The 144179-nt window shown below is 45.0% G+C and overlaps 2 long non-coding RNA genes and 1 pseudogene across 6 annotated transcripts; 2 read left to right on the top strand and 1 right to left on the bottom strand.

The window, feature by feature from the left end:
• The first annotated feature begins 59423 nt into the window (after positions 1-59423).
• LOC120103457 (uncharacterized) lies at positions 59424-63716 on the top strand. Of its 4 annotated transcripts, none has more exons than XR_015622204.1 (3): positions 59424-59507; positions 59594-59896; positions 61027-63716. It is a non-coding gene; the product is annotated as an uncharacterized LOC120103457 (long non-coding RNA). The 4 variants fall into 4 exon arrangements; XR_015622203.1 differs by having other exon boundaries at positions 59594-60456; XR_015622205.1 differs by lacking the exon at positions 59594-59896 and having other exon boundaries at positions 61261-63716.
• A 24180-nt stretch (positions 63717-87896) lies between these two features.
• H2az1-ps2 (H2A.Z variant histone 1, pseudogene 2) lies at positions 87897-88389 on the bottom strand (annotated as a pseudogene). The gene has a single exon (XR_015623438.1). The product of XR_015623438.1 is annotated as a H2A.Z variant histone 1, pseudogene 2 (transcript).
• Positions 88390-117876: 29487 nt separating this feature from the next.
• Positions 117877-137580, top strand: LOC148005034 (uncharacterized). The gene is made up of 2 exons (XR_015622659.1): positions 117877-118030; positions 136804-137580. It is a non-coding gene; the product is annotated as an uncharacterized LOC148005034 (long non-coding RNA).
• The last annotated feature ends 6599 nt before the right edge of the window (positions 137581-144179 follow it).

Raw genomic sequence — 144179 nt, 5'->3', positions numbered from 1 at the left:
CATTACCTTGCCCAGGAGATATCCAGGCTTTCTGATCGTTTATCCCGTAAGTTAAGACTATTAATATGTGAAGAAAATCTCAACTTTTATTTGTTGGTTTCCAATCAGGACCTCTAAGACCTGTTAATTGGGGGAGTTGTGTGCAGTCTTTTGACTACAGATCTTTAATCACTGTTAGAATGATAAATGCCCTGATTATTTTCTTGTTTTTAAATAACTGTTCCCCACCAATGCCAGTGAATTGCCACAAGTCAGCTAAACAAAAAATCATTTAGTTGTTCTTGAATGACCCAGCAGTCCTCCACTACAGGCTGGTGGCTGCAGGCAGAGACCGTAGTGGTGACATGGATGGAGGAGGGGTGTGGCAGAGTTATTCCAAAGCCATGCGTTTGCAGGAAAAATTATACCAGAAGACAGCCTGCTTTCTGGCTCTCTGGTATTCTAGCCAGGGGTCACTGGTAAAATTAGACGATAGGGCTGGCAAGATGGCTCAGTAGATAAAGGGGCTTGCTGCTAAACCTGACTACCTGAGTTTGATCGCTGGGACCTGCATGGTGGATGTAAAGAACAGACTTCTCTCCACATACATCCTGTGGCTCACACACGTGCACATGCAGGTGCACACACAATGAATAAGTAAGGCTGACACTAAAAATTGCATATGATCACTTCGAAGTGGTGTCTTGTCATTTTCTTATTTGTGTCTCACTCAGGACATATAAGGTGGCTAAGGTATTCTCTACCATTGGGAGATGGAGGTCATAAAACAGAAAGGAAAGAGGTGATTTACCTAAACTCAGGGACAATTTGGGCAGCTGTTTTGTGCTCCTTCCCTGGGACTCTGCCTCTTAGCTGTCTTCTACCTGCTCCATGAGTCTTTGGTTTTATGGGGGTGGGGGATGGGGGGATTTGACTTTTAGTTTGACTTGCTTAATGCACAGGGATAGACCAGAAATGTTAGATGGAAGTGACAGGGTCTGCTTCATGCAGCACTGAATGTGGCTCAAACAATAGGACAGAGAAAAAGATTGGGCATGGTGGCACATGCCTGTAATCAGAGCATTGGGGCTGTGGAGGCCGAAGGGCCAGGAGTTCAAAGTCATGCTGGTCATGTGAGGTGGAGACCAGCCTAGGTCACATGAGACCCTGTTTCAAAAATAAATAAAATAAAATAATATGTGAAGAAATATAAAACATAGTCTTTGCTCTCTAAATGGCAAATTAAAACATTAAACAACATCACAAGCAAAGAACACCAGGCTGTACAGGTGTGTGTGCTCTGGGACTGGCTCCGTGGCCCCAGCCAACTTGAGTTTGATCCCCCAGGACCTGAATGGAAAGAGAAAATTAACTCCCACAAGTTTGGGACTTTTGTTGCTGTTGCTGTTGTTTTTCTGTAACCTTGGCTGTCCTGGAACTTGCTTTATAGATGAGGCTAGACTTGAACTCGCAGAGATCCTCCTATCTCTGCCTCCCGAATTCTGGGGTTAAGGTCATCACTACTGTCTGTCTCTCCCACAGGCTTTAATCAGCTCTCCACATAAGTGCCATAGTATTTGCAATATAAATAAATGAGTAAATACTTGTAATTTTTAAAAAGTGTATTGTTCAAAACACAGCTTTCCCACTTTGATAAAATTTGTGTAAACCCTGGGGTGGAGATGGACAATTCACTAGTCAGGAGCAGCAGCATGTAGCTTCTGTGTATTTGCTAACATGTAATCTCCTAACTTGTCAAGTAAGATTATCTATTGCAGATTAAATCATCTCTGTTGGTTCAGTTTTGCTCTAAAATGGTCTATGTTGAATAAACAGTGAGTCAATGGTAAGTTCAATTCCCTGACAAGGCTGTTTCTCCTGGAGATGGCAGCTGTGCAGTCGGCACTGGGGCTAGGGGTCATGGCAGGCTGCTTGGTCCAGTATGTGTGCACTAGATGTGTGTACAATGCAGTCTGTGTGCACTACATGTGTGTACAATAGAGTATGTGTATACTACATGTGTGCAATACAGTATGTGTGCACTACATGTGTGTGCAACATAGTATGTGTGCACTACACGTGTGTACTACATGTGTGTGCAATACAGTGTGTGTGCACTACATGTGCGTGCAATTCAGTATGTGTGTACTACATGTGTGTGTGCAAATACAGTATTGTGTACTACATGTGTGTGCAACACAGTGTGTGTACACTACATGCTCTGAATGATGCTGAGCTAGCCTGCAGCTAGCTAACAGTCCTGGTTGCTGCCCGGTCTCATAGTGCTAATTAGGCTACTTGCTCTTGCCTTTGCCTCACGACCAGCTCACCTCCATCCCTGAGCTAGGGTGGGGTTTGTCTGAGTATCTTTTGGGGAGCAGAGCAAATCTTTCTTTCCATTTTAGCCTATCTTTGGATCTGTCCAACATAATACCCTGCTCCTGGTAGGAATTCAGTCTACAAAATGTTGTCACAACAAGACTGCCTGTCTCTATTTTTTCCGTTTCTGAGATTTCTTTCTTCCTGGTTTCTTTTTTTTTTTTTTTAAGATTTATTCATTTATTATATATAAGTACACTGTAGCTGTCTTCAGACACACTAGAAGAGGGCATAGGATCTCTTTACAGATGGTTGTGAGCCACCATATGGTTGTTGGGAATTGAACTCAGGACCTCTGGGAGAGCAGTCGGGTTCTCTTAACCGCTGAGCCATCTCTCCAGCCCTCTCTTCCTGGTTTCTAATGAAACTCCATGGTGTGTATGATTAGATAGCCTATCTCTTGTAATTAATAGGAAATGTAGTCATTACAATTATACACTGTATTCTCAAAGTTTGGCTTTCAAAGCTGTTTTCATTCATTCATTCATTCACTCACTCATTCATTCATGCATCCTGCCTATCTCTCCCATGTGCGCTCTCTCTCTCTCTCTCTCTCTCTCTCTCTCTCTCTGATGTTCCCCCTCTCCCTCCCTCCCCCTCTCTCATTCTTTCTTTTATTTTGAGACAGGATCTTGTGATGTTGCCAGCTTGGTTACCGTTTAACTTAGAGTCATCTTGCCTTAGCCTTCAGAACACTGGAACTACATGTTTGACTACAGTTTTTCCTTTTGTGTTTTTGAGAAAGGATCTTGACTTGCTATGTCACCTATGACCCTGGGCTGAATCTCTGACCCCACTGTCCCCACCTCCCAAGCCTTAAGATTATAGTTATGCACTGTCATACCTGGCTTCAAAATTCTCAATATCTGCTCAAAATTCTTAGTTTTGAGGTAAAAAGCTGAATGTAGGCTCTCTCTCACTCTTTTCATTCCTGCTCTAATACTCCTAATTATCTAAGGGGAAAGAATGTTTCATACAGAATGAGGGGCGGTGGTATACACACAAAGAGTGAGCTGAAGAAAAAGACCACAGTGATATAGTTAAACAATCCTTTCTGCTTTATATATGCCTGCCTGGAAAATCACTCACCAAAAATGTTAATTATGGTTCTCTTTGGGTAGGCTTTTCAAATTAGTTTATTCCTATCCTCTTGGTATTTTCTGAATTCAAACAAATTACATATGTGCTGTTTTCATATGTAAGAAAGCCAATACAATACCCTTTGGCTGACGTGAAGTAGTAGGACAGGGAACTATAGCAGAGGTACACAAAAAAGTACATTAAAAATATCTCAGTAATGTACCCCCCATTAATTGCTAAATCAGTAATTCAGATGTGATTATAATAACTGCTGAATAGCATTTAATTTCTTCCTTTTTGAGTTACGATTCTTCTATGGTATGAGTTACCCTTTTAAAGCATCCATTTCAATGGTTTCTGTAAATCACAACGCTGTGATTAACCATCAGTACCTAACTTTTTCACAACTCTCAGAAGAAGCATTAGCCGTCACCTCCCCCACTGCCCCTGGCAACCCCACCCCATCCTCCTTGTCTCCATGGATCTTTCTCTTCCCAGGTCACTTGTGCTGGTTTCTTTCACTTAGCATGGTGTTTTCAGGGGGTCTCCGTGTTGAGTCCATTTTTCGTCATCTCCCTTCCTGAACAATCTTTCCCCAGGTGCCGCCCAGTGCTGATCCTGTCGCTTGACTTCTGCAGTTAGTGCTCACTGTACAGAAACAGACTGCAGGTGGCCCAGCATTGCAGTGTCTGCCTTATGTTAGGGTCAGCTGCACAGAAAGCCAGTTGCAGTGGCTGTCAAAAGTCACAATTGGCTTTCGGATAGTTTATTGTGGTAGGGGAGGAGGGAGAAAAGCAGCTGGGCTAAGGATTTAGTTGTCTTGGAACCTGAGGTTGATACCATGAATCACGTAGGGAACCCAGCCCAAGTGTCCTCTGAGGCCTGGGACAATAAACTTTCATAGGCAAACACTTATAACATTGGACAAGTTAAGGTGACTATCTTCGTTTTTTTAGAAATACACTTTATGTGTAGCTGTGTGTGCAAGTGCATGTTCAGGTGCGTGCGTGTTTATATGTGCATATGCATGTGCCGGGGCCTGCATATGGAGGTGGGAGGACAATTTGGGGAAATTGGTTCTTTCTTTCCGTCCTGTGGGTTCTAGGGGTGAAAAGTGTTTCATTCTTTGTTTTCTGTCATAGATAACCAGGTAGGCAAGGGTGAATATTCCACAAATCTCCTCTACCTTGCAAAACTTTTATGGAAATCTCTTCAATTTCTCACACTAGACACACTCTTTGTTTATGAACACCCCCACCTCACCCACTACCCTCACCCAACCCATTCCTGGAACTTCACCCTGAAGTAACAGACTCCTTCCTTCTCAAAAGATTATAAAATCACCCAGCCGTGGGTGAGAAGATCCAGTCACCACCCACTGTGAATAAAAACCAAGGACAGACTCCTGCCAGATCCTCAGGGACTGGGTTGGGTTCTGGTGCAAAGGAAGTTGCTTTGCTTGGTCCGTTCACTTGGTTCTTGTGTCACATTGTAGGACACCAGGATTATCCCTTTCCAACAAGAAGGTCAAACCCAAGTTCTTGGCCTTGGCTGCAAACACCTCTATCTGCTAAACCATCCCACTGGCCCATATATATCTTTTTAAGTCTTTCTTATTTCATCCTATTTATTATTGGTTATGCCTTCAAGTAAGAAATAAGGCTAGGATCCTCAACCTTGGGAGTTGTTTGTAAACCTACAGTATAACTGCCCAGAAGATCACCTCTGTATCAGCATTCTATCGTCTTTGGTGAGTCATTGATGGGGTTATTTGAATTTCTGATCAGAGTTTTGACCTGCAGTGTCTGAGTCAGTTTGGGCTGCTATAACAAATTATGAGAGAATAAGTGACATTTTTAAGTTCTGGAGACTGGAAGTCCAAGTTAAAGGTAGCAACACATTAAGTATCTGGTGAGGAACTCTCGGTGTGCTGACGGCTAATCTCCTACAATATCCTTAAATTAGGAGGATTGGGAGTGGAGAGAAACTATTTCCGAAATGAGTGCTCAAGTCTAGTGAACTAACCTAACCATAACTGATTCCTGAACGCCCTTCCTCCAAATACCACATCAGGCGTTAGGACTTCCAACAGAAGAATTTTGAGGGACACAAAAAGCCCATAACACAGTCTTCAGATTGAGAACCCTTGCTCTAGGAGACATCCTGTTTATAACGTACAGGAGTTCCAGGCCTCAATTCCCTTGTTTTCAGGGACTGTGTTGGAGAACACATCTCTGTCATCCTGATGAACTAAAGAGGAAGACATACAAGGGTAATCAGAAGGGTGGGGGTTGGGCATTGATTGCCCACTGGAGTCCAGCTATCCCATGGACAGTTCCTGCCTCCCAGTCTGACCTCACCTTAGAGCTCAGTGAGAGCCTACTAGGCTTTAGTCCCTTCCCGTAGTGTGGGGGAAGAGCCATGATAAGCAGTAAGCCTCCAGCCAGTCACAAACAAACAGAAGATTCAAGGTCAGAAGGAAGGAAGTCACACTCCGGGGAGTGAAGGCAGAGACATCAGGAAGTCAGCTACTTGAGCAGCAGGTCTTTCTCAGTGGACAGTTCAAGTTCTTTAAATTCTTTTTCCGCTCCCATAATCCAGGGAAGAGTAAGCCCGGTAATCTGTAAAGGACGATGTACATTAAGCATTTGAACTGTTTCAGGGAAATACAGGATTTTTATCAAATTAGCAAACAAACAGACAAACAAAAAACCAAAAAGGTAAGCTCTTTTCCTGGGGTTCCCTTTTGTCTCCCCCCTCCCCCCCCACTGCCCCCTTCAGGGAGCTGCCAGAAATCGTTAAAAGATCCCTTCTTCTTTTTACCTCAAAGATGAATACAGGATCTGTGTCATTTGCAGGCGACTCGGGTGGGGGCCAAACATCAGCGTCTTCATCCTGAATGCTGAATATAGTGAGCAAGGCATAGCAGCATGGGGAGCTAATGGGCTTTTATGTCAAAGGGGGCTATTTTTAATATGTCAGTCATTATTTTTAGTATGAATAAATATAGCACTGTACATCAATTTAAAAACCTCTCCCAATTTTACTTTTAGAAGGATCGCCAGGAAAAGCTGTAATCTATATTTTGTTACTATGATGATATTCTTTTCAGTGCTTGAAACTGAGGCTGTACACATGCCAGGCAAGCTGTCTACCACGCAGACGCATCTTCGTCCTATGATGGTCAATCATTCTTCAGTGTTCCTGTAGCCTGACTTATGTACCGGCAGGATGTGATCATTTTTTAAAGCAGGGCCTTTCTATGTAACCCAGGCTGGTTTGACCTCTGGATTCCCCTGCCTCTCCCTCGAGAATACTAGGATTCTGTTATGCACCACCAGCACTGCACGGCTTTTTACTCGTTTCTTAAAAAACAAAAAAACCAAAAAAAAAAAAAAAAACCAAAAAAATTTTTTTTTGTATTTTGATTTGGTGACTTCCCCATCTCCTATTTTTCTCTTTATTTATTTTTTTTTTTTGCTAAGATTTTTTTCCCTCAAAAAATTTTTTTCATACACTTAACTTATATTTCTTGCAATTCTTCCCAGATCTTCCCCACCTCCTTATCCAACCAACTTTGCTCTTTTTCTCTCTTTAAAAGAAAGAAACAAGGGCTGGTCTTGAGTTCAATTCCCAGCAACCACATGGTGACTCACAGCCATCTGTAATAGGAGTTGATGCCCTCTTCTGGTGTTTCTGAAGACAGCACAGTGTAACTCATACATACAATAAACAAATAATTCTTAAAAAGGAAACAAACAAATTCATAAAGAGAAAAACTCCCACAAAATAGAAATCAAAATAAATAATCAAAAGACCAATGAAACAGACAGATAGACAAAGCAAAATGAAATGAGACAAAATATTACTGAGTTCATTTTATGCTGTCCAAACTACTTCCGAGCATGGGGCTTGCCTTGAAGTGTGGGTAATACACTTGGTGATTAATTATTAATTAATTAATGTTAATATTTCTCATCAGAGAAAACTGATTTTCCCTTTGGGAGCAGGTATCAATTGAAGATAGTGTCTTGGTTGGTGTGGGACCTGTTTCCATATTCAGATTTATTTTTATTTGTGTGTCTATCTGTATGAGTATATGTGTGGGAACTTGTGCAGGGAGGGTGGGGAAGAAGATCCCCTGGGGCTGCACTTTCATCGAGTAGTGAGCAGCTTAATGTGGGGCTGTGAACTGAAGTTGGGTCCTCCAGAAAAACAGGAGGTGCTCTTAAAACTCTGAGCCATCTCCCTGCCCCTTTCTATTTCCTTTCTATTTTCTCTTCATCACTCTAAGCCTAAATACTCAGTATTTTGCGAGCAATTACTGGTTCTAAGTCCCCTCCCCAAGGAAATTCTGATTCAATTGATTCAAGCTAGGATCTAAGTTTTCTTGGTGTGTGTGTGTGAGTGAGTGTGTCTGAGTGTGTTGTGGTGTGTGTATATGAGTGTAAATGTGTCTAGTATGTGTATAGTGTATGTGTGGTGTTTGTATCTATATGTATGTATATGTGTGTGTGTATGTGTGTAGTTTGTGTCTATATGTCTGTATATGTGTATAGTGTGTGTGGTGTTTGTATCTATATGTATGTATATGTGGTGTGTGTGTGTGTAGTTTGTGTCTATATGTCTGTATATGTGTATAGTGTGTGTGTGTAGTGTGTTTGTTGCCCTTGTGTTCCCCATGTACTATTTACTTTTTCCCCCCTAAGACAGAGTATTGCTATGTAGCCCATGCTGGCCTCAACATGCCTCCTGAGCTGTGGTTAGGAGTACTGTACCATGTGCAGACTGTCCTGTTCTCTTCTTCTTTATTGATTGGTTGGTTGGTTGGTTGACAAGGTCTCACTATGTAGCTCAGGCTAGCCTGTAAATCTCTGTGTAAAGTAGGTTGGCTTTGATCTCAGAGATTCTCCTGCCTCTGCCTTCCAAGTGCTGTTCTTTGGGTTGTTTTTGTTTTGTTTGGTTTGGTTTGGTTTGACATTCCTTTCGAGGACTGGGCATATAATTCATCCATGATAAGAAACCACCCTAGCAACTGCAGGGCCCTGGATTCCATACACAGTATCATGAAAAGCACAAAACAGGACAAAAGCAAGGCAAACAAAACCTGTCTGTAGGTGATTCTTGTGAGCAGATGGGTGGCCATTTCTAAGTTATCAGTTAACAGCATCTCCTTGGACCGCCTCTAACAAGCTCTCAGATTTAATTGCACCACCTGATCCCCACCCTGTCTCCTCCCCCAGTTCCCGACTAATCCCTGGTGGAATGAGTCATTGGCTGTTCCTAAACCCTGAAAAACTCTGTCTTCAAACTCTAGCAGCTGTCAGTCTTTCGCTACCATCACTGATCCTCACAGGGCCAGAGCCAGCATTGCTTCCTGCACCAACTACAGGGACAACCAGTTGATCTCTCTCAGCCCTTGCCCTTATCCAGTCTTCACACCATAACTGCGTGGTATCCTTTCCTGCCTTTACTCATCCAGAACGAATCTCTCTAGCCTCACAGCAGTCCACCAGACCACACCATCTGTCCCCGGTAGACACCGGCTCACGTCTCTTTCAACCTTGGTGCTGTGGTTACACCATCTCCGGGCTTCACTGCAGGTCTGGGGCTTTCTCCGGTTAACTTGACCATACAGTAGTGAGTGGCTGAGCTGGTGCTCCGACCCATCCCTGATTCCAATCTACTGCTTTTATTATCGAACTTTGTGACCTTTAGACACTAAGTGGCATCCATTCATTCAAAAAGCTCTCTGCCCCTGGAGAGATGCCCCCGTGGTAATGGGTGCGTGCTGTTCTTCAGAGAGGTGAGGGTCCGTGTCCAGCAACCATGTCAGGCAGCTCACGACCTCCTGTAAGTCCCTCCAGGGGACTGAGTCCTTTTTCTGGCCTCCTCGGACCCCTGCTTACATGTAGCCCCTTCACACATCAAATAAAAATATAAACACATGGAAAAATGAGTGTCATGCTAAGGATATGGCAGCTAACAGTCCAGAGGCCTCGATTAATCGAGTGCACATTCTAATTAGGGCCCAAAGCAACGAATAAACTCACGGCAGCGTTGGATATGCAATGATGGTGTGTGCTGTTGAGGAAAAGCAAAGCAAGACAGGAGAAAGGGGAAATGCACAGCAGATCTGTTACCTAGATGGTGGCTGGGAACGCTTTGAAGTAAACACTTGTGCAGAGACCTGAGTGGGGGAGTGGAGCGGGAGGCGTTGAGATTAAGCTGTAGGGACAGAGGAGAAATGCAAAGACAGATGGGGCCAAAGGAATTTACAGGTTTTAGAAGACCTCTCTTTGTCTTGCTGTGTCTCTGTCTCTCCTTTCTCTCCTGAAACAGTGTCTTACATGATGTGACCCAAGGTAGCCGTAAACTTACCATCCTCCCGTCTCAGCCTCAGGTGTACTAGCCAGAGGTGTGTGCCACCTCCTGGCTCTATGAAAGGTGTTTCCCATGGCGAGCACCACACACTGAAGACTCTCTACGCGGCAGTGGCTCCTTGTGGTTTTGGAAATGGTATGAGCAGGTTGCTCTGGCTCAGGTATGCTCATGATTTGACTGACGGCTGGTAGGAGCAGAAGCATGTGACAAGAGCGAAGTCTCTCTGGTCTGTGGGCGCATACATCAAGTGTCTAGGACGAGGGCTCTGGAGTTAGAAGCATACAGAAGAATCCCAGCCCTGCTGCCTGTCTTATCTGTGTGATCCAGGAGGATTTCCTCCTTCATGAAGATTTACTTTAGAAAGTGTGTGTGTGGTGGTGGGAGCGAGGGTGCGTGCACAGCAGGGTGGAGGCTGGAGGATGCAGGCAATTGTGGGAGCCCAGCAAATCGGGTGCAGAGAGCAAGCTTGTCGTCTCTTCTCCACAGGCTTTCTCTCCAGCCCAGGACTCCATTCAGCCATCAGCTACACATCAGCTATGTTTTGTGTTCTCTTTGGTTGTTTGTATCACTTGTTCACTATGTTCAATATCATCCTTACATGTGACTAATTACCTCATGGGAACCACTGTGATTATTAATTGAGTGCTCTTTAAATGTTAGTTATTATTATTAGACTTATCATTATCAGTATAAAGAGGGGACTGGCCAATGATGAGCTATATTTTAAGCCCAGGCATCTCTCTCTCTCTCTCTCTCTCTCTCTCTCTCTCTCTCTGAGGCAAGCTCTCAAATACTAACTCATATATTTAGATCTATAGCTGTCTTCAGATCACAAAGGCAGAGAGAGATCTTAGTGGCAATGAATTAGCCCTCTACAGTACAAGTTTGGAAGCTCCTGGCCGAAATGGAGATTGAGCTTTGCTTGGTATTTACTGTAAGTACTCTGAAGAGATTTGTTTCGTATCAAGTTATTAATATCTTCTATCAGCTTCTTTGTAGCCCCTTACGTAGTTATTCTTCTCCGGACTTTGCAGACACTCTGTTAAGAGGTCTAGCTGGAGAAAAAGGAATTGTCTTTCCCTGTCCCCAGGTCAAAGTGTTGAGGGTCAGAATCCCCAACTAGTTCTGAAAGCAAAGTCCTAGGATAAAAAGAATTCTAGGAACATTTCACATTTATCTAGATGCATGGAACATTTCGCATTTGGTGGTGCCAATGTACAGCTCTTGATTTAAATGGAATAAGGGATCATTTATCCTGCAGGCAAATATGGGTGACCATGGCTGAGGACCACAGATTCAGAGTACTCCAAATACTATGTGACGCCGTAGAATGTTGCTTGGAACTCATATAGTAACAGGACAGAGACCACTCTAAATCAAGGCCTCTTGGAACTCATATAGTAACAGGACAGAGACCACTCTAAATCAAGGCCTCCTTTAAGAACTTTGGTAGTAAATAGCAGGGAAGTTGGTTACAGAGAAGCAGGGAGTGTCTGTTATAGGTCTCAAGTGCTTGACGACACCCTTCTTAGCCTTGCCCTGGTGCAAGCTAAGGGATCTGTTTGTACATTTCCAACAGGTATTTTTACGTGCTAAACACATGGGTATTGGGTCAGACACAGAGGTGACCAATGCATGGCTACCGTAAAAGCTAAATAAAGTTTAAGACATATCTCTCCTCAGCTCTCCTCAACCATACAAGTTCTAATCAGTCAGCCGTGTACCCTTGAATACAAGTGTGATTTTTCTCCTGGGAGTTTCTGGTCACATGCACAATTATATACATTCATGTGTCTGCTACATTCCCCTCTTGCCCTCTGTCTCCCTCCAGGGTTGGCGTTTACTTTGTGATGTTGGGACATGGGACAGAGGAGTGTTTCCAGGGAAGGCAGGAGAATGTCTTGCCCTTCCTGACCGAGTGGGATTTAGGACAAGACTTATTTTTCATGGTATCTGAGTCCTTCAAACAATTATTTGAGCCTTTGTTTTGACATCGTTTGTCTAAGAAGAGTACATGACTCACTCAGTTTTGGAATTTTTAAGAAAGAGTTAAATTATTTCATTCTCAGTTTCCTCCTGTATGTATGTGAACAGAGTTAACACGTGTGTTAGATCAGTGTGATTGTAATGATCACACAGTCTATACAGAAGGCACTGGGTTGATATATGCGTCTTCTGTGGCAGAGAGCTTTCAGAGCTCTACGTAAAGCTGTACTAATGGTATGGCCATAAACCAGCTTTTCTGTTATGTTTTCTTAATTTATACATATTATTTTCTATATACGAGCGTTTGCCTGCTTGTAGGTATGTGCACCAAGTACATGCCTGGTGCCCAAAGAGGCCAAAAAAGGGCACGGGATCCCTTGGTGCTGGAATTACAGCCACTTGTGAGCCACCATGTGAGTCCTGGAAGCCTAAGCCAGGTTGTCACCAAGAGCAGCAAGTGCTCTTACCACTGAGCCGTCTCTCCAGGTCTCAGCTTCTGTTTCATTGTTGTTCTTTGTTTTGTATTGTTTTGTTTTGTTTTTTGTTTTGTTTTGTTTTGAAACACTATCTCTGTGTAGCCCAGGCTGTACTAGAACTCATTATGTAGACCAGGCTGACCTCAAACTCAGAGATCTGCCTGCCTCTTCCTCCTGAGTGCTGGAATTAAAGACATGGACCATCTTGCCTTGCTGGCTTCTCTGTTTTTATTATGTATACATCACACAGCTTTCTGCCTGCATGTATGCCTGCAGGCCAGAAGAGGGCACCAGACCTGATTGTAGATGGTTGTGAGCCACCATGTGGTTGCTGGGAATTGAACTCAGGACCTGTGGAAGAGCAGACAGTGCTCTTAACCTCTGAGCCATCTCTCCAGCGGCTTCTCTGTTTTTAAACCAGGGTGTGGGATGTATCTTTGTGGTAGGAAGCTTGCCTAGTGTACATGAAGCTCTGAGTTCAACCTCTAGAACTGCAAAACAGCTGAATGGTCACACAAACAAAAAGTGTTTTGAAAATAAAATCTTGAAATGTTTCATTTAAAAACCTTTTGCTCTTTGTGTATGTGTGTGCTTGTGTGTGCACATGTGTGTTAGTGTGTGTGTGTTGCATATGGAAGTCAGAGGATAATTTGTGGGACATAGGACTACTTCTACCATATGGGCTATGTGGTGTCAGGTGAGTTGTGAGGTGTGGTGGTGTCAGGTGGGTTTTCAGGTGTGGTGGTGTCAGGTAGGTTGTGTGGTGTGGTGGTGTCAAGTGGGTTGTCAGGTGTGATGGTGTCAGGTGGGTTGTCAGGTGTGATGGTGTCAGGTGGGTTGTCAGGTGTGGTGGTGTCAGGTGGGTCGTGAGGTGTGGTGGTGTCAGGTGAGTTGTTGGGTAAGATGGTGTCAGGTGGGTTGTGAGGTGTGATGGTGTCAGGTGGGTTGTGAGGTGTGATGGTATCAGGTAGGTTGTGAGGTGTGATGGTGTCAGGTGGGTTTTCAGGTGTGGTGGTATTAGGTGGGTTGTCAGGTGTGGTGGTGTCAGGTGGGTTGTCAGGTGTGGGGTGTCAGGTGGGTTGTTGGGTGAGGTGGTAAGCAATTTTACCTGCTAAGCCAACTGACTAGCCCAACTAAGTACAGGCTTTCAGGTTTGGGACAGTTTGTAGGGGTGTCATCCTGGGAACAATGGAGCACCTTCTTTGATGTACATAGCAATCAACAAAGGCTGCAGTGCATCGAAATCAATCTCAGACATGACTTACATAAATATGCAAATACAATTTTTTTTCCGGAGCTGGGGACTGAACCCAGGGCCTTGCGCTTGCTAGGCAAGCGCTCTACCACTGAGCTAAATCTCCAACCCCTTTTGTTTTTTTTTTGTTTTTTGTTTTTTTTTTGCAAATACAATTTAACATCATTTAAGACAGGGTCTCAGGTAGTACAGGTTGTCTTGGACTTTACTAGATAGCCCAGGCTAGCCTTGAACTGCTGATCTTCTTTCTCAAGTTTGGGGATTACAGGTGTGAGCCATCATCCCTTGTGATGGTTTGAATGCAAATGACCTCCATGGGTTCTTAGTCACCAGGAAATAAAAAAAATTCAGAAGGGTCAGAAGGTGTGGCCTTGTTGGACAAAGTATTTCACTTGGGGGATTGTGAGGTTTTGAAAGCCCATGTCAGACCTAGTGTCTGTCTGTCTGTCTGCCTGCCTGTCTGCCTTCCTGCCTGCCTGTCCGTCTGCCTGCCTGCCTGTCCGTCTGCCTGCCTGCCTGTCTGTCTGCCTGCCTGCCTGCCTGCCTGTCTGTCTGTCTGTCTGCCTGCCGCCTGTCTGTCTGCCTGCCTGCCTGCCTGCCTGCCTGCCTGCCTGCTGCCTGGGGATCAGGAGACAACGTTCTTGGCCAACTGACACGCGCATTTGCCTCCTACCATGACGTCAGCTCATGGACTCCCTCTCTGGAACTGTAAGCAAACCTCCAATTAAGTTCTTTCTAAGAGTTTCCTTGATCACAGTGTCTCCTCACATCAATAGAACAGCAACCAAAACACAACTGAAATGATTTAGTGTCATTTCAAAAACTTAAACATTCACTTATTTTATGTGTATGAGGGCTTTGCCTGCAGGCATGTATGTGTGTGCCTGGTGTCCACAGAGGTAATAATGCACAGTACAGGCACTGGAGTCTCTGGAACCATAGTTACACATGGTTATAAGCCACCCTCAGGTGCTGAGAACTGAATCTGGATCCTCTGCAAGAGCAACAAGCATTGTTAACTGCAGAACCCTCTCTTCAGCTTCTGATTTACTTTTAAGAAAAGGAGAAAAAACCTGTTTCCATCTAAATTGGCTTATTTTAGCTTAAAACAAAATGAAACAAACAAACAAAACCCCAGGAGTTTAGAGAGCACTGGGAGAGCCAAAGGAGATACTCATCTCTCAGCCTTTCTAAGGTCGGTCCTCTTGGCTGCCCACCAAAGAGAGCACAGTACAGACATCACCCAGCAGAAAGCCACGGTTTACGTGTCCCATGGCCGTGATCAACCCTTTGCATTATTTGTTTTGGAAAGACTAAAATCTGAAGCATTTCATATTAGAGAAAGTTGCTGTGGCTTCCTTCTCTCCACCCCCTCCTCTTCTCGAGGGGAGGTGGGAGATCTTATTTTAGTCAATGTTTTTGTTTTTAAAACTATGGATGGAGGAAAAGAAAATGGTTTGCTGGCGCACAGCGGACTTTCCCATAGAACTGTCTTTGGCATGAACTTAGCACAACATACATTGTGCCAAGAGGGGCTTATGTCTTTCCTTTATTTCTCCTGCAAAGGAAAAAAAAAATCCCAAGCAAAGGATCAAAATCAAGCCAGAATGAAAACCACATTTCCAACCCCATCAGGGCTTCTATCCCATGTCTCTCTAGAGTCACTTAAAGAGCTGGTTTTGTTAAGAACAAGCAGGACAGTGGTGGCACAGGCCTGTAATCCCAGAGGCAGAGGCAGGCAGATCTCTGTGAGTTCAAGGCTAGCTTGGTCTACAGAGTCAATACCAGGACAGCCAGGACTAAACACACATACACAAAAGAAACCCTGTCTCAAAAAAACAAAAACAAACAAAAAACCAAAATCAAACAAAACACCAAACAACAACAAACCACCTTAAATAGCCAAGTTATGGGTCTTCTCATTGTACTTCCAGAACAATAAGCAGAACTCCATATTGAGACCGCTATCATGTTGGGCAGGCACAGTAAAACCTCATTTGGCTGGTAGTTCCCAGGCAGCCCTGCGCGGCTGAGAGCTGCACAACCGCAGTGCTGGTAACTTGTGCAGAGGGCAGGCCCACTGGCTGGCAGTTTCAGCTCTAGTCATTGAAACCAGAGACCCCCTGCATGCTTGGAAACCTGACACAAGAAGAAGCCACAGTGTTGGCTGGGGCTCTCCTCTATCAGGCCAATCCCACGAAGTGAATTGCATGGCTTTTTCTGGAGAGATGTAAAGAAACTTTGTTCAGCTCAGACACAACAGAGACAGGCATAAACAAGCTATTCCACTCATCCTAGGCTGGTGAACCCATGAACTTACTGGGGTCACATGAGTTACTTGTGGGCGCATGGATGACTCAGTGAGAAGTTCCGCCCCAGCAGGTGTGGTTACACAGAAAGCTTTGTCACCCAGTTTCACTCGAATGGGCTTTCCAGGATGTATTCAACCCTCCCCCAAAGATCACTCAGAGTTCGGGAGCAGGGCACAGGTCGGGGATGGGACTTCAGGGAAGGGTCTGCTGACCCCTTGCTTCCACCAGGGACCAGCATTAGCTCTGTCCTCCCTCGCATGGGCTTAACTGTCATATTTTCTGCTTGTTTTCTTGCCATGACTGTGGGTCTCAGGTCCCCTGTAGGTTACCACAGCCATTTCTCCTCCATGTTGACCCATGGTCACATCAAGCCTAAGTAAATAGCCCGTGTGGGAACATTCTTACTACCAGAGACAAAGGAGCTGTGCTGCTGGGATTTAAGGAAGACGGCACACACTTAGCCAGAAGTTACGATTTAAAACTCAGACTTATTCTTCCCACCTTTAGGCTCGAATTTCAATTTCTTCACTCCAGAGAGTGAAGGCTTTTGGATATACTATAGGAAATAACATTTACATTCATGTGGCTGGTTAAGTAGCATCTACATTGTGAACATTCCCATTATATTTAAACTTCATGGGTACTAGGAAAAGATTTCCTAAGTATAAAAATAACGGGGGTAAGGTTACTAAGCTAAAATATGAAATACTTCATTTCACAGGAACGTAATACTTCTCCGCAGCAAGAGAAACTATAAATAAATCCAAGTTAGATGACACATGGGAAAGTACTTATGAATAAAAGGTGAAGGTTAAAGTGCTTGCCAATGAGGAATTGGTACATAGCAATCAGGAAAAAAAAAAAAAAAACAAACTAGGTGCTACTATTTCACTGTGCAAGTGAGCAAGTCAGGTGTGTCACCGTGCTCCTGTAATTCTGGATTCTGGCACCCAGGAGGGAGAGGCAGGAGGATCATGAATTTGAGATCACCCTGAGCTACATGGTGAGACCTAGTCTCAAAAACAAAACAAAAAACAAACAAAAAAGAAGAAGAAAGAAGAAGAAAGAAGAAGAAAAGAAGAAGAAAGAAGAAGGAGGAGGAGGAGGGAGGAGGAGGAGGGAGGAGGAGGAGGAGGGAGGAGGAGGAGGAGGAGGAGAAGGAGGAGGCAGGCAACACATTATAACGGACACATTATGGAGACACTGGAAGAATATGCTGAAAGAATTCTACTATGTGATGTCATGAAGGCACTCATGGTGGCCAGAGAATACAAAGTGGAGAGGACGGAAGAGTATGTAAGGAAGCTGAACAGAGCTCATTATCTGACTTAGAGCAGAGGCAGCACATGTAGAGCGGGGTGGGGGTGGGGGTGGGGGGTGGGGGTGGGGTGGGGGGGTAGCTTGCCATTATATGGTGTTGGGCATCTAATTATTTGTTTAATATACAAATATTATTTCTATTTATAAATATTAACTGGGCCTCTCTCTACATGACTGGATCGCATATGTCTAATTGTAAAAGAGTAAACCACAAGCTACTAGAGAAAAAGATCATAGAAGAGCATCTGCATATTCGGAGTGGGCAGGGATGACGTCAGCAGACATTATAAAAAGTACCATTTGTGACTGCATTAAAGTTCTTGAAACTTCTGTTAATGCGAAGATACTATTACGAGAGTGAAAAGAGGAACTTGCAGACTGGACAAAGATATTTCCATACATGTTTCAACCTAGTGGGCATGAAAATAAGCAGACCTGAGCAGATGGGGGAAATTCAGATCAAAACCACACGGAGAGGGCTAAATAAAGGGTCCATGTCAGCACAGAAAATACATGTTCACCAGAATAGCTAAAATTTTAAAATCTGACAGCACCAAGTGTTGACGAGGACGCGGAGCAACTGCAACTTCCACACCTTGCTAATGCGGAAACAATTAAAATCACTTTGGGCAGTTGATAGCGTCTATCAAAACCAAATGTGAGGCCGGAGAGATGGCTCAGTGGTTAAGAGCCCTGACTGCTCTTGCAGAGGTCCTGAGTTCAATTCTCAGCAACCACATGGTTGCTGTAATGGGATTCGATGCCCTCTTCTGGTGTGTCTGAAGACAGCTATAGTGTACTCACAGACAACAAATAAATATCTTCAAAACAAAACAAAACAAAACAAAACTAAATGTGTGTGGCCCAATAATTCCACTTCTAGCAAACTCTCAAAAACAGTAGGCATTTATTTTCCAAAAGACACGTTATAGGCAAAGTACTAATGGGAAACCACCCAAGTGCTCTGCATGCGGTAAGTGAACTATGACACCTGCACACTAGCAGATCTAAGAAGGAACAACACACAGCTGCATCTAACAGCACAAGGGAACTTTATACAAAGGACGAAGCAGTGAGGATGCTGGGTAACGTGACGCTAGAGCGCCGGCCTAGCGTGGCCACGTAGCAGTGAGGATGCTGGGTAATGTGACGCTAGAGCGCCGGTCTAGCGTGACCACGTAGCAGTGAGGATGCTGGGTAATCCGATGCTAGAGCGGTGATCTAGAGTGGCCACAGCCCTGGGTTCTATTACTAGCACTGAAAAAAAAATTTTTTTTTAAAGTTCATTCATTTCATCCCATTTATACGACATTTTTTAAAAGTTAAAAGAAATCTTTTTTTCACGTGTTGATAGTATTGTAAACACCTGTTCTGAAAACTGTTGTAGCAACTGGAAAAATGTATCAAGATTTCCAAACTCCAATTGGGTGTGTTGTACATACCTTTACTCTCAGAACTCAGGAGGCAGAGGCAGAGCAAGTTTGAGGCCAGCCTGGTATACAATAGTGAGTTCCGGGATACCTAGGGTTCCCCTGTAAGTTCTGGATGTCCATGCTTCCAGAAGAATTACAAATACTCATGTAGATTTATATTTAAATACATTTATATTAGGGCTATCGTGACAATAGCTTGTGCTGATAAACATCTGTCATGGAGAAGTGGTTACATAAATTTCACTCGCTAACACAGAAGACCGCTACAGCTCACGTGTGTATGGGTATGTGTGCGCGTGCGCATGCACGTGGAGGCCGGTGGTTGAAATTCTTTATTATTCTCCATCTTGGTTTTTGAGCTAGGATCTCTCATTGAACCTAAAGCTCACCACTGGCTGGACCGGCCAGCTGGTAACCAGGCATCCACCGCCTCTGCTCTCACCCCCGTACTAGAGTTACAAACCTGTCATCATAGTTGGCTTTTAAGTGGGTTCAAACTCAGGTCTTCATGCTTGAGCAGTATGCACTATTGAAGATCGTTAATAACATTTAATACTGTCTTAGTTACTGTTATATTGCTGTGGAGAGACACCAAGGCAACTCATAAAATAAAGCATCTAATTTGAGATTGCTTACAGTTTTAGAATGTCCATGGTTGTTAGCATTCTAAGCCCCACCCCCACAGTTACCTGGCAACAGCCAGGTATGCTCCACCCCACAGTTACCAGGCAGCAGCCAGCTGTGCCTAACACTATAAATGGAGCTGCTTGCCCCCTCCTCACTCTCTTGCTTTTGTTCTCTCTTGCTCTTTCCCTCTTCCCCCTTTGTCCCTTCTCTCCCCATTCCCCTCCCCCCTTCCCTCCACGTGCTCATGGCCGCCTCTACTCCTCTTCTACTCTTCTCTCTCGTCCCTCTCCCTTGTCTCGGTCCTTCCATTAAACCTCTCCATGTGGAACCGTGTTGGCCTCATGTGGTTTGTCCCGATGTGAGCCGAGATTTCTATCCCAACAATGATCAGTCCTTATGGAAAGGAGCAGACCAGCAAGGCTGGAAAAGTGGAAAAGAGCTTTACATCTTGATCCTCAAGCAGCAGGCAGAGAGAGAGGGCCTGGAGTGGGCTTTTGAAAGCTCAAAGCCTGTAACACAGGTTCTCTAACACACCTCCTAATCCTCACACAGTATCACTCCCTGCTGACTAAATATTACGAATCTATGGGGACCATTTTTATTCAAATCACTATAAATACTTGTGATTTAATGTTAGAAGAACAATGACAACTAGGAAAGTATGTAGTGCAGGTCTATATAATACACACACACACACACACACACACACACACACTATACACGGTACAAGGACATACCCTAGGTCAAAATCGGTCATTTCTGTGAATTACAGTTACAGATCAATATACATTTCCTCTCTCCACATTCTTCCATTAGTCTTTGGGACTAGCTGAAAGGTTCTGTCTGTCATAGCCCCGAGTCAGTCATTAAATGTCTGTCTGTCATATCTGTGAGCCAGTCATTAAACGGGACTGAATCCTCCTCTGTCCATGAGCAACAAGTGTTGCTTTCTGCTGAAGTTTTGTTTTGTTTTTTTTAAATTACATTGGGGGTGGGGCACATGTACCACATGTGTGCGTGCGCATGTGTGCTTGAGTGCGGAGGTCAAAGGACAACTTAAAGGAGTCTCTTCTCTCCTACTGTATGGGGTCTGGGGATGGGGATTGAACTCAGTGTGTCAGATGGCAACCCCTACCTGCTGAGCCATGTCCTCCACCCTTTACAGAAGATTTTTTGGGCGAGACAAAAGCTTTTACTTGGATTGCAGCTAGACAGACTAATGTCTGGCTTCCTCAGCTGTAGACATTTCCTCCATGTCTTTCCCTAACTCTTTCCTCCCATTTTGGAAAAACATTATTGCTGCCTGGGCTGGTCTCAAGCTTGCCACACCCCTGCCTCAGCACCTCAAGAGTTCGGATCTTAGATGGGTAGCTTCACCCCCAGCCTGCTCTCCATTACTTCCCTGGAGAACAATTCACCACTGGAACGCATGCATGCATGACTCAACTAAGAAAAAACAAAGAGAGAAGCCGGGAGGCAGCAGTGGCCCACTTAACTCCAGCACTCCAGAAGCAGAAGCCAGCAGATCTGTGAGTTCAAGGCCAGCCTGGCCTAGGGTTGCCGCAAAACAGCCAGGACTACGCAGAGAAACCCTTTCTCAAAAAACCAACCAAACAAAAGCCAAGAAACGAAACCCGATGTCTCGAGAGATGTTTCCATTTTCTACAGTAAGTTCTTACTCCTCTCAGAGTCAGACGTTTGTGAACTCCTCCTGGCGGCAGTGACATTTGTTAAAGCACACGATTGAAGACCAAACACAGCTGGTTAAAATTAACCTTAAGGCCAGACATCCCTCAACAGAACAGAAATAGGCATATCCCGGGAAAATGCACCGCACTTTGAATTATCCGTGCAGCGGGTTCCCTGGGTGAGGCCAGAGGTTGAGGAATTCTTCATGTCAGCCCCGTACAGCCCCGATCTGTCATGACTCTTACTGTGTACTCTGAGGAAGTAGTCTCACCAGCAAATATAAAACGGTGGTGGCAGTGTTACTGGGGAATTGGGGACTCTTCTTTTGAGGGCTTAGTCTTGTTAATAAAAGCATTTAGAAATGGACTCAAAAGGAAGCTTGAATATAATTTATTAGCATCAGAGAGAAAAGTAACAGAGATGGCGAGCTGCACCTCTCGGCAGCCACTGAGGGAAGGGCATTGGAGACAGGGAACTGAGGAAGGCACACGCCTTTGCACTCAGGTCCCAGAAAACAGCAAAGCGTTCAGCAAGCAGATTCATGGAGGGCGAGGTGCCCACATGGCATATGGGAGGGGTTGCTTCAGAAAACGGGTGAGAAAGCCTCCAGTATCAGGGAAATTGTACGTAAGTGTTAGTAACTGCTGAGTGACCTAGAAAAGTGGGCAGGCACAGAGCCATGTGATGGGAATTCTGTATGGGAGAGAGGCTTTGGGAATGGGAGAGCTAAGGATATTATCTCATTAAGAAGACAATTATTCCTCCCATCTCTTTAGCATGTTTCAGCTTCCTAAGAGGACCTTAGTCTGAATCAGTTTTCCTCAGAGGCTCAACCCCTGGCCAGGTGAGTGATAAACCCAACTGCATTAACTCTTAAAGGAAGAGACGAGAGGATGCAATGCTCTGATCTTAGAAGCAGGTCAGGATGTCTTGTTCCAATCAGAGCCAAAGTTATCCCACGCTTTTGACCACCAGGCTAAGGAAGGGTAGATATGATGTTTCCTTTCTACCAGGGAAACGGAATGAAATGGAGGTCCAGCCTCTACATCCTCTGGGGCTACTAGTCACTATAGCAATAGAAACCTATACCTTCTTGATTGCATACATACACACATACACACACAATACAGACAAGTAGTATGTTACAGATATGCATATATATAATGACGAAGATATATATTTTCGTATGTCTGTGTGTGTGTGTGTGTTTGTGTTTGTGTGTGTGTTGGTCACCATCAAATAGTAAGCATGTGTATCCATCTTTCTACCTAGGAAACTGGTGTCCCCCCTTTTGTGAGTGGCCGTGCTGAAAACTGGGGTACAGTAGCAGCAGGTACATGAAGCCCAAATATAAATATTATGTGGGAAAATAGCACAGAACAGAAGGGTTTACAAATATTGTCAGATGTGTTTCTTTAAGAGTTAGCTGTTTATTGGTGCTGGAGAGATGATTTTTGTGGTTGGGAGCACTTTTTGCTCTTACAGAGGTTCTGGGCTTGATTCCCAGCACCCACATAGCACGTCACAAACATCTATAACCCTTGGTCCAGGGAATATGACATTTGTTTGCCTCCCCCGACACAGGGCATACCCATGGTATACATGTGGGCTAAACACCCATATATGTCAAATAAAAATAGTCTTCTAAAACCCCCACAAAACAATTCACTATTAATCTATTTATTAATTGCGTGTGTGTGCGTGCGTGTGCGTGTGCGTGTGCGTGTGCGTGCGTGCGTGCTTGTGTGTGTGTGCCACGCACGTGTGTGAGGGTCAGAAAACAGCTCTGTGGGTTCTTGCATTCTACAATGATCTGTGGAGATTGAGCATATGTAGCCAGGTGCGTGTGGCAATTGCTTTACTACGGAGCCGTCTTGCCAGTCCCGTCAGACGTATTTCTGTGTCCTGTAGTCTGACAGGCACAGGACAGTGGCTTTCAGGATCCTCCTCCACCCCGAGTCATGTAGCCTTTTTTTTTTTTTTTTTTTTTTTTAGATTGGGGAAATTGTGGTAAAGAGCCTGGTGTCATCAAAATAAAAAGGAAAAAGAAAAAAAAAGGTTTCCTGACTTACTTTACATTAGTGATCAAGTCTGAAAAGATCTCGCCATGGCACTGTTCCACAAGGTAAAATTTGCAAGCCAGTGTGGTGCTTCCTATCAGTAGTTCTGGCACTCTGGAGGTCCAGGCAGAGGATTAGATCAAGTTCAAAATCATTCTGGGCTACATAGGGAATTTGAGGCTAGCCTGGGCTACTTGAGATCCTGTATCAGATGGAACAGAGAACAAGTAAAAAAACCAGCATGGTCTAGACCGGTCCAGAGACTCTGCACACTACAAGCAAAAGTCACGTGGCGCTGTTTAAGAAAGCCAAGTCAGCGATTTTAGTGACTTTTCTTGCATGCTTGATTCAGCTTCTTGAGAGAGTCTGTTTATTTGGCCTGGACCTCATGTAGGAGATCTGCCTGCTTTTGTCTCCGAGGTGGTAGGATTAAAGGTATATGTCACCATACCTAGCTTTAAACATCCTTTTTATTTTAAAGATTTCAGTTAGGAGATGGCTTCCTCTTCCAGAGGACCCAATTTAAATTCCCAGCACCCTGTGGTGGCTCACAACTGTCCGTATCTTCAGTTCTAGGAGATCCAGTGCTCTCTTCTGGCCTGTGCAAGAGTGTAGCACACAGAAACACAAACAGGTAAGATGCTCATCACAGTGCTTAGGGACGCACAGGCAAACTCTCCTGTACTTTCTATGGCATTCTCCACCTACTGTGCTGGGACACAGGCAGGCACCACCATGCCCAGTGCTGTTTCTGGGATAAAATCTAGAGCTTTGGGCACGTTGGTCAAGTGTCCTATCAATGAGCGACTACTGGGTTATTCAATAGTCTCTTGCTGTCACCTGTTGGCATCACTTCCTACTTTCTAAACTGCCTTATATTTCACTCATTCCTAACAAGAAAGGTAGCAATTCCCAGAAATGTAAAGGTATCGGTATCGGTCAGTCAGCCTGTGTCTGTCTTCTGTGGTTTGATTGTGAAATACCACCATAGGTACTTGGTACTCAGTTGTGTCATTTGGGAAGGTTATGAACCTTTAAGAGACCTTTCTTTGCTGGAGGAACTGAGTCACTGGGGAGTGTGCCTTTAAGTTTTATAAGTCAGCCTTATTTCCTGTTTAGTCTCTGATTCCTGTTGATGATGCAATGTGACCTGTTACCATGCCTTCTCCCTCCTTAGGCTGGTTTTTGGATATTTTGTCATAGCATTGAGTAAAGTTCTCTCTCTCTCTCTCTCTCTCTCTCTCTCTCTCTCTCTCTCTCTCTGTGGGTGTGTGTGCTATGTGTTTCTCTGTCTCTGTCTCTCTGTCTCTCTGCCTCTGTGTGTGTGTGTGTGCGCATGCTATGTATTTCTCTATCTCTGTCTCTGTGTGTGTGTGTGTGTGCTATGTATTTCTCTGTCTGTCTCTCTCTCAGTCTATCATTTTATTAATGGTAAGTGGCTAATAGTTGAAGGTAGACCGTATCTACTGATTTCATGTAAGTTTTTTTTTCAAAAATCTTTTTTTTTAATTATTCTTCTTGAAAGATCACCTTTCTGAGATTTATCCAGGTTTTCGATAAACTGTTTAAATACTTTCACGTATGGTGTCTCTTATATGCATAAATTATGAATCATGCACATTATAATTAGCAAAGAGGAGCTTGGACGTGTGTAATTATTCTCTAGGGATTCTCAAAGATAGAGGAGGAAGACCACCGACCCAAATTGTCATGGACAAATTAATTACAACGAGCAGTTAATTAAAGCAAGCTTTTCTATTCTTGAATACAGCTGTCTCCCTCTGCCCCCACCAGGTGGTATTTGGGTGGATGTGAGAAGACAAGGCTTTCATAGCTCAGGGCCAGGGGGTTCCACATGGGGATTTGTCAGGAGAGAATCTAAGGAGTTAGTGACCTCCTGAAATGAAGACACAGTGGCAAGGTGGGCAGAGCGAGGTTGTCATCGGTGGGCATGGAAACATTTGAAACAAAGGTAGGCTTGCAAGATGGTTAGAAACAACTCTGAGACAGAGACACCATGATTGTCATTCCTGGAACAGGAACCATTTGTGGTTAAGGTCACAGGTGGGGCACAGCCCAGTCCGTGAGAAACACGGGTTGGGTCGTGGACAGGGACGAACCTAGTTTGTCTTTTCTGTAAGATGCTTTTAAGCCTCAGACGGAGTCAGGCTGGTTCTTCAGGCTAGGTACCTAACTCAGTGGTAAGGCACACGCATTCTCTGAAGGATTTTCAACATTCTCATGTGATTTTAATTTCTTATTTCATTGTTTTATAATTTTAAGTAAACGATTTATTTTTTCCTTACTTGTATGGGCGCTTTGCCTGCATCCATGCCTGTGTAGTATGTACATGTAGATGCACATGTAGATGTACATGTAGTGCCCACAGAGACCAGAAGATGATGTCAGATCCCCTAACACTAGAGTTAGAGACAGTCGTTAGCTGCGGGTGCCAGGAAATGAAGCCCGGGTCATCTGGAAGATGCAGGGTAGCTGGCCAGTGACTTCAGGGGACTTCGGTCTCTACCGCTGCTCTCTCTGGGAGCCGCACCGTGCTCACCTTTCACATGCGTGCCAGCAGTTCAAACTCAGGTCCTCATGCTTGCTTGACAAGTGCTCTGACCCACCATGCCGTCTCCCCAGCCCCCAAGTTAGCATTTTTGTGGACTTTAATACTTGTCTTTTGTCACTGTCCGCAGGGATCCCTGTGTTCTTTGGGACCATGTTCTGTCATGCGCTTCACCAATACGCAGATGAGGTGGCTGGCTGCAGAAACAATCCACTGAGTCCCAGAAAAAGTGTCATCCTTCCTTCCCTCAAATATCTTCCCTGCTAGAAGCACAGATTTGTAGCACCTTTAGATTTTATTTATTTATTTATTTATTTATTTATTTATTTTATTTTATTTTTTATTTATAGACAAAGCTGTGTAGTATTGGATGTCTGTGAACTCATTGTGTAAACCAGGCTGGCCTCGCACTTGGAGATCAGCCCGCTTCTGCCTCCCAAGCTAGGCCCAAATTTTAGTCACAACATCATCAATACAAAATTCACAGCTATAACGTTAACAATCACATTCAATAGGTTTTTTTTTTTTTAGTCACACGTCTTCAAATATAACTATAACCCACTTAAGTACATTTTCTTCATCTCCACGAGAACCCTGACGTTTATTAGTGATCTCTAATAAACACTAGTCACTTCCTCAAGCCCCCTAGACGACCCCTGTGACCCCCTGGATAGACTTTGCTATTCTGGAAAGTTCATGTCTTCTGTTACTTGTTGTTTGTTTGGTTTTAATGCAATACATGTAAAGGTTTAAGATTTACCCACACTATAGCATCTACCAATTCTAGGAGCCCACACCCCCCTTTCCCCACTTTTTTGAGATAGGGTTTCGGTATGTGGCCAGGGTATCCTCTGTGTGCCTCTGTCTTCTGGGTGCTGGGGTCCTGTGCCACCATGCTGGCCTCCTTAGCTTTTATGCCATTGCAAGGACAGCCCACATTTCATTTATGTGGATTTCAGTTGGTGTGCATTTGGGCTGTCTCTACTCTTTGCTTATTAGCAGTGATGCTGCTTTGAAGGCTGCCCTTCAAGCTTCTACACAGACATGTGTCCTCATTTCTTTCAGTTGTATACCAAGGAGCAGAACTGCTAGTGTTGTGACACAGGCCTTTCCCGGGGAGATACAACATACACGCATGTCTCCTCACCCTCACCAGGGAATCTAGGACGTGCTGGGGCAATGATGGTACCAATGTCCGACTCAGTGAAGCAATGGTTTTCATTAGGGCAGGAGTATGGGTGAGTGGCTACTTAGCAACAGGCAGGGAAGTTCTCAGAGCGGCTGCATCCCTGAAGAGTCCACCTCGGAGACTCAAGAGGGGCAGTCCTGCACAGCTCGCAGTCAGCCACACTGTTAGAGGGACCCTCGGGAGAGTCTCAGTTCTTCCAGATGTTTTTTCCTTTCTTCTTTTTAGTGACCTGTTGTTTACCTCCAGAGGCTCTTGAGCTCTCCCCTCCATCCTGGAGGAAATGTTTCAATTCAGGGGAAACGCCATGTGACAGCTGGCAACAATAAATTTAATATTTTTGCAATGTTTTTGTAGTTCACGAGTAGTTTATGTGATTTCAGATGTTTCCATTTATGTGTGCGTGCGTGTCTGTGTGTGCGCGTGTGTCTGCGTGTACCTCGGTGAACATGGGCATTGGCGCATCTCTCCTGCAGTCCCCTTCAGCTTCCTTTCTCACTTCGGGTGGTCATTTCTGCCTTGAGGCTAAAAGCTCGCATTTAAAAATGTACCTAACCATATATAGAGACAAAGCAGCTGCGTGTAGAAAAGCCTCAACCCTGTAGCATTCGAGGCTCTACCCTTTGAACTAGTCCCCAGAGGCCAAGCAGCTCATAAGATAATTTGTTTGCTCATCAAAGTAGCCGTGGGGTCCTGTGTCTGGGGCTGAAGAGCCTGCTCTGGCATGCAGGGAAGAAGAGAACTCCAGGAGCTGGTTTCCTTCCACCAAGGGATCTGGGGATGGTGTCAAGCTTGGGTGACCTTAGAGGTTTTAAAAATGCAATTTAGATACAAGTCCCTCATCAGATCTGTAAAATCCCCCTGTGTTCTGTGACTTGTCTTTTGGTTTTCTTCCTGGTATCCAGAGATTTAATTCGGGTGACTCCGCCTGTCTCCTCTTCCGTTGCTTGTGCTTTGGTTCCGGGTGTGAGGCAGTGACTGTGATCTCAGGGTAGGGTTGGTTGTTTGCTTATCTGTGTTGTTTGTTTCAGTATTTGGTATAAGTTAGGGGCCAATGCACTACTTTTCCAAGTCGTTATCCAGATGTCTCAGCAGCTCTTCTTGGACTGACTGTGCAGTCGTGTCCGTGACCTGCTTGCAACTTAAAAATCTTATATGATGCTGGATTCTTCAGGTCTAGCACGGACCTTAGGGACCTTCAATGTCAGGGATTGTAGAAGAATGTACTCAGGATATTTTAATTAGGATGACAGTTCTTCAACTGCTGTTAGAAGAGGCAGGGGTTTCCCAGACCCCAAGTCCAGAGGTTCCCAAACTCAGCTACGCATTAGAATCACCAGAGTGCCATACCTATATTATACTCCACAAGTCAAATCGCCACTGAGAGAGTCCAGGCACACGTATGTATGTATGTGGATGTACATATATACATAGCTTTTTTAACATGAGGCCTGAACTCACAATCCCCCTGCGTCAGTCTCCCCAGTACAGGAATCGTGGTATGTTCCACCATATTTGGTTTAAGTGAATCTGTATTTTAAATAATCCCGCACGCTAATCCTAATGAATTTAAACATGTTTGTGTGTCTGTGTTTTGCCTGCCTGTCTGTATGTGCACCAAATGTATGCCTTGTACAGATGAAGTCAGAAGAGGGTGTTGGATCCCCTTTGGAGCTGGGGTTATGGGTGGTGGTCAACCACAGTGCAGGTGTTGGGAATCAAACCCAGGTCCTCTGCAGGAGCAACAAGTGCTCTTACCCCTGAGTGGTCTCTCCAGACCCTCAGCTGACATTGTAAAGGAGGAAACGTCTTTAGCCATTGTGAAGTGTGGCTTGCCTGACAGCTTGTCGGTCAGCCACCAGGAGCTTGTGTTTCAAAGGAATGTAAGCACCAGAACCTCTCTCACAGCTAGCCAGCAAAGCCTGTGTCACAGCTGTATGCCACATGACCCAGGAGGCAACACAGAGACCGAGCTTTCTACCTCAGCAACTTTGGCCAGGAGCTTAACACTGAGAATCCTGTATAAAAGGCAGGAAGGGGTGTGCTAGCTAGTGAGCGTTATGGATATGGTCTTTCTTGATCCTCTGGGATCCTGTTTATCTACCTGTTGGAGAGCTGCAGAGGATGAAAAATTTATATCCATTTTTATTAAAATTTAGGTTTGTATATAAAGCAACGGGTTTTATCACAGCACCTTCATACATATGTGTCATATGTGTCGTTATGGTTTTTAAAAAGTAATCATCCTTCCCCCTCCCCTACATGTGTGTGTGTGTGTATGTGTGTGTGTGTGTGTGTAGCAGGGTGTAGAAGTCAGAGGACATCTCCTAGGAATCATGTCTTTTACTCTGTCGTGTGGATCTTAGGGACAGAACTCAGCTTGTCAGGCTTGGTGGCAAGTACCGTGCCCCACTGAGCCTCCTCACCAGCTCTGGCCATTTTACCTTTGTTTATTCCCCTTCCCCATTGCTCCCTCGTGTGCCCTCCCCACCACAGTGGTTCTCTCTCCTCCCTTGGTTAGTTGCTCATCTACATCCCCACTACCTGGATTCTACAACCCTTTATTTCTACCTCTCCACATTGCTTCTTCATGATCCTGCCTCTAGTTTTGAGATCTGCAAACACATATATAGTTGCATAATCTTGAATTTAGGTCTACGTGTGTGTAGTGGTTTGAATAAGAATGGCCCCCATAGGCTCATGTATTTGAGTGCTTAGACACCAGGGGTGGCACTGTTTGAAAGGATTGGAAGGATAAGAGCTGTGGTCTTGTGGGAGGAAGTGTGTCACTTGGGTGAACTTCAAAGTGTCACTGTTTCTGCCTATCAATCAACATGAGGCTCTCAGCTACTGCTCCAGCTTCTGCCCTCTTGCTGCCATGCTCCCCACCGTGGTGACAATGGACTAGACCTCTGAAACTGTAAGCCAGCCCCAACTGAATGCTTTCTGCTGTTGTGGTTGTGAAGTGGAGGTTTCTGGCTGTGTCGTGTGATGAAGACTCTGGAGAGTTTTGCTGAGGCAAGACCCATGGGAGCACAAATGATGTTTGGAGAGAGTGTAAGCAGGATTTAGTGTGTTGTTGTAAAATTATAAAAAATAAAATGGACTGACTTTTACCCCACTAGATCCCTCACTGCAGTGCCCCAAGATATCTTCTAGAGATCTTATAGCCGCCCCCCCCTTTTTTTTGGAGCTGAGGACCGAACCCAGGACCTTGCACTTGCTAGGCAAGTGCTCTACCACTGAGCTAAATCCCCAACCCCTCTTCTAGAGATCTTAATGCTTAATTAATCTTAATCTCAGTCAGCAAAGCCTCTCACCTGTTCTGCTCCATCCCATATCACACTGCTGAAGGCCTCTCTCTGAGGCTGGCAGCAATCTCTCTGCCTATCTAGTTCCCAAGGCAGAAACACACATCCCAATTCCGTGTGGCCCAGTGTCTCCAGCCACCGCCGCACACTTTGCTACACTCAAACCGTCACATAAAAGAACACACAACAGAATAATCTTTGACCCAATTGGTAAGATATAATTACCCATTTAAACATACAAAGCCCGGTACACATCCATCCCTTAAGAACATTAATAACGGGGTTGGGGATTTAGCTCAGTGGTAGAGCGCTTGCCTAGGAAGCGCAAGGCCCTGGGTTCGGTCCCCAGCCCCGAAAAAAAAAGAACCAAAAAAAAAAAAAAAAAAGAACATTAATAACAACCTGTAAATACACAGAGCGGAATCTTAACATCAGCTTCCATTTTCTCTCTGCTGTGACTACTCTCTCTGTCCCTCCTGTCTCCTCCTCTTTCCATTCCAGTCTCCTTCTCTTCCTTCAAACTTGTCTCCTACCTATCCTTCCTTCTCGTCCAATGACAGGCCTCCTACTATCTTGTACCTGCCCTCACCTGCATTTTACAAATAAATGGGGAGAAGGTTCTGGTGAAGTCACCTGAGTTCTGAGTACTGACTAGGATGCTAATTCTACTGAAGATGCTAAAAGATTGTTTTTACTTGTTAAATGCCTTCCAGAATTAAAAATGAGGTTTCGACCCTGTGACCCAGCCATGCCATGTTTGGGCATAAACTCAAGAGACTCAGTCAACAAACCCAGAGATACCTGTGCTTCCATAGTCATAGTTGCACAAGACCCAGAAACTGAAACAGTAGAGATGACCATCGTGAGATGAATGGATAAAGAAAACGTAGCACACATACATAATGAAATTTTATGCAGCCATAAAGGAAATTGTAACATTGAAGGAAAATGGATGCAAGTGGAAAGTTGAATGATAAGGCACATAAGCTAGACTCAAAAAGACACATTTTATTCTTATATTTTCCTTGTCAGTGTTCTATTCCTATGAAGAGAAACCATGACCAAAGCAACTATGTAGCCTTAGATTTTTCAAAACCTACTTTAAAAGGATTCTCAGATGCTTTGATCTACCTTTTAGCCCACCATCCAAACACAGGGGAGAAAAAGACAGTAAATGGGACAAAGGGATGTGGACCTGTTTAGAAGTAGTTCTTTGGGGGTGATTCATTCATTACGATACCAGCAGTTCAGTTCAGTAGTGTCAGGATACCAACAGTTCAGTTCTAAAGTATCACCAAATACAAATCAGCAACGGCAGCACAATCCAGCAGAAACCACCAGGCCTCTGCCTAATCACCTAATCAGCAGGACTCAGTGGAAGTGACCAGATCTAACTAGAATGCCAGGAGTTTTCTGCCATGCCTCTCTCAATGAAGTGAAGGTCAGCAAAGATCAAGACTACCGTGGAGTTGCATAGTTAGCTATGCAAGCGCCCATCACTGTCCACTAATGTTGTGGTTTGCCCTGGAGGAGTGACCATGGGCTGTTGGGAGGTCAGAAAACTAGTTTTGTCAAACCTTAAGTGAGCATTTCCTTCAGACCGGAAACTCTACTTGGGTTTCCTCCTTCTTCTTCCTTTTTTAAATGAACTTTTTAAAAGATTTATTTATTATATATGAGTACACTGTAGCTGTCCTCAGACACACCAGAAGAGGGCATCAGATCCCATTACAGATGGTTGTGAGCCACCATGTGGACTCTGGGAGTTGAGCTCAGGACCTCTCTCTCTAGAAGAGCAGTCAGTGCTCTTACCCACCGAGCCATCGCTCCAGCCCCCACTTGGGATTTCTTGAACCACTGAATAAAGATGTAAATATAAGAATGCTGACTGGCGTAGCCATTCTAACATCAAATAAAATCAATTTTCAATTAAAAGTCATCAAAAAAGATAAGGAAGGACACTTCATATTCATCAAAGGAAAAATCCACCAAGATGAACTCTCAATCCTCATCTTCGGTTGGTTTATATACAAGTGTGCAATTTCTAGGCTTGAAAGTAAAATGATGCTATCTGGTGCTGGATAGAGGAGCCTTATTTTTTATTATGGCAGCTTGCTATTTTTGTAACATGGTGATTTGGTTGAACACAATAAAGTACAGTAGTAACTGATCTCCCCTTCTTCCTGGATGAGTGAGGAGATGATTAAATGTTGATGTCAGCATCCATGAGCATATTCAGATGAGCTTCTGCTTCTGTTGAAAAGGATGCTGTGTTTGATTGTGGTCCGAAGCTTTGAAGCACTACTTGGCATCTCCTTCCTTGGCGGTCTCACTGTTTAAACATAACAGATTTGATAGCTTGTTGGTAAGGTGAGGTCCAGCTTGTCTCCACTAGGTCATCTTCATGTGAATCCGGTGGTTATACGGTTTTGTTCTAGGGATATTTCATTTTTTTAATAACGGTTTTAGCTGACATTCATGGAGAGAATGAATCCTTAGAACTGTGCCACTAGTGAAAGGAAATCCTGTCTAGAGTATGCTTCTTTACAAAGCTGTGTCACACCATCCTTTGGGCCCTCTGCCAGAAAAGTAGAATCAAGTCTCAAACAATGCCTTTTAAATTGTATCCTCTAGTATTATAGATGTAGGACAGTACTGTATCATACCTCTGTGGATGTAAAATAGCTTGTACCTGCTTTATGATACGTAGTAGTGACCGTGCTTTATCAGAGCTGTTTTTTTTTCTTTTTTTTTAAATTTATTTAATACGTAATAATAATTCTTTGGTTTCCGGGCAAACATCCCCCTCCCCTTCCTTATGGGTGTTCCCCTCCCAACCATCCCCCCATTGCCGCCCTCCCCCCAACAGTCTAGTTCACTGGGGGTTCAGTCTTAGCAGGACCCAGGGCTTCCCCTTCCACTGGTGCTCTTACTAGGATATTCATTGCTACCTATGAGGTCAGAGTCCAGGGTCAGTCCATGTATAGTCTTTAGGTAGTGGCTTAGTCCCTGGAAGCTCTGGTTGCTTGGCATTGTTGTACATATGGGGTCTCGAGCCCCTTCAAGCTCTTCCAGTTCTTTCTCTGATTCCTTCAACGGGGGACCTATTCTCAGTTTAGTGGTTTTTTTTTTTTTTTTTTTTTTTAAGATTTATTCATTTATTATATATAAGTACACTGTAGCTGTCTTCAGATACACCAGAAGAGGGCACCGGATCTCCTTACAGATGGTTGTGAGCCACCATGTGGTTGCTGGGAATTGAACTCATGACCTCTGGAAGAGCAGTCGGGTGCTCTTAACCGCTGAGCCATCTCTCCAGCCCTCAGTTTAGTGGTTTGCTGCTGGCATTCGCCTCTGTATTTACTGTATTCTGGCTGTGTCTCTCAGGAGAGATCTACACCCGGCTCCTGTCGGTCTGCACTTCTTTGCTTCATCCATCTTGTCTAATTGGGTGGCTGTATATGTATGGGCCACATGTGGGGCAGGATCAGAGCTGTTTTTAATGATGTTGCTCAGAATGTTTTCTTTCCAGATGATGATTGAGAAGCTAATTTTAAAAAAAAAAATGGTGCCAGGTACCACAAGAGTAACAGAACTGTGCTGTTTTCTCGGGTTTTGTTTTTTTACTTTTTTTTTTTTTTTAATGGAGTGTGCTGGATGTCTCTACAGTTTTGTTCAGATGACTGCAGAACCTGGAAAAGCTGTTGCTGCTGTTGATGCATAATACACTGCTATTATTGGTCTTTTTATATAATTATAAATATATATATATACAGATATATAATTTGAATTTTTTGAAACTTTAGCTGTGCTGTCAACTTTGGAAAAAAGTATCCCCGTTTACTGTGTTGAGTTGGCACTGTACAGAAATTAACAGCCATATTGGTCTAGAAATGTTGAACTTAAGTTTTTTCCATTTGTACAGGGGTAACAATTAAATAGGTAATTAAATATGTAAAGTCTTATCTACGTGGGTTTGATTACAAAAACTAATAAAGTATTCTCTAAATTAAAAAAAAAAAAAGAATGCTGACTGGCGATGGCTGCAGTGGCCCACACCTGTAATACCAGCACTCAGGAGGCAGAAGCAGGCAGATTTCTGAGTTCAAGGCAAGCCTGGTCTACAGAGTGAATTCTAGGATAGCAGGGGATACGTAGAGAAATCTTGACTTTAAAAAACAAACGAAGACAAACCAAAACAAGAATGTTAAACTTAGTATTAAAAACAAACAAACAAAACAAAACATGGTCTTAATGTAGTCTAGGCTGGCCTTGAACTTGCCACGTAGCTGAGGGTGATCTTGAACTTCTGAGCATCTAGCCTTCCCCTTCTAAGTGCTGGGATTACATTATTCTCACGCCTAGTTTTACCCCAGTATTTTTGGAGCAGGAATCTCTCTAGATGGAGAATGAAATCATTTATAAATAAGTATATCCACACAAAGGGATACCTGAGGAACCATGTAAATGAAATCTGGAGAGATACGCAGAAAAATGTTAGCACTTTCCTCTGGGTGGCAAAAATCTCAGTTTGGCTTGTTTGCTTTAGGAAGCAGATTTATCCAGTATCTTCCAAGGGGCTTGGCAGCAACAAGAGTACTGCCTTCCAGGATGGTCTCTTGTTGATTTTTTAAATAGTAATAAAAAAAATGGACAGAACTCCTTACTCTTTAATAATTATAAAACCGAACTGTTTTCCTTCTTCTGGAATGGGGCTACAAATATGCAGTATGCAAGTTCTAGGAATTAGGAAAGATACCTGCTGTACTTTTCCCAGGTAGAGGTAAAGCCTGATGTGCTGTTCAGTGTTCTGTTACTATAGCAAAGTGCCAGAGTTAACAACTTATAGAGAGAAAAGGTTTATTTGGACTCATGATTTCAAAAATTTTTGACCCTGGTTAATTGGTTTGAGCCTCTGGGGAGGCCGAACATCATGATGGGAAACAGGCAGTGAATCAACACTGCTCACTTCATGACAGAGAGCAAAGGTTGAGAGAAAGAAGCTGGGAGCTGAATAGTCCTTCAAGGCTTGTGAACCAACTTCCTTTGCTTAGGCACCTCCTCTTAAAGCTCCCATCACCCCCAGTGGTACTAGAGGTTAGCAAGCGAGTAATCACATGGCTCCTGAGGGTCTAACCACAGTAACTACTAACTAGTAACTGCTAACCCAACTCTTGCAGTCAAGAAACCATTAGAGGGGTGCCTGAGAGACGGCTCAGTGGTTAAGAGCACCGACTGTTCTTCCAGAGGTCCTGAGTTCAATTCCCAGTAACATGGTGGCTCACAACCATCTATAAAAGGATCTGATGCCCTCTTCTTGTGTGTCTGAAAACAGCTACAGTGCACTCACATATATAAACTAAGTAAATCTTAAAAAAAATTAGTCATTAGAGAATCCGACCTACCACAGGAAGCAGGCAAGATGGTGCACACTCGTAATCTCAGCCAGAGGACGTGAGTTCAAGGCTAGCCTACACCACATAGAAAGATCTGTCTTAAAAGACCAATAAAATGGGCTGATAAGATAATTTAGTGTGACAAAGTGCTTGCTGCCAAAGCTGACTTCCTGAGTTCAATCCCCAGTACCCATGTATGGGGACACACACATGGGGCACGCACACACACAACCAACTGCTATAAGTTGTCCTCTGACCTCCACATGAATATACTGTGGCACTTGCCCCCTTGCCCAAATACATAATGTAGTACATATATGCTATATATACATGTAATATAATAGAAAGAAAAATACATGAACACAATACATACATATATTACATATACCTAATACATAAATGTAATGAAAAGAAAACCAACAAAACAAAAATGTGTGTGTGAGAGAGAGAGAGAGAGAGAGAGAGAGAGATTGAGTCACTAAGAAGCAAACTTTCCTGAGCTTATATACTTCTTTAACTGTTGAACTCAGAAAAGCCTCACATCTCAGAGGTAGGAAAGTTCTTCAGAACCAGCAGTGGGTGCCTGCAATGACAGACCGAGCAGTTTTTCTGGTGTTCAACTTACAGCATTGCATTCACCCTAACTCTTTGGTGTCCATGCAGTCATACAGCATTACGTGCCTCATTACTTGGCAGTGGACTTTGAGGAAAAGCAGCCATTTTGTAAAGAGAGGACCATGATCCAGTAGAAGGTGATGGATTCAGAAGAGCTGAGAACCTGGCGCTTGCCCCTCGGGCTGTTAGTGTGCACCTGTCCTTCAGGAGTCTCTCTGGAAAGACCTCTAATTCTGGTCACAAAGATCATCCATCCTCCTGACACAGTCTGTACACACCCGTGCCTTCTTAAATCAATACCTAATCCCCACCAGTTCTCTCTGCGGCACTCTATTACACGGAGTTCTGTGACTGAGTGCTAGAAACCTCGTGGTGATGGGCAGCACACCAGCCCCTGTCCTCAGGATTTTGCAAACAAAATCCTAGGTCTTGTCTAAGAAGAGATTTATGAAGCCTCACCTCCATTCTATGTCAGTCCTCAAGTGTCTGGCTTTTAAAATTCCACCACCTCTGTGAGTGTGTGCATGTGCATGCATGGTATGTGCATGTGTGAGTGTGTGTGCGTGCATGCATGTGTGTGGATGTCAGAAGATAATATTAGGTGTCAGCTTTTGCCCCTCTCCTTGTTTGCTACAGGGTCTCATTTACCACAGCATGCACTAGGCTTGTTCACCAATCTGTGAGCTTCCAGGAATTCCCCGTCTCCATCTCTGAGATTGCAGGTGCACACAGTAGGCAGGTTTAGGACTTCCTGCTCAAGCCACAGATACCTTATCCACTGAGCTATCCTCACAGCCCTGGTGTCTACCTTTGTAGTCACTAAAACTATGCCAAGTCTGCGTGGGAACCACAGGATGGGCTTCATCACATTGCAGAGAGGAGAGCTGAGCTCTGCGTATTTTCTCCAAGGAGACTCACCTCCATTTGTGACCATCCTGGGCTCTGCTCAGAATGAACATGTCTGCCAAAGTCAATGCTCACTGCCCGAACGCTTCTGTCCTTAATACCAATACTCTCCTGTCACCAAAATGCCTTCATTACAGTACAGTGACGATTTTCTTTAACCTTTTTCCTTTTGAGTCTCATGTGACGATGGTGTTGGTCTTTGACTCTGTTTGGCGTCAGGATGGACTTGAACTTGTGCGTGTAAGACGAGTATGTGTGTATATTGCCATGGTGACAACTGTGGGTGTATACACACCATGGTGGCTGTGTAATCAGAGGACAACCTTGGGTGTTGATGCTTGCCTGCTTCCTTGTGTGACAGGCTCACCATCCAGAGAGCATTTGGGTAACTTCCGGTCTTTGCCTTAACGACATTGGGATTGCAGATGTGGGTTACTGTGCCCATTTTTCATGTAGGTTCGGGGTGTTTAAACTCAGACTCTACACTTGCTCAGCAAGTGCTTCACCCACTGAGCCACCTCCCCAGCCCCAGCCCCCTTTTTGAGTCAAGATCTCATATATTTCAAGTTGCCTTCAGAGTTAGTATATAGTGGAAGATGACGTTGAACTCCTGTCCCCCTGCCCCCACTTCCTGAGTGCTGGGATTATAAACGTGCACTATTAGTCCCATGTAACATGGTGCTAGAGAATGGATCCAAGCTGACCTACATGCTAAACAAGAACTGATGGAAATCCCGAGCCCAGTAATTATATTCTTAAACAATGTAAAGAAACAAAATGGCCTTCCTATCACTTAGACAGAATTTTTGTTTGTCTTTCAAGACAGGGTTTCTTTATGTAGCCCTGACTGTCCTGGAACTTACTCTGTAGACTAGGCTAGCCTTGAACTCACAGCGACTCTGCCAGACTCTGCCTCCTGAGTGCTGGTATTAAAGGCATACACCACCACCGTACGATACCTAGACAGAATTTTAATAGAGTGGTCAGTCATCTTCATGACTGCTTTGTTTAAAATTTATCAGCTCTGAGAAGAGGTATGTATAATAAAAGTGAATTTTTGAAAGGAAATAAATGCCAAGGTTTATCAGCTCTGAAGCCCACCCCTGGTGGTGAAGGTGCTGATTGCAAGCCTCAGATAGCAGATAGCGTCGGAGGGAGGGTTGCCCCGGGCGTGTCCAGGAACTAACACTGCATCCCTGACCTTCTGGAGCCTCTTCCCTGCTGATCAAGCTGCATTCCTGACTTGGACATCATCTGCCACGTGTGCAGATGTAGATGTGAGATTCGCACACACTGTGTGGAACGGCTGGAGAAAACCCCAGTGTACACAGTGGGGTCACAAGGGGGAAACACTGGATTTTGAAACCGTAGGAAAGGCTATTGCAGAGAACCAACTGATGCAGGAAGGTGTTCAGAAAACATCTTTTGTGTAAGAAAAGTTGGGTAGGAGAAAATTTAGATATTTGTAATTTTTCTTCTTAGTTTTAGGTATTTTTGGTCTTGAAGGAGCTCTGTATGAGTTATTTGGGAGGGGAGGGAGGTTGTATTCTGAGACCCTAAGGATCCCATGACCTGCTTTATCAGAAGGTTCACCGTAGAAGAAGCAGGCCTCCTAGAACAAGAGGAACACGAGCGAGTAGGGCAGTTCCACAGGAAGAGGGACGATATGCTTGGAGAATCCCTGGTGCCGTGCTAGAGCAGCACTGCCTGTTCAGCAGGAAAGGCAGCAGGTAGGGAAATCAGTGGAGCAGATGAGGGCTTTGTGTTATACAGTAAACAAAAGCTCAAACCCTTCACGGTTCAACCTGATTGGAGGGGCATGGAGAGAAAGACCGATGGGAGCCACCCGTGCAGCTCTGTTTGTGCAGCTTTGGTCTCAGGCTGTCCTCAGACTCACTCTGTGGTTCAGGATGGCCTTTAGCTTCTGACCTTCCTGCCCTGCCTCCCTCATCCTGGGATTGTGTGTACTCTGATGCCTGTATGTGTGTGCCAGGCAAGCGTTCTGTTAGCTGAGCTGCAGCTCCCAACTTCTCACAGTCCTTCTTTACTCACTTCTGGGCAGGAAGACTGGATTGTCCTTCCTGAGTATCTAAAGGCCTAGGAGTGATGATACAAATATTAGGTGGAAGGCAAGATTGAGCAGACACACGGGGCACACCCATGGGGCACACACATGGGGAACACACTTGGGGACACACACATAGGGCACGTACATGGGGCAAGCACATGGGGCACACTCATGGGGAACACACTTGGGGACACACACGTAGGGCACACACATGGGCACACACATGGGACTCACACATGGGCACACACACACCTGGGTCCTGTTTTCATTGCCCTAGGTAGAAATGGAGGTGAGGATTCAGAATGTAGCGCCAGCGTCAGCACACACTGCTTTGACACTTCAGAAAACAACTCTTGGAGTCACTGCAAACATGCCTAAGAAGTGTTGGCCACTTCTAAGATACTCCCTGAAAGATTTCCAGTATTCACCGAGCAGCATAGAGATGCAGCACACAGAGCTCCTGCCAGGTAACTGGACCAGCACCCGTGTTGAGGTCAGAAGGTCAGCATCTGTGTAAGAAAACAAAAGAAACATTTTCTCACTCTCTCATGGTTAAGATGATGTCACTTGGTCTAGGAAATAAGGTCTGGATTTGGTGAGATGGCTTGATGGTCAATAGTACTCCACGCTCTTGCCGAGCATTGGAATTCAGTGCCCAGTTCCCATCTCGGGCCGCTCAGTCACCTAAAACTCCAGGTCTGAAAGATACGTTACTGTTTTCTGGGCTTTTTGGGCAGGCACATGTATACATTTGCGCACACACACATACCACACACATACACACACTCACACATACCACATATACCCCAAACATCATACACACTAACACACACCGCATACACACACTCACACACATATACCATATACATACATACACACACATAAACACATGCATACCACCAACACATGCACACACTCACACTCACACATACCACACACACACACACCAAAAACATACACACTCACACATACCACATACACTCAGAGATAAACACACACACACACACACACACACACACACACACACACACACACACAAAACCAGACATGACACACAAGAGCCAGACATGGTGGCATACACATTTAATTCCAGCATTTGCGAAGCAGAGGCAGGCGGATCTCTGAGTTAGAGGCCACTCTGGTTTACAAAATAAGTTCCAGGACAGCCAGGGCTATGCAGAGAAACCCCATCTTGAAAAACAAACAAAACAAAACAAAGATAAGAGGAAAAAAAGAGAAAGGAAAAAGGAAATAAAGAAGAAAAGCTATTGTTGAGGTCACACACACACACACACACACACACACACACACACACACACACTCACACAGTGTGATTCTGAGCCCTGGACAAAGAAACCCACCATGATTACAATGTAACTTCCAGCCCAGAGGCCGGTTGGCCTAAATATTTTGCTCATGCATTTTAGAACTCTGTGGCAAGTCCATAAAAATGTCTGCAACCCAGATGAGGTTGTTGGATTCTTTAAAAACAAAACACACACACACACACACACACACACACACACACACACACACACACACACACACACACACACACAAACAAAAACCCAAAACCCAAAACCCAAAACAGGAAAGAGAAGAGATTTACCGGAGTGTCTCTGGCTTGGTTTTTTATTTTATTTTCTTCTCTAATCCCCAGGCCCACCGCAGCCTGTCTCGTTGAATCTTGATTTGTATTTGTCTCACATGAATGTGAACATCCGTCCTCCCAGCAGAAATGGTAAATAGCTGGCTGCATTCATGTTGGGAGCGCTCATAAATAACAATCATTTACAGGCTGCCGGGAGGGCGACCTTTGGGCTTCAGAATTGCTGCAGCGACATTGTTTCGTGACGATTTTTGCAACTGAAGGAGTAATTACATTGATTTTTGTTGTTGTTGATTTAAATTATTATTTTAAAGTAAAATTCATAGTCAAAAAACCAGTATCATCAGTGTCCAGAGAATGGCAATGTCGTGGTGCTTACTGCCTCTGTTTATTTTTAAGATTAAATTGTAAAATACGATGTGTGCGTGTGTCTGCGTGTAGCACGTGGGTGCCCTTGGTGACCAGAAGTTGTTGGATCACCTGAGGCTGAAGTTTCAGGCGTTTGTAAGCCACCCAGTGTGAGTGCTTGCACCCCAAACCTGGTCCTCCATAAGCGCTCTTTAGGGCGGAGCCACTCTTCCAGAGCCACTCCTCCAGTTCTGCTAACTCTGTTTCTTTGCCGCACTGGTAGCCACCTAAGAATGAGCAGGTTTAGGTTGCACAAGTCATGCGTATTTTATTGTGAGCATTTCACACCAAGTATATAAACCATCCCAGCCTCCCATCCCCACTGCGTTCCTTCCCTCAGGGGGCGCTCTCCCTCCGTGAGCGCGCCTTGCTGCTTTGAACGTTTTATTTCACCCAAACAGCATACCAACCACATTGACTGTCCTGCCTCTTGCTTTTTCAGACCTAATGATATGTCGTGCCAATTTTCGCATTCTAGTGCATGCCGAGTCCATTTAACTATTTTAAATTGCTCTCTAATATAACTGTGAGGGCTGTTCTTGGTCATCAACTTGGCCACATCTGGAATTAACTAAAAAACTCAAGCAGCTGTCTACGACTGTGAGGGATTTTTTTTCCTTAATTAAATCGTTTGAAGTGGGAAGACACACTTCAAATCCATTAAAATCTGTATCTTTTGAGGTGAGAAGATATACTTTAGCCTAGATCTTCTAAAGTGTGGCGATCTGCCTTTAATCTGGGCCACACCTTCTGTTTTCTCTTTGTTGGCTTGCCCTAGCTGGCAAGTTCGGTCCTTCACTGGAATTCCAGCCTACTTCTTCAAGGTTATGGCGTATATATATTGAAGACCATCTGAGAGATCCAGCCTGCGGACTGAACACCGACTGGATGGTTGGACCTTCCCCTGGTAGAAGGTAATTGTTGGATTACTTTCATATCATATCAGTTATGTACCTGGAAAATACAATGACTAAATATGATTGTTTATGAACAATGAACATTTAGATATATTCTTTTTGGTATAGAGCAAGGAAATTGAACATTGCATCTACTTGCTGGCATATATGTGACACTTCTTAATAAATAGATTTTTAGCTGCACAGTGGTGGCTCATGCCTTTAATCCTAGCACTCGAAGCAGAGGCAGGCTGATTTCTGTGAGTTTGAGGCCAGCCTGGTCTACAGAGTGAGTTTCAGGTTGGTTGGAGCTCCACGGGGAAACTGTATTGGGAAAAAAATAGAATTTTTAAAAAGCATATACATGATCATTTAGGATAGTGTTAATTTTTATTCTCTCTCTGAGACAGGACCTTGCTATGTAGCCCTGGCAGAAATTCTCTATGCAGTTCAGGCTGACCTTGAACCTGTGCTGCTCCTGCCTTAGCCTCCTATGTGCTGGGTTACAGGTTTGTGCCACAGTGCTCAGCTCTGTGCATTTTGGTTTCTGATCTTCTCAGTTGTCAGAAACATTGCATTTCCTTCCGTTCTTCACACTCAGAGACCTCAGCGGGGGTTTGCTGTGAATCATAGGCTAAGGATACATTGTAATGAAGTCCTCTCTTCTTCCTTCTTCTCTTGCCCTCCCTCCCTCCCTTCCGTTGTCCCTTTCTTCCTTCTCTCTCCCTCCTTCCTGCCTTTCTCTCTCCCTCTCTTCCTCCTTTTCTCCCTCCCTCTCTCCCTCCCTCTCTGTTCTTCCCTTCTTTCTTTTGGTTTTTGACTTCTTGCTTGCTATAACTCCTTCTAGTCTATCTTCACCTGTAAATAAACTCTCTCCTTTTCAAGAAAGTCATCAAATTTTCTGGTCTATGAATGGTTTCTCCCTTCAGTTCTCTTGAATCTGAGTCATGTCTGAGGAAGAATTTGGATGAACAGAACGGTAAGTAGACAAGGCAGGGAAAATATAAAAGCTCCACTGTTTCTTTAAGGCTTTTCAGTCCTGTATGGCCTACAGCTTGGGCAAACAAGGCAACACTTAGTTTTCAACTAGCTGGGGACAGATAAAAGGACTTAGAGTCCAAGCTACCAAACCAAACCAAAAACCCTGGTGGAAACGACATTCATCCCTGATCTTCTTATAGTCTAAACACTTGTCCTCTTGGTCATCTCTCAGTCCTAACTAACAAGGAATGGGATCCAGAGAAGATTCCTTGCCCAGAAGGGAGCTAGTTTCTGTCCTTTACTAGGCTGCCCCAGAGAACTGTACAGGAAGTAGACAGAGGAAACCATGATTAAGACTTAGGAATCCAGTTTCCCGACACTTCCTAGCTCTGTGATTTTTTTTTTTCACTACTTAACCTCTTAAACTTTGGCTTCCTGGTTTTTAAAGTGGGCATCATAATGGTGCCTATCTTACAGGGTTGTGTGGAACACAGAAAGTACTTTGTTCAACAACCATGTGTGGTGGGATCCAGTAAATGTTTTCATAACAACCCTTGCCTTCTAAATCCATGCAGTGCTGTGTGGGAAATTCCAGGGGAAGGAAGGAATTGTTCCCCACAGTCAGGTTCATGGTCTGGATGAAGAGAAGCCAGTATTTTCTCTCTACACTGTTTCTCACATAGCAAGAATTTAATAGTTATCTGTTCAATAGTTATTCAGTAGCCTCCTGGTCTAGATGGAAAATATGTCTCCTACTTTCCAGAAATGTGCAAAGAGGACTAGACATGTTATATAAGTATGAATACTGACCACACGTCATGTGGCACAGGTCACTTACATACTCCATTCAACCACATAACATTTGCTCTTTGTTCAGTGCATAAAGATATTTGTTAGGAAGTGCGAGCCAGGCACGGTGGCACAGGTCTTTAATCCCAGCACTCTGGAAGCAGGCAGATCTAGGAGTTCAAGGTCAGCCTGGTCTACAGAGTTCCAGGACAGCCAGAGCTACACAGAGAACTTGAAAAACCAAAAGCCAAAACAAAACACAGACATTATGTTCAGAAATATGACACGACAGAGCTCCTGACTTACAACCTTCAAGTGTCGTGGGTTAGAGTCACACAGCCACCTTCACCAGGGTGAAGAGGTCCCTTAGCTCCCCAGGGGAAAGCCCTTCCCAGTCACCTCACTCCTGTGTCCGAGTGGCCCCTTTCCTCTTTGACGTCTACCTAACTCCCATGATACATCTGTGGCCAGTTCGACCCCGAGATAACAAAATCACCACTTAGGTTGCGTCTGCGGAACACGGATCACGGGTGTCTAACCCTTGTGTGGTTTACCTGCCTGGAGAGAAGTAGTTTTGTAGAGAATATGTATCGTTTAGACTGACGTCCTGGCCTTGGCCAGTTGCCGCCTGCTCTGTGAAGAAGCTCTTCAGGCATTAATCATCTTCAGAATAAATACATGGCAGTTTGGAATTTGAATAAGATCTTTTCCACCATTACCTAAAACTCACGATGTTATACATTTAAAGGTAGGGGAGTGTGGGGAGAAAAACAGCCTTTGAAACTAGATGATGTAATTCCAAAATTCAACTCCTTCACTCAGTATACATATACTAGTGGCCAACTTTGATAGTTTCCTATTTATTGATTCATTCATTTGTTTGTATGTGTGTGCACGTGTGTGCATATGTGCATGTGCATGTGTGTGCGTGTGCACATGCGCATGTATGTGTGCGTATGTGTGTCCCACATTGCTATGGCACTGCTATGCAGATCAGAAGACAACTTTTGGGAGTTTGGTCTTGCCACATCCAGGGTTGGAACTCAGGTCGTCGGGCTTGTGCCGCCAGTATCCTTACTATCCGAGCCATCTTGCCAGTCCAGAGATATGGTCTTACTCTGTCCAGGCTGGCTTTGAGTTGTGGCTGATCCTTCTTTGTCTGCCTCCTGAGTGGTAGAATTGTAGGTGTACACTGCCAAACTTTAATAGAGCAAAAAACAACCGTGTGCCACAGACTGGCTAGTTCTTCTGCTAAAAGTTCATCTTTCACTGCAACAGCTGAATTTCTAGTTATGAAGTTCTCCAAAGCAGAGCAACCTTTCCCCAGCCATGTACTAAACTCTGCTGAGAGATGTGTGTAGGAGCATAGTGTACAGGCAAATGCTTGACTGACTTCTCTCTCCCCTTCTCTCTCTCTCCTTCTCTCCCTCTCTCTCTCCCTCCCCCTTTCTCTTCCCCTTTCTCTCCCTCCTCTCTCTCCCTCCCCTCTCTCCCTCCCCATGCACACACACACACACACACAAGGCATTTGTGTATATAGTTTTCAAATGTATGCTTATTGTATATACATAAGTTCACATAGATGTATGATAAACATGTTTATTACAAAATTTGCAGATAGTAATGCTATACAACTTACAAATAAAAAATACCTAGGACTTTTTTCTTTCTTTTAAAAAGGTTAGGGGTTGGAGATTTAGCTCAGTGGTAGAGCGCTTGCCTAGCTCTGGGTTCGGTCCCCAGCTCCGGAAAAAAAAAAAAAAAGAAAAAAGAAACAAAAAGGATTTACTTTTTTTTTCATCTTATTAACTTGGATATTTCTTATTTACATTTTGATTGTTATTCCCTTTCCCAGTTTCCAGGCCAACATCCCCTCCCCCTCCCCTTCTCTATGGGTGTTCCCCTCCCCATCCTCTCCCCACTACCGCCCTCCCCCCAACAATCACGTTCACTGAGGGTTCAGTCTTGGCAGGACCCAGGGCTTCCCCTTCCACTGGTGCTCTTACTAGGATATTCATTGCTACCTATGAGGTTGGAGCCCAGGGTCAGTCCATGTATAGTCTTTGGGTAGTGGCTTAGTCCCTGGAAGCTCTGGTTGGTTGGCATTGTTGTTCACATGGGGTCTCAAGCCCGTTCAAGCTCCTTTCTAAGATTCCTTCAACGGGGGTCCCGTTCTCAGTTCAGTGATTTGCTGCTGGCATTCGCCTCTGTATTTGCTGTATTCTGGCTGTGTCTTCTCAGGAGAGATCTACATCCGGTTCCTGTCTGCCTGCACTTCTTTGCTTCATCCATCTTATCTAGTTTGGTGGCTGTATATGTATGGGCCACATGTGGGGCAGGCTCTGAAGGATTTCCTTTTTTTTTTTTTTTTGGTTCTTTTTTTTTTTCGGAGCTGGGGATCAAACCCAGGGCCTTGCGCTTCCTAGGCAAGCGCTCTACCACTGAGCTAAATCCCCAACCCCAAGGATTTACTTTTATTTTATGTTATCAGTGTCTTGTCTGGGTTACGTCTCTGCATCGTGTGAGTCTGGTGCTCTCCAGGCTCAGTAGAGGGCACTGGGTCTCCTGGAACTGAAGTTCCTGATGGTTGTGGGCTGACACATGGTGCTGGGAATTGAACCTGGGTCCCCTAGAAGAGCAGCCAGTGCTCTTAGCCTCTGAGCCACCTCTCCAACCCTACCCAGGACTTTTCAAGTCTCACAGAACCCGTGAGTGTTACTGAATGCTTTGTCTTTTGCTGAAGTTATAGGAAGATGCGATCTGTGGTTGCCACTCAACCCTGACTTGTCAAGTGGGATTTCATCCCCTCAAAACGGTTACCAAGCTTGAGACACGATGTATTGGGAAGCTTGTTTCTTATGCTTGTCATATTCACCAGCTGAGACCCTCAGCTTCAGAGTGACCTGATGAAAAATCCCTCACTCACCAGAGATGGAAGCAACACATTTCCTCAGTTGGGGAATTTCCGAAGAATGGCAGAGATCAACCTACAGTTTTCTGCTATTCACAGTGACTACAGACGTGTTGTGCTTTTAAGTCAAGAATACAGTAAGTCAAGGGGGTATGTAACAGGAAGTGGCTGGATGCAGACTGGGGAGGGCATGCACCTTCTCTTTTCTAAGACTGCGGAGGCGAGGCACGGGGTTAGTTATCTACAGCCCTTGCTTGCATTTGCTCTAGTCCTCTCTCACCTGCAAGAACTCTGTTATCATGCAGATGTGTCATCTGTCGCAGATGTGTCAGGTCACCAGTGCAAGGATAGTCTTTATCCTGTCCAATGTTGCATCCTGTAGCCGCATGGAGTAAAGCATTTTTAAACAAATATTTCTTCACTGAATGGGTGTGCTGCAAATATTTTTCAAGAGGATTTTTTTTTCAGACTCATGCTGGTGTTTTTGCTATATAAAAATGTTAAATTGTATGTTGTCAAATATGTCTGCCTTTTCATTTATTGCGTCTGAGTTTTCTGTCATATTTAAAAATGCCTCTCTCACCCCAAGGTTGGTTACTCTCCTAAATTTTCTAAGAGTTTCATTTCATGTTTGTTATGTTTAATGCGGAATCCATCTGGAATTTATTTTTGTGTGTGATGCTCATTTCTCCCAGATGGCCAGCTCGCTATGCCACTTTGGTAAATAAATTATCTTTCTCTGCTAAACTGAAATTCTACCTTTGTGGTACATGAAGTTCTCCCATACTCTGGCTTCTATTTCCGGTCCTCTGTTGGTTTCAGGCACGTGTTCGTCCACCTCTGGACTTTCGGGATTCTCTTGGTGTGTATAACTTTATGGTCGTTGTAGTGGCGACACAATCACAGATTAGGTGTGTGTTACTGAACTGGGGACATGTTCTGAGAAATGTTTCCCTAGGTTCTTCCCTCCCTCCTTTCCTGTGCCGTATGTAATTCCAGATAACTATATTTTCCAATCATTAGAAACGAACCAGAAAATTGGATGTTTATATAAAATACTGTAATTAAAATTTCTGTTTAATTTTAAGAGTACTTTTCAGCACACATAAACAAAAATATACAGGAAGAGACCAGCCCCACCCACCACCACACACACTCATAATTTTTATTGTTTCTGTTTTTTAATCTTTAGCAAGCTGTGGTGATGCATGCCTACTGCGGTTCCAGCTCTGGGGCGTAGAGGCAGAGCAGTGCAAGTTCTAGGCCAGCCTCAGCCACATAGTGGGAGGGGGAGGAGGAGGAAGAAGAGCAGGAGAGGAAGAGGAAGAACAGCCTGAGAGAAGAGGAGGAGGAAGAGGAGAGAACATAGAAAGAGAAAAAAGGAAAAATATTCGCACTTATTTTTGATTTTATTATTTAACTCAATCCTCACTAGGATATCTAAAATATTGGCTAGGCACAGGTATCAGGGTTACCTGTTGATTTTGCTTTTAAGTCAGTGTCTTAGAAAAGCATCTTCTGATGAATGCTTTTCGTGTGGGTTTAATTCTCTATGTAGTCCAGGCTAGCCTTGAACTCATGATCCTCCTGCCTCAGGCTCCTGAGTGCTGGGAGTACAGGTATGAGCTATGCCCAGCAATTCAATGATTTCTTTTTTAAAAAATATAATAATTGCTGTTAGGTTCGGTAAGCAGAGTTTATCACATTTAGGCACTTTTGTTTGAGTTTGTATTAGATGTGGATGTTGATATTTTTCTTTTACGTATTAGGAAAATTGTAATGTTGAGAGATTACTGGTCTAAAGCAGCCTTGACTTCCTCCAGGAAACCTAGCGTCTCATATCATATGACTTGAAATTTCCTTATTGCATTTAGCTCTAAAATATCTTCCTCAGAAGTGGAAATCATCTGATATAGTCATTTGGTTGGTATATGGGAATTCTGTTTCTATATAGTTTAAGTTTTAAAGTTCTGTTAGCTTCATAAAATAATGAAATTTAAATATTTGAGATGAAATGATTTGAGAGAATTAAAAAACAAACAAAAACAAACAAAAACCCAAACCACTGGCATTATCTGTTATGCATTTAGCTTTTTTTTTTTTTTTTTTGAGACAATATCTCACTTTATATTCCTGGCTAGCTGGTCTCTTTATGTAGATCAGGGTGGCCTTGGACTCACAGAGGCCTTCCTGCCTCTGCCTCCCTAGTGCTGGGATAAAAAGCGTGTGCCACCACACATGACCTGCAATAAATTGCCACTTTGAACATTCTGGACTCACTGGTGTAAACATCAAAGGTCACTTAATTTTGGTCTTCAGGTTGCTTTAGCCCTGCTCAGTGGAGTAGTCTGTGGCAGAATGAACTTGGGCCGGTCTTTAGAAGAAAGTCCAAGTTACCAGTAAGGACAAGATCACTCAGTGATGTCAGTTTTCCTAGACCATTCACCAACAGTTTTTCTGAGCGCCCCTCCCCCGCAGCCCCGCCCCGTCCCGTAAGCCCCGCCCCACCCCGCGAGCCCTGTCCCGCTCCACAAGCCCCTCCCCCATTCACCCAGCTGGCTTTTGTTTTGTGTTTGTTGTGGCTTGTTTTTGTCTTTCTTCCGCATTCCTTCTGTCCCCTTCTCTTTTCCCTCCCCAAACTCTTCTTCCTCCTCAATATCTTTTTTTTTTTTTTTTTTTTTTTTTTTGGTTCTTTTTTTCGGAGCTGGCGACCGAACCCAGGGCCTTGCTTCCTAGGCAAGCGCTCTGCCACTGAGCTAAATCCCCAACCCCTCAATATCTTTATAGTAAAATAGAAACAGTCACAGAAGATGGTAGAAGATAAGTTAACAAAGTAGTACAAATTAATGTAAGAGCAATACCCTTGCTCTGTAGAACCAGCCAAGTGGCTCGCCCAGTCCCAGGTCCATCTCTGTGACACCTTTCCTGACTCTACTCACTTGCTGGTTTTTCTTCACAGGGATAGCACAGGTGGCTGATGGGTGTACTCTTGTCCACTTAAAATGTTTTGCATGTGGGGCTGGAGAGATGGTTCAGCGGTTAAGAGCTCTGACTGCTCTTCCAGAGGTCTCGAGTTCAATTCCCAGCAACCACATGGTAGCTCACAACCATCTGTAAAGGGATCCGATGCCCCCTTCTGGTGAAGACAGCTACAGTGTACTTATATATAATAAATGAATAAACCTTTTAAAAAATGTTTTAGGGGTTGGGGATTTAGCTCAGTGGTAGAGCGCTTGCCTAGGAAGCGCAAGGTCCTGGGTTCAGTCCCCAGCTCCGAAAAAAAAGAACCAAAAAAAAAAAAAAAAATGTTTTGCATGCGTTTAAAATCTTTAAACTAGTTTTTCCTCCACCTTTTCTTTCTTTTTCTTCCTTTTTTCCTTTCTTTTTCTCGTTTTTCTTCTTACAGCTCGCCTTTTGAAACACGGGTGATGTTTATAGCTTCCCCAAATCTAGATGTTACTGATTACTTCATCATTTGCAGGTCAAAGAATTTCTTCCTGAAAGTTGGAAGTCAAGTACCTCAATTTACAATCCTTTACCAAAGTTCTAGAGGTGGGTTCTCTCATTAGCAGGCATGCAAACTCATCTGTCTGTCTTTTCTGATACTATCCGTATTAAAGCCCTATGCCAGGCAGATTAGGTGGTCTTTACAGATGATCTCAGCACACGGAGGTGGAGGCAGGAGGGTTAGGAATTCAAGGCTATCCACAACTACATAGAGTCTGTGGTGATTTGGCTACAGGAGACTCTGAAAACAAAGAAACAAACAAACATAAAGCCCAACGCTGGGCTGGAGAGATGGCTCAGTGGTTAGGAGCATTGACTGTTCTTCCAGAGGTCCTGAGTTCAAATCCCAGTAACCACATGGTGGCTCACAACCATCTGTAATGAGAACTGATGCCCTCTTCTGGTGTGTTTGAAAACAGTTACAGTGTACTTATATATAATAAATAAATAATAAAGCCCAACGCTTATAATCCATTAATCTGCTGGAGAGTATGAAAGGGCTTCCGCTTCTGTCATTTTGTTTCCTGGCCACCTGGAATTTTGTGTTTAAAGGTAGGCAAGGGGGTGTGGCTCCAGGCAGATCTCTCGTGGTCTCACCTAGATGTAAACGTAAGGAAGACAGGATAGACTGTTGATTAATGAGTTAGCCTTCTGTAATTATCTGAAGGTGATAACTGTTTTTTCTTCCCAGCCTTTTAAAAGCTGTGGCCAAATACCTATAATGTGAATTTGACCACTTAACGATTTACACTGCCATTTAAACGTGAGCACTGCCTACCTCTAGAATGACTCCATCACTTCACGCACATGTCAATGCCTGTAATTCCAGCGTTCAGAAGGCCGAGGCAGGAGCATGGTGAGTTCAAAGCCAATCTAGGCTATCTAGTAAGACACTTTGTCCCTTTTTAAAAGAAGTGGGAGTCATCAGAGAGAAGCCCCTGCTTAAGCATCTCAGGTACAGTTGCTCTGGTCTCCTCAGCCTTTAGCCTCCTGTATCTGTGTGGTTACTGACTCTGTCACCTTCTCTGGACACTTTCTGAAGGGGAATTATCCCATAGGTGTGTGACTTTTGTGTGTGACTTGCTTTTGTTGTTGTTGGGATGGTATAGAGATTAGAAAGACATGGGCATGCCAGACAAGTACTCTATACATTTTAATTAACTAATTAGATTAATTACCTCCACCTACTAAGGGTAGGGATTTTAAGCCTGTGCACCTCACCCCACTTAATCAGATATTTTTACAAAATGAAGGTGAATTAATGAGTTTAACCATTTGACGATCAATGCAATTATCTCTCTGAAGCTCAGACATAGTCATATGAACCTCTTAGTTGACTTTTCTATTCCTGAATGCCACATTACTTTTCCTGGGCAAGTGGTATTATGGGATAGTCTTAGTGCATTATGTATATTTCCTGCTGCAGACCCACAACCTTCCATGTCCCTAAGCTTCTCTTAACTTCCTTCATGACTTGCTTCCAGACCACATTTTGAAAATTAGATTAGTTCACTGCTATTGAATGGCTGGTTTCTAGACATCTACAGTAAACAAAGCTGGTTAGCATCTTTGTCTAAAAAATACCTTTTCAAGACAGGGTTTCTTTCTGTAGCCCTGGATGTTCTAGAACTTGCTGTACAGACCAGGCCGGCTTCAAAGTCACAGATATCCACCTGCGTGCACCAAAGGCGGGCACCACCACTGCCCAGCTGCTGAATTTTTATTATAGTTTTCAAAGGTAAATTTTCTCACGAGTTTATAGTGCTATTTCTACTCAAGTCTACAGGTTGGTTTTTGTTTTTTGTTTGTTTGTGCTTTTACTCAGTCTCCTTAATTTTATACTTGTCTTTAGTTATTTCTACACTGAGAGTCCTGGTTCTCAAGATTATAGGGAGTGATGGGATTTGAACCCCTCATGATTTCTCATTTGCTTTATCCCAGATATAGCATATACAATAGTTCAGTAAAACAGTAATGCTTGGTGAGAGAAGACTTTTTAAAAAAATCGTATTATGTCCCCTTGTTCAAGTCAGTGGAGGAAAGTCTTCAATCCAGTGAGCCCAGCCCGGTGGCTGCTGCTCTTTAGTGCTTAGGACCAGGTTAGAGTTTTCAAATGAAACCCGGAATTTAGAAAGCTTGTTGCGCTTCCTCCACCAGCTCGGCGGCTTCGAAAACGTGAAGATTTTTCTGGTAAAAATCATGGTGGTATTTATTCTTGTGATTTTTATTTATTATTACGCAACGAAATAAGTCAGCATGTAGAAGCCCTGTATGATTCAGAACTAAATTCTTCAAGTGGTCAGCACGCTGCCCTGTGGTCATGCGTAGGTTGAAGGTGAACCAACCTGTTTTCTTGAAGGGACACGAGACATCTCCTGACTGGTGTTCACGTCCCATGTCGTAGCTAACTTTCAAACAGCCCTCACCGTTAAGGTTTAGCACTATCAAAGCATGCGCTCGACTATTGGGAAATCTCTTTTCTTTGGAACAAGACAGAGGTTGGTGTAGCATCTGCACAAAAATGGCACTCCAACTAGGAAAGCATTTACGAGCTGTGCGGCTCTGTGTGTGCAGGGCAGAGGGTGTACAGAAACCCTCTGCTCCGTCCAGTGAGCTGTGCTGCGATTCTAACAGTCTATTTGTTTTTTAACTTTAAAACCACATTTTCCTTGCCAATCATAACTGCACACCCGTGCAAAGCCAGCCTTTTGTGCTCATTTGACTAACACAGAATACAAGACAAGGAATGCAGTCATCCACATTACATCTCTCTTCTGGATCTGACACTGAAGGGGGTCACATAAATGTAAGACAGTGATAGTCTTCCCATCGAGTTACAGATATTTCTTCTAAGATACGTTATCCAGGTAACACGTAATGGGCATATTATTCTTTTAAAACTAAGGAATAGTTTGCTTAGCACTCAGTTTGCATTTTGGGTTGGGTAGAGCACAACAGGCAAGGTGTGGCTATATAAAGAATTTGAAGTGGAGCTGGGGTCGAAGCTCTTTCGGTGATGTGCTGGTCTAGCCTGCCAGAGCCTTGGGTTCAATCCTTAGCGTTGCATGCACTGAGTGGGTAGTGCAGGCTACAAATGCCCGACTCGAGCGGAGGTAGAGGTAGAATGACTGTGAGTTCAAGGTCATCTCCAGCTACTTAGTGAGTTCAAAGCCAGGCTAGGATTCATAAAACCCTGTCTCAAAACAAAACAATGAAAAATAAAAACAAAAAAAAAATTTTTTTCTTGGAGGATCACCTAACTGTGGAAAAAAAAATTTTTTTTTTCAGAGCTGAGGACCGAACCCAGGGCCTTGTGCTTGCTAGGCAAGCACTCTACCACTGAGCTAAATCCCCAACCCTGTGGAAATAATTTTTAAGGAATCTTTTATTTTATTTTATGTGTAGGAGTATTTTGCCTAATGTGCAGGTAATGTGCACCATGTACGTGCCTCATTTCTAGGAGGTCAGAAGTGGGGTTGGGATCCCCTGGAAGTGCAGTTACAGATGGCCGTGAACCTCATGGGTGCTGAGAATGGAGGACTCCGGAGGAGCAGCAGGTGCTCTAACCACTGACCCACCTCGCCAGCCTCTCCCTCACTGGTTTGGGACCCTCGGACTGTGGAGTTATCTGCAGACCGTTGCCTTTTATTGTGTGGTAACTGTGTGGCTGTCAATCTTAGCTGTTTCCTGTTGTTCATTTTTGAACATGGAGTTGTTTTCCTGAGTCTGGTGGGAAGCTGGGCCCCCGGCAGCCTCACAGTCTCCCTTCTTCTTGTTGTCCTTGACTAGACTTGAAAGAGAGTCACTCCTGTTCTTGGTTGTTTAGATTTAGAGGTTTGGTTTATATTTCCATGTACTTTTTTTTTTTTTTAAACTTAACAACTTCAACCTCTAACTTATCAATTACTTACTATTTTTGTTTGGTTTCTCTCTGCTGTTTTCTGCTTTCTTAGAAATTTAACTTATATCTTTCGGGTACCCAGGCTGTGAATTTTCCTCAGACTATACCTTAAGCTCTGACCCTCTGGTTTTTACTATAAAGTATTGTTCTTTTCAAGATTTTCCACATAATTTATAATTTCAGTATTAATTATTTATTTGATGAAAATTTTCTATAAAATAGTGAGATATGGGACTGGCAAGGTGGCTCAGTGGCCCTGGTACAGGAGACCAGAGTTCAGTCAGGTCCCACTGCTCACAAACTCCGGTATCTCCAGATCAAGGGGATCCAGCGCCCTCTTCTGGCCTCTGTGGGCACTGCACAGACACAACACATACACATAGTTAAAAATAAAACAGGCCTTTAAAAACTGATGAAATATGAAATAAAAAGCAAGGTAGATAAACAGTGACATTAAAAAATAAATTTGTGGGGTTGGGGATTTAGCTCAGTGGTAGAGCGCTTGCCTAGCAAGCGCAAGGCCCTGGGTTCGGTCCCCAGCTCCGAAAAAAAGAAAAAAGAAAAAAGAAAAAAGAAAAAAAAAAAGGATTACTTAACAATAGGAAACAGCCACACACAAAGTTATGACACAATAAAGCCAGGAATTACTAAGAAGAGACACTGTTGGGATCAGAAGGATGTGCACTCTCTTGGGTTGTTTGAGAATGAAACCAATGGAGACCAGAGAAGCACAGGGACCCGATGGGAACTGTATCACTAGTGAGGTAATTCACAGGCGAGAGATAATTATATGACGCTCAAGCAATGCCTACTCAAGGAACGATGGTGACAGCTGGCTAGCAGGCATTATCGACTCAAAGAGAACCGAAAATTAGTCACTCAGAAAGAAAATAGAGGAAGTGTCACAGCTCATGTATGATAGAAACCTGTTAACATTATCACGTGTGACAAAGATTCTATCCACCAAGTGAAAGGACAAGCCTCACATCAGATGGTACTGCTAATGGAAACATAAACTGTCAAACTATCCTTGGTTTATAAACATTGTGTGCGTGTGTGTCTGTGTGTGTGTATGTTTGTGTGTGTTTGTGTGTGTTTGTGTGTGTTTGTGTGTGTTTGTGTGTGTTTGTCTGTGTGTGTGTCTGTGTGTGTGTCTGTGTGTTTGTGTGTGTCTGTGTGTGTGTCTGTGTGTGTGTCTGTGTGTGTGTGTGTCTATGTGTGTCTGTGTGTGTCTGTGTGCATATGTGTGTCTGTGTGTGTGTGTGTCTGTGTGTGTGTCTGTGTGTGTGTGTCTATGTGTGTCTGTGTGTGTCTGTGTGCATATGTGTGTCTGTGTGTGTGTGTCTGTGTGTGTGTCTGTGTGTCTCTGTGTGTGTGTGTCTGTGTGTGTGTCTGTGTGTGTCTGTGTCTGTGTGTGTGTGTTTGTGTGTGTTTGTGTGTGTTTGTCTGTGTGTGTGTCTGTGTGTTTGTGTGTGTCTGTGTGTGTGTCTGTGTGTCTGTGTGTGTCTGTGTGTGTGTGTCTGTGTGTGTGTCTGTGTGTGTCTGTGTCTGTGTGTGTCTGTGTGTGTGTGTCTGTGTGTGTCTGTGTGTGTCTCTGTGTGTGTCTGTGTGTGTGTCTGTGTGTGTGTGTCTATGTGTGTCTGTGTGTGCATATGTGTGTGTGTGTGTGTGTGTCTGTGTGTGTGTGTCTGTGTCTGTGTGTGTGTTGCAGGAATACCATTGTGTACCTGTTTTCTGTTGATGTTGAAGTTGGATCCCCCATCATTGGAGTCAGTTATAGTGTGAGCTACCCTGTTGGTGCTGGGGATAAAGTCTCTGGTTCTCTTCCCTGCTGAATCACCTCTCTGCTCCCCACTGTACCATTTACTGGGTAAGAACAGTGCTTCTCATACACTATGAGGAACGAGTTTTCTAATGGATTGGAAGCTAGGTAACACTGATTTCCAGACTTCCTAACTGTGTTCCCGAAAATTATTTTAAAAACATAAAATACAAAATGGTTTTTGGTCAACTTGGCAGACATTTAGAAATCTAAAAACTGAACCGCTAGCTTGCTTCTTGGATCTGATATATTCCAGATGGATCAAAGATTTAAACATAAAACATAAAGTCATAAAATGCTAGACAAAAACATAGGGGGGTTTATATAATATCAGTGTGGGAAAAGAAGTTCGATACTGATCCCAGAGGCCTTAAAAAAAGAAGGGGCTGATGCGTTTTAATGTATAAAAAGAAAACATTTTGCCTCCAGGAAACAACCAAGCTAGGAGATAAACAAGTTGAGGAAAGTCACACCTTTTTCTGTCTCACTTGTGGGAGAAAGAATCACTACATCTTAATAAGAAAAAGGATCAAATATTTACTAGAAATATAGGAGATTCAATACAGCTTATGGAAAAGAAAACATGCTGTGTAAACATGAAAGGTTGCAGTTACCTTTACAATAAAGAAGGAATTCGAATTGATTGACACGGATCCCAAAGTCTGGAATACACTGTGCAGGCGAGGACACCGGGAAGCACTGTTGGTGACAGGCACTTCTGGGAAGGGCAGAGCAAACGTGAGAGTAACTTCATTTGTAGGAATAAGTATTATAGACTTGGCTGTATAAAGCTGAGTGGCCGTGGAAACGGTCACTGTCCTATTATTTACAACAACAAAGTACACGAAACAACCCAGGGGCTGGAGAGGTGGCTCAGCACTCAAGTGTCCCCGCTGTTCCAGCACCCATATCAGGCAATGACAACTGCCTGTAACCCCAGCTTAAAGGGCTGTGTCTTAGTTAGAGCTTCTACTGCTGTGAGGGACACCAGGACCGAAGAGACTGGGGAGGAAAGGGTTTATTTGGCTTACACTTCCACATCATTCTTCCTCAGTGAGGAAGTCAGGGCAGGAACTCAAAGCAGGAATTTGGAGGCAGGAAGTGATGCAGAAATCATGGAAGCTGCTGCTTACTGGCCGGCTTGTCCTGTTTTCTTATAGACCAGTTCAGGGATGGCACCAACCACAGTGAACTGGGCTGCCTCCCACTAACCCCTAATAAAGAAGACAGCCTCCAGCTGGATCTTATGGAGGCATTTTCTCAACTGAGGTTCGCTCCTCTCAGATGAATTTAGCTTGTGTCAAGTTGACATAAAGCTGTCCAGAGCACAAGATCCAACACCCTCTCCTGGTCTCTGAAGCCACCAGATGTACCAGTGCTCAGATATACATTCAGGTAAAACATCCATGTACGTAAAATAAAATGTTATTTTTGTCTTTATTTTATTATTATTATTATTATTTTTTAAGACTGGGTGGGACATTGCCTGTTAAATGGATGTTTATCGTGGAATAACTCCGTAGTAAGGACCGTGGCTGCTTCCCGGCACAGACCTAGAGGGGACGGAGGAACATGGGAAGCTTACTTTTCACCATGTAGCCTTTCTACTCTTGTGATCTTCTCGTGGGCCACTGTCTTAGTTGGGGTTCCGTGAAGAGACACCATGACCAGCGCGACTCTTATAGAGGACAACATTTAGTTGGGGCTTACAGGTTCAGAGGTTTGGTCAATTATCATCACAACAGGAAGCATGATGGCATGCAGACAGACATGGTGGTGGAGGAGCTGAGAGTTCTACATCTTGATCTGAAGGCAGCCAGCAGGAGGCTGTCTCTTCCCTATTGGGTGGAGCTTGAGCACTAGGAGTCCTCAAAGCCCGCCTACTGTGACCCACTTCCTCCAACAAGGCCCCGCCTCCAGCACTTCCCTGGGCCAAGCATCTTCAAACCACAACAATGCACTGTGCAGCCTGTTTAAATGTCTTTACAGAAAATGCAGTATACTCCGTGGGGAGGTTTGTTTGTGGTCTAGACAACGATGTTTCCCTAAAAACTGTTGATCTGGGCATGAAGTGTATTCCTTTAAGCCCCATAGTTGGGATGCAGATGCAGGCCAATCTCTGTGAGTTTGAGACCAGACAGGTATACATAGTAAGTTCCAGGCCATCCAGAGATATATAGTGACATCCTGTCTCAAAAAAAAAAAAAAAATGTTGGTTCATTCTGAAGCTACACAATAGAGTAGATGCAAGGCTGCCCTGTGCAAATCGAGTGAGTACAAAATTGAGTGTTAGAACAGTGATGCTCAGGCTACTGGGAATGCCGGGATCTTCTCAGTGCCAGCCATGGTCTACTCTCAGAACTCTGCAGTTTAGCTTGAGTAAAGGCAAACCTGTGGTCTGTGTCATATCTAGTTGGTTATCTCTGACTGGTGGAGGCTGGCCAGCCAGCGCTAAAACCGGAAGCCCAGAGTTTGACCTTTTGGACATACTGGTTTGATCCTGATGAGGAAATGCTACTACTAAGTTGTCTTTTATCTTTTTTTTTTTTTTTTGTTCTTTTTTTCGGAGCTGGGGACCGAGCCCAGGACTTTGCGCTTCCTAGGTAAGCGCTCTACCACTGAGCTAAATCCCCAGCCCCTGTCTTATCTTTCCTATAATCTAGTAGTTGTAGGTGGTGGTGGTGGCACACACGTTTGATACCAGAACTTGGGAGGCAGAGGCAGGCAGATCTCTGTGAGTTCAAGGCCAGCGTGGTTTACATAATTCCAGAACAGCCAGGGCTGTGAGACCCTGTCTCTAAAAGCCCCCAAAACAAAGCAGACAAAAAACAGAGCAAAACAAAAATTAGCAACTGCTAATTTAGTAATCCTGCAGTTTGGCTAAGAACACGGCTTTGGAAGGAATAGATTGGTGTTTAACTGTCCCATGTTCTATCAGCTGAATGAGTTTTAGACCAGTGATAATTCTCTACAGATAAGAGAACAGGTAAGACCTAGATAATAATCCTTCCTTCGGCCACTGCTGTGAATTCAAAAGAACACCCACCCCAAGGCTCCTGCAGCACAGGGGACTGGGCAGGCAGATTTATAGATTAGGAATTCTTACTCTTGCTGACCTATTTATTTAATTTGCTTATTAGCTTTGAGACAGAGGCTCCCCAAGTGTCAGGACTGCAGACGTGTGCCACTAGGACCAGTTTACAGATTAAAACAAAACAATGACCACAACAGAGAACAACTGTTGCCATTTAAACAGCTGGAGAGCCGCGAGGGAAGTGAGTTCACTGGAGTTAAAGACGGTTAGATAAAGGAAACGGCCGCTGGTTGTTAGCAATTCAACCGTTCTGCCACACAGGTCTTTGAGAAGCAGAGAGAGCCAGTTATTTATTTATTTATTTATTTATTTATTTATTCATTCATTCATTCATTCATTCATTCATTCATTCATTCATTCATTCTTGACTTATGGTCAAGGAGAAAGTTTATTGTAGATAAAAGGGAGAGCGGAGCTGGAGGCAGAACGGCCTAAGAGAGTCCAGAGTGGGCGGGACCCTGAGCCGTGGGGGGTGGGGGGGAGGCGCCGAGAACCAGGTGCAGCAGCTAAGACAGCAAACGGCAAAAGAAAGTTATTTTGAGGCTTTTATTACATAAGGTAGGAGGAAAAAATTTAAGTGTTTTTTTTTCCCCAAACTTTCTTTGTTTCTCTGTCTTTTCCTTTCTCTCTCTCTCTTTTTCCAGGTCCTGCGCCTGCTGGGGAAATGGTCAACCACTGAGCTACACCGTAGCCTTGTTTTTTGTTTTATTTGTGACAAGTTCTCACCACACAGTCCACACTACCCTGAAACTCCCTTCGTGGCCTAGCTGGCTCCTAAGGCACTGTCCTGCCTTGCCTGCCCAGCTGCAGGGTCGTGGGGTGCTGATTTACCTGACTGGGTGTCAATTCTAAATGTTATTTACATTGGCTGCTGTAACGGATTTGCGTCATTGTGCAGTAATAACGATACGAGGAGCACGGGTCGAGGGCCACAGCGTTTGCACCAGGTAGATGAGGGTTTTACTACAAATGTCATCCTCTGTCAGTCGGTGTGTGTTTCAGTAACTGCGGGGATGATTGTCTTTGATGCTGACATCCAATGGCAGGAGCCGTCGCTCTTTCTGGATGTGAGAAGCAGCCAAATGGCGTTCGGAATCCTCAACGCCCCCACTCCCCACTCCCTCCCCCCATTCCGCGCAGGAGCCGGACAAGAGAGAGAAGGCGAAGCCCTTTAATGGGCTACAAAACCTACAGACACATTTCTTTACTTCCTCAGCATTTCTAAGTTCCCAGTGATACAAAAGCCAGCATCCGAGGCCCTGTCGCCATCTCAGCTGGTGGCACACACTAATCTGGGCTGGTTGCCACTCGGGGGCCTGGATAATTCCCTTGTAATGCAAAGAAAACCCGATTCACTCACCTTTCCCCGGATCCTGGGGAGCCGCTTCAGCCGGGTTACAATCAAGAAATGCCACAGTTAAAAGACTCTTAAGGACCCAGGAGATGGCTCCTAAGTGGGGGCTCCCGTCGGACACCAAAGAGAAATGGCCCGTTTTCTCCTGGTTGAGTGAGTTTTCGCTGCTGACCTGTACATTTTATGCTATTTCAAAGTTACAGGCTAGGAAATTAATGGGAGCTGAGCAGGGGATTTTCCCCCCAAACGCTACATGTGATGCCTTATTTAAAATAATTCCGATTGGAAGTGAACTTGTAGCTAATGGCGCTGTGGCTGCTATTAAATTTACTGCTGATGAATTCAGCGCTCTTGCTATTTTACTGGGGATGTTGCTAATGTGATGTGGTTCTGTTCTTGTTTCTGCTCGTTTTTCGTTTTTCTTTCCTCCATGGTGAAATTTTCTTAAAATTCTTCTGTCTAACCCCACCCCCACCCCCCAGCCCTCTAAATGACTCCAGGTAAAGAAGTCATTTAGCAAATTAATTTACCATCTTGGTATTTTATAACAAAGGGTTGAAAAAACATTAAATAAAGCACACACACATATTTACATATATGCACACATATATTTGGGATGCTTTTGATGTGTCACCCTTTTATATAAATTTGTTATCTTGATAAAGCCAGATAAAATAAATGATCATATTTGTGCCTAATCATTCAACTCTTTGCTTTTACAAGGCCAGAGCAAGGCTGAAAGGAAATTCATCTCAAAGCTATTAAGAAAAGCCAGATAGAAAGGGAACATAAAACGCAGTGAGCTATGGTCAGAGGAGCAGACCCTCTCCCAGCCAGCTCTCCATCATCCCAGATGCCCAGATGGAACAAAGATTTAGAGTTTCAGACAGAGCTCCAGCGCAGGACGGACGGAAGTGGGGCTGCCACGTGAGAACATTATTTATTCTGTGTTCTTAGACGCAGGAAGACAAAGAAACCACCTGGCAATGGCTTAGCTGAAGCAGAGTAACTCGTCCCACGCCCAGACTGTCCCCGTGGCCCCCACCGGATGCACCTGAAGATCAGTTCTTGCGTCCTCGTGTCTGTCTTCTGTGTATATGTGCTAGAGACGAGCAGAGGAGTAATGAAGTCTCCGTGCACCTCCTCAGTGTCGGCAGGACAGGCTATGTGATCTATCACCGGGCTGGGGGCCTTTGCTCTATGCAGACAGAAATTACTAGTAGGCAAGAGCAAGTCCTTCACTGAGGGCAATCCCGAGCCTCTGAATGCTCAGAACTTAGGGGCTGGACTGGTGGAGTCAGTGGTTTTCAGCAAAGCCTTGACAGCTGGGACCTTACGTTTTAGGCTTTAGAGATTAGAGACTCTGGTTGGAGCCGTGCTCTGAGCTTCAGCCACAGATGACCCTGGCACTTGAGCACTATTGGAACCTTCAGTTTGTGTCGTCGTCGTCATCATCGTCATCATCGTCGTCGTCGTCGTCATCATCATCATCATCACCATCACCATCATCGTCAGCAGCAGCAGCAGGCCATGCCTGGATGTTGAGATCCTGAGTTTCTACGGTAACTAAAGACACAGCTCTCTGCCCGAGATGCCAGGATCCTTGACCCTTGAGATAGGTTATCGCCGTAGGCCTTGAACTTAAGGTGCCTGGATCCTCAGCCCTCCAGGAGCGGTTCTCAGCATGTGGGTAGAATGAACTCTCCACAGGAGTCACATTCCGATATCCTGCATATCAGATATTTACATCACCATGTATAACAGCAGTATGAGTTTATGGTTGGGGTCACCACACATGAAGAACTGTACTAACGGTTGCAGCGTCAGGAAGGTTGAGAACCACTGCCTTAAGGTTTGAGAGCTCTCTTGCACTCTTTCAGTAGCCGAGTCCATAGTTTCTCATCCGCAGCCCCTCAAAGCCTTCGCCATCACTGCCTCTCCTCTCTCTTGTGCTCTGGGATTCTTCAACTGCTCTCTTGGGGCTGCCCCTCCATTAACTCTGCTTCCACTCTCTCTGCCTCTTATCACGGCACGGCTATTTCTGCCATCTTTTCCGGGTGTTAGCATCTCAGTTAACAATAAAGATCAAAAGCCGGCAAGAAAAAAACCATTCTAGAGAAACATTTTAATGAGCCTGGGTTGCAATACTGGGTGCACTCAGGAGGGCGTTTCCTGGCTGGTGCCAAATAGCCTTGTTCCATAGCCAGCTCACGGTTACAGCCCTCAGGAAGGACTGTGTTTGCACCAATCACAAGCTTCTGTTGCATCCCTTGAAGTGCTCCCCCTCTGGCGGGAATGGGAATAGCTGCGGGGTAAGTGCATTTACCAAGGCTCATTTAGGGCGCTGCTTCCAAGGCCAGTGCAGGTTGCCTAGAGTGGTCCTGACTAGAGCATGCTTCAGCCATAGCTGTAGTGGCCATCAGCATTGCTTTGGTATCCTCAGAGTGATTGTAAAAGGTCCAAAAGAGCCAGGCTGCTGCCCATGCTAGCTAGCTGCAGCAGAGGGTCCGCTTGGATGTGGTTTCTGCTTGGCCGTGTGGATTCTCTGCTTGAAGCTGCCAGGCATAGTAAAAAGGCCTGTCGGGCAGTCTGCTCTTGGTAATTTTCAACACCATAATCCGACTTTATTTTTTATTGTTTTAAAAAGATTCATTGTATTTAAACTTTTTTTTTTTTTTTTTTTTTTACTTCTGTGTATATGTGTGTGTGGGTGTCCGTGTTGCCACCTCTGTGCAATGCCCAAGGTGGCCAGAAGAGGGTACTGTATTGTCCGGAGCTGGAGTTAACAGTTGTGAGCTGCACAACAGGGGTGCTGTGAACTAAGTTTCAGTCCTCTGCAATAGTGGCAATATTCCCAACCACTGAGCCATCCAGCCCTGCTCTACAGTCTAGCTTTAGACCGTTTTTGTTCTTAAAAAGAAGTCCCACACTCTCTAGTGGCTATTTCTCCCCAACTCAAGGAATCATAGTACAGATATTTTTGGGTCTGGCTTTCTCTCTGAGTGTATTTTCATGGCTTACCCATGCTGGGACATGTATCATTACTGGTCTGTTGGCTGACTAGTATCCCGTCGCACGGATACAGATCACTTTATTCCTGCATTCGTCAGTCCATGACATTTGGATCGTTTCTATTTCCTGGGTGCTAAGGAACAATTACTCTATGAACATTACCATGTATAAGTTTTTGTGCTGATGGCATGTCTTCATTTCTCCTAAACATATGTCAAGTCATGAAGGTGGCAGGTCACAAGGATGCTTACCCTTTGGAACTTCTACCTGGACTTCGTGCTGGTCCCACGTTCTCTACAGCCTTGCAAACACTTGCTCTGAGCTGTCTTTTTCAGTCATCCTAGTGGATAGAAAGTGATATCTCATTGTAATTTCGCCACTAATGTTTAAATAAAAATTTTCTTCTTTAATTTAGTTGCTCCTTATTCAGTCCATACTGCCCCCTCCTCAAAAAAAATCTCAGAAATGTAACTGATGTTGATTTGGAAAAAACAATTAGTGTTCTTTGTGAATTTCACACCGTGAAATTTCACCCCGCCCTTCATACCTGCCCTCCACCCTTGCAACCTCCCCTGCAACAGAAAAACAAACTCACCGTGGAAGCTGGAGTGTGTCACAGTGTGTCCCATGGTATACTTCTTTGCAAATGGTCATTTCAAAGACTCCTTGGTCTGGTACGAGGCCCCAGGCTTCTGCTACTCTGTCATTAGTGGGACATTGAGGTTAATTCTTAAAATTTATTTATTTAGTTTTGAGACATGATCTTACTGTGCATCCACCTGCTTGCCTAGAATTTTCTATGTAGAGCAAGTTGGAACTCACAGAGATATGTCTGCCTGTCTCCTGAATGCTGTGATTAAAGGTGTATGCTAGCATGCCCTGTTTATTAATTATTTGTGGTGTGTGTGTGTGTGTGTGTGTGTGTGTGTGTATGTGTGTGTGTGTGTGTGTGTGTGTGTGTACACATGAGCACAGATACCAATGGAGGTCAGGAGAGGTCAGAGCTCCAGGAGCTAGTGAGCTGCCTACTGTGGATGCTGGAACTGAACTTGGGTCCTCTACAAGAACAGCAAGTGATCTAAACCTTCAAGCCATTTCTCCAGTCCCTGACGTTGAGCTTTTATTCAGTTGTGTCAAGTCTGTGGACATGAGAAGCTTTACTTCTCTCCTGGTGTGACTCCTTTAGGGTCTGAGACAGTTGTTTCTGTCTCAGTGTCCCCATTGCCTCTCCTGTTCCTACAAGACTATTAATTCATGAAAATATTTCCTCACTTCCCTTGCACTTCAGTAAACATCTCCCCCATCCTCTCCTTAAACAGCCCCAGTCATGGAGACATGTGGCAGGTGCTCGGGACATAGATTTCTGGAGACCGACTTGGCTTAGGTTCTAATTCTGTCTCTAATGATTGCCAGCCCAGAGCCCAGAGAGAGCCCAGAGCCCACTAATGAACCTCTGAGTCTTGGCTTTCCTATTTACAAAGAGAGACAATTACAGATCGCTCAGATAATTGTTATGAGGATTAAACTACATCCTGCATGTAAAACAATAGAACAACAGTATGTGGAAATTGCTTAATAAATATTAGTTTCCTCTGCACCCTCGCGTTTCTCTCGATCCTGTAAATGTGCTGTTTCCCCAGAAGATAGAAGGAGGCTGCTGCAGATACAATTTAAATAATACTGTCTCAAATAAATGTTATGCCAGAAAGCGGAGGGAGGGAGGGAAGGAGGAAAGGAAAGAGAGGGAGAGAGAGGGGGGGGGCATTGTCCAAACCTAGTTTAGAAAGCAGAGAGCTGATGACTTGGTGGGGGTGGGGGGGTCAGAGATGTTGCTGGGAGGGAAGGAACAGGATAGGAGGATGCTTGAGCTCCGCTGTTTACACATTGTTTCCCCAAAGCACTCTTTTTTTGGATTATGACCACATAGGCACAGAATCTTTTTGAAGCAAAGTTGATGTTTATTTCAGACAACCTATTTCTAGGGGTGTTCTGGGATCTAACTGGATGAAGCCTTGTGTACACCACAGGCTGAAGGACTAATGAGGAGGAGGAAGGCCAGGAATGCTGGTATGGTAAGGGAAGATCCCTGTCTAGCAGCTGTCTTTATCCACAGTGCATTCAGAGAAAGCGACTAGCCATCCAGGAGGGCTTCAAATAAAGTATCTAACTGAGTGAAACTTTTTGCATCATGATTGTCAGCCTTAGAGCTGACCTCTGTCTTCTAAACTAACGGAACAATATAACGTTTGAATGAAGCTAACCTATAGGACCGGGGTTCTCAACCTGTGCACTGTCATCCCTTTCCCAAGGGTTGCCTGAGATCATTGGGAAACACTTATTTTACCATTCAGAACAGTAGCAAAGTTACAGTTATGAAGTAGGAACAAAAATAAATCCTGATTGGGGGGTCAGCACAACATGAACTGTCTTAAAGCATTAGGAAGGTTGAGAATCACTGCTGTAAGACGATAAAAGTTTTTACTGACTTTCCCTTGGTTACCTAAATTCCTTCAGCAGAGGAGTTAAATTATGTCCTGCTGCATATTCCTTAACTAAAACTCTGGTAACAAAATTGGGAAGATTCATAAACTACAATCTTTAATAATGTTGCTTGTCTCCCCCTCCCCCATGAATATACTGTTGCTGTCTTTAGACACATCAGAAGAGGGCATCAGATTCCATTACAGATGGTTGTGAGCCACCATGTGGTTGCTGGGAATTGAACTCAGGACCTCTGGAAGAGCAGTCAGTGCTCTTAATCACTGAGCCATCTCTCCAGCCCATGTTGCTTGCTTTTTAAAAAAGATTTATTTATTTTATGTTTATGAGTGCTTCAACTGCACTTACACCTGCAAGACAGAAGAGGGCATCAGATCCCAGTAGAGATGGTTGTGAGCCACCATGTGGTTGCTGGGAATTGAACTCAGGACCTCTGGAAGAGCAGTGAGTCTTTTAACCGCTGAGCCATCTCCTCAGACCTGTTGCTTGCCTTTGAAATCAGAAAGTACCCATTTTAGAATCTAATACTGATTTAAAAGTCAAGCAGCATGCTGGAGAGGCTGAAAATATAGCAGTTAACTTTTATTGTTCCCAGCCCTTGCCCTAGGACTGGGCTTGGTGGGCATTTAATCCCAGCACTTGTGAGGCAGAAATAGGCAGATCTCTGTGAGTTTAAGGCCAGCCTGGTCTACATAGCCAGCTGCTACCTAGTGAGATGGTATTTTGAAAGAAACTGCCTTCTTTGGCTGTGCTTAGCCATGCAGTGACTAACAAGGCAGCCAACAAGCATAGGGTGCACACCTATTGTGGGTTAGTGTCAGGGTCTGGAATGACGAAGCAGGTTGATCATTCAGGTTGGTGATGTTCCTTCTACACAGGAGCCTCAGTTCTCACACAGACCATCTCAACTGGGGCCAACTTGAAAACTTACAAATAGAAGGGACTACTGTAGAACTCAATCTGGGGGTAGTTATATATCAACACTTCATGATGCGTTTGGGCAGTTGTCTAAAAATGTTATCATGATTTATTTATTTATTTTTTGAGATAGTGTTTTACATAGCCCAGGCTGACCCTGAACTCATCATGACAGACAGAAGAAAAAATCCAGGCAAATCACATGAAAACAACTTGGGATGTTTACGCCATGTATAGCGAGGGCAGGGGAAGAGGGAATGAGGTAACGGGCTGAGTAGAGCCTTAGAAGAACCGAGAGCTAGAGCTAGGACTCCAGAACAGGCGGTGGAGTAAACCTTCAACCAGTGAAAAGCAAGGAGCCAGGCTTCCTGGTGGGAAGGGAGACATGGGAAAGTCTCCAACCAACAAGAGGTTGAAGTTTTTCTTTCCCAGAATTTCCAAGGGCTGGAAGTGGAGCTGTGCTGTAGCTCATGGGAGATACATCAGCTGCCACTAAAATCTAGGAGCCTGGGCCACCGGTCGAAAGCAGGGGCATTGGACGGCTCGTCATACATGATGAAGAGTCTCGATGGCCTAATGCTATTCCCTTATAACTCCTCACACTCTTAATGATGTTCTAGACTTTGTAAACTCACCATTGTAACAGGATATCCTATGGAAAATGATGAAGGGGACTTAGGTGAGTATCCTGGCTACCAGAGAGGGGTAGATGAGGCAAAGGGAAGTCCACGTGAACTAGGCTGAGTTGACCAAGCTCTGCTCCCTCCCTCCCTCCTTTCTTCCCTCTTTCCCTCCTCTTCCTCCTCTTCTTCCTCCTCTCCCTCCTCCTCCTCCCCCCCTCTCTCCGCCCCTCTCCGTGTGTGCTGCATATTTAAATCCCTCATTAACAAATCCATACTTGACTTTAAGTGATGAAATCAACAAACAGCTTATTGGTGAACACCCATCTTTCTGACTGTGAGTTGAGTGTGCAGTACTCCTGCAGATATCTTTTTTTTTTTTTTTTTTGGTTCTTTTTTTTCGGAGCTGGGGACCGAACCCAGGGCCTTGCGCTTCCTAGGTAAGTGCTCTACCACTGAGTTAAATCCCCAGCCCCCTCCTGCAGATATCTTGAGATTGCTTTCCAGCAACCATGTTAGGGGGCTCCTAAGAACCTGAAAGAACCTGAAATGCCAGCACTGAGGAGTCTCTCCTGGCCTCCTGGGGCACATGTACATAAATGCACAAACCACACATAGACATACACATATGCATATAATTAAAAATAAAAATGAAATCTTAAAAAATGAAGATTGTCTTTAATTTTTCGCAAATGTGTTATTTGTCTAAAGTAAAGGATACTTGGACCAAGAACTCACAGAGAGTCTATGTGAAGATTTGACATCTCGCACTGCAGTAAACAACAACCACCTTCTCATGTCCCAGAGCAGAGACCAGAAGGTTGTTCTCTCCATATTGCAGCAGGAAACAGAACCAGGAGGAGGCCGCATCACTTCCTCAAGGGTCCTTCATATTCCAGAGCACCTCATCCTCAGAGTGTGTGCTCAATCATGTAAGTGCCCGGGTAGCAACAGTGAGCAAATTGCTATCACCCGAGGATATTGATGGAGCCCTGGTGCCATCCTCATCCGATGGTGAAAGCTGTACATTATTCAAATAAAAAATGTGTGATGTGCATTTCTGGATTTAAAAATTCTGTAATCTGGTGAGAGATCCCAAATCTCAGAATATTAAGAGTTTACAAGAATACTAGAAAAAAAATAAGGTTTCTAGAAAACATCCTGAGCATGTATGCTATGGAGGTATGTGTGTGTGTGTGTGTGTGTGTGTGTGTGTGTGTGTGTGTGTGTGTGTGTGTGTGTGAGAGAGAGAGAGAGAGAGAGAGAGAGAGAGAAACAGACAGAGACAGACAGAGACAGACAGGTAGAGACAGAGACAGACAGGCAGACAGACAGAGAGAATGAATAGAGGAGACAGAGAAGAATTCATAAAGCAATGGGACTTGACTGGACCTTGGAGAATGCAGCCGACTGGACGGAGAGTTATCATTCTTATTACACAATGAGACTCTGCTCATTCATGAGAGCAGCTGCATACATATGGAACCTTCCAAGTCTCCATTTGAGAGCACTCTCTGAATAGACATCTGAAGGTAATTCCCTTTGTGTAAGCATCAAATGGAGGGGATGGGAGAAAGGGTGCAAGAGGCCAGCTCTGCTTCCACCCCATTGTTTATTCCTTGGACGAAGTTTTCTTAAGCTCTCTAGAGCAGCTCACACCCCTGTATGTGGAAGGTCTCTGTGGTTGTGATGTGAGTGATTTCTTTGGATCTCCTAGTTCCTGGTGCCCTGAAGCTGCAAAACTCCATAGTCAAGCGATCGGCCATGAGCCTTGTGCCAACCTCAGACTACCCACTTAAAGAGTTTTCTGAGGCAACGTCTTGGGCTTGGCAAACACTGTGATGTGGTGTGATCTTGGCAGGGTGGAGTGCTACTTTCACTCTGCCCTTAGAAATCTAGTTGGCCAGGGGTGGGGAGGCAGCCGGGTGGAGGTCTTATTCATCTGGAATCTAGATGGCCAGCTGATTGAGGATAGAGAGGTCATTGAACACAGAATGTCCTTTGGACTCACTGGGGCCCCTTCAGACAGCAGACTCACACTGGAAAACCTTTTTATGACGAGTTCTTTGCATCTGTGACCTGAGTCCAAAAGCCTCCAACTTTGCCCACTCCCTCACAGGCTTTTCCAAGTCCATCATGGCCCCTCCTTACTTCTCCATTGGAAAAGTGTGTTCTTTATTTACCTCAGCAATGATGTTAGTTGACCTAGAGAACACATTTGTTGACAAAGCACCAGCATCCAGCAATTCAAGCCTCTAAGTTTAGAAAAACGGTTGGCTTTTAGCTGAAGAGAACATCAAAATTTACTTCCATCCCAAACAGCTAAATTGCTACACATCAGTTATATCTGAAGAGCAAAGGCAAACTTACAAGTAAGAGAGATAATTTCAGGTATCAAAACCTGAGATAGAGGTTCAGAGAGATGGTAAGAAGATAATAGTGGTATTTCTCTCCTTGAAAAGAACCCGAATTCAGTCCCAGCACCCAAGCTGGGTGTTTCCCTGTCATCTGTAACTCCAACTAAGACGGACTCTGACGCCCTCTACTGGCCTCCTTGGGCACTTACACTCATGCAAGTGCCCAATTAATTAATTCCCCGCCCCCAATTAAAAATAAAGATACTTCCTTAAAAAACAAACAAATAACCTGGTATGGGAGAGGCTCCAGGGAGTCTATGAGGGTGACTCTAGCTGAGACGCTTAGCAGTGGGGGATGTGGAGCCTGAAGTGGCAGCCATCTGTACCCAGGTAGGGCCCCCAGTGAAGGGATAAAGACATGAACTCACCCACAGAACCTTCCACCCAAAACTTGTTCTGCCTACAAGAAGAGCAGGGACAAAGATGGACCAGATACTGGGGGACAGCCAACCGGCGAGCGGCCCAACCTGAGACCCATCCCGTGGGCAAGCACCAACCTCTGACACTATTAGTGATACTCTGTTATGCTTGCAGACAGGAGTTTAGCATGGCTGTCCTCTGAGAGGCTCCACTTAGTATCTGACTGAAACAGATGCAGAGACCCACATTAGACAGAGCTCGGAGATTCTTGTGGAAAAGTTGGGGTGAGAGAAGGATTGAGGACTGTGATGGTTTGTGTATGCTTGGCCCAGGACATGGCACCATTAGGAGGTGTGGCTTTGTTGGAGTAGGTGTGCCCCTGTGGGTGTGAGCTTCAAGACCCTCACCCTAGCTGCCTGGAAGCCAGTATTCTGCTAGCAGCCTTCAGATGAAGATGTAGAACTCTCAGCTCCTCCTGCACCATGCCTGCCTGGACGCCGCCATGTTCCTGCCTTGATAATAATGGATGGAACCACTGAACCTGTAGGCCAGCCCTAACTAACTGTTGTCCTTTATAAGACTTGCCTTGGTCATGGTGTCTGCTCCCAGCAGTAAGCCCTAAGTAAGACAGGGTCAATTAACTTGGATCCTTGGGGGCTCCCAGAGCTTGAATCACAAGCCAAAGAGTGAGCATGGGCTGCACATAGGTCCCCACACACGTGTAACAGACGTACAACTGTGTCTTCATCCAGGTCCCCCAACGACTGCAGTGTGGGCTTAGCCTGACTCGATTGTCTGCCTGTGGATCCTGTTCTCCTACTGAGCTGCCTTGTCTGGCCTCAGTGGGGGAGAAACTACCTAGTCCTGCAGAGACTTGAGGTGCCAGGGGTTGGTACCCAAGAGGAACCTCTCCTTTCTCAGAGGAGGAGAGGGGGAGACTGGGAAGAAAGGGGGGCTGCGATCAGGTTGTAATAAATTAACCCATTAATGGAAAAACAAACAGGCAACAAAAGCCAAAAGCCAACCAATCAACCACAACCCAGCAAGAGAATCCACAGAGATAAATGGAAAGCAAAAGCCATGAGTGATCCGCCTCCCCCACACTGGGATTTTAATCAGTGCCGAGAACTGGTTAAGTCTTTAGGCTGCTGCCAAGCTGCTCAGCGACCTGGAGACCGTGGTTGAGACCTTTTCCCGTTTTGGGGCTCTGAGGCAGTTCAGCAAAATCTTCACTACGTGCTAACTGAGCAGGCACAAATCCTGTCACCCTCCCACGGTGCACACTGAAGTGGTGAGCTGAGAAGCCAAACTCAGTGTTCTTACGCAGTTTGTGAATCCCATGAACCTTAAAGGTGGCTATGAGAGCCTCACAGGTCTTCTCTGTCTTCCAGAGAACAATGCAAAAGGGGCTTTCAGCTCTCAGTCCACAGAAAGTGAGAAAGGCATAGCCTGTGATGAAGGATGCATTTTAAAGGAGGTCTGTCTGTCCATCTGTCTCTCTCTCAATCACCTATCTATCATTCATCTTTCTATCTATCTATCTATCTATCTATCTATCTATCTATCTATCTATCTATTTATCTCTATCTGTCTATCATCTATCATCTCTATCTATCTATCATTCATCTATCTATCAATCATCTATCTATCATCTATTTATCTCTGTCTATCTATCTATCTATCTATCTATCTAATCATCTATCTATCATCTGTCTGTCTATCATCTATCTATCATCTATATCTATCATCTATCATCCATCATTTATATCTATCATCTATCAATCATCTATCCATCATCTATATCTATCATCTATCTATCAATCATCTGTCTGTCTATCTATCATCTATCTATCGACAGGATTTTTCTTTATAGCCTTGGCCATCCTGGAATTTGCTCTGTAGATCAGGCTGCCCTTGAACTCATAGATCTGCCTGCCTCTGCCTCCCTAGTGTTGGGACGAAAGGTGTGCATCATACACCCAGCTGGGAAGAAGATTTTAAAAATTACATAGTATGAGATCTTCCAAAGTTGTGTTTTTTAGTCACAACTTATTCACCACCTTTATGTTGAGTAGAAAGTGTTCTTCCAAAAGGCGGAACTATTCCAGCGTTTTTCCCTAGACGGTGGCTCGACTTGGGGGTGCACTGGACTTTATGATAGTAGGGTCTAGTTGGAGGCTGAGGGTCACCAGAGACTTGTCTCTGTACTCTACCTCCCAGGAGGTGCCATAAACTTTGGCCCTTATGGTGACCTAACTTACCTGAGTCCAGAATCAATGAAGCCAAGGGCTATGGGCTGAAACCTCTGACTCTTTGAGCCAAAACAAATCTTTTCCCCCTCCAGCTCCTTCTGTGAGTATTTTGGCACAGCGATGCACATGGCACACCCATCTCCTTTGCTTTCCCAACAATGCATCTGTCGCTCCATTGGGTGGGGGGTTTCTGTGCCCTCCTGTGAGGGACATGATAGCTTCAGTTATCACACTGCCTAGATGTGATACTGTGAAACTGTGTGACTTAGATCAGAAACGTGGGGCAATTCTGCTCCCGTTACTGGATGGCTTGCACTGGGGCCACAGGCTGCCCTAAAAGCGTTTTCCTGCTAGTGGCTTTCAGGTTCAGAAGACAAAAACTGGCCTCTGCATGCAGAGGACCTAGGACTGCATAGACAAACAGAGGTGCCTGGCACGTCCCCAAACTCTCTGCCTTTCCAGCTCTAGCTGCTCTTCAATAGTGAGAGCGCTCGAGACTTTGAGGCCTTCACTGCACCGAGTATGAGCCCCTGGCCCCGGACTCGTGAACACACTGAGGTAACATGTTGTGATCCCCTAATCCCCGGACTCGTGAACACACTGAGGTTACTTGTTGTGAGCCCCTGGCCCCGGACTCGTGAACACACTGAGGTAACGTGTTGTGAGCCCCTGGCCCCGGACTCGTGAACACACTGAGGTAACGTGTTGTGAGCCCCTGGCCCCGGACTCGTGAACACACTGAGGTAACGTGTTGTGAGCCCCTGGCCCCGGACTCGTGAACACACTGAGGTAACGTGTTGTGATCCCCCCGGCCCCTGGACTTGTGAACACACTGAGGTAACGTGTTGTGATCCCCTGGCCCCGGACTCCTGAACACACTGAGGTAACGTGTTGTGAGCCCCTAATCCCCGGACTCGTGAACACACTGAGGTTACTTGTTGTGAGCCCCTGGCCCCGGACTCGTGAACACACTGAGGTAACGTGTTGTGATCCCCTGGCCCCGGACTCGTGAACACACTGAGGTAACGTGTTGTGAGCCCCTGGGCCCTGGACTCGTGAACACACTGAGGTAACGTGTTGTGATCCCCCCGGCCCCTGGACTCGTGAACACACTGAGGTAACGTGTTGTGAGCCCCTGGCCCCGGACTCATGAACACACTGAGGTAACGTGTTGTGAGCCCCCGGCCCCTGGACTCGTGAACACACTGAGGTAACGTGTTGTGAGCCCCCGGCCCCTGGACTCGTGAACACACTGAGGTAACGTGTTGTGAGCCCCTAATCCCTGGACTCGTGAACACACTGAGGTAACTTGTTGTGATCCCCTGGCCCCGGACTCGTGAACACACTGAGGTAACGTGTTGTGAGCCCCCGGCCCCTGGACTCGTGAACACACTGAGGTAACGTGTTGTGAGCCCCCGGCCCCTGGACTCGTGAACACACTGAGGTAACGTGTTGTGAGCCCCCGGCCCCTGGACTCGTGAACACACTGAGGTAACTTGTTGTGAGCCCCTAATCCCTGGACTCGTGAACACACTGAGGTAACGTGTTGTGAGCCCGTAATCCCTGGACTCGTGAACACACTGAGGTAACGTGTTGTGATCCCCTGGCCCCTGGACTCGTGAACACACTGAGGTAACGTGTTGTGAGCCCCTAATCCCTGGACTTGTTAACACACTGAGGTAACGTGTTGTGATCCCCCCGGCCCCTGGACTTGTGAACACACTGAGGTAACGTGTTGTGATCCCCTGGCCCTGGACTCGTGAACACACTGAGGTAACGTGTTGTGAGCCCCTAATCCCCGGACTCGTGAACACACTGAGGTTACTTGTTGTGAGCCCCTGGCCCCGGACTCGTGAACACACTGAGGTAACGTGTTGTGATCCCCTGGCCCCGGACTCGTGAACACACTGAGGTAACGTGTTGTGAGCCCCTGGGCCCTGGACTCGTGAACACACTGAGGTAACGTGTTGTGATCCCCCCGGCCCCTGGACTCGTGAACACACTGAGGTAACGTGTTGTGAGCCCCCGGCCCCTGGACTCGTGAACACACTGAGGTAACTTGTTGTGAGCCCCTAATCCCTGGACTTGTTAACACACTGAGGTAACGTGTTGTGATCCCCCCGGCCCCTGGACTCGTGAACACACTGAGGTAACGTGTTGTGAGCCCCTAATCCCCGGACTCGTGAACACACTGAGGTAACGTGTTGTGATCCCCTGGCCCCGGACTCGTGAACACACTGAGGTAACGTGTTGTGAGCCCCTGGGCCCTGGACTCGTGAACACACTGAGGTAACGTGTTGTGATCCCCCCGGCCCCTGGACTCGTGAACACACTGAGGTAACGTGTTGTGAGCCCCCGGCCCCCGGACTCGTGAACACACTGAGGTAACGTGTTGTGAGCCCCTAATCCCTGGACTTGTTAACACACTGAGGTAACGTGTTGTGATCCCCCCGGCCCCTGGACTTGTGAACACACTGAGGTAACGTGTTGTGATCCCCTGGCCCTGGACTCGTGAACACACTGAGGTAACGTGTTGTGAGCCCCTAATCCCCGGACTCGTGAACACACTGAGGTAACGTGTTGTGATCCCCTGGCCCCGGACTCGTGAACACACTGAGGTAACGTGTTGTGAGCCCCTGGGCCCTGGACTCGTGAACACACTGAGGTAACGTGTTGTGATCCCCCCGGCCCCTGGACTCGTGAACACACTGAGGTAACGTGTTGTGAGCCCCTGGCCCCGGACTCGTGAACACACTGAGGTAACGTGTTGTGAGCCCCCGGCCCCTGGACTCGTGAACACACTGAGGTAACGTGTTGTGAGCCCCCGGCCCCTGGACTCGTGAACACACTGAGGTAACGTGTTGTGAGCCCCTAATCCCTGGACTCGTGAACACACTGAGGTAACTTGTTGTGATCCCCTGGCCCCGGACTCGTGAACACACTGAGGTAACGTGTTGTGAGCCCCCGGCCCCTGGACTCGTGAACACACTGAGGTAACGTGTTGTGAGCCCCCGGCCCCTGGACTCGTGAACACACTGAGGTAACGTGTTGTGAGCCCCCGGCCCCTGGACTCGTGAACACACTGAGGTAACTTGTTGTGAGCCCCTAATCCCTGGACTCGTGAACACACTGAGGTAACGTGTTGTGAGCCCGTAATCCCTGGACTCGTGAACACACTGAAGTAACGTGTTGTGATCCCCTGGCCCCTGGACTCGTGAACACACTGAGGTAACGTGTTGTGATCCCCTGGCCCCTGGACTCGTGAACACACTGAGGTAACGTGTTGTGATCCCCTGGCCCCTGGACTCGTGAACACACTGAGGTAACGTGTTGTGATCCCCCCGGCCCCTGGACTTGTGAACACACTGAGGTAACGTGTTGTGATCCCCTGGCCCTGGACTCGTGAACACACTGAGGTAACGTGTTGTGAGCCCCTAATCCCCGGACTCGTGAACACACTGAGGTAACGTGTTGTGATCCCCTGGCCCCGGACTCGTGAACACACTGAGGTAACGTGTTGTGAGCCCCTGGGCCCTGGACTCGTGAACACACTGAGGTAACGTGTTGTGATCCCCCCGGCCCCTGGACTCGTGAACACACTGAGGTAACGTGTTGTGAGCCCCTGGCCCTGGACTCGTGAACACACTGAGGTAACGTGTTGTGAGCCCCTAATCCCCGGACTCGTGAACACACTGAGGTTACTTGTTGTGATCCCCTGGCCCCGGACTCGTGAACACACTGAGGTAACGTGTTGTGAGCCCCTGGGCCCTGGACTCGTGAACACACTGAGGTAACGTGTTGTGATCCCCCCGGCCCCTGGACTCGTGAACACACTGAGGTAACGTGTTGTGAGCCCCCGGCCCCCGGACTCGTGAACACACTGAGGTAACGTGTTGTGAGCCCCTAATCCCTGGACTTGTTAACACACTGAGGTAACGTGTTGTGATCCCCCCGGCCCCTGGACTTGTGAACACACTGAGGTAACGTGTTGTGATCCCCTGGCCCTGGACTCGTGAACACACTGAGGTAACGTGTTGTGAGCCCCTAATCCCCGGACTCGTGAACACACTGAGGTAACGTGTTGTGATCCCCTGGCCCCGGACTCGTGAACACACTGAGGTAACGTGTTGTGAGCCCCTGGGCCCTGGACTCGTGAACACACTGAGGTAACGTGTTGTGATCCCCCCGGCCCCTGGACTCGTGAACACACTGAGGTAACGTGTTGTGAGCCCCTGGCCCCGGACTCGTGAACACACTGAGGTAACGTGTTGTGAGCCCCCGGCCCCTGGACTCGTGAACACACTGAGATAACGTGTTGTGAGCCCCCGGCCCCTGGACTCGTGAACACACTGAGGTAACGTGTTGTGAGCCCCTAATCCCTGGACTCGTGAACACACTGAGGTAACTTGTTGTGATCCCCTGGCCCCGGACTCGTGAACACACTGAGGTAACGTGTTGTGAGCCCCCGGCCCCTGGACTCGTGAACACACTGAGGTAACGTGTTGTGAGCCCCCGGCCCCTGGACTCGTGAACACACTGAGGTAACGTGTTGTGAGCCCCCGGCCCCTGGACTCGTGAACACACTGAGGTAACTTGTTGTGAGCCCCTAATCCCTGGACTCGTGAACACACTGAGGTAACGTGTTGTGAGCCCGTAATCCCTGGACTCGTGAACACACTGAGGTAACGTGTTGTGATCCCCTGGCCCCTGGACTCGTGAACACACTGAGGTAACGTGTTGTGATCCCCTGGCCCCTGGACTCGTGAACACACTGAGGTAACGTGTTGTGATCCCCTGGCCCCTGGACTCGTGAACACACTGAGGTAACGTGTTGTGAGCCCCTGGGCCCCAGACTCGTGAACACACTGAGGTAACGTGTTGTGAGCCCCTAATCCCTGGACTCGTGAACACACTGAGGTAACGTGTTGTGAGCCCCTAATCCCTGGACTTGTTAACACACTGAGGTAACGTGTTGTGATCCCCCGGCCCCCGGACTCGTGAACACACTGAGGTAACGTGTTGTGATCCCCCGGCCCCCGGACTCGTGAACACACTGAGGTAACGTGTTGTGATCCCCCGGCCCCTGGACTCGTGAACACACTGAGGTAACGTGTTGTGAGCCCCTGGGCCCTGGACTCGTGAACACACTAAGGTAACGTGTTGTGAGCCCCCGGCCCCTGGACTCGTGAACACACTGAGGTAACGTGTTGTGAGCCCCTGTGAGGTAACGTGTACAGCAACAAGCAACTGGAACATTCTCAAAAATTTTATAAGTTATCATTTAGAAAATTTAATGAATGAATTAAATTGCAATTTAGATTTTCTGAATAGAAAATAACAAATCTAAATATATATGTATATATTAGATAGGTGTGGTGGCACACTTTAATCCCAGCATTCAGGAGGCAGAGGCAGGAGGACCTCTTGAGTCTGAGGCCAGCCTGGTCTGCATATCCAGTTTCAGGCCAGCCAGGACTGTCTGGTGAGACCCTGCCTCAAAATAAATGAATAAATGGATAAGCAAGCAAATCATAGAACAGCTCAGAGACAGAAAACAGAGTCAAGGGTCCACTCTGTGTCTAGTGAGACTGCAGATGGAGTGAAGGCAAAAGGAAAGAAACACTGAAGGAAGCAAGTTCCTCAGCACAGGTTTCATAATGAATTAATTACTGTGTGGCTTTTCCTGGGATATGTGACTGGGCACTGTGATGGTCTGGATGAGATGCTCCTCATAGTGTGAGCATTTGAACGCTTGGTCCCCGTTGGTGGCACTGTTTAGGGAGGCCCAGGAGGTGTGGCCTGGCTGGAGGAGGTGTGGCCTGACTGGAGGAGGTGTGGCCTGGCTGGAGGAGGTGTGGCCTGGCTGGAGGAGGTGTGGCCTGACTGGAGGAGGTGTGGCCTGGCTGGAGGAGGTGTGTCACTGGGATCAGCTGGTTTAGAGACGAGCTCTGCATCTAGTTCTGTCTCCTCTCTGATTTGTACTCGCAGTTGTGAGCTCTCAGCTGTGACTACAGCTGCCATGCTCGACGCCTCTGTTCTTTCAACATCGTCCATTAATCCCGCAGAACCTCAAGCCCAAATATGACTCTTCTTCTGTAAGTTGTCTTGGCCCCGGCGTTTTAGCACAGTAACGGAAAGGTAACCAATCCAGGTACCAAAGACAAACCAAAGAGTCAACTTCCACCAAGTCTAGTTTGCTGAACTAATATGGTTTTTGGAGTTACTTATGAGCATGGAGAGGCGTTACTGACAGGGGAGCTGTGTTCCTCAAACATCTGTGTCACTGCAGTGTGTGACTCTGCCATGGATAACGACCATAGGCAAGCGGGGCCATTATGCTGCCCACTTTTACATCAGATAGACACAACTATAGCTAACCGAGAAGAGGGAGCCTCAGTTGAGAAAATGCCCCCACAAGATCTGGCTGTAGGTAGCTTAATCAGTGGGTGATGGAGAAGAGCTGTGCACATTGGTACCATCACCCTTCGCCTGGTGGTCCTGGGTTCTATAAGAATGCAGGCTGAGCAAGCCATAAGGAGCAAGCCACTGGGCAGCAGCCCTCCATGGCCTCTTCATCAGCTCCTGACTCCAGGTTCCTGCTCTGCCTGAGTTCCTGTCCTGACTTCCTTCTGGGATGAACCGTGATCTGAAAATGTAAGCCAAATAAACCCTTTCCTCCCTAATTCACCATGGTCATGGTGTTTTAACACCATAGCACCACAGACTGTGTGCTCACTGTATGACTTGGTTTGTTTCATTGCCTTGACTTTAGGACCATGTCACCTCTGCTCCCCATAGGTGATATGAGATGTCAAGTCTGGAGCTAAAAGCTATTCTGTAACAAATAAAATAAGTAAGAAAATATCAAAATAGAAATACAGTGTAGCTGGAGAGATGGCTTAGTGCCTAAGAGCAATGACTGCTCTTCCAGAGGTCCTGAGTTCAATTCCCAGCAACCACATGGTGGCTCACAACCATTTGTAATGGGATCTGATGCCCTCTTCTGGTGTGTACAGCTACAGTGTACTTATATATAATAAATAAATAAATCTTTAAAAAAAAGAAAAGAAATACAGTGTAGTGAAAACACAAAGTAAGAGAAAACATCTTAAAACTTTAAGAGAAAGAAAAATTGCTAAGTATGGTGGTATATGCCTTTAGTCCCAGCATGTGTGGAGGCAGAGGCAGGCAGGTTTTGGTGAGTCTGAGGCCAGCCTGGTCTACAAAGTGAGTCCAGAACAGCCAGGCCTACAGAGAGACTCTGTCTCAAAAATAAAAACAAAAACAAATAAACAAACAAACAAACAAACAAAAACCCCCAAAAAACATCAACAACAAAAATTAAAAAAAAAAAAAAGAAAAGGAAAAAAATTACCTACTAGGCTAAGCCATATGGAATGTAGCTCAATTGCAGATAAAATATAATAGTACAGAACTTTTGCTACTTCTATGAATGTTTGGTTGCTCTACTAATTACTTGGAAGCGCTAGTTTTCTTTTCTTTTCTTTTTTTTTTTTTCCCCCCGGAGCTGGGGACCGAACCCAGGGCCTTGTGCTTCCTAGGTAAGCGCTCTACCACTGAGCTAAATCCCCAGCCCCCCCAGAGTGCCTCGGAAGCGCTAGTTTTAATCCACTCTAAACTCCCCAGCAACTGTGTGTGTTCCCTTCTCCCTATCACCCCAGTGTTCGCATTCCCGAAAGAAAGACACCCGTACACAACCTTATATTTTAAGTACCTTAAACAGCTCAATGGTCGGGCCACTCCCTAACTCCAGGTGGCTAGCACACGCTCTCCTCTGATATCACACGCTCCCCTCTGATATGCCTGAGTTAATATTTACTAAATCTACATTTTATCTTTGCTGCCGGGGATCCTGATGGGCAGCCCTCCTGGGGCTGCTTCCCCTTGTACCCTACCTGTCTGTCTGCTGTGTCTTCCTCCAGTCAGTCTCCTAAGCCCTCGGCATGGCTTCCCACTGCATTTCTAGCCCGGGAATTCTAAAAGTCCTGCCTCTGTCTCCCTGCCCAGCCATTGGCCACCGGTAACTTTATTTCCTAATTAGAGCCAGTTGTGGGCAGGAACCTTCAGCTTAGATGTGTGGGTTCTGTGTGATTTCGGGAGCCAAATTAACACAGATAGCATTAGAACCAATCCACAACGATTAAACAGAATGTATTAACACAGTTATCCATAAAATAGAACACGGTTTCTCTAAACACCATTGGAATACTACTCTGCAATAAAAAGGGAACAGAGCTACCAGTAAATACCAGAACCTGAGCCACCCTTAGAAGGATAATGATAAGTAAAAGGCAGAAGATGTAAGATTCCATGTGTCTGGAATCCTAGACAGTTAAACTAATGTTGTGCAGCAAACAGCAGGCTGTTTGCTCCCTGGTACTAGATACAGGAAGAAGTTACAGAATTTAAAGCGTTCTGACAGTATATTTTGTGGTTCTGGAAATGTTTTATATCTTGATTGTGATGTGCACTGCTACACACTTACGAAAAACTCACTGAACTATGCTCTCAAGATTGATACATTTAATTATTTATAAGTTTACTAGATAGAATAGGTGAACGCCTGATGTTTTATGTTTCAACTGAACAAAGACAGGGACTTTTCATTAATAATATTGGCTGCTGAAGGTCTATGAAAGAACATTTTCAAAACAGAGAAGGCTGTGGTAAATCCGATGTTAGCATGCATCAGAGGCAGCTGGAGGGTTATGAAAACACATTCTCTGAGTACCAGAGCCGTTTTTTAGAGGGCTGATGGCATACTTTCCAGCAAGTTCCTAAGCATGCTGGGGTCTACAGTGACTGAGCCTGAGAACCGGCAAGCCGGATCCCAGCATAAAGGAAGGTATGAAAAGGAGCGCTCTGGTGAGCCCACACCTGAGGGAGCACTGACTTCATGGCGGTGAGGGTGAACCCATGCCTCTGAGGGAGCTGGCACTGGAATCTCTGCTGTAGAGAGACTAAATGAAAGCAATGACAGACGCAAGAAGCACTTTAAATATCATTGACATATTTCCCCTCAACCCCCTCCAAGGATATACGGAATGCCTTTGGAGCAATAAAAACTGTGTGTTGTGTTTGGGAACAGAGCGGCAGGAAAGGCCTTGCTTAGCCTTCAGGGGCCCTAAGTTCAATCCCCTGTTCCCCCAACAAAACAAAAAACAGAAGGAAGGAAGGAAGACTTGGTCTCTGACGCTTGCTAAGCCGGGAATCCTTTTCCTGCTATAAATAAGAAGGAACAATTGGGCTCCAAGGGCCAGGTACTTTGTGTAGCATTAAAACAAGAGTCGGGTGCTGGGACAGATCACGTCCAAGGGAAGCAATGAGGGTGGGCTTTCTCTAGGGCATCTGAAGACAATCAGAAAACCTGGTTAAAGTAGGTGGGTTCTATATGATAATCAGTTCTAGACACTGTCAGTGATACAATACCGTCAATATAATCTTCTGCTCATCTCACAACTGCTGAGTCAGCTGTTACACTTATGAGCATACGCACCCTTCAAATTAGCATGGTCTCCTTTCTTTTAGTGAATCCTGGTCTTTACACAAATGTTTACACGGAGATTTCCCAGTCAAGAACTGGGCTGTCGTTATCTGGAATCCCCTGAGTTTACGTTGTGTCTACACTCCCAAGGGCATTTCACAGCTCACATAAAGTTATGGATTGGAAACAAACACTCCTGGGGGTTGGAGAGATGGCTCAGCGGTTAGGAGCACTGACTGCTCTTCCAGAGGTCCTGAGTTCAATTCCCAGCAACCACATGGTGGCTCACAACCATCTGTAATGAGATCTGATGCCCCCTTCTGTTACGCAGACATACATGCATATAGAGCACTTCTATATATAAAATGCATATATGAAAGAAAAAGTAAATAAATCTGAAAAAAAAGGAAATATGCATTTCTTACTCATAAGTTTAAGGCATGGAAATATGCATTTCTACCTTTACACACTGAGTCATTACATAGGCCCTAAACTTCCATTTTTTAATGTGATTACATTATTTTAATTGTGACTGAAATTTAACATAATGAAATAGTATTTGAGGTGTCATATTTTTGTCTGGCAAATTTAAATTTCAGGTTAATTCATAGTACTTTCCACTGACAATTCATATGTTTAAAGTAGAAATTTATGTGTTTTAGGGATTTTATATTGTATTACTAGTTATGATTATAATTGGCATATTATACTCATTTTAAATATTTTAAGTTCAGAAATATATTATAATGGATAAATAACTAAAAATCTATCACAGATTTCCTTTTTAAAAAATATTTATTTCTTGTATGTGAGCACACTGTCACTGTCTTCAGACACACCAGAAGAGGGCATCAGATCCCATTACAGATGGCTGTGAGCCACCGTGTGGTTGCTGGGAATTGAACTCAGGAGCTCTGGAAGAGCAGACAGTGCTCTTAACCTCTGAGCCATCTCTCCAGCTCAGTGGTTTCCTTTTGCATTTTAATATTTGTATTTTTACCAGCATGCATATATGTTCATGCATGTACATGTAATAACTCCATCGTTTGTGTTTCTTTTTGCTCATCGTGACTATCCAACTTCATGATTGTTACTGAAAAAAAAAGCGTAATGTAGAAGTGGGAGTGTTAAAAATGATGTGCTGTAAAGCAGCCGTAGTGCTGTACCCTGCCACCCCAGCAGTGGGGGAGGTGAAAACCCGAAACCTGGGAACTCAAGGTCAGCCTCTTCTGTTTTTAAAACAAATAGAAACAAAGCAGAGAAAACACCACCAGCAAAAGTATAGACCACTTCCCCTGATGTTGGCAGGCAAAAGCAGGTGTGTGTGCCTTCCAGAATGATCTCTTGCAGAGACTTGTGTCACGTCAGTCGGCCAACAGAGACACCATAAAGGAAAGGTTAAGGTTTTGGTCGTAACTCCCTGTAGGGAGTTGGGAAGCACCCATAGTTCTAGGGATTATGTAATGGCCTCAGTGACCAGAAACAAAGCTAGCATTTGGGTGTGGCTGTGTTGGGAGGCCTTGGCCGCAGCACAGAGAACAGTGGGAGACCCAAAAAGTTAAACACAATTTTCATAGTGCAATTGATTAGATGGACTCATAATCTGCCTGTGATCTCCAGAGGAGAGAGATCGGGAGGTCTGGAGGAGAATCAAAGTCAAATATTATTTCACTTGTCATTCAGATCCATACTTGACACTACAGCAGAGGTGGCTTCAGTAAATAAAGTTCCCTTGGTTTGAAGGTAGTGGTCGGGAATCAATACTGAGTAGTGGTTCATGAAAGGTAGTTTGAATTTAACAGAGTGTGTGCTGGCCTCCTGAGGATATGAGGACCAGGGAGCTGACTCAGCAGATAAAGGAACCCACATGGCGGAAGGACAGAACTGCTCCACAAGTTGCCTTCTGACTTCTACACTCCTGCTGTGGTGTGCACACCTGTGTGTGCATGTGTACACTAATGCACTAAATGTAGATATGCAAAATTTAGGGGAAAAAATAAGTTATGCAAATTGACATACAGGGCCAGGCCTGGACTTAATCAAGTTCGGGGACTCAGGACCTGGCTTCATGCTGCGTGCCCTCTCTTTTCTTATCAGGCACCTAGGGTCATCTTGGTCTTCCTGAAGGATTATCTACCAGAATTTACACTAAGGCCAGAAAGGAAGGAAGGAAGGAAGGAAGGAAGGAAGGAAGGAAGGAAGAAAAAAATCCCCAAACCCAACAACAGATAAATGTGTTCTTGGCTGGTGTGTTTACTTAAAAGAAAATCTTCTTGCTTAATAATTACACACACACACACACACACACACACACACACACACACACACACATCTAACTATATCTATATACACATATATCTATACATACATACATATATATACACATATATACACTATACACCCACAAATATATATACACACATATATCTACACATGCATCTATTTATATCTATACACACATATACATATATACACATGTATACACACATACACATATACACACATATACTTAATACATATATACACATATACCTATCTATATATTTGTACACATACATATCTATACATACACACATACATACATGTATCTTGTGCATCCTCCATTGTTTCATTGTTGCATTCTGGGAATACACACACACATAAATACATACACATAAATACACACATCTATTTATCTATCTATCTCTCTACCTATCTATCTCTATATATACACACACATAGGTAAGCACACATATATACATCCACACACACATACACATACACATACATATATACACACCTATCTATCTATTCTATATATACATATGTATATACACACACACATATATATAAAATGCACCTATCTATCTACACATATACATACATATCTATATACACATATACACACACATACCTTGTGCACCCTCCATTGTTTCATTGTTGCACTCTGGGACACAAAAACACACACACATATACCCATACACACACACACACACACACATATATGCACATACACATATATCTATACATACTTACACACATATACATACACACATATACCTTGTGAATCCTCTATTGTTTCATTGTTGCACTCTAGGACATACATACACATACACACACACACACACACACATATATATACACACATATGTATACACAAATATCTACACACACACATCTATACACACAGAGACATATATCTATAAACACATGCACACACACATATATATATACACATATGTATACACAAATATCTACACACATCTATACACACAGAGACATATATCTATAAACACATACACACAAACACACACACACACACATACACACACACCCTGTGCACCCTCCATTATTTCGTTGTTGCACTCTGGGACACACACATATATCACTTAGTCACATGGGAATCACATGTGCTGTTTTTAGAGGACCGCCATATTGTTCTTCAGAGGCTTGAGACACTGCATTTCCACTAATGACACTTAATCCGTGCCCCATTTTTGCTTGGTCACCCTGAAAGGTTGTGGGGAAACCCACTGTGGTTCACATGCATTTTCTCAGATCACATAGCTTGGTACTTTTTTTTTTTTTTGGTTCTTTTTTTCGGAGCTGGGGACCGAACCCAGGGCCTTGCACTTCCTAGGCAAGCGCTCTACCACTGAGCTAAATCCCCAACCCCCACATAGCAATCTTTCCATGTGCTTGTGTGCTGTTGACACATCCTCTATGTGAAGTTCTGTATCTCTTGTTCATTTCCTTTTTTCTCCAGTGTTAGGAGCTGAAAGCAACCGCAGTGCCTGTGTCTCCTCCTCTTCCCTCTTCTTGTAATGTCTTAAAATTTCCTTTGGCAATTTTATTCATGTATATAATGTACCTTGGTCACGTATATAAATGATGTGTGCCTCAGTGCGGAGAGGAGGGTGCCCATCATGGAGCATGTATAGACGGTGGAAAATTCTGTGGAGTCAGTTTTCTCCTTCTACTTTGGTGTGAGATTCCCAGGATTCCGCTCAGGTTACAAGGCTTGAGTGGCAAGCTCCTTGATCCACTAGTTCATCTAGAAGGTCCCATCTTCCCTAAGTTTCATTTATTGTGTGTATGTGTGTGGTATGAACACACCATGGAACATGTGTAGAGATCACAGACAAATTGTGAAACCCAGAGTTCTTCTTCCACCATGTGGGCTCTTCAGATTGGACGTATCAAGGTGTAGGTGTCACGTGCCTTAACCTGATGAGCCATGTTGCTGGACCTAGATCCATTTCATTTTCCTAAGAAAATTATATTCTCTAATATAATTAATCGCCACCTTCAGGTATTGAATTTTGGCATAATATCTAATATTTAATACATATTCCAGAAGTTTCCAATTTCCCCATTACTGTCTGTCCTTCATGCCTAACTATATACACCGATGTCTTTTGAATACAATAAACAAGTTATTTTATAGAATGTTCCTCATTTATTTTCTCATAATTACATTGTTTGTGTGTATGAATAGTCTGCCACATGTCCTCTAAAGACTTTAAAAAATACATTTATTTATGTGTTTATGTGTGTTCTCTATGTATCTGTGTGTGTATTTGTGTGTGTGCATGTATGTGTATGTGAATCTTTGTGTGTATATCTGTATGTGAATCTGTGTCTGTGTGTTGTGTGTGAATCTGTGTGTATGTGTGTGTAGTGTGTGTATTTGTGTGTGTGCGTGAATCTGCATGTATGTATGTTGTGTGTGAATCTGTGTATGTATGTTGTGTGTGGATCTGTATATATATATGTATGTGCATTGTGTGTGTATCTGTGTATGTATTTGTGTGTGTGTGTGTGTGTGTGTGTGTGTGTGTGTAGATTATGGTACAAATGTGAAGAATAGAAGACAACTTTTGGAAGTAAGTTCTCTTCTACTATGTTGGTTCTGGATATTGAACTCAGACCACCAAACTTGGCTGCAAGCCTCTTTATATGTTGAGTCATCTCACTGGTCCCTCATAATTACAGTCTCATGACACATATTTGGCATGAGTCCTACAGAGTGTAGAGAAGTGTATCGCTTCAGTAAGTCCCACCAGACAGTGCATGGTGTCAGTCTATGGTCACTGGCTGCCACTTTGTTTGGTTGAGGTCCCTGGGCTCCTCAGCCCCATAATAACTGATGAGTCACTGTTTCTGGCATGATTTGTGCCTTGTTCAGACCCAAAGTTCCATCCATTGTCATTTCCATCCACCTGAAAGATTTCTTTTGTGTGAAATATCTGCTGTACATAAATCACCTCAGGTTGTTTCTGTAAAAGTGGCTATGTTTCATTTCACATCCAGGAGGGCTAATCTCGCTTGTCAGCTGGATTAGATGTGAGATCTGCTAAGAGACACACCTCTTGGTGGGTCTTCTAAGGAGTTTCCCAGAAGGGTTAATTGAAGGAGGAGACTTCAACTAACAAAGAACACAAAGAATCCTGAGGGAAAAGTGACACTTTTGCCTTCACTCTTTGTTGGTGACCTCGCCTAACACGCCGCCATTGCTGCTACCCTGCCATCCTTTGCTGACACTGAAACCTGAATTCCTTTTTTTTTTTTTAATGACTTGATCTACAGATACACTGTTTAATTAGTAAGCAAAGAATGTACTTCTTGTTGAGTGAGATCGAAGAGATAAGTCCCAATTATTAAGCAAGTTTAAAACTAGTTTGGGATCTGACCTTTATTGAGCTTATCCACCAGAGTGGACATAATGTCTGCACAAAACCAAATGTTTGCTACTATAACTTCTGCATCACAATTAAAATCCAAACAGTTTTTTAAAAAGTCAACTCAATCAAAACCCATTACTTCAAATTCAATAGCTTCTTTGAAGCCACAGTCACAGTTAAATATGGTTAAGATTCGAATGCAGAAATTTGGTTGGTTGGAAGGCTAAAAATAGAATTACAAAAAGGCAAAATTTTGTTTTTTCACAGAGATACAGTCCACTGGAATCGCCAACACTGGACAGCTGTTAAGAATACTTAGAGTCCTGAGATAAGGAATCCAGGCATCCTTAGACAGTCTTCTGTCGTCCTTTCTTCCCAATCAGCGATTTGTGAATGTGTGGGATGACACCAACATCAGCAATCGTAGCCTTGATCAGAGAGCCCAGATCGTCATGTCCGCGGATAGCAAGTTGCAAGTGACGAGGGGTAATACGCTTTCCCTTCAAGTCTTTTGATGCATTCCCTTCCAACTCAAGTACCTCTGCGGTGAGGAACTCCAGGACGGCTGCGCTGTACACAGCAGCGGGCGCGCCCACACGTCCGTGGCTGATTGTCCTAGATTTCAGGTGTCGATGACTACGGCCCACAGGGAACTGTGAGCCTGCTCGCTGGGAGCGGGAAACCGCCTTTGTCTTGGCCTTTCCGGGGTCCTCTCCAGCCTAACCGCCAGCCATCTCAGACTGTGCTGAAGCTCGGACAAGTGAGGTAGAGATGAGGCCAGGGGGACGCTCAGCGACATCCCGGTGCCCACTCCTCCGGCGTACCGCGATTCAAACTGCCTGAAACCTAGATTCTTTACCCTTACAACATGGACTGAAGATCTGTGGCTCCTCAGGAGCTCTCTGGGCTTTCCATGCCACACTGGGATTGCACAGCATCCAGCATCACAGACTGGGTGGCTATTGGATCCTCTGCCTCCCCAGCATGCAGACTGCTACCATTGGGTGACCCAGCCTGTACTGTGTAAACCAAGTATGTGGTTAAAATGAGAATGGCCCCCAAGGCTCATATACTTGAATTCTCAATTGGTGGAACTGTTTGGGAAGGATAAGTTATGTCACTGAGAGTGAGCTTTGAGGTTTCGAAAGCTCAAAACAAAAAAATAAAAATAAAATAAGAGCTCATGCTATTCCTGGTTAGCGCTCTCTACCTTGTGTCTGTGGGAGAAGATGGAAGCTACTCCAGTGCCATGACTGCCTGTTGCCGAGCACGCCACCCCAGTGATCATGGACACAGTCATAGAACATTTTGAGTAATTCTACTCCTTTTAAGTTCATTGAAGCTTTAAAAATATTCTGGTATATGTGGTCTATCTTGAAGAATGTTGTACAAGTTTTAAAAAGAATTTGGATTTTGTTGGTAGTTTTTTAAAAAAAAATATGAATAATTTATGAAGGGTTGGAGAGATGGCTCAGTGATTAAGAGCACTGGCTCCTCTTCCAGAGGTCATGGGTTCAATTCCCAGTGCCCATGGCTGTCTGTAACTCTAGTTTTAGTAGATCTGACACCTTCACATAGACATACATGCAGGCAAACCACCAATGCATGTGAAACAAAGAGAAACAAATCATTAAAAAGTAGTTTATTGATGGTCTTCTAGGGAATGGTGGGCTGGGCACTAACGAGTAAAACCTGTCCTGATTGACAGGTCCCGCCAATTGACAGCGTGTATCTTAGTTTCCCTTTGCTGTGAGGACACATCCTGACTAGAGCAAGTCAAGGAAGGGAGGGTTTATTCTGGTTCACATTCTACTCTGGACACATGGGTGTGCAGGCTGACAGGGGCGCTGGAGAAGGAGCTGAGAGTTCCACAGCTTGATCTGCAGTCAGCAGGAGACTGGGTGCCATACTGGGTGTAGCTTGAGCATAGGAGACTTCAAAGCCCACCCCACAGTGACATACTTCCTCCAACAAGGCCACATCTGTAGCAGAATTTCTCCCTAATTAATTGATTGGATAATAAAGACGACAAGAAACCAATTGCTGAGAGAGGAGGAGGCGGGTCTTCCGGTCCGAGAGAGGAAGAGGGGGTGTAGGAGGAAGGAAGAGCCCTTTTGGACTGTGAGGCGAGAGCGAAAGCAAACAAAATGTAAACAGGAGACTGTTCGATCTGGTTGCGGATCCCACCGGAAGATTTCTAGTTAATGAGTTTAGGACGATAGATTCCGCACCCAGCAGCTGTGGCATCTGTTGATTCTAAACTAAGATCGTCTGGTGTTTTACGTTCACGGGAACTCAGGGTAGCACTTCGGCAGCTGCTGGCCTCGGAGACTGGAGAGCGAGCTCAGAGCTCTAGAGAGACAGAGCCAGTGTTTGTGGGAGAGGCATTGGGTAGGGGAAACACTGTCTCTGGCTATGTACAGACCAAAGCCTCTGGTGCCTAGCCGGCAATAACATTCAAAGATAGGGTATGGGGCCATTCCTTTTCAAACCACTACAAAAGAAAGCAAAAAATAAAAACCAAACCAAAGAAACATTTTTGCACTGGAAGCTGCCATGTGTCATGGTGTGTCACGTAGTTGATCCTTTTGCCCAAATAGCTTTACTTGAAAATGTTCCTTGCATTGAGACATTGGTCTGGTTGGAGGCCTGTGGCTTCGGCTACAGTATTAATACTGGATCCTCACCAGGACTCCTCTCCAATATCCTGCCGTTGCCCTGTGTCATGAAGAACTTGCAGCTTTGGCTCTGCAGGATGGCCCCTTCAGCAATATACACCCTTCAGCAATCCACAGATGGGGTAGATGTTGGGATGGGGCAACTCAAAGTCCTGGATCTTGGCCTGGGTGGTGGTTGTCTTGGTTACCCTGCCAGCTCTCCCACTTTGCCTAAGTGACGAATGGGGTCAGCTCCCTTGCTTGTGGCAGCGCAGAGAGAGGCAGGATTAGCTTTCCCTCAGTCACACCTTTGTGTAGTGCCATATTGGATTTGGGCCTGGCCGCTTTGTAACTGCATGGCCACAGTTAAGAAGTCATGGGATTGTTGGACAGAGGCCTCTCCCATGTATTTATGGCACAGGAAGAAAAAAACCAAGTAGTAAACACCCAGTGTCTCCACTGCATGACCTCTGCTGAGCCCGGCTGATGCATGTGGAACTGACACACCTGGACCACACCTGGGTGGTGGTCAATTTACTTCTGCCTTTTGCTTCCGAAGCCTTTATCCTTCAGATTTAGGCTGGTCTTCTGGGATTTCTCCCTAATTAATTCAGGTCTCGTAGTTGGTCTTTTGTTACCGAAGTCACGAGCCAGGTAGTCACGAGCCAGGGTTTCCCACTGTGCTTCCCAGTTATTTTCTACCTGGAGACTTGGGTATACAAGTGGTGAATAAAGCTACAGGAGTCTCTCACTCTTTTTCCTCTCTCTCTCTCCTCTCTCTCTGTCTCTCTCTCTCTCTTCCTCTCCTGGCTTGACACGAATAACCTGTGTGTGTGTGCTTCTTTCATCCCGTAGGCTTTCGCCCGATTCTCGGTACCAGGTCGGTGCTGGCGCCGACACCTTTGAGGCCAGCTCACCTGTGCCCGTGTCACCAGGTCTGCCCTAGGTGAGGTGTAGGGCCCATTCTCCTGAGTGCTTTAGCGGGGAAGGGGCCCTTTCCCGTTCTCAGCTCCTTGGGGTCGAATCTCCTAAGCTGCCCAGTAGAGGGGTAGGGCAGCTCTCCTGCCTGCCCCAGGAGTGAGGAGCTGGGGAGGGGATCTATTTCAGGCAAGACACTGCAAGGCAGACAAGAGGCAGGCCGGCCCTCCTGCCGGCTCAGTCTTTTTCATTCAGTCTGGGGCTGGTAGGTCCTAAGGAAGGGAGCTGCCCACAGTGGGACCCCTCAGTTAACCTATGCAACTAGTCCTTCAGGTCTGTAGCCAAAGGCTAGCTTAATCTAGATAACCCCTCACAGAGGTGCCCAGAGGCCTGTCTCCTGGGAGTTCCATCTGTCGAAAGCAATATTAGCCATCACTGATACAGAAGTACTCTGTATTTTTACTTCTATAAGTATAGTTCTATAAATTATCAAGAAAGGACATTCAAGTCTCTGACGCACATTATTAGAGCGTCTACTGTTTCATTCTCTTAGATTTTGCTTTATGTATTTCAGAGCCCTGTTATTTGGCATATACATATTTAGGCATTTTCATAACTTTTCTGGAAACGTGTGTATGTGTGTGTGTGCGCGCACACGCATGTACACACCCGTGTGCACACATGTGTGCCTACTTTTCTATTCGTGAACCAGTTGTGTGCAGTTGCCTGTGGGAAACATTGAGCATCTCTCCAGTCCCAGTGCACAGATCTTTTACTGTGTTCAGTTTGGTTACTGTGAAAATCCTGTTCTAGTAATCCTTCTTACCTGGTTGTCTGTTTCCCCGACCGCTGTTCTATTTTGTATTGCTACTGTATGAGTAACATGACTTCTCTCTGCACAACGGAGAGGGAGAGAAAGAGAAAATTTATGTGAGCATCACAGTAAATATCTCACTACAATCTACTTTAACTTAATATTTACTTTAGGAAATATAGCAAATATACCCCAATATGGCGATGTTTACACCTCCCCCTGCGATATTACAGTCATATATCTTAATCTGTAGAGTTTAAAGACTTTATAATATAGAGCGACAATTACTGTTTCAAACCGTTTTAAGGACAGTTAATTAATTAATTTATTCTTTTGCATATTCGGTGTTTGGCCTCCATGTATGTCTGTGTGAGGGAGTCATATCTCTTGGAACTGGAGTTATGAACAGTTGTGAGCTGCCATGTAGGTGCTGAGAATTGAACCTGGGTCCTCTGGAAGAGCAGCCAGTGCTCCTAATCACTGAGCCATCTCTGCAGCCCAGGAAAACGTTTTAGGCTGAAGAGATCTCTGCTTGTCTATATCTGCACATCTTTCCCGTCCACTCCTGAATGCATCACACCATTTTTCTTTCACCAATTTCAGTCTTTTCCTCGTCCTTTCCCTTTAGCTTTCTGTTTTCTTTTTTAAAACTGCAGGGCGCCAGTCGCTGGGTTCCTGTGCTCTGTGTGGAGTGGCTACATTCTGACACTTGAGAGTGAAAGCTTGTAACACATTTCTGAGAACTTTAAGTCATGCGACTTTTTTGCATCTCCCACAGCTCAGGGACTCATCTAAAGGGGCAGTAAGGGAATGAAGAAAGGACAGACACACAGACACAGTACAGGGGTGATTGGGGGATCCGGGCTCTTGAATGGAGAAGCTACACGCTGGAAGCTCAGATCATTTATTGCACACAGTTGGACAGGGAGGTAGGATTGTTACATATGGATAAACAAGAGGCAGGGTAGTACATATAGCAGCAACTTGCCCTCGGGTAGGAACAATTTCTTAGGGGAACAGTCTCCAGGCTGCAAACATTTGGCGGAGGGGGAGAGAAAACCACAGGGGGCACGTTCTGCACACACTGTTAACATTCACACTCAGACCAAGGAAGGCTCTGCACCGTCCCTGGGTTTGAGCCACTGAGATCCTGGTGTGGACATGACCATGTCAAACAACACGTAACTCAGGACTTCGCTTGCTTCCTGTAGTCTATTTGTGTTTCCTTTGAGACAAGGTCTCATTATGTGGTCCTGGCTAGCCTGAAATCTATGTAGACCAGGCTATCCTCAAACTCACAGACATCCACCTGCTTCTGCTCCCTGGATGCTATCATGTCCAGCAAAGCTCTTCCCCCAATTCTGTCCCTCCTCAGCTCCTGGTGCTCCTTGTCAGGGCATGCTGCCCACAGCATGAAAGGCCCTGCTCATTATTTCCTGCCTCTCTTCTTTCTCCTCTTCATACCTTAAAGATGTTCTATTCATTTATCTTAAACTACAGATTTAATATTCTGCCAACTCCATTCCATGGTGGAGACCATTCAAGGAAATTTTCATTGTAGTTATTAAGTCTAGGATTTTCATTTTGTTCTTTTTAAAAATTTATTTGTCAGGCTCCATGCCCAGGAGTACTTGGCCAACACAAAATGAACTCCATGGTTTTGTGTGTGTGTGTGTGTGTGTGTGTGTGTGTGTGTGTGTATTGGGGGACCTTTTTGTTTTACTTTGGTTTATTTATTTATTTAAGGTAGAGAAAAGAGATTGAAGTAGAGTGGGTAGGGAGGTAGGCATAAATAAGGGAGGAGTTGGGAAGAGAAAAATAAGATAAGAATATACTGTATAAATTTTAATTAAATATTGGGAATCAAACTTATAAAAATAAATTTATTTTTCTTATTTTTAATTGTGTGCATCATTCCTAGGTCTTCTAGTTAACTTTGTGCCTGGTTTGTCACTTAAGCTGGGTGCGGTGGCACGTGGCAATAATCGCAGCACTTTGCAAGAAGAGGCAGGAAGACCCGGAGTTCGAGATCCTCTTCACAGAGTTTAAGGCTGGCCTGGGCTACCTACACACTGTCATAAGCAGACAGCCTCAGGCTAGTTCTGAGTTTAGCTTTCAGTTCCTACGGAATGTCGTTTACTAACAGTCGGCCGTGCGTTTTGCTCCTGGTGGAGTTAGAGAGAGTACTACTCACTCTTCACAAGTATCAAGTTCCCGGATTCCATCCACTCCACCTCCCCTAGCCAGCTAACTGTGATTCCTGGTTAGAGGCAGGGTGAGCTTCCTCTAGGGAGTCTGTAGCTCCCCCAACCCCTAAACACACACACACCCTGAGGTGGCTCAGGCCGCTCCAAGGTTAGCTCATGTAGCCACAGGTTAGCTCATGTAGCCACAGGCTAGCTCATGTAGCCACAGGCTTCATTTTGCTGGCTTCCTTCTCCCAGGTGATTACATTGTTTGGGAAAATGCATTTTTTGTCCTGCTTTTTAAATGCCTTCTCTGACAGCAAGCTACTCATTTTACAACCAGCTCACCTTTTGAAGAGTATCCCAACCTGGGACTAGCTGTCGGCGCCTGCACCGACACGGTACTGAGAATCGGGCGAAAGCCTGTGGGATGAAAGAAACACACACACACACATACAGGTTATCGTGTCAAGCCAGGAGAGGAAGAGAGGAAGAGAGGAAGAGAGAGAGAGAGAGAGAGAGGGAGAGAGAGAGAGAGAGAGAGAGGAAGAGCAGAAGAGACTCCTGTAGCTTTATTCACCACTTGTATACCCAAGTCTCTAGGTAGAAAATAACTGGGAAGCACAGTGGGAAACCCTGGCTCGTGACTACCTGGCTTCGGTAACAAAAGACCAACTACAAGACCTGAATTAATTAGGGAGAAATCCGAGAAGACCAGCCTAAATCTCAAGGATAAAGGCTTCGGAAGCAAAAGGCAGAAGTAAATTGACCACCACCCAGGTGTGGTCCAGGTGTGTCAGTTCCACATGCATCAGCCGGGCTCAGCAGAGGTCATGCAGTGGAGACACCGAAAGAATTTACTGAAAGAATAAAAAATGCAGCTAAGAAGTCAGAAGTTTAAAAAAGCCCCAAATACCTCAAATTCCAGACCCTGCCCTCTACCTGTACTAGCTGACCATAAAGTTAGATTAAAATCTTAGAGAATAATCTTGAGAAGCAGGAAGCTTCTCCTTGTGATTTTTCATTAGTATTCTCGACACTTTCCAATGACACCATCCCTGCCCCCCTCGGGTTGAGGTTTCTTCCTTTAAATTCCCCTTGTCTTAGTTACTGGGGGTTGAACTCCACTGCCCCTGCGTGGGATACGAGTCTCGACCCCAGTGCACTGGTTCCTATCAATAAACCTCATATTTATTACAGCAAGGACGGTCTCACGTGAGTTCTTGGGGGGTCGCATCATCCTGAGACTTGAGTGAGGGTCTCCCCGCTCCGGGGGGTCTTTCATTTGGGGGCTTGTCTGGGATGAGCGACCACCCTCGTCTCCGAAGACCCACTTGGAGGTGAGATAGCATCTGTGTCTTTGTTTGTGTCCTTGTGTTTTGTGCCGGCTAAACTCTGGGTCTGTATTTGCTACTCTGGGTCTGTATTTGCTCGCGAGTTCTGGAGTTCTGGTTTTGCAGTCGCTCCTGTCTCGGGCTGAGAAGGGAGGCTCGTGTCTCAGGAGAGACGCGAGTGTGAGCAGTAGATGTGCCAGGGGCTCACCAATTGTGCTGCCCTGGGAGACATCCCAGGAGGTCTGGGGGAACCCCAGGGACACCTGGGAGATTCCCGTCTGGGTGCCGGTGAGGATTCGGTGATTCTCCTGGACTGGAGAAGAGACCCGTCCTCCCAGCTGTCTGTATTTCTAGAGTAGTCTTTGTCTGTGTGTTTTAGGTCTTTGTTTTGTGTTACTTGTGACTTTGACGATGGGACTCCAGAGTTTGACTTTAGACCACTGGACTGCTAGAGTAAACAATTTGTACCGTGGCAGACTTTTTGCTCCTTGGAGTGGTCAGTGTTTGATATTGGCTGGCCTCCAGAAGGCACCTTTGACTTAACCATTATTTTTGATTTGCTGTCATTCATCTGTCTGTGGTTGAGAAGGAAGAGTGATGTGGAATCCGCACTCCTTCATCTGTCATTGTAAGCTCCCTTCTAAAGTAGTTCAGTTTTGTGGTGATCTCACGGTGGCCGCTTGTTTTTTGTTTTTGTGCGCACTTCTATTTTTTGTCTGTTAATCTTTTGATTGTCTTTCTGTGTGACTGAATGCTATTTGTCCTGTTTTGCTATTTGTTCGGCGGAACTCTATTTTCTGGACTCTTGTTTTCTTGCCATCCCACTTGAGATGCTTGTTAGTAGCTGTTACAGGAGATACAGAATCCTACTAGAGGCCAGAAAAAATGTTCCAGACACAGATGGAAGGCCCTCACTTCTGCCTGCTGACTTCAATATGCCTGAAGGTAGGGAGCGCCAGGTCTACCGTCAGACTCCAATGGTGGGTCTCTGAGGGGCTGAAAAAACGCCCCACCAATTTGGCTAAAGTAAGGAAAAGATATGAAGAAAAAGTTGCAGAAACTTGAAGGGTTAAGCTAAGAAACTGAGAGAGTTATTGTAAGTTGCAGAGAAAATAAGGTTGATGTGTGGTTCAGGGTCTGTGCACAAAAGTGGACAGCACCTAATAGCTGTAGAAGAAGATGCAGACAGAGAGACTGAAAAAAGAAAGAAAGAAAGAGGACAAAAAGAGCAGAAAGCTAGGGAAGAAAAGAGACAAGAAGAGGAAGCTAGAGAGTTAAAGAGAGATAAAAGACAAGAGAGGAACATATACTGGCCACCGTAGTTAGGGAACCTAGGAAGACAGTACCTGGCAACAGAAGAGAATTCCTGGCTAAAGATCAGTGTGCCTAATGCAAAGAAAAAGGACACTGGGTCAGGGACTGCCCCAGAAAGAACAAGAGGGGCCACTGGAGAGCCTCTCGGTCCTAGAGTGCTGGCTATGTGCAGAGATAGACGGGAAGCCCACCAAGTTGTTTTGTGGATACAGGGACCCAACGCTCTGTGCTCCTATGCCCCAGTGGGCCAGTATCCAAAGACCTTGGGTACAGGGGGCTACTGACAACAAACAATACTTATGGACTACCCGAAGAACAGTGGACCTTGGCGTGGGCCGGGTAACCCACTAGTTCATGGTCATCCCTGACTGCCCCTATCCCTTGCTCATGAGAAATTTGCTGTCCAAAATGGCTTTTGTGGGCTGAATTGGCTGGGTGAGGCCAAGTGTATGCATATCTGCAGACTGTGTATGTGGAGCTTAAGACCTGTCTCAGTGCACCAGTACCTGATGCTGGGAGATGTGCGGCTTAATGCTGTTCTGCCTGGAACACATCACTCCTGCCAGCCGGGCACTAACAATTATCACTCAATCCAGGACTTAAACTGTGATAGAGTGGCTGATGTTTTACCTTTAAATGAAATGTCCCAGAAGATGGGACCACTGGTCAGCTGCCATGGAGACAATCTGGTCACCTTGCTGCCCAATCTGGACCTGGAGCCACCACAGCACGAGTGTCAAGCACTGGCAGAAGCCCATGGGTGGAGGAAAGACCTCTGCGACTGGTTGATTGACCCCTGCTGAAAGCCGAGGCTACCTTGTCTACAGATGGGAACAGTTCTCTTCATGAAGGTCAGAGATAAGTGGGTGCTGCCGTGGTGGACAACACAATGTCATCTGGGATGGCTGAACCCCAACCCCCCAGCACATCAGTGCCACAGATGCCTTTGCCATCTCTTGGATGCCCTGGTGAAGCCAGCAACTGTGAGTATTATTCATTGCCCAGAACATCAGGAAGGAAGAGATTCAGTGGCATGGGGCAGTAACAAAGCAGATAAAGTGGCTCGGGAAATGGCTATGCAGGAGCCTATCCTGGTTACAGGCCTGCAAGAGACAGCCACTGGGAACTGGGATTGGCCTAAGGGATGGCCTCACTTAGAATGTACAACAGAAGAAAAGGCCCAAATTGCTTAAACAAAAAAAAATGGCACACTTGAGGGAAAACTATATTCCTCAGAGAACAAACAAAAGACTCACTTTGCCAAATACAGAAATGGACTCACTTAGATAAGAAGCTTGTCCAAATAGTTAAGGTGTATGTAATAGACTTTAAGATTCTAGCCAGAGAGGCAGTAAAAAAATATAAGGTATGTCAGTAAGTGAATGCTTAGCAAGCATACAGGGCAAAGAGACCTAGAGAGTTTAGTGAAAAGTCGAAGTGAACTTCACTGAGATAAAACCAGGAAAATATGATCACAAGTATCTCCTAGTGCTTGTAGATACCTTTCCAGGAATAGATAAAAGTTTTCCTCACCAAGCAAGAGACGGCCTCTGCAATCATCAAGAAGATACTGGAAGAAATCTTCCCCTGATTTGGAATGCCCAAGGTAATCTGGTTAGACAATGGCCCTACTTTTGTTGCCAAGGTAAGCCAGGGTGTGGACAAGTATTTAGAGGTTGATTGGAAATTACGTTGTATTTACAGACCTCAAAGTTCAGGACAGGTAGAGTAAATAAATAAAACTCTAAAAGAGACCCTGACCAAATTGACCATGGAGACTGGCACAGACTGGGTGGTACTCCTTCCCTCTCGCTCTCTTCAGAGCAAGAAATCTCCCTTTCAGATTCAGCCTTACCCCCTTTGAGATCTTATATGGGGCCTCAGTTCCTCTGACTGTATTAGATGATGTTACTGAACCAACATGTCATAGTAATAATGATTTGTATGCCAGGCTAAAAGACCTACAGGTCATACAGAAAGAAATCTGCTCACAACTGGCAGCAGCCTATGCCCCGGGGACCTCCGAGACATCTCATCAGTTCCAGGTCGGAGACTGCAGCTACATACAACGACACGGAGCCCAGACACTCGAGCCTCGCTGGAAAGGACCGTACCTAGTGCTGCTGACCACCCTGACAGCCATCAAGTCTCAGCCCTCATCAGCCGTGTATTAGCAGTTGGGGCTGAGAGCTGGGACCTAGAGGGACACTCAGATCTTCAAAAAGCTCACTAGACTTGCAAATCAGATAAGTGGATACATCAGAGACGTAACTGGGAGGTTGCTATAATGCTCACTTGAGGAGTGTGCTTTAGAAACAAGAATTTCATGTTTGCCCTGGGTTCCCTCAGGATAGGTGTGGGGATAGGCTTGATTTCTATTGCAAATGATGTAACATTGCATATGTTAGTATTCCTAACACTTCTTGGGACTGTGCCTCAGGGATCACAACCTGTATAAGTTTAGAAGTTCTAAAAGACAGTCATGACCTTGGTGTATAGGTTCAGATAGTGTCCAGATTGGAATCCTGATGCTAAAGACTTAGTAAGACACAAAAGAGAGTTGAGAATTACTTAGGGCTATCTTAAGAGTTGAGAATTACTTAAGGCTATCTAGGTTTATAGGGAATTCAGAACTGCCATTGACTCAGATATAAAAAGAGTTAAAGACTTTTTAGCTGACCTCCAAGAATACCTAACCTCCCTCTCAGAGGTAGTCCTTCAGAATAGGAGAAGATTAGACCTGATATTCCTTAAAGAAGGAGTCTGTGTGCTACACTGAAAGAAGAATGTTGCTTCTATGTAGACCATTCAGGAGTAATTAAAGACTCCATGAATAAACTTAAAGAAAGGTTAGACAAAAGACAGAGAGACAGAGAAGCGCATCAGGGATGGTTTGAGAGCTGGTTTAGTAGATCTCCTTGGATGACTACTTTGATATCTTCCCTTATGGGACCCTTCTAGTTTTGCTTCTGCTTCTGATTATAGGTCCACGTGTGTTAAAGAAACTAGTTGCCTTAATTAGAGAAAGAGTGAGTACAGTTCAGATTTTGATGTTATGCCAACAGTATCATGCTTTAGGAGGAAAAAAAAGTCAATATTATAAAGATACTAAAATCTAGTTCTATGATTAGAACTAGCCACTAGAAGAAGTAGGGAATGAAAGAATAAAAAAATGCAGCTAAGAAGTCAGAAGTTTAAAAAAGCCCCAAATACCTCAAATTCCAGACCCTGCCCTCTCCCTGTATTAGCTGACCATAAAGTTTAACAATCTTGAGAAACGGGAAGCTCCTCCTTGTGATTTTTCATTAGTATTCTTGACACTTTCCAATGACACCATCCCTGCCCCCCTCGGGTTGAGGTTTCTTCCTTTAAATTCCCCTTGTCTTAGTTACTGGGGGTCGAACTCCACTGCCCCTGCGTGGGATATGAGTCTCGACCCCAGTGCACTGGTTCCTATCAATAAACCTCATGTTTATTACAGCAAGGACGGTCTCACGTGAGTTCTTGGGGGGTCGCATCATCCCGAGACTTGAGTGAGGGTGTCCCCGCTCCGGGGGTCTTTTCTTCCTGTGCGGTAAATACATGGGAGAGGCCTCTGTCCAACAATCCCATGACTTTATGGCAGTAATCTTAACTGTGGCCATACAGTTACAAAGTGGCCAGGCCCAAATCCAATATGGCTCACTACAACTAGCTGTGGCTCTAGCCACCAAGACTCATCCCTGCCATTCTTAGCAAACGCTCTGAGAACCTGTTTGCATCAGGAATGCTCCTTGGTCTGCTGTTTGCCTTCTCCGGGACGGAGAGTCCGCTTCTGTGTGACACCTTGTGCCGCCTACATTCATTTCGTGAAGACAGGATCTGGGACTCTTTTCAAGCCCTCCAAACCCAGCAATCCTGTGCGTGCTTATCGTTTTAAAATTAGCTTCCAAGCATTATGAATTTACATTCTTCCTGCCCGAATTTTGTCCTGTTCATATGGTGAGTGTTGAGTTTCGTTGCGATGCGCATTTGACTGGAATCATTTGGCCTGCTCCGGGGCTTGCTTCTGAGCCCTGTCGAAGCGAGTCCAGACTCTCATCCACGGTTTACTTATTGTTAAGCTGCTGCTACCTTCCGTGCTCTCCAAGTCTCTTTCCAAGCCCTGGTGTGTTCTGAGGTCTTTTTAAGTCTGGGTAGTAGGAAGGTCACTCACTTTCAGACCGGTGAGGGTTCTGCTCAAGGAGGTCATTCTCCTCAACGTTTACAGCTCACAACTTAGCTGGAGACTTGATGGATCCCACCCCCCCACTCCTCACCCCCCACCCCCACCCCCCATCTCCCATCCCCCTACCCCCCACCCCCCACCTCCCCATGCAGCCCCGGAGACTTGATGGATCCCACCCCCCACTCCTCATCCCCCACCCCCACCCCCCATCTCCCATCCTCCTACCCCCCCACCCCCCTCCCCATGCAGCCCTGGAGACTTGATGGATCCCACCCCCCACTCCTCATCCCCCACCCCCACCCCCATCCCCCATCCCCCTACCCCCCCACCACCCACCTCCCCATGCAGCCCCGGAGACTTGATGGATCGCCCACCTTCCCATGCAGTCCCGGACACTTGGAGATCCCTCCACTTCCCCATGCAGCCCTGGAGACTTGGGGGTCCCCCACCTCCCCATGCAGCCCTTGCTCTGTCTGTGTTGTCCATTTATTCTTCACCTGGACACTGCTTTCCAAATTCTAGCCATTTTAACCAGCCTCTACCTGTGTAATCCACAGAGCTGTGTTCAGTTTATGAACTCCAGGGATCGGGACTGGAAATGGCCTCCAGGCAGTGAGCTCACAGAATCACGCGCTCATCTTACTAGCTACCTTCTCTTAGGGACCAGAGTTGTACAGTAGCTGTTTGGAAATACAGGATTTTTGGTTGTTGTTGTTGTTGTTGTTTGTTTTTGTTTCTTTTTTTTTCTTTCTTTTTTTTTCCTTTTTTCGGAGCTGGGGACCGAACCCAGGGCCTTGTGCTCGCTAGGCAAGCGCTTTACCGCTGAGCTAAATCCCCAACCCCAATTGTTTTTGTTTCTTTTGTTTTGTTTTTCCGTTTCCTTTTCCTTATTGCTTAGGAAAGCAGATCTGGTGTCTCTTACTCCATCTTGGCCAAAAGTAAAGACCGAACTATTTTATTAGGAGATAGAAGTGTTTTAATCATGATTTAAGGTTACTATGGTTATTTTGTAGAGATGAGTAAGATTGCAAAACTAGCTGGGTGTAGTGTGGTATACCTGCAACCCCAGCGCTCCATTGGTGGAGAAAACAAGAGAGAAAGGGAGGGGGAGGGGAATGGGGCGGAGGACGAGGGAGATACAGATCATTTAAGAGGGGTTCGTTAGAGCAATCCAACCAGGAAGATTTTAGGGAAGCAAGTCTTTGAACAAATCTTATTGTAGGCATTCAGAGCCTCAGTGCTGTGCTATTGGCTGAGGCTGTTTGGGGAGGAGCTCAGAGCCTGTGGTCGGCCCCACCCAACCGCCACAGCTAACACACTTTCCTAGATGTGCAGGGCATCCTCCTTGTTCCAGTGGTCGATGGCGTTTGTGTTGGAAACAGAAGTGACCACTTGTGTAGATTGGTTTTTGTCAACCTAGACTTGTTTGAGAAGACAGCATGCTGAGCGAGAAAATGCCTCTGTAGGGTTGATGATTGATTTGGGAGGGCCCAGTTTACTGGGGACAATAACTACCCTTGGGCTCCTGACCCAGGCTGGTATGAGAAATCAGGCTGAGCAAGCCACGGGGAGAAGCCAGTAAGCAGCATCCTCCATGGTCTCTGCTTCAGCTCCTGTCCCGTGTTCCTGCCTTGAGTTCCGGCCCTGACCTTCCTCGGGCATAGAGTATGACCTGAGAGCTGAAATAAATGCTTTTCTCTTCAAGCTGCTTTTGGTCCTGGTGCTTTTTCACAGCAATAGAAACCTGGGGCACCACTTAGAAAAGACTGACCTGCGGTGAGAAGCTTTTTCTTGGAAGATCTTGGAACCAACGACCATGGTGACAGAACTCTTAATACCGAAGCTGTCACTGCCAAGAACTAGGGAAGAATATGGGGGGGCGGGAGGCTGGAGCGCCTGGACTTCTCCCGTGGCTCTTCTCAGTGCCATTCAGGTTATTACTGCATTATTCTGCCTCCACTTTTCTGTATACATTTCTTACTTATTTGTCCTTAGGAGATTTTAAGACAGGCTTTCATTCTATAGCCCAGACTAGACTGAACTCATTATATAGCTCAGCCCATATCTTCCTGCCTGAGCTTCCCGGGTGCTTGGGTTGTGAGGGTGAACTTTTAATGCCTGGATTTATATCTAAGAGTTAAAAAATTCTTTTTATTATTTTAAAAAAATTGTATATGTGTGTCTGTGTGTTTGCATGTGCATGCAGGTGCTGGAGGAGCCCAGAAAAGGGCACAGAGCCCCTGGAGCTGGAGTTAGAGGTGGTTGTAAGCTGCCTGATGTGGCTGCTGAGAACAGAACTCCTTTCCACTGGAAGACCACCACGTATTCTTTTCTTTTCTTTTTCTTTCTTTCTTTTTTTTTTTTTTCCAGAGCTGGGGACCGAACCCTTGCGCTTGCTAGGCGAGCGCTCTACCGCTGAGCCAAATCCCCAGCCCCGACCACCAGGTATTCTTAACCACTGAGCCATCTCTCCAGCCCTGTATCTGAGGTCTGCAGCCTCTAATTACAGTGCTGTGTTAATTTCTGCTCATGTCACTGCAAAGCATCATGGGCTTTGTTGTTGTTTTTATTGACCTGTGCACAGCTGGATAAGTGTGTAACAGTTCACATGTGGAAGACAAAGGACTTTCTTTTTGAGAAGAAAAGGTATTATTTGGCTTATACTTCCATACTGCAGTTCATCAGGAAGGAAGTCAGGAAGGAAGTCAGGAAGGAAGTCAGGAAGGAAGTCAGGAAGGAAGTCAAATAGGGCAGAGTCCTGGAGGCAGCAGCTGATGGCGAAGCCATGAGAGGGACTGGCTTGCTCAACCTGCTTTCTCATAGAACCCAAGACGACCAGCCAAGAGATGGCCCCGCCCACAATGGGCTGGGCCCTCCCCCGTCAGTTAAGGAAATGCCCTACCGCCAGATCTTATGGAGACATCTTCTCAATCAAGGTTCCTGCCTTCTGGGAAACTAGCTTGTGTCAAGTTGCTATGAGGCTAGCCAACATACGAACACATAGTCTCTGTCTCTGCCTGCCTTGCAGAGGACACTTTACTCATTCACTCCATATCCCGCTCACTGCCCTCTTCCTGGTCACCCCGTCCCACAATCCTTTCCTTATCCCTCCCTTTTCCTCTAAGCAGGTGGGTATCCCCCAACCCTGACACTTCAAATCTCTATGAGGCTCTGTGCTTCCTCTCCCACTGAGGCCAGACAAGGCAGCCCAACTAGCAGAACATATCCCTGGTACAGGAAACGACTTTTAGGAGAGCCCTCATTCCAGTTGTTCAGCAATTGTAGCTTCTTCCTTCCGACGATTACAGCTGGAGACTGCTCACCTGCAGAGACTTCTCACAGAGACTAGCACTGAGAGAGCAGTGCTAAGCATAAGAAACGCTCTGAGGTTCTAGGATGGCATCTAGTAGCTGATCCACCCTCAGAGTACAAACAGCCTACTGGGTCCTATCTCTTTATACATGGGTCTGTCCTTTCTTCATTTCTTATTGCTCTGATAGGGTTTCTGGGACCCAAGTGGCTCAGGACTCAGCAGAGGAACCCTGCCTACTTCTGGTATAGCTAACAATCCCTCATGTTTCCTGGTTTGTAAGCACACCATGAAGCCCCCCCCCCCATCTCTTCTTCCTCCTCCTCCTCTTCTTCTTCTTCTTCTTCTTCTTCTTCTTCTTCTTCTTCTTCTTCTTCTTCTTCTTCTTCTTCTTCTTCTTCTCTCTCTCTCTCTCTCTCTCTCTCTCTCTCTCTCTCTCTCTCGCCCTCGCCCTCCCTCTCCCCCCCTCTCTCCACATGACCTCTGTTAGTCAGCTTCAAGTCATTGTGACAAACACTCAGGCTAATCAGCCTATAAAGAGGTGGGGCTTATTTTGGTTCATAGTTCCAAAGTTTTAGTAATGGTCAACTGGCACCATTGCTTGGGCCTCTAACTGCATATCAAGATGGGGACATGTGACAGAAAACAAACCCAAAAAACTGGGTATAGTGTCACATATACCTTTAATCCTATCACTTGGAGGCAGATTAAGATGAATTTCTGTGAGTTCCAGGACAGCATAGTCTATAAAGTGAGTTTCAGGACAGAGTGATTTGGATTGTGCAGGCCTGGCCCAAGAGGTTTCAGAGGAGAAGAATTTTGGTATGTGCTTCAAAGACTGCTTTTATGGTATTTTGGTGAAGAATGTGGCTGCTTTTTGCTCTTGTCTGAAGAGTCTGCCTGAGGCTAAGGTGTAAAGACTCAGATTAATTGCATTGACAAAGGAACTCTCAGAAATGCCCATCTTAGACTTTGTTCTTTGGTTAAGTCTCATGAAGAGCATTTTAATGAAAAAGGGGAGGTTGAGAAAGGAAAATACAAAATATATGGTTCAAGTATTAAAGGGGCACCAGGAAGTGAAATGGAGCTGAATCCTGTGTTCACTAATATTAAATTGAATTAAGGGAGTAATGACCTTGGGACAAGACCCCACTCAGCTAAGTTAGCTCCAGGCAACGTAGTGCAAACCTTTAACCCCAGGAGGCAAAGACAAGTAGATCTCTGAGTTCAAGGCCAGCCTAGAACAAAGCAAGTCCTAGGTGAAGAAAAACTTAAATCCAGGTGTGGTGGTACACACCTTTATCCCAGGAGACAAGCATATGTATCTCTAAATTCAAGGTCAATCTACAGAGCAAGAACCAGGACAGCCAAGTTTAGACAGTGAAAGAGTTAGAAAAGAGGAAGCTAGTGATAATGTAGAAGAACAAGGGGGCCATGTTTCAGATCCTGCAAACAGCAGAACTCAGCAGCTTCAGCCATGTGTCTCTGGCTTTATATTCAAGAGGAGAAGGAAACTCCTGGGACAATTGATGCTGGTTAGCTGGAGCTAAAAGAGATCAGCATCACTGAGGTGAAATCTTCTGGGAAGTGGTTTTTTTGAGAGCTGTGTTCCGGAGATGCCAAGGTTGTACCTTGTGTTGTGTTTGGACTTGGTAGTGTGTAAGAGTCACCCAGGTGGTATTGGTTTTGAAGGCATGCAGGGGTCATGAAGAGCAACTGAGGCTGGGCACTGTGAGAGGCCATGGAAGGCCATTGGTGAAGGTGCAGCCTCAGTTGCAATTGATGGCCCAGGACTGAAGGGGTCACACAAAGGAGTTGAGGCTTGGCACCATGATGAGCGCCAAGGAGAGGCTACTGGTGAGGCCTAGATGCAATGGAAGACCCGCGTGTATTGGAGACACCAGTACCATGGGATGGTCACCAAGAACAGCAACAGTGTAGTGTGGATTAACCTGAAGCTAAACTGCTACAGAGGGCAGAGGTGGAGAAGTGAAGCCAGCCCTTTGGAGGATCATGTGTGGATCCCAGACATGGAAACAAGTTGTAACATTGAAGCTGCCTTGGAGACCCAAAGATGTTAAAGATGCCAGAGTCACAGACTGTGTGCTGAGGAAAACTGCTAACAGGGAGTGGAACCAGCTCAGGAGAACGAAGTTTGTTACAGTCAACAAAGATGAAAAAGGAGTTGAAGATCTGAAGGCCGCTTTGACATCAGACGTGGAGATGGCGGAGTGTGAAGTTTGCCCAGCTGGTTGCCTGTCTTCATTCAGGGATTGCAGTTAGGTGATTGGATGGATCTCAGAAGAGACTGAACTTTGGACTTTTAACAGCGTTGATACTACTATAGACTGTGGGGACTCTGGAAGTTGGACTAAATGTTCTTTTTTATTATATTATGTTTAGGTATGGCCTCCATAGACTCATGCATTTAAACAAGCCTATGGAGGCCAGGGAGTGGAATGTGATGGTTTGCATATGCTTGGCCCAGGGAGTGGCACTTCTAGAAGCTGTGGCCTTGTTGGAGGAAGTGTGTCACTGTGGGGTGGGCTTGGATACCCTCCTCTAGCTGCCTGAGGATGCTCAGTCTGTTCCTGGCTTCCTTGGGAGAACTCAGCTCCTCCTGCACCATGCCTGCCTGGATGCTGCCATTCTGCTACCTTGATGATAATGGACTGAGCCTCTTGACCTGTAAGCCAGCCCCAGTTAAATGTTGTCCTTTATAAAACTTACATTGATCATGGTGTCTGTTCACAGTAATAAAACACTAGCTAAGACAGAAACTATTGCTGAGTTCACAGACTGGAGTTCCAGGAAGGAAGGGCTGAGTAGGGGTGAAGGTGCAAGACAAACCCTCTGAAGGTGTTTGCTAGTGTGTGAATGACTCTTCGGAAGGGAGTCTGGGCCTTTGGAAGGGCAGCTCTCAGTTGCCTTTAAGCTTTAGGCATCTTCAAAGACAGCTCGGGTATTGCTAAGGATCAAATATATCTGGGTTGTGCTATCGATGTCACCAGACTCCTGTTCAAATGGCATAAGGTAAGGGTAAGATGTAAAGTCATCACCAGGGAGGAATGCCTCTGTGTGATGGGTCTCAAGGGACGGCACTGTGGTGGCTGATAGAAGAGCAGCTCCTTAGGCTCATGTATTAGAGTGCTTAGTCAGCAGGGAGTGGCACTGGTTGGGAAGGTTAAGGAGGTGCGGCCTTGTTGGAGGAGACACGTCACCAGGGGTGCCAGGCCCAGTGTCAGTCTCTCTCACACTCTGCTTACAGACCAGGATGTGGTTCCCAGCTTCCACTCCAGTGCCTGCCTTCATGCTGTGCGCTCCCCACCACGGTGATCATGGACTAAACTGTAAAGCAAGGTTCTGATGCTAACCCTGTTCCCCAATTGGTTGTTGATTTGTCAATAAAGAAATCGGGGGTGGGGTCAATTGCTGGGCAGAAGGTACAGGTGGGACTTCCGAGTTCCAGGAGGAAGAGGCAGACACAAGAAAGGAGAAAGTTTGTTTGTTTGTTTGTGTGTCTTTTTCTGCCATGCTTTGGAGGAAGAAGAACGCAACATCATGTAAGGCCTTGGGGGAAGTTAGGGCCTGCGGTCTCCGCTTCAGGCAGGTGGTCAAGGATGTTTGGCAGGGCTAGGCAGACCAAACAACTAAATTTAGGGCAGAGGGAGAGACAGAGATGATGAATTGGTAAGGACACGCCTGTCCAGGTGGGAGATATCTGTGCCCGCAATTGTGCCTCGTAGGCAAGTTATAAAGTAACAAGGCTGAGTGTGTCTTCAAGGGCCTCAGGAGTGGGCTGGTAACTTGGTCACCTCCTGGAGCTAAGCGGGGTTGGACAAAGGGGAAGATGGGAGGAGCCAGAGTGAAGTCCGATCCTGGGCAAAGGCTTTTTAAAACTACATGTAACGCTAAACCTCTGAGACTGTAAGCAAGCCCCCAATTAAATAAATGCTTTCTTTCATAAGAGTGGCCATGGTTCTGATGTCTCTTTATAGCAATAGAACGGTGACTGAGACACATGTAGAATTATCTCTCTCTGAGAACATGTGGCCTCGTGTGTGTGTGTGTGTGTGTGTGTGTGTGTGTGTGTGTGTGTGTGTGTGTGTGGTGTGTTAGAGATAAAACTCAGGGCTTTGTACATGTTAAGCAAGTGCTTTACCCCTAAGCAGTACCTCAGCTCTTGTCTCCTGTTTGAGGGTGTCTGAGACTAATTCATTGAGATAAATGTGGCGGCTTCTGAGTCTCTCTTTTCAGTAATGGTAAAGGGGAAAGGAAAGTGGGAACCAGAGAGGTAAAGAAAGAAAAGGCCAACTTCGATAACTGACCTAATCATGCTGACCTGATGGCACATGCTTGTAGGCCTAGTCAGTCTGGGATGTGTGGGAACTCATCTTTAAACAAACAAGACTATCCAACTGAAGGACTCGTGGGAGAAGTCAGAGCGAGAATGAGCCTTTGAAAGTGTGACGAGGTCTGAGCATCGCTTTGCCGCTAACTGAAGACTCAGGGCAAATATTTCTAACTCTTCTGTGCCTTGACTTTTGAATATGTAAGTGGGCATTCATTCATTTTGACATTTTGATTCTCACCTTACCTCCTCTCCTCTTCTGTTTTTAAACATTATTTCATTAATCTTTTCCCTCCGTATGGGCGCTCTTCCTGTACACATGCCTGTGGACCACTTGCATGCCCTCAAAGGCCCTGGAATGGACATTGTGAGCCGCCATGTGGGTGCCGGGACTTGAACCCTGGTTCTCTGGCAGAGTGCCTGGTGCTTTTGACTGAGGAAACACCTCTGCTTTTGTTGTTATTTAAAGTCTTGCTATAGCCCCATCTGGCTGTAAGCTCATTACCCTTCTGTTTCTGTCCTCAGGGCTGGGATTGTGTGTGTACCACCACTTGATACTTTGACTTCCAATATTTCTTTCTTTCTTTCTTTCTTTCTTTTTTTTTTTTTTGGTTCTTTTTTTCGGAGCTGGGGATCGAACCCAGGGCCTTGTGCTTCCTAGGCAAGCGCTCTACCACTGAGCTAAATCCCCAACCCCCCAATATTTCTTTCTAAGTTACCCAGAATATGTATTCATATTTTTGATCCCTATTCCTCACATCCACATGCTCCCTCTTGATAAAGAGGCTGCTGTGAGAAACTGAGGTTTCTGGATGAACATTTCAGAGACATTTCAGGCTGCCATAACCAGGAGAGTGAATTTGGGAGATCTGCCCTCTCCAATCAAGTCTGGAGCAAACTATTGCCCCGGACAACAGCCTGGCCCATTACCTTCTGAGAGGCCTTGTGCTAGACAGCAATGAACCTGTTCCCAGGGTTTTGACCAACAGAAATTATGAGATAATGCATGTTTAACTTGGTTTTATGTTCAGAGGGATTTGACATTAAGAAGTAGAGAAGTCCTAGCTGGCTCAGACTCATCTCACAGTGGACGCAGTTTATCCCTAAACTGTGGTTATTTTCCTAGGATTAGAATGCATGCTCAGGATAATTTAGCAGCTAGTGACATTCCCCATTTCGTTTCCTGAGGCGAGGAACAAGGGCTATTATGATAAGAGACAATGGCCATTGTGGATGGCCTCTTGTGAAGCAGCACTCTGAAGACAGTTCTGCATCCCTGGAGGAGTTACCTGAATGGTGCTCTCTAAAGACACAGAGGCCATGACTCCACAAGAGTGTCAGTGTTCTAGGCACACTTTATGTGTGGGGAGTGGGAGACAAACTCCATGGGAGTTCAAGGACTTGCTGCTTTGGTGAAAGTCAAGGGGGTCCAATTATCTGAGGTATGAAGATATTTCTTTTCTCTGGTGACAGTTAAGTTGTTGGACGGAGATTTTCCCACCACTAAGAGGCACAAGGTCTCCTGGGTCTCTTGGGCTTTTGGTGGTAATGTATTTCCCGTTTGGACATTAATCTTTGACTTATTCGCTTAGTGGCTAGAAAATGCCTATTTTGAGTAATGCTCAGAATGAGAGCAGCCCCAGAGCAGGTCAGGCTGCTGCACAAACTGTTCCTCATTTGGGTCACGTGACTCATCAGATAGAACGGTTCTGGAGGTGTAAGGATGGATGCTCTAGGAGTCCTTGGCAGGTTGCTTTGGTGAATCATAACCCAGATCCTTGGAAATGTTTAGTTAAGTGATGCCGCATGCTGAGAATAACCCTTCTTCGGAGAACAAGCTGTGGCCTGCTTCTAGGCCCAACATGGAAAAGCTGTTGCTTACACGGGTGCTGTCTGGCCTTCGGAGGCTGAAGTTGTGAGTGGCTTTGTTGAATGGCTTGGAAGCTTTGAGGGAGACTGGAGTGGGGAAGGCCAAGTTGCAGGAAGAAGTAGGTCAAATGCAAACCCATGCATGGGAGCCAGCCCATGCTACCTGTAGATCTACGATCTCAGTTGACTGTGGGAGAAAATGCTCGAGGCCGGTTTATAATCGGTCCTGATTCGAGGTGTCACCTGAAAGACAGACAGACCACCCTAGAAAGGTGACAGCAGTAAAATGGCAGCCTTCCATTGGACTGGACTTTGAGCAGAGCAATGAAGTGGTTCTCTTTGCCTGAAATGCTGGCTGGCCAGATGTTTTGAGCCACATTAATTCATTGGCTATAGTTAAGGGTTTGTTTAGACAGTCAGGGACTTGGTGGGTACACGACTGGAAAACGGGTGTGTGAGGAAGCAGTATTTATATAGACCTCTCCAAGTGAGCCCAGGGCATGATGGCATTTGTGCATCGTCTGGAAGTCTGGAAAGGGAGGCTCGGACTGTGCACAATGTCAAGCAAGTGAAAAGAAGGTTTCTGTGGACGGCAGCCGTCCTTTCCAGTCACTGCTGGTATTGCCCAGTGAGCGCAAAGCCGGGAAGTCCTGGATGGAGGAAGTACTGAGCTAAACAGCACACTAATGAATACACATTCACCAGCTACGTGGTGGCAAGTTAATTACAGGGGCCTCCTCCTATCAGGAAAAGCCTAGTACTCGTAGAAAGTAGATATGGAGTTGTTTTTACTGTTTGCGAGATCTCTGACCTACCAGTTGTGTCAGACAATTTCATCCCGAGCCATTGTATTTTATATGTCATTGCTTTTGACCACAGAAATTCACTTCCCACAATTCAGTGGGGCCCTGGGCCCGTGCTCGACGCCAGAGCAGTGGAACAGCCTGGGGAGGTTCAGCAATGGCCACCTAGTTGGTGCTGCTGGGAGGATTCCTTGGGTTGTAGCAAATGCTGTCCGCCCATATTTGTGACTGCTGCTCCTTCCTAGCTGGATTCTCGAGCCCAGCAGTGAAGGGGAGAGCAATGGGAGTTTCTGCTCTCGCAGCCATGGTGACATGCAAGCACATGCTTTGTTTACCATGACCTCAATGTTAGGTTGCTGTACTACTCAGGGTTCTCCATCGGGTTAGACCAATAAGAAGAATGTGTGTGTGTGTGTGTGTGTGTATTCACATGGGTACATATATGTATATTCATATATGAATACACACACACACACACACACACACACACACACACACACACACACACAGGAACTCATTAAGGGCTACAGAGGTCGCTCAGTGGTTGAGAGCATTGGCTGAATTCCCATGTCCTACATGGCACTTACGATTCTCTAGGACTCCAGTTCCGGGCGATGCAGCGTTCTCTTCTGGCATCATCCTTGGGCACAAGGCACACAAGTGATGCGCAGACAGATGTGATGGCACAACACCCATGCACATACAATAAAATGTAAAGTTTGTGTGTGTGGGTGTCCTGCCAGCATGTTTGTCTGTGTGCTACATGGGTTCATTGCTCACAGAGTCCAGAAGGCATCGGATACCCTTAACTGTTTCTAAATTTTATTCCTGGGAGATTTAAGCTGTAAAGAGTTCTTGGACTAGAAGCGGTTATAGTTTTCCATTGGCTTACTCTTCTAAAATGTGGATGTATCGGCTGCTGCCTCGAGGGCCTCCTGCGTTTGCCCTGATCTGAGTGACTCCTACAGCAGCACGGCTCAAACATTCCTGCAGTGAAGTTTAGAAACAGGCAAAGGGAACTTCAAGGAACAGCACGAATGGGCACTGGGAGAAAGTAGTTAGCAAGATCAGCCGTGAGCCAGGCTCTGGTGGTGGTGCACACCTTTAATCCCAGGATTGGAGAGGGAGAGACAGACAGATCTCTGTGAGTTCGAGGCCAGTATTGTCTACAGAGCAAGTTTCAAAATAGCCAGGGCCACACACACACACACACACACACACACACACACACACACACACACACAAAACAAGTCTAAACAAAACAAGCAAACACCCAAACGAAGAAAGATCAGCTATGGCCACATCGCAGCTGTAAAAGGAGGATTGTAATAGAATACATTTTCCATACGTTTTCAAATATAGTAAGCAAATATTTTTATTTTCTTTGTTTTCTCATATCCTTTTTTCTTTTTTTAAAAAAGATTTATTTTTATTTATTTACATTTTCTGAGCATCGGTGTTTTGTCTACATGTGTGTCTGTGTGAGGGTGTCTGATCCCCTGGAACCGGAGTTACAGACAGTGTGAGCCACCATGTGGTTGCTGGGAATTGAACCTGGGTCCTCTAGAAGAGCAGTCAGTGCCGAGCTATCTTTTTAGGCCACTTTTCTCATATCTTTATCTAATTCTTGACTTCTATGTTTTTTAAGTTATAATATATATAAGCTGTATATGAATTTGCTTACAGAATGATAAAGATCCACCAAATAATATATATTATATTACTGATATATGATATATGATAATATATAAAATGATAGGATATATGGTAAGTATGTGAACATATTGGATGCTCTTTACCTTTCATATTTATATACATTTTAATATCTTGTAACTTGCAGAGCAACGTAAAGTCAACATCCCATTCTGTCTGATGAGAGAATTACACAAACACAGGAGGTCAGAAACCTATGGTTAGGGCTGCCCACCTGCCTTTGCAGATCGAATTTTGGCGGAACACAGCTATGCTCATGTGTGCATTTACTGCCTATGGCTGTACTGTACGCTGTGCTGAACAGCTGCAATGGAAACTGTATGTTCTGCAAAACCTCAGGTATTTACCATTTGGCCCTGTAAGAAAAGCCTTCTGTTCCTCTGGCCAGTGTGGTTTCTGTTTGAAGTGACAATCGTTCGATGTTAGGCAGAGCACAGATTTCTGATTATTATTGCCTTTATTTAGAGATTGTATACAAAGTCATGTGTAGGTACCCTGCTATCAAGTGATAGACCTTGGTGGCTAACACATCACCCTGGCCAGGCTGAACTGTGTTTCATATTTCTGTATGTTTCCAATTAGGCTGGTCCACCAAATAGAGCCTCACTGGCAATCTGACGAGTGCAGCCGTGCTTGTCTGGGAACTCGCATATGTGGTCTGCTGGCTCTCCTCGACGGTCCTCACAGACTGCAATGGCTTCGTCTTCCCTGGCATCCAGTTTCAGCTTGTCGAACTCAAGATCGAGTGTGTGTCTAGCTTGGAGAGGAAGGGTGAGAAGCAACAGGAAGAGATACAGCTTCCAGACTGTTCTCATCGGCTCCAGCTCGTGTCTGCTCGTCCTGTTTCACAGGCCTCACCTTTGCTGAGGACTTCAAACTCTCGCATCGTTGGATGAAACAGCCACAGCCCTGCAGACTGCACGGAACCAAGAGTCACACAGTATTAGGTAATTTCTAATAGAAGTGTGTGTGTGTGTGTGTGTGTGTGTGTGTGTGTGTGTGTGTGTGTGTGTGCATAAGGGTACATGTGTGTATGTAAGTGTGTTCTTGTGGTTTTGAGTAGATTTTGTTGTGGTTGTTAACCTCTAAGTTTTATAGCATTTTAGTTGATAAATGTATTTCCTGGAGCCAGGTGTCATGTTCTTGTGTGGTATCCACCAGAGACGACCACTCAGACCTGGGTTCAAGCCATTAAAGTGTTTTGTTAGCTGGCCAGCCACCTGAGTAGAGTCCCGAGCCTTTCTCAGGGTGTGCTTTGAAACACAAAAACCACATCCGAGGTTGACATACTTCAGTTAGCAGAACAGTTAGCCAGAATCAGAATTACAGAAGCCTAAAAGCAAAGTGAGTACACTTAGAGAGACTTTCCCAGAACCATGAACTCTGATGGATCGGGGCTTTTTCCTGTTTTGTCATAAGGTAATGCTATACGCTGGGTTCCGTGGCCTGAATCGGTATGTGTGTCATGGTGTCGAGCTTGCTCTATGACTAACATCTTGGGGATTGCTACAGTGCCTGATACTTATGCTCTCAGCACTCGGGAGGCTGAGGCAGGAGGATAGAGAGTTCAAGGCTACTCTGGGCTAAATGGTTTCTCAAACATATCATATATGCATACAAGTGTGCTTGTTTTAACACTTAATATATTTTTGTGTCTGTGTGTTTATGTGTGTAGGCGTGCATGCATGGAGGTCAGAAAACAACTTGTGGAAGTTGGCTCTCTACTTCCCTCACGGGACCTGGGAATTGAACTTACAATTTCAGGCTTGGCAGTAAGCACCTTTACCTTCTGAGCCAATTTGTTGGCCTAGTTTGACAATTTTTAATAAATGTGCTTCATGAAACTCCTTTAACTTATAAACAATTACTTCACGATGGGACTGGAGCTCAGTGACTGAAAGCATTTGCTGCTCTTGTGGAGAACGGAGTTGGGTTCTCAGAATCCCCGCCGGACGGCTTACAAGTACCTGAAAGTCCTTGTCTTAAAGTTCCATTACTGCGAAGAGACACATGGCCACGGCAAGGTATTCTTTATTATAAAAGAAAACATGTAATTGGGGCTGGCTAACAGTTTCAGAGGTTCAGTCCATTATCTTCTTGGTCGACAGCATGGCAGTGTGCAGGCAGGCATGGTGCTGGAGAAGCTGAGAGTTCTACGTCTTGATCTGTAGACAGCAGAAGGAGGCTACGAGCCACACTGGGCATAGCTTGAACATAAGAAACTTTAAAGGGACACATTTCCTTCAATAAGACCACACCCACACCAACAAGGCCACACCCACTCCAACAAGGCCACACCCACTCCAACAAGGTCACACCCCCTAATAGTGCCACTCCCTATGGGCCAAACATTTACACATGAGTCTATGGGGGCTGTAGTACCTATTCAAATCACCACACTTCAGACACACACACACACACACACACACACAAAGGCACACATGCACAGTTTATATACAAATAAAAATATAATCAATCTTTAAAATTTACTCCTTATGAATTAATAAATGATTAATTATAATAACTGTTTTCATATTTCAGAGCAATGTATATGTAATATTTATATAGAGTTGATGTAATATTTTATTATTATAAGTCCTCTATATACTTAGCCTTGTTAATTTTATCTAGTTTAGGAGAAAGGTGTGTTAACATCTATGATAGTTTGTTGACTCATCCTTATAAATTACTGGAAACATTTTTATTTATACATTTTTGAAAACATTGTTAGGTATATAACAACACAGTGTAGGTTCTTGGTACGTAGAGTGTTTTATAGGTATGAAGTCATTTAATGCCTTTGTACATTATCATATGGCATGTTAGCATTGGTCATTCCTAGTAACAACTGACCTAATATATTAAATACCTGGTCTCGTGCCTGGGAGTCAAAAGCGTCAGCAGCAACACCAGAGCTCATGCTGAAATTATCTTTATTGCTGTTCCTGCCGTTGGGATTGCTCTTCTTCTCTTCCTGGGCAGGATTGCTGCTGTCTGCTGGAGACAAAGAGGAAAAGAAGGAACAGAAGGACTTCAGGTGACAGTGGGATAGGGACACAGCTCGGTGATGTGGAGCTTGCCTGGCCTGCTCAGGTCATGGTTTGACCCTCGTCTGAAAGAACAAATCACCTCTCTGACAGCACATAATGCTGCTTAGATCCTTTTTCTTCAAACAAGGTGATGGAAACTCCAGGAAGGAGAGGCCCCAGGCTTGGACAAATCGACAGAGAGCCTGCCAAAAGAAGTCTCCTAGGCAGCCAAGATAATACAACAGAAACAGATTTCTTGTTGGATGATAGCCTTTGTGTTTTTGAGGCCTAGCTGAAATGAGGAGGGGGAAAAAAGCAGAACGAGGCCCAGTCCAGAGGCAGCTGTCTCCTTGCCATTGGGAGGTCAGCATGATCTTTTCAGAGGTCCCCTTGGATTTTGGTTCATGTCCATGAGGGTCATATACACAGCAGTGACCATGCTCCACTACCAAGGAGAGTCTCAACTCTGCCAAACCTGGATATGCTTAACATTCTGGTCTCCCTGCCTCACTCAGCAACTGCCAGTCCATGCTGAGTATGAACACCTTACTATTTTGTTTTGTTTTGTTTTTTTCTCAGAGCTGAGGACTGAACCCAGGGCCTTGCGCTTGCTAGGCAAGCGTTCTACCACTGAGCTAAATCCCCAACCCACACCTTACTGTTTTATTAGATGTTCTTGTTCTAGATGAGATGTTCACTGTAGACTGTCAGTGTAACGTGTGTGTGTGTGTGTACATGTGCTTGTGTCTATGTATTTGTGTGTATGTGTGTACATGTTTGCGTGTGCATTTGTGTGTATATATATATATATATATATATATATGTGTTTGTGTGTATATGTGCGTTTCCGTGTGTCTTAGTCAGGGTTTCTATTCCTGCACAAACATCATGACTAAGAAGCAAGTTGGGGAGGAACTCAAGTGGGTCAGGAAGCAGGAGCTGATGCAGAGGTCATGGAAGGATGTTTTTTACTGGCTTATTTCCCCTGACTTGCTCAGCTTGCTCTCTTATAGAACCCAAGACCACCAGCCCAGGGATGGCACAACCCACAATGGGCTGGGTCCTCCCCCTTGATCACTAATTGAGAAAATGCCTTACAGCTGGGTCTCATGGAGGCATTTCCACAATTGAGGCTCCTTTTTCTGTGATAACTCCAGCTTATGTCAAGTTGACACACAAAACTAGCCAGTATAGTGTGTATGTGTTTGTGTCTATGTATGTGCTTGTATATGTGTGTGTATGTGTATGTTTGTGTGTGCGTTTGTGTGTATGTACGTGTGTGTTTGTGTTTGTGTATATGTATGTACGTATTTGAATGTTGCATTATATGTGTATTTATGTGTTGTAGTTGTGCGTGTGTGTGCAAGCATGGGTGCACGAGCACATGCACATGTAGGTAGGTCTATCTTTGAAAGGAAAATCCTTTGGCCTCCAAATGACTTCCTTCAAAGCTTCACATTCCTCTGAAATGCTTTGCTGACTGTAATCCACAGAACGTTAAGAAATTAAAGCTTAAAGCTGTTTTAGAGATTAACTATCCTTTGCCCCTTGTTTGACTGAAGGCAGAGTTGGAGTTCAGAGAGATGAAGTGAGAATCACAAACTTGTGAGAGGCAAGTAGGGTTGAACTGACCTCAGAGTGACAGTGCCAGGAAGGAGATTCAGCAGTGGGGTGGTAGCAAGGGGAAGTGACTTGGGAATTCAGGATGTAGGATGTCTGAATGAGTCAGCTGGGATACTGTAGTGGTTTGAATATGCTTGGCCAATAGGGAGTGGTACTGTTAGAGGTATGGCCTTGTTGGAGGAAGTGTCACTGTGGGGGTGGGCTTTGAGATGTCCTCCTAGCTACCAGTGAGACAGTCTTTTCCTGGCTTCCTTTGAATGAAAATGTAGAACTTTCAACTCCTCCAGCACCATGCCTGCCTGGATGCTGCCATGCTTCCTGCCATGGTGATAATGGATTGACCCTCAGAACCCGTAAGCCACCCCCCATTAAATGTTGTCTTTATAAGAGTTGCCTTGGTCATGGTGTGTATTCATAGCAATGAAACCCTAACTAAAATAGAAGTTGGTACCAGGGACAGGGGTATTGTTGGGATAGGCTTGACCACGTTTGTGTTTGGAGAATTGTGAATTTTGCAAACTTGGATTTGGAAAGCAGTGAAATACTTTAAGTGGGATTTGAAGGACCATCCTAGTAGGATTCCTAGTAGGAATATGAAAGACATTGGTGCAGAGCGTGATTGGAACTGTGGAGGTCTGGCTGAAGAGGGTTAAGAGAAGAATGTTAGTATGTAGCCTAGAGACTGCTCTTGTGGTATTTTAGTGAATGTGGCTGCTTTTTGCCCCTCTCTGAAGAGTCTGCCTGAGGCTAAGGCTAAGGTGAAGAGACTCAGATTAATTGCATTGGTCAAGGAAGTCTCAGAAAAGCCCAGCATAGACTTTATCCTCTGGTTTACTCTCCTGAGGAGCACTTTGATCAAGTGTAGCAAGCTTAGAAAAGAAAAATACAAAATGTATGGTTCAAGTAATAAGGGGAAACCAGGAAATGAAATGGAGCTGAATCCTGTATTCACAGAGATGAACAGATTGAGGGAGTGATGATCTCAGGGCAGGATCCCACCCAGCTAAGCTTATTGTTTGTGTTTGCAGTTGAACAAGGAATAGTGATGTCATGATAGGTGTTATTACCTGGTTATTGTTTTCTGTTGGATTTTTTAAAAAAAAAATCTGGAATTAGAGTTCAATGTCTGTCTACAAAGCAAGGTTCAGGACAACCAAACTTAGGCAGTGACAGAGTTGGAAAACAGAAAGCTGGTGATGATGTAATAGAACAAGGGGGCCATGTTCCAGCCACAGCAAACAGCAGAACTCAGCAGCTTCAGCCATGTGGTTCTGACCTTAGAGTCAAGAATAGAAGAGGTTACTGGGACAGCTGTTGGTAAGCTGGAGCAAAGAAATTAGTGGTGATTGAGAAGAGACCAGTATCACTGAGGTGAAATCTTCTGGGAAGTGTTTTCTGAGAACACAAAGAATCTGTGTTCCAGAGATAGCCAAGGTTGTACCTCATGCTGCAGCTTTACTTGGTAATGGGTAAGAGTCACCCCAGGTGGTACTGGTTTTGAAGGCCTGAAGGGGTCATGAAGGGCAACTGAGGCTTGGCACTGTGAGAGACCAGAGAAGGTCATTGGTAAAGGTGCAGCCTCAGTTGCAGTTGAGGACCCAGAACTAAGACTGAGGCTTGGCACCATGAAGGGAGCCTATGAGAGACCATTGGTGAAGCCTAGTTGCAGTGGAAGACTCCAGTGCATTGGAGATGGCATGTGGTGGATGATCACCAAGAGCAGCAGCAGCAGTGCATTGGAGTCAACCAGAGGTGCTACAGAGAGAAGTGTTGGGGAAATGACCTAACCCTTTGGAGGAGCCCAGAAGATCATGTGTGGATCCCAGACACTGGAACAAAAAGCTGTAAAGTTGAAGTTGCCTTGAGTACCCCAAGACGTCAGAGGTTCCAGAGCTGTGGGATACCTGCCCAGGAAAGACGCCTACAGGGAGTGGGAGTAGCCAAAGAGAAAGAATTATGTTGCAGTGAACAAAGATAAAAGGAGTTGGAGATCTGAAGAGAGCCTTGAGTTTGGAGTTTGTCCAGATGATTTTCAGTCTTGCTTTGGTTCAGTATTTCCTCACTACGACATTTTGGAATAATAATGAATACATATCCTGTTATATTGGAGATATGTGATCTGCTTTTTTATTTTGATTTTATGGGGGATTACAGTTAAGTGATTAGATGAATCTCAGAAGAGATTTTGAACTTTGGACTTTTAACATTGTTGAGACTGCTACAGATAGACTGTGGGACTTTTAAAGTTGTACTAAATGTGTTCTGCATTATGCTATGGCTAGGTATGGTCTCTATAGATTTAAGTGTTTAAACAAACATGGGGCCAGGGAGTGGAATGTGGTGGTTTGAATATGCTTGGTCCATAGGGTGTAGCACTGTTAGGAGGTGTGGCCTTGTTGGAGGAAGGTATCACTGTGAGGTTGGGCTTTGAGACCCTCCTCCTAGCGGCCAGTAAGACAGTCTTCTTTTGGCTTCCTTTGTATGAAGATGTAGAACTCTCAGCTCCTCCAACACCATGCCTGCCTGGACGATGCCATCTTTCCTACCTTGATGATAATGGACTGAACCTCAGAACCTGTAAGGCAGCCCCAATTAAATGTTGTCCTTTATAAGAGTTGCCTTGGTCACGGTGTCTCTTCGCAGCAGTGGAAACCCTAAGACAAATACCAGGAAGAAGTTGCTTTGGGCAGGATCAATGCAGCATGAAGTCTGAGGAGTCTGGAGAGTTGGAACTGATGGGTTGATAGGTACCAAGTCCACACACCTTTGCAGTCCTGGCCCTGACAAGTAAGCTCCATCTACACCAGCAGCACAGCCATCAATAATGCCAACTCGGATTTACACTGTGTTTAAATCTTCCCATTTGTCTCACAGACAGCTCATATGGATATCAGGAGTTCATTAGTAGCTAATACCGCTATTAGCGTCAACCCCAGCATAAAGAAGTGAAGCCCAGAAACAAGAACAGATGAAAAACACATAAATGTACCGTTGAAGTGTGCTGGGCATTGCTGTCCGTCTTCCAAGTTTTGGGAATGGCTTGGTAGATTTAACAATAATTCTACTACTGCCTTAGCATGAACTGGTTTGAGAATGGGCAAATGGTTGCTACTGTCCCACTGAACATGCCTGAGAGTTGTGTGTGGCATACAGTTTCAGGAAGCCTTCCTTCTCTCTTCTGGGAGAGAAGAGGGAGCCCCTTTTCCTCTTTCATTGGGTAACAATGAAGAACCATGCAGTTCTGACCACTACAAGATTAGGATACAAGCCAGCTTCAGAAGGAAACTGGTGTAAGACAGAAAACCAGAGAAATAGAGTTCATGTCTTCGGAGCTCACAGAGCAAGAGAGGCAGCCCGCCTCAGTGGTGCCTCACAAGCTGGAGGGTAGTTCCTATTGTACCTGAAAGTATCACACAACAGGGAGGCTGAACATCAGGGTTATAAAGAGTAAATTCAGCTTACACACACACACACACACACACACACACACACACACACACACACACACACACACACACAGACACACAGACACACATACACACACATACACACATATACACACACAGACACATACACAGACACACACAGACACACACAGACACACACATACACAGACACATACACAGACACATACACAGACACATACACAGACACATACACAGACACACACAGACACACACACAGACACACACACAGACACACACATACACACAGACACACATACACACACATACACACACATACACACACCACACACACACAGACACACACAGACACACACACGACACATACACAGACACACACACAGACACACACACAGACACACACACAGACACACACATACACAGACACATACAGACACACACACAGACACACACAGACACAGACACACACATATACACACAGACACATACACAGACACACACAGACACACACACGACACATACACAGACACATACACAGACACACACACAGACACACACACAGACACACACATACACAGACACACACACAGACACACACACAGACACACACAGACACAGACACACACATACACACACAGACACACACACACACACACACACCACACACACACACACAGTATAACCCTGGCTGGCCTGGAACTTACAGAGACTTGCCTGCCTCTTCCTCTGGCTGTATAGCTTTTTTTTTTTTTAAATTTATTTATTTATTATATATGAGTACACTGTAGCTGTCTTCAGACACACCAGAAGAGGGCATCAGATCTCATTACAGATGGTCATGAGCCACCATGTGGTTGCTGGGATTTGAACTCAGGACCTTTGGAAGAGCAGTTAGTGCTCTTAACCACTGAGCCATCTCTCCAGCCCTGTATAGCTTTTATATATTCATTAAATGTACTGAGCAAGCTTTCCTGTATGGTCCTTAAAGGATGTCAGCCTTGAATCACATGGTACTCAAACCCTGGCTCTATAACTTGGCTTTAGGCAGGTTACACACCCGTCCCTTCATGTCTCCCTTTCCTCATCCACAGTGGCAGGATCAATAACACTTACACAGTCCTTGAGAGGGCTAAGCCAATTAATAAGCAGGACAAATTTAAGTAAACATGTACTGTTATGGTTGTGTGCAGGCAATATGGGTGTGGGCATGAGTGCATATGTGGAGGTCAGAGGGCGACTTTATGTGGTCTTAGCAGCAGTGTCACGTACCGAAGACTGGCGATCTCGGAAATGCAGCCTCTAGCCTCCAGCCTCCAGCCTCCTGGAGTAGCCACGAGCTCTCATTCAGATTAAAGGAGAGGAAAACTAGACCGCACAGTAAGAGATTAATCCCACTGCCCAAGTGTAAAGTAGGAATCCCATCAAGCTACATTTCTGCTTAAACCAGTCAGTGACCAAGTGTGGCCCTTTAGACGTGGGTCCCCTCTGAGATACCAGAGATAAATGTCCCCAGGTACCTGGACCTTTGAATTTCCAAGGGGTCAGAAACGGAGCGGTGGAAGCAGGAGTATTGATAGTGGTGGATACAGTGGGCGACATGAGACTCAGAAGCCATGCAAGGGCTGGATGCTGCCTGAATCTCAGACGACCTATGTGAAAGGTAGGGACCATCCCAGGGCCTTAAGCCAGTGTAGTCTGTTTAGGAAGGGAGTGGCTTGGTGCTATTTGTATTTTATAAAACTGCTCAAGCTCACCAGTGAACTGTGGCTTCAAAGAGACAGAGTGAGTATGCTGGCTCATGGGGGAGTGATGTTTATGCCCATGCAGAGAGATGATGTTGGGAATGGAGGCTAAGAGGCCACTTGGGGGTTGACACAGAGGAACCATAGAGGAGCACTGTCTAAAAGTCAGGTTTCTTTGTCCTGGCAATGGTGGGTGACTGGGGCTCAGTCAATTCTCCATTCTGCTTTAGACATATTAGGGACCTGTGAGATATCCAAGTAGAGTGTTGTAAGGGCAAGAGCGGAAAGGGCCTGAATTACCACTGCCAGCAGAGTGGGGACATACACACACACACTGCAGGTAATGTGACTGTGTTTCAAAACGGGGAGGGGGGGAGGAGGGGAGAGGAGGATGAGAAGGGAAGGAGGCAGAGGGGGAGGGAGGAGGAGGAGGCAGAGGCAGAGGCAGAGGCAGAGGCAGAGGCAGAGGCAGAGGCAGAGGCAGAGGCAGAGGCAGAGGCAGCTGCGGCTGGGTGTGGTAGCACATGCCTTTAACACGCCTTTAATTCCAGCACCAGGCAGGCAGGTAGACACATGTGGATCTTTGAGTTCAAAGCTAGCCAGTCTGGTGTACATATTGAATTCCAAGCCAGTCAGGGATACATAGTGAGACCCTATGTCAAAATAAACAAAGAAGTTCCTAGGACTGGAGAGATGGCTCGGCAACAGACTGTCCTTCCAGAGGACCTGGGTTCAGTTCCCAGCACCCACATGGTGGCTCACAACCATCTGTAACTCCAGTTTCGGGAGATCTGACAACTTTTCCTGACTTCCGGGGGCACCAGGTATGCACAGGGTACACAGACATAAATGTAGGCAAAGACTTACACATATAAAATAAAATAAAATAATAAATCTTTAAAAGCAGTTCTGGGTGGTGAGCACCCCAGACAGCAATGAAAACACAGCAGAAGGGAAAGGCATTTGGGGGAGCATGGTATCACCAGGCAAGGGGGTGCTGTTTGTGGGAGAAGCTGTAAATGGAATTACTGCTTTAATTAGGGCAATTACAGTCTGCTTTCATAAGACTCAGGAGGATTAAGTGAGATAACACATTATATTTTCTTTTTAATTTCATCGTTGCTTGTCAGTTTTGGGTGATCCCTTCAGCAGGCCCTGAGTTAAAGCCCAGGGCAGAGAGAAGTCACCATGCCCCTTGTGAACCAGTGTCCAGTGTCCCAGCACCTATTGGACCCAAGTTTCTTCCCAGCATCTTATGCATCCAGTGCCAGTGGCCTTTGATCCAGTGTGGCATAACCTGCAGCACCATGACACACTCTGGTGAACATTAAAAAAACAAGAAAGCCCTCAGTGCAAGCATGCTCTCTGTGATGGCTTGTATATGCTTGGCCCAGGGTGTAGCACTATTTGGAGGCGTGGTCTTGTTGGAATAGGTGTGTCACTGTGGGTGTGGGCTTTAATACCCTAGTCCTAGCTTCCTGGAAGTCAGTCTCCCACTAGTGGCCTTCCGATGAAGATGTAGAACTCTTAGCTCTGCCTGTACCATGCCTGCCTAAATTCAGTCATTCTCCCTCCCACCTTGATGATCATAGACTGAATCTCTGAACCTGCAAGTCAGCCTCAATTAAATGTTATCCTTATAAGAGTTTCCATGGTGTCTGTTCACAGCAGTAAAACCTTAACTAAGACACTCTCCCTGCCTAACACTTTGTAAAGCTCTGCAGAGAAGCCCTGTGAAACTATTTCTTTCCACAGTAAGGCGGTGGCAGTAATGCCAGGAGATGGTTAGGTGAATTGTTTTACCTCGTTCTACGTCGGTTATTTGTAGACTGCAGGAAGTTACCCAGGAAGCTGCTGTGAGGAGAGAAGGGAGGGCTTGGCCACTGAGAGGGAGATAGACTAGAGATACTGTCTTACCTTTCTGTTGCTCTGATGGGACACCATGACAAGTCAGCTCATTGAAGGACGTGTTTATTTGGGCTTACAGCTGGAGAGGGGCAGTCAATAATAGCAGAGCTGGGGCGATTGGAGTAGAGGCAGAGGACCCACGTTTTGAACCCCAAACAGGAGGCAGAGAGAGTGAACTTGACATGGTATGAGTCTTTAGACTCCCAAAGCCCTCTTCCAGTCTTTTTTTTTTTTTTTTTTTTTGGTTCTTTTTTTTTCGGAGCTGGGGACCCAACCCAGGGCCTTGCGCTTCCTAGGTAAGCGCTCTACCACTGAGCTAAATCCCCAGCCCCCCTCTTCCAGTCTTAAACTTTCTCCAACCGCAGACCCCTTGAAACTTTCCAAACAATGTTACCAAGCGAGGAACAGACATTCAAAGGCTAGAAACTGTGCAGGATGTCTCATTCAAACCTCAAGCCTCATAGACAACCAAGACAAATTCCACTGAAGGCTCAGTTTCACAGGTTTGCTCCAGGCAGAAGCTGTTTATTTTCTTATTAGTTCAGAAAAAAAAAAACACCCAAAACAAACCCCAACTTTCTGTGCAAAAAGTCCATTATATATCTAGAGCCAGCCCCTGACTTTGTAGAAACTGTATCTTTCTCATGAGGTCGGTAGGAACATATTCTGCTCTGTCAGATGTAGCAACTTATAAATAAAACAGTATCTACAGTTCTCGAAAAGGAATGGCGCTATAGACTCACCCCTTTGAATGCTCAGTTCATGGGGAGTAGTGCTACTAGGTGGTATGGCTTTGCTGGAGTGGGTGTGGCCTTGTGGGAGGAAGTGTGTCACTGTAGGGGTGGGTTTTAAGGTCTCATGGGCTCAAGTGAGGCCTAGTGTGGCACACGGTCACTTCGGCTTCCTGCAGATCCAGATGTAGAGCTGTCAGCCCCGTCTCCAGCACTATACCTGCCTGCGTGTCTCCATGCTTCCCACCATGATGATAATGGACTGAATCTTTAAACTGTAAGCCAGCCCCATGAAATGTTGTCCTTTGTAAGAGTTGCTGTGGTTATGATGTCTCTTCATAGCACTAGAACAGTAGAGTTACTAAGACACCAGGCCAAACTCAAGTTCATTAGTGTCTTAGTTAGGGTTTCTATTGCTGTGAGACAATCAGGCTTCCAGGCAGCCCACCCCGACAGTGACACACTTCCTCCCACAAGGCCACACCTCCAAATAGTGCCACTCTCTGGGCCAAGCATATTCAAACTACCACAAATAACCTTTCTCCTAGTTTCCTTACTTTTTTGTGTGATTCAGCCATCCAGACCAAACATCCAGTATTAAAACAAAAATGAAGGCACAGAGCCCAAAGATTGATCATGTGAGAGAAAATCTTGTTGCTAAGCAGAGTGGTAACAAAATAACTACCCAGAGTGTAGTCTCTGAGAAACGATGTTGCGGAAGGTCACAGGTCATCCTGTGTCGTGGATTTCAGGTCTCTGGAAGCACCTTGTTGGTCAATGTGCTGGTTTCCTCAGGTAGGGCTGGCCAGACTGGGAGTGAGTCATGTGTATGAAGTACTCCCCTTTGGGGTATTGGCACACGTTGCTCCTGCTACCCGCCTAAGCACGCAGTTAGGATGTGGCCCTGGGGAGCTGTTCCATTGCCACCTGGGCTGGTTACATTTTTGCCAACTTGTTACAAGCAGGAGTCATCTGGGAAGAAGAAATGTGAACTGAGAAAATGCTTCCATCAGACCTTCCTGAAGGCAAGCCTACAAGGGCGTTTTCTTACTTAATGCTTGTTGTATTTCAGATTAACCCATTGCCACCCATGGGCAAGTGGGTCTGGGTTCTATAAAAAAGCAAACAGGAAGCAGTGCTTTTCTGTGGCTTCTGCTTCAGTTCCTGCCTCAACGTTCCTTCCCTGCTTGAGCCCTGCCGTGGCTTCTGTCGATCAGGCTGTGTAAGGTGGACTAACCCCTGGGGCATGGTGTTTATCACAGCAATGGAAAGCAAACTAGGACGATGACTCACAGACCTCCTTCCAACCAGTCGCCAAGACAGCGACTCAGTGTTATCTTTTCATTTCTCATATTCATCCCTGCCCTCCCATATTGTCTTTAGACACTCGCTCATACACTTTTTAACCCCAGATCCCTCCCACATTTCCCCAAGTGGCATCTCCTCCTCAGGGTGTGTACACTTTCCCCTCCCAGGGCCTGGCTTACTGTTCCCACCAGTTCATCAGCCTGTCTTCCTCCACTGGACTGTGAGAATTAGATGTTTCTATACCTTCTATGCCCAGAAATAAGTGCAATGTGACCTGCCATAAGCATTTTAAAAATAAACAGGAATCAATGTGGACCTTAGGTGTCCCTTCACACATGACATTACCACCTTTCCATCATTTATGTATGTGAATAATCACAGTGTGCACTTGGGGACCTCAGTTACAATCCCAGAGGGTAATATTGCAAATACTGTGCAATCGGGTAAATAATTTCTCTTAAGCTTGTTTTAACTTATTTTCTTTATCAAATAATTGGATAGTCATTTTTTATGACACACGAATCCTTTTATATACATTTTTTCCCCAGAGAAAATTTGGAGAAAGTATTTTCAAATGGAAATTAATTTTCCTGCTTTATCTTCTCATTGAAAACAGTTCTGACATGTTCACTATCTCTTACTTTGTGGACGGTTTTACCCAATATTTACTTTGAACAATTCTGCTCAAGTTATTTTGTTCACACAAAGAAATACATCTCCTCACATTTAAGAGGTACAAATTGTTTCTCCCAATTTCAAAAGAGATGTGGTGTTTCCAGATTTAGAAAGACACTCTCCAGCTGCCAAGCTCTGTCAGAGCCTGCCTTGGCTAACAAGAAATGTTTCTTTCTTCTTCTTTTTTTTTTTTTTTGAAAAAAAAAAAAGCCTTCAAAATTATTCAAGTGTTTTTCAGTAGGATTAGAGGCAGAGCGGGGCAGGTATATGAAAATGTGAAGGGAGAGGTTTGGGTTGAGGACTTGGCCTCAACTTCTAGATGCTGGTCCATTTTCCCAGCCTGGTTATGCCTCCAGGCCTGTTTCCTTGTGTATATGCTGAGGAGACTGGACTCCGTGGTCTTGGAGTCTGTCCTGGTTCTACGGTTCTACAGTTGTACCAAAAATTCATGACTCTTTTGTTCTTAACCAGTTCGGTGTGTGAATGACCTCTCCAAGGTTGACAGATAATTGTTTTATTGTCCTGAAGTGGCCATGTACAAGGGCAACGTATCACTGGAGAAACTTTGTTCGATAGAGAAGGGGTGGGGGCCAGTGGTTAATGATGGGCCAGGAAGTGAAGCCAACCTGGGGGAGGGACTTCCTCTCCTCTCTTGCAATCTAATTGGTTGCTCATGGAAGAGGCCTACTGCCTGGTAACGGGTTCCATGGCTATCATAGGTGGAGAGGATTTGGGTATATAAAAATATTTACCTAAAAATCTTGCTGATATCTAAAGCACCAAAGGTAATATATAACATGGGGATGGGGAATAGGAAGGAGAGGAGGAGCAAGGTATTTTTATTCTCTTTCTACTAGAAGATGACAGCCAAATTGTTAGCGAGCCTCACATTCAGTGGTGATTCTTAAAGTACTCCTCCTCCTCCTCCTCCTCCTCCTCCTCCTCCCTCTCTCCTCCTTCTCCTCCTCCCTCCCTCCCCCTTCACAGTACTAGAGACCTCACGCATGCTAGGCAAGTATTGTATCACTCTACTACACATACAGCCCCATTTATTTTGGCAAAAGATTTCAATAGATTCCCTGATATTAGCAGTTTCACTGTGAAGAAATGAGCAACATTGTTAGGTGGGGAGTGGCTTTTTCCCAGCAGACAGACAGGATGGACTTTCTTTAAATGAGTGGTTAAACACACAGCTCAAGAGCTCTTTGGGAGTCACATGTCACACACCCAGCATGTCAGACATTTACATTACAATTTACAATAGTAGCAAAATTACAGTTATGAAGTAGCAACAAAATAATTTTATGGTTGGGGGTCTCTATGGCATGAGGAAGTGTATTAAAGGGCCACAGCCATAGGAAGGTTGGGAACCACTGCTTTAAGTGAATGTGCAAGCTCCGTGAATGCATCAAGACAGAAAATCCTTATCCTTGGGATGGAGATGTGACCTTTTATTGAAACAGGTACCTTATTTTGTGTTCCAAGAAGGTGAAGTATATATTTCACTAAAGTATATTTCTTAGTTTTTCCTGCACTTTAACACTTAATGCTTCCTAACTGAATGAGTAAATCTATGAAGCTGGTGTCAGAAATGAACTGGAAAGAAAGGAGCTCTGTTGGCCCATTCACTGCTTGTCTTGACTTATCCTCTAAGGTGGGGTTGGACTGAACAATGGGCAACATTTCTTAAGTGTGGCTAAAGGTTAGATCATTTCTTCACAAGAAGGATTTGATTTTAGCCTAACTTCTGACTAGGTACCAACCAATCTGAAGCTGCCTCTTCACTGTCTTTCCACATGACATTCTTTCTCCTCTCCATGGCCTTACTAGTGCATATTTTAAAATGATGACCAAGGGCAAAAGGTTGGAGTTGACTAGTCAGTTTCTATTTGAATCAGAGAGGCAGCCTTTGGGTGTCATTACTACATACCCACCCTTGCGACTCAGATGGTGAGCAGGGAAAATAGCCCTGGTCATGTATAATCTCAGTGTAAGAAAGGGTCCAAGGTACTGAGTCATTTCAAATTCTTAGGGCTGTGTGGGCCCTAACACAGGCACTTCTAAGGGCAAAATTTTACTTCAGGGTCATTTATTGGTATTGAAAAAAAATAAACAAAACTACATTCTGTGTCTCAAAATAGTAGCCATTTTGTATTTCATTGTTTTGGGGTCACACACCCTCTGCTGTCCGTCAAAGGATTCTTCTATTCAACCAGGTGTTGACTGGAACTGTTCGGTGGTGCTCAGCCACGGCTGCTCTGGTTGGGAGGCCAGGACAGATTTTCTCACATTCCTGGGTCTTTAACTGGACTGCCTGGATGGCTGACTTGGCTGGGTCCTCTTGTTCTCCATGTAGTGTCATGGTATCTCCATGGGATTGGAACTAGCATAACTTCCCTTCCATTGCACTCTGCCGGGTGGCTCGGAATCAAGGGGAGGGGAACTGGAGCTTGTTTCTCTATTGGAGGAGGGTCAACCAATTTGCAGCCCTTCCCTTGCAGAGAGGGCCATTAAACACACACAACTGTGATGCTCTCTGCTGGGTGCCTACTGCCTGAAAGTGGGAGGGTAAGGATCAACCTCTGTGTACTCCAAGAGAATAATGGAAACGTCTGAACGCACGGATTCCAAGTCCAGATTCTCTGGATGGAATGGAGCAGTAGTTCTGTGCCAATAGATAGTAAGCAAATGTCTGCAGAACGTTCTGCTTCTCGTGGCTGCAGTTCATAATCTCTAGCGCCATCCCCAGTATTAGAGTGTTGGGTGGTTTTCATTCTGATCCCAAACTCGGTTTCCCTTTCAATGGCAGAGGCAGAGGACACTGTAGTCTTAGTGTGAGACATCATCCAGGAGGTCCCTGGATCTTTCACTTTATACTTTTAAAAACCATGAGCCGGACCTAGGAATTACCACTGCAGCATGGCAGACACCCTGTGCACTGTCTTTTGTCCTCCCGATAACTGTGCAAAGTCCATCTTCTAGACCGACTTTGCACACGATGGAATATCAGCTCAGAAATGTTTCAGAACCAGTTCAAGGTTACGGAAAGCTTGGCATGTTTGCAAGTTTGAATCAAGGCTTGCTTGGCTCTAAAACCTCTTTCCCCTACCACATGTGATCGCTGGAAACCCAGAACAGTTTCAGAAACATCCCTAGAGAACAGTCTGAGGAATCGCAGAGCAAGCGAGCCTGCCATGAGCAGTCAGGAAGACCCACAGCTTAGCATTGTACTCCTGGTGTCCCAGACAAGTTAATATAAAACCAACCAGCACAACTTGCTGTGCCCACCGCATCCTCTCAACAGGATCCAGGGACTCCTTTCTCCAGGTACGACGTCCCGTGCAGTGCTTATGGCTCCGATTGACTGCAAAGCCGACCAAATAAAGCCCATTTCATTTTAAGGTTCTCCAGAGGACCTGGGACAGACACATTCTCTGGAAACAACAGCAACACAAAGTAACTGGACTGTCGCCTTTGAGAACGGGATTTTCATGTCCCTGTCTAAACTCTTTGAGAGTTTAGGATTGATCTTCCGGCCTCCATGTTCAAGAAGTGGCCCATTATGTCTGGGTGGAACAGTCACCAGTGTGTAGCCCAAGAGCAGAGCTTCCTGGGTTCTGGGAAAACCAAAGCCAAGGAAGAGACTCTGAGAAGTTAAGGAAGACAGCATTCATAAGGGCCCGGGAATGCTTGTGCCCCTGTGCACATCCTATTGTAGCATCTTCTCAAGCTCAGAGTGGAAGAAGAGAGGCCCACAGAAGAGTGCATCGAGGAAGGACACAGGCCCAGTGCTCTCCCTCTGGAGCCTGTTTACCTTCCCACCCAGCAGAGCAGACAGAGCCCGTGCCCCATCTTTTGTCCAGGCAGGCACTCACAGAGTTCATTCCGTCTTTAGGGACCTTTTCTCCCTTTTCACGTAGCCTCTCTGTGAAATCTTTCTGATTCCACAAGACCAGAGCGCAGGATGCCCTTGGGTCCCATCTGCGCATGTGCACTGTCCAGAATGAGCAGGGCTGAGGAAAGCAAGAGCCGCCATGTTGGAAGAATTTAATCCCCCGATCAGGATCATATTCACTTTGGAGTGCTTAATTATCGCTTATGTAGCCTTGGTAAATACACCGAACACGTATTTCTCTAGTTTTATTTGTCAAAGATGAAGCAGTCCCCCAGGGAGACCTGTTCCCCTCAGACCATTTCACGGTGTTGCCAAAATTGCTTCTCAACTCTTCTCTTTTTCTTCATACTAACTTGAGGACAGCTTTTTAATATACTGCACTATTATTTGATATTATATCCAAAACAGCTGTTTCTAATTTTCTAATACACAAGAATGAATGGATGATTTTCAAAGACATTCTTACTAAAATTGACTCAGATTTTTTTTTTTAAACGCAATTTGTGGAAGAAATTGACAGGGCTGCCATGGACTACTTAGTCTCAGATCACTCAACAAGTTACTAATTTTAAACCTTTGAGGAAGAAATGTTCTTTTTGTGATTTAACTTATCCAGCGCATAAGGTAAAAATCTACTCATTGCATGAAGCCAGCACAGCCTTGGTACCCTGCCTTCCCAGGGATCAGGCACACTACACACTACACATAAACACAGACGTGCCTTCATACATACATGACCCACACTCTTGTGTGCTTCCTTGACAGCCACCGTGAGAAACATTTTGAGTTCGTTTCATCTATCAAAGGGTACATGGATCACACTTTTATACAGTGGGTGTCAAATCTTACAACATCCCTCATTTAGAAAAATGTTCGTTCACACAAAGGCCCCTCTGAACTACTAGAACTTGATGGCCTAAAGCAATCTCCACCCCATTGCCCTTTTCTTCATTTTCTTTGCTGCTATTTTAAAACTAGCCAATCTCAAAAACTTGTGCTATTCGACCTAGGCAGTGGGGAAAGACAGGGAGTAGAGTTCCTGACCCTGTGTGCTTTGTAGTATGGTTGGTCATGGAGAGCCCCTTTCACAAGAAGTTGCCTTGTTGAGTTAGTTCTGTTGTGTCCTGTGTTTTGTGTGACACTAAGGAGATTTGTTTCCATCACTGTTGCAGAGTTGCCCTGAGCCAGTGGCTTGTGACCATGAAGAGCAATGACAGAAGAGCATACAAGCGAGGCCCACTGAGCAGTGCAGAGACAGCTTCCTTGTGGGGAGGGTTGCTAAGCCATACTGGAGACCCAGGGAGGGAGTCTGACTGGCTCCTACTGCATATAAAGAAGGCATGGATTTGGGACGAGCCTTACTATTTAGCTTGAACCTGTGGTTTAGGAAATATTGATTGGTTGCTGGATAGGTGGGGTAAAAAGACACAGGGGAGGGTGAGCCAGGAAGTGAAAAGAACCAGAGCTGGTGATCACCCCCCCATCTTGATGAGTCAGAGCTCATCAATCAGATAGTTTGTTATCAAACTTCAGTTCTTCGGGAGCTGTCTGTTGGTTCTGCCGGGACATACAGATACTTTAATTTTCCTTGGGCCTGGAACCCTGACTGCCTACAAAAGTAGTCTTACTCCTCATGCTTCTTGATACTACAAATACTCATTGTACATACATCAGACACACAAACAGTGGTGGGTTGAAGCAGAATGGCCCCATAGGCTCAGAGATTGGAATGTTAGGGAGAGGCACTATTTGAAACAATTAGGAGGTGTGGCCTTGCTGGAGGAAATGTGTCACTGGGTGGGCTTTGGGGTTTTAAAAGTCCAAGCCAGGCCCAGGGGCATTCTCTTCCCGCTGCCTTCCTTCAGCTCTTTCTCCAGCACCATGTCTGCCTGCCAAGACGGTAATGGACTATGAAATTATAAGCAAGTCCCAATTAAATGCTTTCTTTTATGGGAGTTGCTGTGTTTATAGTATCTCTTCACAGCAGCAGAACGTTGACATATACATCATTCACTGCACAAATTTGAACATACTCATACACACCTGGCACCGCTAAACAACAGAGTAATCTTGTTTTTAAGCATAATGTAAAAAAATCTAATTAAACTATTAACAAACGGAGTCCATTAATCCACTATGACAAAGTGGGACTCATTTCAGGCTGATTCAATTTCAGAAAACCTATTAGTATAACTCACTGTATGAATAGTCAAGGGGGAACAGCCATGGTTGCCTTCAAAGATAGATAATGAGGATGTAATACGTTTGACCATTTATCCATGGTAAAGTAACACTTGCGGGGACGTTTGTTTTTGCACTTACTGTGTAATGGGAGCTCTGACATGTTCGTATGCGTCTTCCCACTCAGGCCTCTATCACCCAATGTTCCAAGGCCTATCTACCATTTTCATTGTATACAGGAGGGCGCTAAGGAATCTTGCTTCAGGTCTCACACAACCTAGGAAGCAGGCTGCATATAGCGAAGTTCTTGATGCTTTTGTAAAAAATACTAGAATACTAGAATCCTTCCACTGTATGACCGGAACATGTGACCCGAGTCACGTTATGACTCGACATCACAATCAACAGAAAACCGATGGAAATGTTACCATTAAGAGCAACAAAACAAGCCAGGTGATGGTGCACACCTTAAATCCCAGCCCTGGAGGCAGAGGCAGGGAAATCTCTGAGTTAGAGGCCAGCCTGGTTTACGGAGTGAGTTCCAGAGAAACTGTCTAGAAACAACAGCTACAGCAACAACAAAAACCCAAAGTCAACCAAACAAAATCAGCAAAACAAGATTATCTGCTATGATTCCTTTTGATCGACATTCTTTCTTGGGGTTGGGGGGGGGGGAACTGAAGCCAATACAATCAGATTAAAACAGCCAATATAATTTTGGGTGTAGTGACCTGTACCTGTAATACTAGGAGGGTGAGTAAAAGGCTCTCCTTGCTCCCAGGAGTTAGTGACTAGTCCAGGCAGACAGAGGGCCTCTGTTTAAAAAAGCATAGAAGCGAGGGAACCAATCAAAGTCATATGTATTGCAAGAGGGTGGAAAATTCTATGTAATATGAAAATACACTTGAAACTCTGAGAGAAACAAGTGAGGGAATTCACAGAAGCAGCGGGGGAAACTGTTAGCATTGCAAGAAATCAGCAGTGTTCCTGCATATGCCCAGCCATCAGGCAGGGAACGCACTGAAGCCATGTTAGTCAGGGATCTGACATTGTGACAAGATACACAGAGAATGAACTTAAGGGAAGAAGACAGCTGTGGACGTATAGTTTCAGAGACTGCTTTGCTGTTCAGTTGGCTACATTGTTTTAGGTCTGAGGCAGAGTATAGGAGTAGAAGGATATGGGGAAGAAAGGTGCTCACTTCAAGACAGCCAAAGAGCAGAGAGGCAGTGGCAGTCAGACAAAGAGAGCAAGGAAGGGGATGGGGAAAGGAAGAGGAGGGGAGGGGAGGGAGGAAAACCCTGTTTAAGTAAATTGTGGAACTTCTTTAATGGAATACTAAGTTGTAGCTAAAAGTAATTAACTAAAAATAAGCTGATACACAAAATATTTAAGGTAGATTAGTATATTGAAATATGAAGTTGGGGCTGGGGATTTAGCTCAGTGGTAGAGCGCTTACCTAGGAAGCGCAAGGCCCTGGGTTCGGTCCCCAGCTCCGAAAAAAAAGAACCAAAAAAAAAAAAAAAAAAAAGAAATATGAAGTTGTAAGACATGAGCAGATCCTAATTTATGCTCTTAAAAGTCACAACATGCCCATATGTGAATAGCAAACACACCTGTATACTGTTCATGAATTCTTATATAGGGTGGCAAGAGAAGAGGGGAATGGGAAGGGATTTCTTTGCAACATTGTACGTATGTGTAAAATTTGGTTATTTAAGAAATTGGTACATATCAGATTCATCATTAGAAAAACAGAAATTCTTATAAATTATATCTCACCTTACTGCCTTACCTTTGCTCTTTTTAAATGATGTTGGAGTTTGAACCCCAGGTTTCAACATGCATGGCTGCTGCTCTATTGCTGACCTCCTGTGGTTTGAATGAAGTGCCCCGCATGTCTCAGGCATCTGAACACTTGGTCCCTAGTTAGTGGCGCAGTTTGGGGTCTTAGGTGTGGCTTTGCTGTAGGAAGTAAATCACTGTGTGCGGGTTCAAGGTTTAAAAGCCAGGCTACATTCCTAATTTGCTCTCTGCTTCCTGCTCGGTGTTTGAAATGTGAGCTCTCATCTGTTTCTACCACATGTCCACGGCCACCATCTTTCCTGCTACGATGAACCATAAGCCCAAATAAACTCGCTTTTCGCTCCTGTAAGTTGCCTTTGTCATAGTGTTTTATCTCAGCAACAGAGAAGTAAAGAGTCCAGGCACACCCCATCTGAGTTTTTGGATCAATCTTCCCAGAGAAGCTACAATAAATAATCTCTCAGTTTTCTCAAAGTCAGCTTTCTGACAAAGTTCCTATACAGACAGTTGGCAAGCATTAAGAAGCTTGGTGGGACACGTATATGCCCTACTTTCTGTCCCTGTATCCACCGTCAAACCCTGCCAACACGGGGTAGAGAGCTTAACTGTTCTAATGTCCACAGAAGCTGTACATCAGGATGGGAAAGAAATGGCTGATGGCAGGTGTGTTGAGGCCATGATAGAGATTTTCAGAAAGACTGTAAAAAAATCACTGAAGGACACACACACACACCACACACACACACACACACACACACACACACACCATACACACACACACACACCATACACACACACACACCATACACACATACCATATATACACACACACATCATACACACACACACACCATACACACACACACACACACCATACACACACACACCATACACACACACCATATACACACACACATCATACACACACACATACACACACACACCACACACACACATCATACACACACACACACATCATACACACATGCACACATCATACACACACACCATACACACACATCATACACACACACACATCATACACACACACCACATACACACACATCATACACACACACACATCATACACACACACACACACACACCACACACACACACACACACACACACACACACAAATCTGGGTCACTTAATATAAAAATAAATCAGCTTTCGTGTCTCTGCAAACGGGGAGGTCATCTTCATATTACAAGTCAATGTGATAAACTATCCTTTTAAAACCTAGGTAGAAGCCTTTGAATTATGTCCATTGTTTAAGAACCCAAGGAAGGATGTGATTCATTTGGCTTAATTTTCCATCTGAAATAGTAAAAATTAGAAGTTGAAAGCTGAGAATCAGAAAGAATTCTTGGTTACGTGGGAAGTCTCCACTGACATCCTTTCTGTCCAAGGGTTCTGGATAATTAAGATTTCTCTCTTGTCTTTCCTTCCTAGAGCATTTAATCAAGGCCACCCACAGTCAGCGTTCAAGACGTTCCCAACTAAGTGATGACCGCCCCAACAAAGTAAACAGAGGACACCAGCCTGCTGGGGTGGGGAAGTTAGGTGTGGCTTCACTGGCAGCCCCTCCCCTGAGGCCTGGGGAGCAATGAGGGGGTTACAGGCAAGGGGGCTTCCCCGGAGTCTCTGTTCCCTCATCCCCCACAACTTCAGCTAAGCCCAGAAAAGATTGGTTGGGTCATAAAGTAAGTAATGCTTATTAAGCCCAATTACCGTGGGACACAAAGCAATTATGAAAACCACAAAGAGAAAGAACTACCTACTTGCTTCTTGCCTTTTAAGGGTGCTCAATGCTCAAAATCCATTGTTCCCCAGCACTAGCAGGCTGTAGCCGGTTTCCATTTAGGGGCAGGGAGAGGGGAAGAAGGAGCTGGGGAGGGGAGGTGGACGGGAGGAAGAAGGGGAGAGCTGGAGGGAGGAGGAGGGCAAGGGTGAGAACTGTCCCGAAGAATGTGTCTATCGGCAATGGACCTACTAAGTGGGGCACCATAGCCCCAAGGCTGCTGTCCCCGTGTCAGGCCCAAATGCTCTCATGTCATAGACCTCCTCCTCTCCCTCTAGACCTAGAAGTAACATTCAGAGTTCAGAGTGAGGCTGAAATTTCATGCACCACTTACATCTTGCACTCCCCCACTTCTATTCCCCTCCTCCTTTTCCAAAAGCTGGTAACCAGCATTAAAGACGTTGTGGTTGCTATCCTTCTAACTAAAATACAGCTTCATTTCTGCTCACGGAAATATGTAGTCAATTAGCTATAATGTGGTCCAGACTCCCTTTGATATCCTAAAATAAAAACATTCCAAGTTATTTACTGGAGAAGAGTCATTTCTAAGCACGCCCAGTAGCTGCTGTTTTTAATAAGGCTGCTTTTAATGGGTGTGGGGCATTCTGGGGGGACTGGTGCGTGTAGCTCAAAGGCCTCCACTATTACCTCTGGATTTAGAATAATAACCACGAGAGTTTACTTTGAGATACTTGTACTGAAGTTCATTCATGGGTATTAAACAATTTTTGTATCCCTTTCTCTTTTCAGGCCAGATGACAGGGGCACGAGAGCAGGTGTGGAAGCAGCAGGCAGGGCACCCTCCTACCTTTCCCTAGAGATCTTGCTCCAAGCACAGGGAGAGAGAGTCGGTTGTCCTTTTATGCAGCCTTGTCTCAAAAGTGGTTCCCGAATCCTTGTTCTTTGACCTCGTGGGGCTGGATGCCCTTGAATCTCCTGGGGAACATTAATTACAAAAGCCAAGCAAATCAGAACAGCTGGCCTCCTGCTGATTGGAGGGGTGCATGGGGCGCTGCTGGGGTCATGGGCCTTAGCGTACTGGGCTGGTGTCTTGGTCTGTTTTATGTTGCTGTAACAGGATATGCAAGACCGAGTCATTTATTTGAAAATACAGATTCTTTCTTACAGTTCTGGAGGCTGGAAAGCTCAAAGCTGAGGAGCCTGCGTCTTCTTGCCGTATCATTCCAGCAGGGACGAGGGAGAGGGCAAGGGTGCAGGTGGAGGTGTGCAAACAGAGAGGTGGGGGTGGAGAAAAGGAGCCGTGCTAATCCTTTAAACAGGAAGCTGCTCCAGAGACATCAGTCTACTCTCTCAATTAACAGTGTAAATTCATTCAAAAAGTCAGGGCCCCTGAGAGCTGGTCACCTCTTAAAGGACTCACCTCCGGGGCACATGGAGTCATGGGAATTAAGTCACCGACACAGGGATGTCCACGCCACAGCAGGTGACACCCGTGGATTTGGAAGCCATGGCTCTCTTTCACATTACATCTTTGGCAATTGCGTGGTATGTGACCTCAGGCAGTGATTGGCTCCTCCAGGCTGTACGCTGATTACGTAGGAAGCAAGGAACTTGCCTATTTGCTAGATGTATTCGTTCTTTGCAGTAAGACTTTGCCGTGTATCTCCAGCTGACCTTGAACCCCTCATCTTCCTGCCTCTGCTCCTTGGTGCTGGGATTACAGAGATGTACCCCTAAAGTGGCAAGACTACTGATGTGCCAAAAGACTGTTTCCCACATCAGATGGGACTAGACATGCCCAAGTACTATCTGTATGTATCCCCCAGGGCCAACAAAAGCAGATATTTAAGAAATAGTAGTATTTGTGTTAAATGGTAAGGAAATCAAACATACAAAAAGATCCAGAATCTAGATTGATTGGGGTGTTCATCTAACTGGAAAGATACAGTACAAACAAAATGTCATAAAAACTACCTGTATCCTGAGCTACATGAAATACTGTCTCAAAATAAATGAAAGAATTAACAAGATAGAGACACAGAGTATACATTTGTCCCAGCAGCCTACAGGAGCCTCTGCAAAATAAACCAGAGTCTAGGCCATAAATCAATATTTACCTAATATGAAATAATTGGAATAATTTATTCATTTTATCAGATTATAGGACAATATAACTATAAATTAATAGCAATGAGAAATTACACAAATATATAGAGATTGGGAAATATCCTCAGGAGATTTGTGGGTCATTGAAGGAACTGTGAAATTTAAAACTTACTATAATGGAATAAAGATAAAACCACAATTTTCAGGTCTGGCTCTCTTCTTTAAAAATTACTTATTCATACATATTTTATATGTAATAAATTATATATATTATATATATGTGTGTGTGTGTGTGTGTGTGTGTGTGTGTGTGTATGATGTTCTTGGATCAAAGTCACCCCCAGTATTCCCTATTCCCACCAAATATCTTCTTTCCTTTAAGTTTCTCTTTTACATTGTCTTTGTGTGTGTACCTGAGACTCACTGTGTTTAATTAAGACTGCTGAGTGTAGGGTAATATGCTTGAGTTGGAGAGTATCAGTAGTTATGTACCATTACTTATACCAGGGGTCTATGGTTCTTCTTCCCCCTGCAGTCTTTGACTATCTGGGGTTCCCCTGAGAGGGGCTTCATGAGCCCTGCCCCCATCCATGATGGGGTGTTGATGGGCCCAGTTCTGTGCCGGTCCTGCACAGGTAGCCACCACTGCCATGACTCCATGGATACAACAGCTACATCATGTCTGTAGGACACATGTCTTTGTTGTTATTGTTTTGAGACAGGCTTGTAAATGCAACTTTTATCTCCTCAGGTGAAGGGAGGAGAGGGAGAGTTGTACCCAAGCTTTACCAATACATAGCTTGGACTGAGCTCAGAGTATGTCTACCTAACTATACCTATCCCTAGGGATAGACCTGGTAGCTTCTAGCCTCTGTACAATCTAATCTTCCAGCTGCTAGCCCCAGTCTGCTAACCTAGGATTGTTTTAGTTAGGGTTTTATTGATGTGCAGAGATACCGTGACCAAGGCAACTCTTATAAAGGCAAACATTGAATTGGTGCTGGCTTACAGGTTCAGAAGTGCAGTTCATTATCACGGCGGGAAGTATGGCAGCATCCAGGCAGACTTGGTGCTGAAAGAGCAGAGGGTTCTACATCTTGATCCACAGGCAGCAAAACAGGACTGTCTTTGGTAGGCAGCCAGAAGGAGGCTAATTCCACACTGGGCAGAACTTAAGCTTAGGAGAACTCAAAGCCCATCTACATACATGGTGACGCACCTCCTCCAACAAGGCCACACCTGCTCCAATAAGGCCACACTTCCTAATAGAGCCACTCCCTATGGCCAAGCATTGGAATACATGAATCTATGGGAGACAAACCTATTTAAACCACAGAGAGGACTAGAATGTTTCAGCCTGAGACTTACTGTTGAATAAGCTCAGTCCCCCTTTTTTAAATTTTATTTTTCTTGGATATTTTATGTATATGTATATTTCTAATGTTATCCCCTTTCCTCCCTCTCCTATACCCCTTCTCCCCTGCCCCTGCTTCTATGAGGATGCTCCCACTCCCACTACCCACTCCAACCTCAATGCCCTGGCATTACCCTACACTGGGAAAAAGAGCCTTCACAGGATGAAGGGCTTTTCCTCCTCTTAATGGTGGACAATGCCATCTTCTGCTGCATATGTGACTGGAGCCATGGGTCCCTCCATGTGTACTCATTGTTTGGTGGTTTAGTCCCTGGAAGCTCTGGTAGGGTCTGGTTGGTCGATATTACTGTTTTTCCTATGGTTTTGAAAACCCCTTCAGCTCCTTTAGTCTTTTCTCTAACTCCTCCATTGGGGTCTCCTCATTCAGTCCAATGATTAGCTGCAACCATCCTCATCTGTATTAGTAGGGCTCTGGCAGAGCCTCTCAGGAGATACCCATCTCTGGCTCCTGTCAGCAAGCACTTCTTGGCATCAAGCTTACCCTTTCTAGCTCTTTCTAAATGCTGGCTGGCTGCTGAATGTCCTTATGAAAATCCACTGATGTGATGATCCTGATCCCAGAACTGCAGTCCTGATGTCCCATAGACAAAACCTCTTCCTCAATGGAACACATTCCCCGAAATCCATTCTGATGTTAAAACATCTTTAAAGTACACAGATTGATCTAATTCAGTATTTTTCTACCTACAATCCAGTGTCCTTCAGCAAATGTCCATTTTAGCATCAAGGTTTTCCAGTCTATTCTCCAGTCAGACCTGTAGTGTGGAGTTTTAGCTACACGGCTTTATGCTTCTAGCAGATCATGTGCTTCCAGCCACCCATCCAGGATGGCTGGATCCATGAATGGAAGAGACACATGCATGCACACACGCATGAGCGCGCGCGCGCACACACACAGACACAGACACACACACACACACACACACACACATACACACACACACACACACACACTAGTTAATTTTAAAATGCCTTGGCTACCTCAAATGCTGGGCACTCCTCAAACTTCCCCTGATACCCCAGGACCACTCAGGGAATTGTCCAGTGGCCACTTATTTGAATTTTTACATGGGCTGTTGGCTTTATCTCCTGTAGCGCCTACATCCATCCATATCTCTCTCCTGAATCATGGCAATTCCTTTCTCCTCCCTTCTGTGTTTCAGCCTGAGCAAGACTAAGGGTCCCGCCCCATCTCCTTCTGTTCAGTCAAGGGCATCTTTATTGATTGATCAAAAACCAACTGGACAAGAACCTGATAAAAAACCAACTGGGTCAGGGGCTGGGGATTTAGCTCAGTGGTTAGAGCGCTTACCTAGGAAGCGCAAGGCCCTGGGTTCGGTCCCCAGCTCCGAAAAAAAAAAAAAAAAGAACAAAAAAAAAAAAAACAAAAAAAAACAACTGGGGACAAAGACCTGATCAAAAACCAAGTGGGGACAAGGACTTTTAGTGGTTGGACATGCAGATTCCAGATTGAATTAAAGCATTAGAAGCAATCTCCCACACAGATCTTTATCTGTTGATGGAACCCGTAGTCTTTCACAGCCAATGTAACACATTCCCAGAATTCCATTCTAATGTTAAAACATCTATAAAGTACATAGACTGATCTAATTTAGTGTTTTCCTCCCTATAATCAAGTGTCCTTTAGCTAATCTTATTTACCCCAGGCTGCTGCCTGCTAGGAGGAGACAATGAGAAGCAAACAAAATAAGGGTGCTGCCAGTCACTAGATAAATAAAGGATAGAGATTTATAAATCTGATTTTTAAGGATAGATGGGAATATACAGATTTTGCCAGAGCCACATGAGGAATTTTTCCTGTGGTTCAAAACTGATACAAAGGGATTGAGAGGAGAGCAGAGAGCCAAATAGTAGACAGCTCCACAGAAGAGAGAAGTTAGGGGAAATGAATAACAAATGGTTTAAAAGATATGTTAAAGTCTTTCCAGGACAATTTCTTGGGATCTTTGAACATGGTCAACATGGGATTTCTGGGATTGTCAACCTAGTATGATAAGAATTAGAGCCTCTAAATGGGCTTATACAGTAAGTAGAAAGGAATTTAATTAAAGTTAAATACAGAGATATATAAATATTGAGGTTTCTCATTTTAAAGAAGAAAATTAGGTCAAAAGCAAAAGGTAGGAAGCCTCGCCTATCTCAAACAGTAGACATTTAGGCCTTGAGAATTATATATAGAGAAAGGGACATACTACAATATGTACCCACAGAAATATTAATCTTCACAGTAAGGAGGATTCAAGTTTACACAGATATATAAATAATTTAGGCCTTGATCCCATGAAGGTTGGGGCAGGGGACAGTAGAAGCACCATCTCAACAGATGATATTTGCTTAGATTGTTTTAATTGCTTTGAATTGTTCTTCATTATCAAAATGAGTATAATTATGAGTTCGGTGGTTGTGTTAATTTCCTCTTAGCAAGAGGTCAAGCTATACCATTAATGAATTCCTTTTACTGGACCAAGGACATGCTATTCTGGGAGAAATAGTCTGCTATTCTGTGTTTGTGTTGACCAGAAAAGAGAATGGGTTCTGGACCCCCTCCAGAGTAATATGGATCAGATATCATAGGATTAGACCCCCTGAAGGTCTCAAAAAATTCGAGAAAATCAAACAAGATAGGTAAATTGATCTACTGATTCTTCAACATGGGAACAATTTATAACTAACTTGGATATAAAAATGTCTCTAGCCAAAACTCCAGCTAAAATGATACAATAAATCTTATTGGTTATGGAATCCTTGAGATTCTTCATGCCCTCCTTCATACGGCATGAATGAAGATTTATTATAATTGGTTATTGCTCAAATTAACTCATAAAAAGGCAGTTATGTATTACCTGCTCAAACAGGCAGCAGAATTTCACTTTAACTGACCTGTTCACGCTGCACAATTCATATGAAAACCTTAATGGTACTAACATTTTGGTTGTGAGATTCATATATTACAGAATATACATATTTGGCAAGATTCATCCTCAGAGATGCTGAACTGACCTGCTTGGTCCCCTTCTTCCTGATGTCACCCTTCAGGGATTGCTGTTGGTTCTACATCATCTTGCCTTTCAGACAGATATTTAATTGAGAACTTTAGAACTTTAATTGAGCCCTGAGCCTTTTAAGCACACAGAGACTGGATAACAAATGCTAAAGCTAGCTTTCTTACATCTAAACAGTTTTCTAATTTTCCTATCCTTCCTACCCCTTTAAAGAACTTCTTGTTGCCCCTAGTCAGCAGGAAGAAACTATGGAGAATCCTCAGCCCAGTTCTTTGGGATTGAGATTATTTTACAAATTACATAGGTTGTCATTTTAAGGGATAATTTGGGAATGGTCATAACTTTAAACGCAGAAGAAATAGGTGGGATGGACTGCTAAGTTTTACACAATAATCTTACATTGGTAGAAATCTTTGTGAATGATATAAAATTGAAGTTATAATCTCTTACATTGGTACAAATTTATATATTAATATGGAATTAAGGTTTTCATTAGCACGAA

The sequence above is a fragment of the Rattus norvegicus genome, chromosome 6, assembly GCF_021556685.1.
Source record: "Rattus norvegicus strain SHRSP/BbbUtx chromosome 6, alternate assembly SHRSP_T2T, whole genome shotgun sequence".
Taxonomy (NCBI): Eukaryota; Metazoa; Chordata; class Mammalia; order Rodentia; family Muridae; genus Rattus; species Rattus norvegicus.
This window is presented reverse-complemented; position numbering and strand designations above follow the sequence as displayed.